This window comes from Elephas maximus, chromosome 14 (genome assembly GCF_024166365.1).
Source record: "Elephas maximus indicus isolate mEleMax1 chromosome 14, mEleMax1 primary haplotype, whole genome shotgun sequence".
NCBI classification, from domain to species: Eukaryota; Metazoa; Chordata; class Mammalia; order Proboscidea; family Elephantidae; genus Elephas; species Elephas maximus.
Window position 1 is genome coordinate 13,967,661 of NC_064832.1, and position 143,732 is coordinate 14,111,392.

Sequence of the window (143,732 nt, forward strand, 5' to 3'; positions counted from 1 at the left end):
AGGTAGGTGAAGTGAAGGCCAGGTGGGCGGGGCTAAGGCTTCTTTGCCATCACCATAGAGACAGTCCCCCCACCGCAAGAGTGGGCGGAGCTTGGGATGGGCCTGGTGACAAGACTGAGCCAATGGCAGAGATCCGGCCCGCCAGGCAGATGACACAGGGCCCTCCATTGTGACCTATGACCCCTAGCGGCCACAGGATTTGAGCACACCCCGGGAAAGGCTACGCAGGCACAAGGGAGCCCCTGGTGCGGACTGCTTCAGGGCATTGGCAGAGCACGCCAGGTACCTCTTTCCCACTTTCCTCAGGATATCAGTAGGCAAGGCATCCCCACTCAGCATCTCTTGCCTCTCTCTGTCTCTCTCTGCTTGTGTTCCTTCTCTGAAATCTCTTCCTTCTCCCCCTTGTCACTTCACACCTTGGAGTGCCTGACAGAGGGCCTTCACACGAAAGAACAAAGGGGGAAGGCCTCTGGCTCTACTGCTTGCCCATGGGGAGAGAAGTTCTGGTAGTCTATCTGGAACGTCTAGAGAGCAGTGATTGATTGGGGAGCTACATCACGGGCGGACCTGGCCAGGTGAAGCTCGCTGACAAGTGGCAGCCTCTCCGGAGACTACTAATTCCGCTGATAACATTCTATGCAAATAACCGGCTGAGTGCCATGGGCAGAAAACATTGACACATACCTGCCAGAGGCCTATTCTGGGTCTGAAGAGTCCACCCTGGTCTCCAGCAACTCATCATCTCAGCACACACTTTGCCTGCACGCGTGGAAACCGCCTCTCTCCACGAATGTCTTCACCTGCTAGGAAGCACACGATGTCACTCAGCCAAAGGAGAGCACAGGCAAAGTCAACTGAAGCCCCCATTTTCAAGACTTTGCCCTCTGCTGCTCCACAGCCTCCGGTGGCACACTGCATGTGCGTCACTTCTCGGTAGACAAGGACGAAATCCGGGCATCCAGGGCCCCAGCCGTCCAGAGTCTACGGATGGCGGCATATGGATCACCTCTTTGCCTCGTACAGCAGGGAGGCCTGGGCCCTAGACTGGCTCCGCTAGAGCTCCACGACCTCAGCTATTTTCCCTGACCTTTGGCCCGTGCCCTCGTGAGTGTGTCATCTCTACTTCCACTTCTCTTCCCACCACACTGAATCCGCCACCTGCGGATACCTGAGCGTGGACATCAACATCTATCACTGGCTGCAGTGTCACAGCTCACTAGGTGTCTAGGCTCAGGCTGACCTTGGCTGTCTTCTGCCCAGGCAAGGAGCCTAATCCTTCCAAGGAAATCAGGACACGTGCTCACTGGCCGACATCCTTTCTTTCATCCACACAGCGGTCTAGATGAGGGTAAAGAGGCCAGGGAGGCCAGGTGAGGGCTGAGTGTGGGGCCTAAGGCTTCTTTCCCAATCACCATGGTGACAGCCACCGGAAGGCTGGGCGGAACTTCTGACGGGGACGAGTCACAAACACTGAGCCAATAGGAGAGCTCCAGCCTAACCGGCCAGTTCCGCAGAGCCCTCCATTTTACCCATGGACAGACAACGGCCCCTTGCGTCTTTGGCCACAAAATCGAGGGCACCCAGGGAATAACTTCACAGTAGGCAACCCCGGATGTGAACACGTTCGACACACTGGGACAGCAGGCAGGTACCTCTTTTCCACTTATGCTGGGATATCACTAGGCAAGGCGCCCTTCCTCAGCATCTGTGGCCTCTCTGTATGTGTTCACTCAGAGGAAACTCTTCATTCTACCCCTGAGACACATCACAAGTATGAGGGGCCTGAGAGAGAGCCTAGAGATGGAACGGGGGAGGCTTCTGGCTGTACTGCTTCCCCGTGGGGACAGAATAGCAGGTAGTCTCTCTGGAAGGTCTTAGCTTCTGTTGACTGACACGCGCAATACAGTAGGGGCGGACCCTGGCCAGGTGGAGCTTGTGGGCAGATGCAACCTCTCCGGCGACGAATAATTGCGCTGCTGCTTTGTATGGTGAAAACCTCCCCCCGCCAAGGGGGATGGGTAGAGAACATTGACCCACACCCGCCAGGGGCCTTTCCTGGGACTAAAGATCCCAACGTGGTCTCAACGTCGTCACCCTCTCAACACACACCTTTCCTGCACACGTAATCCTGCCTTTCTCCGTCAGGGCCCTATCCTACCAGGAAAAAAAGCAAGCCGCTCAAAAAGGCCGATGCCAGGGAAATCGAGGAAACACTGCCAGTTTCCAAATTTTTGCTGTCTACACGTCCCCGCCTCCGGTGCAAGGCTGCCTATGTGGCCGGGCTCCGAAGGCAAGGCCAAAATCCTGGCAGCCTGGGCCCCAGCAGTGCAATGGTTGATGGACGTGGGGACACGGATGACCCGTTCGCCACATACACGAGGGATCCTTGGGCCCTTCACTGGCTCGCCATTCAGCTCCACGACGTCCACTACTGGCCCTGGCCTTTGCTGTGGCTGGTGCCCCATTAAACGTGTGCTCCGGAGCGATGTTTCTCCACCCATCACTAGCATTCTGCCACCAGGGGATATGTCAGTGTGCGAGTCACCATTTGTCACTGGCAGCAGTGTCACAAGTCACTAGACTTCCAGCTACCCGCTGACCTAGGCTGCCTTCTGCCCCAGGCAAGGTCCCGAATCCTTTATCCCAGATGCTGACACCTGGGCACTGGCGGACATTGATTTTTATCAACACAGAGGTCTGAGTGAGGGTCAGAGGGCCAGGTAGGTGAAGTGAAGGCCAGGTGGGCGGGGCTAAGGCTTCTTTGCCATCACCATAGAGACAGTCCCCCCACCGCAAGAGTGGGCGGAGCTTGGGATGGGCCTGGTGACAAGACTGAGCCAATGGCAGAGATCCGGCCCGCCAGGCAGATGACACAGGGCCCTCCATTGTGACCTATGACCCCTAGCGGCCACAGGATTTGAGCACACCCCGGGAAAGGCTACGCAGGCACAAGGGAGCCCCTGGTGCGGACTGCTTCAGGGCATTGGCAGAGCACGCCAGGTACCTCTTTCCCACTTTCCTCAGGATATCAGTAGGCAAGGCATCCCCACTCAGCATCTCTTGCCTCTCTCTGTCTCTCTCTGCTTGTGTTCCTTCTCTGAAATCTCTTCCTTCTCCCCCTTGTCACTTCACACCTTGGAGTGCCTGACAGAGGGCCTTGAGACGAAAGAACAAAGGGGGAAGGCCTCTGGCTCTACTGCTTGCCCATGGGGAGAGAAGTTCTGGTAGTCTATCTGGAACGTCTAGAGAGCAGTGATTGATTGGGGAGCTACATCACGGGCGGACCTGGCCAGGTGAAGCTCGCTGACAAGTGGCAGCCTCTCCGGAGACTACTAATTCTGCTGATAACATTCTATGCAAATAACCGGCTGAGTGCCATGGGCAGAAAACATTGACACATACCTGCCAGAGGCCTATTCTGGGTCTGAAGAGTCCACCCTGGTCTCCAGCAACTCATCATCTCAGCACACACTTTGCCTGCACGCGTGGAAACCGCCTCTCTCCACGAATGTCTTCACCTGCTAGGAAGCACACGATGTCACTCAGCCAAAGGAGAACACAGGCAAAGTCAACTGAAGCCCCCATTTTCAAGACTTTGCCCTCTGCTGCTCCACAGCCTCCGGTGGCACACTGCATGTGCGTCACTTCTCGGTAGACAAGGACGAAATCCGGGCATCCAGGGCCCCAGCCGTCCACAGTCTACGGATGGAGGCATATGGATCACCTCTTTGCCTCGTACAGCAGGGAGGCCTGGGCCCTAGACTGGCTCCGCTAGAGCTCCACGACCTCAGCTATTTTCCCTGACCTTTGGCCCGTGCCCTCGTGAGTGTGTCATCTCTACTTCCACTTCTCTTCCCACCACACTGAATCCGCCACCTGCGGATACCTGAGCGTGGACATCAACATCTATCACTGGCTGCAGTGTCACAGCTCACTAGGTGTCTAGGCTCAGGCTGACCTTGGCTGTCTTCTGCCCAGGCAAGGAGCCTAATCCTTCCAAGGAAATGAGGACACGTGCTCACTGGCCGACATCCTTTCTTTCATCCACACAGCGGTCTAGATGAGGGTAAAGAGGCCAGGGAGGCCAGGTGAGGGCTGAGTGTGGGGCCTAAGGCTTCTTTCCCAATCACCATGGTGACAGCCACCGGAAGGCTGGGCGGAACTTCTGACGGGGACGAGTCACAAACACTCAGCCAATAGGAGAGGTCCAGCCTAACCGGCCAGTTCCGCAGAGCCCTCCATTTTACCCATGGACAGACAACGGCCCCTTGCGTCTTTGGCCACAAAATCGAGGGCACCCAGGGAATAACTTCACAGTAGGCAACCCCGGATGTGAACACGTTCGACACACTGGGACAGCAGGCAGGTACCTCTTTTCCACTTATGCTGGGATATCACTAGGCAAGGCGCCCTTCCTCAGCATCTGTGGCCTCTCTGTATGTGTTCACTCAGAGGAAACTCTTCATTCTACCCCTGAGACACATCACAAGTATGAGGGGCCTGAGAGAGAGCCTAGAGATGGAACGGGGGAGGCTTCTGGCTGTACTGCTTCCCCGTGGGGACAGAATAGCAGGTAGTCTCTCTGGAAGGTCTTAGCTTCTGTTGACTGACACGCGCAATACAGTAGGGGCGGACCCTGGCCAGGTGGAGCTTGTGGGCAGATGCAACCTCTCCGGCGACGAATAATTGCGCTGCTGCTTTGTATGGTGAAAACCTCCCCCCGCCAAGGGGGATGGGTAGAGAACATTGACCCACACCCGCCAGGGGCCTTTCCTGGGACTAAAGATCCCAACGTGGTCTCAACGTCGTCACCCTCTCAACACACACCTTTCCTGCACACGTAATCCTGCCTTTCTCCGTCAGGGCCCTATCCTACCAGGAAAAAAAGCAAGCTGCTCAAAAAGTCCGATGCCAGGGAAATCGAGGAAACACTGCCAGTTTCCAAATTTTTGCTGTCTACACGTCCCCGCCTCCGGTGCAAGGCTGCCTATGTGGCCGGGCTCCGAAGGCAAGGCCGAAATCCTGGCAGCCTGGGCCCCAGCAGTGCAATGGTTGATGGACGTGGGGACACGGATGACCCGTTCGCCACATACACGAGGGATCCTTGGGCCCTTCACTGGCTCGCCATTCAGCTCCACGACGTCCACTACTGGCCCTGGCCTTTGCTGTGGCTGGTGCCCCATTAAACGTGTGCTCCGGAGCGATGTTTCTCCACCCATCACTAGCATTCTGCCACCAGGGGATATGTCAGTGTGCGAGTCACCATTTGTCACTGGCAGCAGTGTCACAAGTCACTAGACTTCCAGCTACCCGCTGACCTAGGCTGCCTTCTGCCCCAGGCAAGGTCCCGAATCCTTTATCCCAGATGCTGACACCTGGGCACTGGCGGACATTGATTTTTATCAACACAGAGGTCTGAGGGTCAGAGGGCCAGGTAGGTGAAGTGAAGGCCAGGTGGGCGGGGCTAAGGCTTCTTTGCCATCACCATAGAGACAGTCCCCCCACCGCAAGAGTGGGCGGAGCTTGGGATGGGCCTGGTGACAAGACTGAGCCAATGGCAGAGATCCGGCCCGCCAGGCAGATGACACAGGGCCCTCCATTGTGACCTATGACCCCTAGCGGCCACAGGATTTGAGCACACCCCGGGAAAGGCTACGCAGGCACAAGGGAGCCCCTGGTGCGGACTGCTTCAGGGCATTGGCAGAGCACGCCAGGTACCTCTTTCCCACTTTCCTCAGGATATCAGTAGGCAAGGCATCCCCACTCAGCATCTCTTGCCTCTCTCTGTCTCTCTCTGCTTGTGTTCCTTCTCTGAAATCTCTTCCTTCTCCCCCTTGTCACTTCACACCTTGGAGTGCCTGACAGAGGGCCTTCACACGAAAGAACAAAGGGGGAAGGCCTCTGGCTCTACTGCTTGCCCATGGGGAGAGAAGTTCTGGTAGTCTATCTGGAACGTCTAGAGAGCAGTGATTGATTGGGGAGCTACATCACGGGCGGACCTGGCCAGGTGAAGCTCGCTGACAAGTGGCAGCCTCTCCGGAGACTACTAATTCCGCTGATAACATTCTATGCAAATAACCGGCTGAGTGCCATGGGCAGAAAACATTGACACATACCTGCCAGAGGCCTATTCTGGGTCTGAAGAGTCCACCCTGGTCTCCAGCAACTCATCATCTCAGCACACACTTTGCCTGCACGCGTGGAAACCGCCTCTCTCCACGAATGTCTTCACCTGCTAGGAAGCACACGATGTCACTCAGCCAAAGGAGAGCACAGGCAAAGTCAACTGAAGCCCCCATTTTCAAGACTTTGCCCTCTGCTGCTCCACAGCCTCCGGTGGCACACTGCATGTGCGTCACTTCTCGGTAGACAAGGACGAAATCCGGGCATCCAGGGCCCCAGCCGTCCAGAGTCTACGGATGGCGGCATATGGATCACCTCTTTGCCTCGTACAGCAGGGAGGCCTGGGCCCTAGACTGGCTCCGCTAGAGCTCCACGACCTCAGCTATTTTCCCTGACCTTTGGCCCGTGCCCTCGTGAGTGTGTCATCTCTACTTCCACTTCTCTTCCCACCACACTGAATCCGCCACCTGCGGATACCTGAGCGTGGACATCAACATCTATCACTGGCTGCAGTGTCACAGCTCACTAGGTGTCTAGGCTCAGGCTGACCTTGGCTGTCTTCTGCCCAGGCAAGGAGCCTAATCCTTCCAAGGAAATGAGGACACGTGCTCACTGGCCGACATCCTTTCTTTCATCCACACAGCGGTCTAGATGAGGGTAAAGAGGCCAGGGAGGCCAGGTGAGGGCTGAGTGTGGGGCCTAAGGCTTCTTTCCCAATCACCATGGTGACAGCCACCGGAAGGCTGGGCGGAACTTCTGACGGGGACGAGTCACAAACACTGAGCCAATAGGAGAGCTCCAGCCTAACCGGCCAGTTCCGCAGAGCCCTCCATTTTACCCATGGACAGACAACGGCCCCTTGCGTCTTTGGCCACAAAATCGAGGGCACCCAGGGAATAACTTCACAGTAGGCAACCCCGGATGTGAACACGTTCGACACACTGGGACAGCAGGCAGGTACCTCTTTTCCACTTATGCTGGGATATCACTAGGCAAGGCGCCCTTCCTCAGCATCTGTGGCCTCTCTGTATGTGTTCACTCAGAGGAAACTCTTCATTCTACCCCTGAGACACATCACAAGTATGAGGGGCCTGAGAGAGAGCCTAGAGATGGAACGGGGGAGGCTTCTGGCTGTACTGCTTCCCCGTGGGGACAGAATAGCAGGTAGTCTCTCTGGAAGGTCTTAGCTTCTGTTGACTGACACGCGCAATACAGTAGGGGCGGACCCTGGCCAGGTGGAGCTTGTGGGCAGATGCAACCTCTCCGGCGACGAATAATTGCGCTGCTGCTTTGTATGGTGAAAACCTCCCCCCGCCAAGGGGGATGGGTAGAGAACATTGACCCACACCCGCCAGGGGCCTTTCCTGGGACTAAAGATCCCAACGTGGTCTCAACGTCGTCACCCTCTCAACACACACCTTTCCTGCACACGTAATCCTGCCTTTCTCCGTCAGGGCCCTATCCTACCAGGAAAAAAAGCAAGCCGCTCAAAAAGGCCGATGCCAGGGAAATCGAGGAAACACTGCCAGTTTCCAAATTTTTGCTGTCTACACGTCCCCGCCTCCGGTGCAAGGCTGCCTATGTGGCCGGGCTCCGAAGGCAAGGCCAAAATCCTGGCAGCCTGGGCCCCAGCAGTGCAATGGTTGATGGACGTGGGGACACGGATGACCCGTTCGCCACATACACGAGGGATCCTTGGGCCCTTCACTGGCTCGCCATTCAGCTCCACGACGTCCACTACTGGCCCTGGCCTTTGCTGTGGCTGGTGCCCCATTAAACGTGTGCTCCGGAGCGATGTTTCTCCACCCATCACTAGCATTCTGCCACCAGGGGATATGTCAGTGTGCGAGTCACCATTTGTCACTGGCAGCAGTGTCACAAGTCACTAGACTTCCAGCTACCCGCTGACCTAGGCTGCCTTCTGCCCCAGGCAAGGTCCCGAATCCTTTATCCCAGATGCTGACACCTGGGCACTGGCGGACATTGATTTTTATCAACACAGAGGTCTGAGTGAGGGTCAGAGGGCCAGGTAGGTGAAGTGAAGGCCAGGTGGGCGGGGCTAAGGCTTCTTTGCCATCACCATAGAGACAGTCCCCCCACCGCAAGAGTGGGCGGAGCTTGGGATGGGCCTGGTGACAAGACTGAGCCAATGGCAGAGATCCGGCCCGCCAGGCAGATGACACAGGGCCCTCCATTGTGACCTATGACCCCTAGCGGCCACAGGATTTGAGCACACCCCGGGAAAGCCTACGCAGGCACAAGGGAGCCCCTGGTGCGGACTGCTTCAGGGCATTGGCAGAGCACGCCAGGTACCTCTTTCCCACTTTCCTCAGGATATCAGTAGGCAAGGCATCCCCACTCAGCATCTCTTGCCTCTCTCTGTCTCTCTCTGCTTGTGTTCCTTCTCTGAAATCTCTTCCTTCTCCCCCTTGTCACTTCACACCTTGGAGTGCCTGACAGAGGGCCTTCACACGAAAGAACAAAGGGGGAAGGCCTCTGGCTCTACTGCTTGCCCATGGGGAGAGAAGTTCTGGTAGTCTATCTGGAACGTCTAGAGAGCAGTGATTGATTGGGGAGCTACATCACGGGCGGACCTGGCCAGGTGAAGCTCGCTGACAAGTGGCAGCCTCTCCGGAGACTACTAATTCCGCTGATAACATTCTATGCAAATAACCGGCTGAGTGCCATGGGCAGAAAACATTGACACATACCTGCCAGAGGCCTATTCTGGGTCTGAAGAGTCCACCCTGGTCTCCAGCAACTCATCATCTCAGCACACACTTTGCCTGCACGCGTGGAAACCGCCTCTCTCCACGAATGTCTTCACCTGCTAGGAAGCACACGATGTCACTCAGCCAAAGGAGAGCACAGGCAAAGTCAACTGAAGCCCCCATTTTCAAGACTTTGCCCTCTGCTGCTCCACAGCCTCCGGTGGCACACTGCATGTGCGTCACTTCTCGGTAGACAAGGACGAAATCCGGGCATCCAGGGCCCCAGCCGTCCACAGTCTACGGATGGCGGCATATGGATCACCTCTTTGCCTCGTACAGCAGGGAGGCCTGGGCCCTAGACTGGCTCCGCTAGAGCTCCACGACCTCAGCTATTTTCCCTGACCTTTGGCCCGTGCCCTCGTGAGTGTGTCATCTCTACTTCCACTTCTCTTCCCACCACACTGAATCCGCCACCTGCGGATACCTGAGCGTGGACATCAACATCTATCACTGGCTGCAGTGTCACAGCTCACTAGGTGTCTAGGCTCAGGCTGACCTTGGCTGTCTTCTGCCCAGGCAAGGAGCCTAATCCTTCCAAGGAAATCAGGACACGTGCTCACTGGCCGACATCCTTTCTTTCATCCACACAGCGGTCTAGATGAGGGTAAAGAGGCCAGGGAGGCCAGGTGAGGGCTGAGTGTGGGGCCTAAGGCTTCTTTCCCAATCACCATGGTGACAGCCACCGGAAGGCTGGGCGGAACTTCTGACGGGGACGAGTCACAAACACTGAGCCAATAGGAGAGCTCCAGCCTAACCGGCCAGTTCCGCAGAGCCCTCCATTTTACCCATGGACAGACAACGGCCCCTTGCGTCTTTGGCCACAAAATCGAGGGCACCCAGGGAATAACTTCACAGTAGGCAACCCCGGATGTGAACACGTTCGACACACTGGGACAGCAGGCAGGTACCTCTTTTCCACTTATGCTGGGATATCACTAGGCAAGGCGCCCTTCCTCAGCATCTGTGGCCTCTCTGTATGTGTTCACTCAGAGGAAACTCTTCATTCTACCCCTGAGACACATCACAAGTATGAGGGGCCTGAGAGAGAGCCTAGAGATGGAACGGGGGAGGCTTCTGGCTGTACTGCTTCCCCGTGGGGACAGAATAGCAGGTAGTCTCTCTGGAAGGTCTTAGCTTCTGTTGACTGACACGCGCAATACAGTAGGGGCGGACCCTGGCCAGGTGGAGCTTGTGGGCAGATGCAACCTCTCCGGCGACGAATAATTGCGCTGCTGCTTTGTATGGTGAAAACCTCCCCCCGCCAAGGGGGATGGGTAGAGAACATTGACCCACACCCGCCAGGGGCCTTTCCTGGGACTAAAGATCCCAACGTGGTCTCAACGTCGTCACCCTCTCAACACACACCTTTCCTGCACACGTAATCCTGCCTTTCTCCGTCAGGGCCCTATCCTACCAGGAAAAAAAGCAAGCCGCTCAAAAAGGCCGATGCCAGGGAAATCGAGGAAACACTGCCAGTTTCCAAATTTTTGCTGTCTACACGTCCCCGCCTCCGGTGCAAGGCTGCCTATGTGGCCGGGCTCCGAAGGCAAGGCCAAAATCCTGGCAGCCTGGGCCCCAGCAGTGCAATGGTTGATGGACGTGGGGACACGGATGACCCGTTCGCCACATACACGAGGGATCCTTGGGCCCTTCACTGGCTCGCCATTCAGCTCCACGACGTCCACTACTGGCCCTGGCCTTTGCTGTGGCTGGTGCCCCATTAAACGTGTGCTCCGGAGCGATGTTTCTCCACCCATCACTAGCATTCTGCCACCAGGGGATATGTCAGTGTGCGAGTCACCATTTGTCACTGGCAGCAGTGTCACAAGTCACTAGACTTCCAGCTACCCGCTGACCTAGGCTGCCTTCTGCCCCAGGCAAGGTCCCGAATCCTTTATCCCAGATGCTGACACCTGGGCACTGGCGGACATTGATTTTTATCAACACAGAGGTCTGAGTGAGGGTCAGAGGGCCAGGTAGGTGAAGTGAAGGCCAGGTGGGCGGGGCTAAGGCTTCTTTGCCATCACCATAGAGACAGTCCCCCCACCGCAAGAGTGGGCGGAGCTTGGGATGGGCCTGGTGACAAGACTGAGCCAATGGCAGAGATCCGGCCCGCCAGGCAGATGACACAGGGCCCTCCATTGTGACCTATGACCCCTAGCGGCCACAGGATTTGAGCACACCCCGGGAAAGCCTACGCAGGCACAAGGGAGCCCCTGGTGCGGACTGCTTCAGGGCATTGGCAGAGCACGCCAGGTACCTCTTTCCCACTTTCCTCAGGATATCAGTAGGCAAGGCATCCCCACTCAGCATCTCTTGCCTCTCTCTGTCTCTCTCTGCTTGTGTTCCTTCTCTGAAATCTCTTCCTTCTCCCCCTTGTCACTTCACACCTTGGAGTGCCTGACAGAGGGCCTTCACACGAAAGAACAAAGGGGGAAGGCCTCTGGCTCTACTGCTTGCCCATGGGGAGAGAAGTTCTGGTAGTCTATCTGGAACGTCTAGAGAGCAGTGATTGATTGGGGAGCTACATCACGGGCGGACCTGGCCAGGTGAAGCTCGCTGACAAGTGGCAGCCTCTCCGGAGACTACTAATTCCGCTGATAACATTCTATGCAAATAACCGGCTGAGTGCCATGGGCAGAAAACATTGACACATACCTGCCAGAGGCCTATTCTGGGTCTGAAGAGTCCACCCTGGTCTCCAGCAACTCATCATCTCAGCACACACTTTGCCTGCACGCGTGGGAACCGCCTCTCTCCATGAATGTCTTCACCTGCTAGGAAGCACACGATGTCACTCAGCCAAAGGAGAACACAGGCAAAGTCAACTGAAGCCCCCATTTTCAAGACTTTGCCCTCTGCTGCTCCACAGCCTCCGGTGGCACACTGCATGTGCGTCACTTCTCGGTAGACAAGGACGAAATCCGGGCATCCAGGGCCCCAGCCGTCCACAGTCTACGGATGGCGGCATATGGATCACCTCTTTGCCTCGTACAGCAGGGAGGCCTGGGCCCTAGACTGGCTCCGCTAGAGCTCCACGACCTCAGCTATTTTCCCTGACCTTTGGCCCGTGCCCTCGTGAGTGTGTCATCTCTACTTCCACTTCTCTTCCCACCACACTGAATCCGCCACCTGCGGATACCTGAGCGTGGACATCAACATCTATCACTGGCTGCAGTGTCACAGCTCACTAGGTGTCTAGGCTCAGGCTGACCTTGGCTGTCTTCTGCCCAGGCAAGGAGCCTAATCCTTCCAAGGAAATCAGGACACGTGCTCACTGGCCGACATCCTTTCTTTCATCCACACAGCGGTCTAGATGAGGGTAAAGAGGCCAGGGAGGCCAGGTGAGGGCTGAGTGTGGGGCCTAAGGCTTCTTTCCCAATCACCATGGTGACAGCCACCGGAAGGCTGGGCGGAACTTCTGACGGGGACGAGTCACAAACACTCAGCCAATAGGAGAGGTCCAGCCTAACCGGCCAGTTCCGCAGAGCCCTCCATTTTACCCATGGACAGACAACGGCCCCTTGCGTCTTTGGCCACAAAATCGAGGGCACCCAGGGAATAACTTCACAGTAGGCAACCCCGGATGTGAACACGTTCGACACACTGGGACAGCAGGCAGGTACCTCTTTTCCACTTATGCTGGGATATCACTAGGCAAGGCGCCCTTCCTCAGCATCTGTGGCCTCTCTGTATGTGTTCACTCAGAGGAAACTCTTCATTCTACCCCTGAGACACATCACAAGTATGAGGGGCCTGAGAGAGAGCCTAGAGATGGAACGGGGGAGGCTTCTGGCTGTACTGCTTCCCCGTGGGGACAGAATAGCAGGTAGTCTCTCTGGAAGGTCTTAGCTTCTGTTGACTGACACGCGCAATACAGTAGGGGCGGACCCTGACCAGGTGGAGCTTGTGGGCAGATGCAACCTCTCCGGCGACGAATAATTGCGCTGCTGCTTTGTATGGTGAAAACCTCCCCCCGCCAAGGGGGATGGGTACAGAACATTGACCCACACCCGCCAGGGGCCTTTCCTGGACTAAAGATCCCAACGTGGTCTCAACGTCGTCACCCTCTCAACACACACCTTTCCTGCACACGTAATCCTGCCTTTCTCCGTCAGGGCCCTATCCTACCAGGAAAAAAAGCAAGCTGCTCAAAAAGGCCGATGCCAGGGAAATCGAGGAAACACTGCCAGTTTCCAAATTTTTGCTGTCTACACGTCCCCGCCTCCGGTGCAAGGCTGCCTATGTGGCCGGGCTCCGAAGGCAAGGCCGAAATCCTGGCAGCCTGGGCCCCAGCAGTGCAATGGTTGATGGACGTGGGGACACGGATGACCCGTTCGCCACATACAGGAGGGATCCTTGGGCCCTTCACTGGCTCGCCATTCAGCTCCACGACGTCCACTACTGGCCCTGGCCTTTGCTTTGGCTCGTGCCCCATTAAACGTGTGCTCCGGAGCGATGTTTCTCCACCCATCACTAGCATTCTGCCACCAGGGGATATGTCAGTGTGGGAGTCACCATTTGTCACTGGCAGCAGTGTCACAAGCCACTAGACTTCCAGCTACCCGCTGACCTAGGCTGCCTTCTGCCCCAGGCAAGGTCCCGAATCCTTTATCCCAGATGCTGACACCTGGGCACTGGCGGACATTGATTTTTATCAACACAGAGGTCTGAGTGAGGGTCAGAGGGCCAGGTAGGTGAAGTGAAGGCCAGGTGGGCGGGGCTAAGGCTTCTTTGCCATCACCATAGAGACAGTCCCCCCACCGCAAGAGTGGGCGGAGCTTGGGATGGGCCTGGTGACAAGACTGAGCCAATGGCAGAGATCCGGCCCGCCAGGCAGATGACACAGGGCCCTCCATTGTGACCTATGACCCCTAGCGGCCACAGGATTTGAGCACACCCCGGGAAAGGCTACGCAGGCACAAGGGAGCCCCTGGTGCGGACTGCTTCAGGGCATTGGCAGAGCACGCCAGGTACCTCTTTCCCACTTTCCTCAGGATATCAGTAGGCAAGGCATCCCCACTCAGCATCTCTTGCCTCTCTCTGTCTCTCTCTGCTTGTGTTCCTTCTCTGAAATCTCTTCCTTCTCCCCCTTGTCACTTCACACCTTGGAGTGCCTGACAGAGGGCCTTGAGACGAAAGAACAAAGGGGGAAGGCCTCTGGCTCTACTGCTTGCCCATGGGGAGAGAAGTTCTGGTAGTCTATCTGGAACGTCTAGAGAGCAGTGATTGATTGGGGAGCTACATCACGGGCGGACCTGGCCAGGTGAAGCTCGCTGACAAGTGGCAGCCTCTCCGGAGACTACTAATTCTGCTGATAACATTCTATGCAAATAACCGGCTGAGTGCCATGGGCAGAAAACATTGACACATACCTGCCAGAGGCCTATTCTGGGTCTGAAGAGTCCACCCTGGTCTCCAGCAACTCATCATCTCAGCACACACTTTGCCTGCACGCATGGAAACTGCGTCTCTCCACGAATGTCTTCACCTGCTAGGAAACACACGATGTCACTCAGCCAAAGGAGAGCACAGGCAAAGTCAACTGAAGCCCCCATTTTCAAGATTTTGCCCTCTGCTGCTCCACAGCCTCCGGTGGCACACTGCATGTGCGTCACTTCTCGGTAGACAAGGCCGAAATCCGGGCATCCAGGGCCCCAGCCGTCCAGAGTCTACGGATGGCGGCATATGGATCACCTCTTTGCCTCGTACAGCAGGGAGGCCTGGGCCCTAGACTGGCTCCGCTAGAGCTCCACGACCTCAGCTGTTTTCCCTGACCTTTGGCCCGTGCCCTCGTGAGTGTGTCATCTCTACTTCCACTTCTCTTCCCACCACACTGAATCCGCCACCTGCGGATACCTGAGCGTGGACATCAACATCTATCACTGGCTGCAGTGTCACAGCTCACTAGGTGTCTAGGCTCAGGCTGACCTTGGCTGTCTTCTGCCCAGGCAAGGAGCCTAATCCTTCCAAGGAAATGAGGACACGTGCTCACTGGCCGACATCCTTTCTTTCATCCACACAGCGGTCTAGATGAGGGTAAAGAGGCCAGGGAGGCCAGGTGAGGGCTGAGTGTGGGGCCTAAGGCTTCTTTCCCAATCACCATGGTGACAGCCACCGGAAGGCTGGGCGGAACTTCTGACGGGGACGAGTCACAAACACTGAGCCAATAGGAGAGGTCCAGCCTAACCGGCCAGTTCCACAGAGCCCTCCATTTTACCCATGGACAGACAACGGCCCCTTGCGTCTTTGGCCACAAATCGAGGGCACCCAGGGAATAACTTCACAGTAGGCAACCCCTGATGTGAACACGTTCGACACATTGGGACAGCAGGCAGGTACCTCTTTTCCACTTACGCTAGGATATCACTAGGCAAGGCGCCCTTCCTCAGCATCTGTGGCCTCTCTGTATGTGTTCACTCAGAGGAAACTCTTCATTCTACCCCTGAGACACATCACAAGTATGAGGGGCCTGAGAGAGAGCCTAGAGATGGAACGGGGGAGGCTTCTGGCTGTACTGCTTCCCCGTGGGGACAGAATAGCAGGTAGTCTCTCTGGAAGGTCTTAGCTTCTGTTGACTGACACGCGCAATACAGTAGGGGCGGACCCTGGCCAGGTGGAGCTTGTGGGCAGATGCAACCTCTCCGGCGACGAATAATTGCGCTGCTGCTTTGTATGGTGCAAACCTCCCCCCGCCAAGGGGGATGGGTAGAGAACATTGACCCACACCCGCCAGGGGCCTTTCCTGGGACTAAAGATCCCAACGTGGTCTCAACGTCGTCACCCTCTCAACACACACCTTTCCTGCACACGTAATCCTGCCTTTCTCCGTCAGGGCCCTATCCTACCAGGAAAAAAAGCAAGCCGCTCAAAAAGGCCGATGCCAGGGAAATCGAGGAAACACTGCCAGTTTCCAAATTTTTGCTGTCTACACGTCCCCGCCTCTGGTGCAAGGCTGCCTATGTGGCCGGGCTCCGAAGGCAAGGCCGAAATCCTGGCAGCCTGGGCCCCAGCAGTGCAATGGTTGATGGACGTGGGGACACGGATGACCCGTTCGCCACATACAGGAGGGATCCCTGGGCACTTCACTGGCTCGCCATTCAGCTCCGCGACGTCCACTACTGGCCCTGGCCTTTGCTTTGGCTGGTGCCCCATTAAACGTGTGCTCCGGAGCGATGTTTCTCCACCCATCACTAGCATTCTGCCACCAGGGGATATGTCAGTGTGGGAGTCACCATTTGTCACTGGCAGCAGTGTCACAAGTCACTAGACTTCCAGCTACCCGCTGACCTAGGCTGCCTTCTGCCCCAGGCAAGGTCCCGAATCCTTTATCCCAGATGCTGACACCTGGGCACTGGCGGACATTGATTTTTATCAACACAGAGGTCTGAGTGAGGGTCAGAGGGCCAGGTAGGTGAAGTGAAGGCCAGGTGGGCGGGGCTAAGGCTTCTTTGCCATCACCATAGAGACAGTCCCCCCACCACAAGAGTGGGCGGAGCTTGGGATGGGCCTGGTGACAAGACTGAGCCAATGGCAGAGATCCGGCCCGCCAGGCAGATGACACAGGGCCCTCCATTGTGACCTATGACCCCTAGTGGCCACAGGATCTGAGCACACCCCGGGAAAGGCTACGCAGGCACAAGGGAGCCCCTGGTGCGGACTGCTTCAGGGCATTGGCAGAGCACGCCAGGTACCTCTTTCCCACTTTCCTCAGGATATCAGTAGGCAAGGCATCCCCACTCAGCATCTCTTGCCTCTCTCTGTCTCTCTCTGCTTGTGTTCCTTCTCTGAAATCTCTTCCTTCTCCCCCTTGTCACTTCACACCTTGGAGTGCCTGACAGAGGGCCTTCAGACGAAAGAACAAAGGGGGAAGGCCTCTGGCTCTACTGCTTGCCCATGGGGAGAGAAGTTCTGGTAGTCTATCTGGAAGGTCTAGAGAGTAGTGATTGATTGGGGAGCTACATCACGGGCGGACCTGGCCAGGTGAAGCTCGCTGACCAGTGGCAGCCTCTCCGGAGACTACTAATTCCGCTCATAACATTGTATGCAAATAACCGGCTGAGTGCCATGGGCAGAAAACTTTGACACATACCTGCCAGAGGCCTATTCTGGGTCTGAAGAGTCCACCCTGGTCTCCAGCAACTCATCATCTCAGCACACACTTTGCCTGCACGCATGGAAACCGCCTCTCTCCACGAATGTCTTCACCTGCTAGGAAACACACGATGTCACTCAGCCAAAGGAGAGCACAGGCAAAGTCAACTGAAGCCCCCATTTTCAAGATTTTGCCCTCTGCTGCTCCACAGCCTCCGGGGGCACACTGCATGTGCGTCACTTCTCGGTAGACAAGGACGAAATCCGGGCATCCAGGGCCCAGCCGTCCACAGTCTACGGACGGCGGCATATGGATCACCTCTTTGCCTCGTACAGCAGGGAGGCCTGGGCCCTAGACTGGCTCCGCTAGAGCTCCACGACCTCAGCTGTTTTCCCTGACCTTTGGCCCGTGCCCTCGTGAGTGTGTCATCTCTACTTCCACTTCTCTTCCCACCGCACTGAATCCGCCACCTGCGGATACCTGAGCGTGGACATCAACATCTATCACTGGCTGCAGTGTCACAGCTCACTAGGTGTCTAGGCTCAGGCTGACCTTGGCTGTCTTCTGCCCAGGCAAGGAGCCTAATCCTTCCAAGGAAATGAGGACACGTGCTCACTGGCCGACATCCTTTCTTTCATCCACACAGCGGTCTAGATGAGGGTAAAGAGGCCAGGGAGGCCAGGTGAGGGCTGAGTGTGGGGCCTAAGGCTTCTTTCCCAATCACCATGGTGACAGCCACCGGAAGGCTGGGCGGAACTTCTGACGGGGACGAGTCACAAACACTGAGCCAATAGGAGAGGTCCAGCCTAACCGGCCTGTTCCACAGAGCCCTACATTTTACCCATGGACAGACAACGGCCCCTTGCGTCTTTGGCCACAAATCGAGGGCACCCAGGGAATAACTTCACAGTAGGCAACCCCTGATGTGAACACGTTCGACACACTGGGACAGCAGGCAGGTACCTCTTTTCCACTTACGCTAGGATATCACTAGGCAAGGCGCCCTTCCTCAGCATCTGTGGCCTCTCTGTATGTGTTCACTCAGAGGAAACTCTTCATTCTACCCCTGAGACACATCACAAGTATGAGGGGCCTGAGAGAGAGCCTAGAGATGGAACGGGGGAGGCTTCTGGCTGTACTGCTTCCCCGTGGGGACAGAATAGCAGGTAGTCTCTCTGGAAGGTCTTAGCTTCTGTTGACTGACACGCGCAATACAGTAGGGGCGGACCCTGGCCAGGTGGAGCTTGTGGGCAGATGCAACCTCTCCGGCGACGAATAATTGCGCTGCTGCTTTGTATGGTGCAAACCTCCCCCCGCCAAGGGGGATGGGTAGAGAACATTGACCCACACCCGCCAGGGGCCTTTCCTGGGACTAAAGATCCCAACGTGGTCTCAACGTCGTCACCCTCTCAACACACACCTTTCCTGCACACGTAATCCTGCCTTTCTCCGTCAGGGCCCTATCCTACCAGGAAAAAAAGCAAGCCGCTCAAAAAGGCCGATGCCAGGGAAATCGAGGAAACACTGCCAGTTTCCAAATTTTTGCTGTCTACACGTCCCCGCCTCTGGTGCAAGGCTGCCTATGTGGCCGGGCTCCGAAGGCAAGGCCGAAATCCTGGCAGCCTGGGCCCCAGCAGTGCAATGGTTGATGGACGTGGGGACACGGATGACCCGTTCGCCACATACAGGAGGGATCCCTGGGCACTTCACTGGCTCGCCATTCAGCTCCGCGACATCCACTACTGGCCCTGGCCTTTGCTTTGGCTGGTGCCCCATTAAACGTGTGCTCCGGAGCGATGTTTCTCCACCCATCACTAGCATTCTGCCACCAGGGGATATGTCAGTGTGGGAGTCACCATTTGTCACTGGCAGCAGTGTCACAAGTCACTAGACTTCCAGCTACCCGCTGACCTAGGCTGCCTTCTGCCCCAGGCAAGGTCCCGAATCCTTTATCCCAGATGCTGACACCTGGGCACTGGCGGACATTGATTTTTATCAACACAGAGGTCTGAGTGAGGGTCAGAGGGCCAGGTAGGTGAAGTGAAGGCCAGGTGGGCGGGGCTAAGGCTTCTTTGCCATCACCATAGAGACAGTCCCCCCACCACAAGAGTGGGCGGAGCTTGGGATGGGCCTGGTGACAAGACTGAGCCAATGGCAGAGATCCGGCCCGCCAGGCAGATGACACAGGGCCCTCCATTGTGACCTATGACCCCTAGTGGCCACAGGATCTGAGCACACCCCGGGAAAGGCTACGCAGGCACAAGGGAGCCCCTGGTGCGGACTGCTTCAGGGCATTGGCAGAGCACGCCAGGTACCTCTTTCCCACTTTCCTCAGGATATCAGTAGGCAAGGCATCCCCACTCAGCATCTCTTGCCTCTCTCTGTCTCTCTCTGCTTGTGTTCCTTCTCTGAAATCTCTTCCTTCTCCCCCTTGTCACTTCACACCTTGGAGTGCCTGACAGAGGGCCTTGAGACGAAAGAACAAAGGGGGAAGGCCTCTGGCTCTACTGCTTGCCCATGGGGAGAGAAGTTCTGGTAGTCTATCTGGAAGGTCTAGAGAGTAGTGATTGATTGGGGAGCTACATCACGGGCGGACCTGGCCAGGTGAAGCTCGCTGACCAGTGGCAGCCTCTCCGGAGACTACTAATTCCGCTCATAACATTGTATGCAAATAACCGGCTGAGTGCCATGGGCAGAAAACTTTGACACATACCTGCCAGAGGCCTATTCTGGGTCTGAAGAGTCCACCCTGGTCTCCAGCAACTCATCATCTCAGCACACACTTTGCCTGCACGCATGGAAACCGCCTCTCTCCACGAATGTCTTCACCTGCTAGGAAACACACGATGTCACTCAGCCAAAGGAGAGCACAGGCAAAGTCAACTGAAGCCCCCATTTTCAAGATTTTGCCCTCTGCTGCTCCACAGCCTCCGGGGGCACACTGCATGTGCGTCACTTCTCGGTAGACAAGGACGAAATCCGGGCATCCAGGGCCCAGCCGTCCACAGTCTACGGATGGCGGCATATGGATCACCTCTTTGCCTCGTACAGCAGGGAGGCCTGGGCCCTAGACTGGCTCCGCTAGAGCTCCACGACCTCAGCTGTTTTCCCTGACCTTTGGCCCGTGCCCTCGTGAGTGTGTCATCTCTACTTCCACTTCTCTTCCCACCACACTGAATCCGCCACCTGCGGATACCTGAGCGTGGACATCAACATCTATCACTGGCTGCAGTGTCACAGCTCACTAGGTGTCTAGGCTCAGGCTGACCTTGGCTGTCTTCTGCCCAGGCAAGGAGCCTAATCCTTCCAAGGAAATGAGGACACGTGCTCACTGGCCGACATCCTTTCTTTCATCCACACAGCGGTCTAGATGAGGGTAAAGAGGCCAGGGAGGCCAGGTGAGGGCTGAGTGTGGGGCCTAAGGCTTCTTTCCCAATCACCATGGTGACAGCCACCGGAAGGCTGGGCGGAACTTCTGACGGGGACGAGTCACAAACACTGAGCCAATAGGAGAGGTCCAGCCTAACCGGCCAGTTCCACAGAGCCCTCCATTTTACCCATGGACAGACAACGGCCCCTTGCGTCTTTGGCCACAAATCGAGGGCACCCAGGGAATAACTTCACAGTAGGCAACCCCTGATGTGAACACGTTCGACACATTGGGACAGCAGGCAGGTACCTCTTTTCCACTTACGCTAGGATATCACTAGGCAAGGCGCCCTTCCTCAGCATCTGTGGCCTCTCTGTATGTGTTCACTCAGAGGAAACTCTTCATTCTACCCCTGAGACACATCACAAGTATGAGGGGCCTGAGAGAGAGCCTAGAGATGGAACGGGGAGGCTTCTGGCTGTACTGCTTCCCCGTGGGGACAGAATAGCAGGTAGTCTCTCTGGAAGGTCTTAGCTTCTGTTGACTGACACGCGCAATACAGTAGGGGCGGACCCTGGCCAGGTGGAGCTTGTGGGCAGATGCAACCTCTCCGGCGACGAATAATTGCGCTGCTGCTTTGTATGGTGCAAACCTCCCCCCGCCAAGGGGGATGGGTAGAGAACATTGACCCACACCCGCCAGGGGCCTTTCCTGGGACTAAAGATCCCAACGTGGTCTCAACGTCGTCACCCTCTCAACACACACCTTTCCTGCACACGTAATCCTGCCTTTCTCCGTCAGGGCCCTATCCTACCAGGAAAAAAAGCAAGCCGCTCAAAAAGGCCGATGCCAGGGAAATCGAGGAAACACTGCCAGTTTCCAAATTTTTGCTGTCTACACGTCCCCGCCTCTGGTGCAAGGCTGCCTATGTGGCCGGGCTCCGAAGGCAAGGCCGAAATCCTGGCAGCCTGGGCCCCAGCAGTGCAATGGTTGATGGACGTGGGGACACGGATGACCCGTTCGCCACATACAGGAGGGATCCCTGGGCACTTCACTGGCTCGCCATTCAGCTCCGCGACGTCCACTACTGGCCCTGGCCTTTGCTTTGGCTGGTGCCCCATTAAACGTGTGCTCCGGAGCGATGTTTCTCCACCCATAACTAGCATTCTGCCACCAGGGGATATGTCAGTGTGGGAGTCACCATTTGTCACTGGCAGCAGTGTCACAAGTCACTAGACTTCCAGCTACCCGCTGACCTAGGCTGCCTTCTGCCCCAGGCAAGGTCCCGAATCCTTTATCCCAGATGCTGACACCTGGGCACTGGCGGACATTGATTTTTATCAACACAGAGGTCTGAGTGAGGGTCAGAGGGCCAGGTAGGTGAAGTGAAGGCCAGGTGGGCGGGGCTAAGGCTTCTTTGCCATCACCATAGAGACAGTCCCCCCACCACAAGAGTGGGCGGAGCTTGGGATGGGCCTGGTGACAAGACTGAGCCAATGGCAGAGATCCGGCCCGCCAGGCAGATGACACAGGGCCCTCCATTGTGACCTATGACCCCTAGTGGCCACAGGATTTGAGCACACCCCGGGAAAGGCTACGCAGGCACAAGGGAGCCCCTGGTGCGGACTGCTTCAGGGCATTGGCAGAGCACGCCAGGTACCTCTTTCCCACTTTCCTCAGGATATCAGTAGGCAAGGCATCCCCACTCAGCATCTCTTGCCTCTCTCTGTCTCTCTCTGCTTGTGTTCCTTCTCTGAAATCTCTTCCTTCTCCCCCTTGTCACTTCACACCTTGGAGTGCCTGACAGAGGGCCTTCAGACGAAAGAACAAAGGGGGAAGGCCTCTGGCTCTACTGCTTGCCCATGGGGAGAGAAGTTCTGGTAGTCTATCTGGAAGGTCTAGAGAGTAGTGATTGATTGGGGAGCTACATCACGGGCGGACCTGGCCAGGTGAAGCTCGCTGACAAGTGGCAGCCTCTCCGGAGACTACCAATTCCGCTGATAACATTCTATGCAAATAGCCGGCTGAGTGCCATGGGCAGAAAACATTGACACATACCTGCCAGACGCCTATTCTGGGTCTGAAGAGTCCACCCTGGTCTCCAGCAACTCATCAGCTCAGCACACACTTTGCCTGGACGCATGGAAACCGCCTCTCTCCACGAATGTCTTCACCTGCTAGGAAACACACGATGTCACTCAGCCAAAGGAGAGCACAGGCAAAGTCAACTGAAGCCCCCATTTTCAAGATTTTGCCCTCTGCTGCTCCACAGCCTCCGGTGGCACCCTGCATGTGCGTCACTTCTCGGTAGACAAGGCCGAAATCCGGGCATCCAGGGCCCCAGCCGTCCAGAGTCTACGGATGGCGGCATATGGATCACCCCTTTGCCTCGTACAGCAGGGAGGCCTGGGCCCTAGACTGGCTCCGCTAGAGCTCCACGACCTCAGCTATTTTCCCTGACTTTTGGCCCGTGCCCTCGTGAGTGTGTCACCTCTACTTCCACTTCTCTTCCCACCACACTGAATCCGCCACCTGCGGATACCTGAGCGTGGACATCAACATCTATCACTGGCTGCAGTGTCACAGCTCACTAGGTGTCTAGGCTCAGGCTGACCTTGGCTGTCTTCTGCCCAGGCAAGGAGCCTAATCCTTCCAAGGAAATGAGGACACCTGCTCACTGGCCGACATCCTTTCTTTCATCCACACAGCGGTCTAGATGAGGGTCAAGGGGCCAGGTGGGCCAGGTGAAGGCTGAGTGTGGGGCCTAAGGCTTCTTTCCCAATCACCATGGTGACAGCCACCGGAAGGCTGGGCGGAACTTCTGACGGGGACGAGTCACAAACACTGAGCCAATAGGAGAGGTCCAGCCTAACCGGCCAGTTCCGCAGAGCTCTCCATTTTACCCATGGACAGACAACGGCCCCTTGCGTCTTTGGCCACAAAATCGAGGGCACCCAGGGAATAACTTCACAGTAGGCAACCCCTGATGTGAACACGTTCGACACACTGGGACAGCAGGCAGGTACCTCTTTTCCACTTACGCTAGGATATCACTAGGCAAGGCACCCTTCCTCAGCATCTGTGGCCTCTCTGTATGTGTTCGCTCGGAGGAATCTCTTCATTCTACCCCTGAGACACATCACAAGTATGAGGGGCCTGAGAGAGAGCCTAGAGATGGAACGGGGGAGGCTTCTGGCTGTACTGCTTCCCCGTGGGTAGAGAATAGCAGGTAGTCTCTCTGGAAGGTCTTAGCTTCCGTTGACTGACATGCGCAATACAGTAGGGGCGGACCCTGGCCAGGTGGAGCTTGTGGGCAGATGCAACCTCTCCGGCCACGAATAATTGCGCTGCTGCTTTGTATGGTGAAAACCTCCCCCCGCCAAGGGGGATGGGTAGAGAACATTGACCCACACCCGCCAGGGGCCTTTCCTGGGACTAAAGATCCCAACGTGGTCTCAACGTCGTCACCCTCTCAACACACACCTTTCCTGCACACGTAATCCTGCCTTTCTCCGTCAGGGCCCTATCCTACCAGGAAAAAAAGCAAGCCGCTCAAAAAGGCCGATGCCAGGGAAATCGAGGAAACACTGCCAGTTTCCAAATTTATGCTGTCTACATGTCCCCGCCTCCGGTGCAACGCTGCCTATGTGGCCGGGCCCCGAAGGCAAGGCCGAAATCCTGGCAGCCTGGGACCCAGCAGTCCAATGCTTTATGGACGTGGGGACACGGATGACCTGTCCGCCACATACAAGAGGGATCCTTGGGCCCTTCACTGGCTCGCCATTCAGCTCCACGACGTCCACTACTGGCCCTGGCCTTTGCTTTGGCTGGTGCCCCATTAAACGTGTGCTCCGGAGCGATGTTTCTCCACCCATCACTAGCATTCTGCCACCAGGGGATATGTGAGTGTGGGAGTCACCATTTGTCACTGGCAGCAGTGTCACAAGTCACTAGACTTCCAGCTACCCGCTGACCTAGGCTGCCTTCTGCCCCAGGCAAGGTCCCGAATCCTTTATCCCAGATGCTGACACCTGGCCACTGGTGGATATTGATTTTTATCAACACAGAGGTCTGAGTGAGGGTCAGAGGGCCAGGTAGGTGAAGTGAAGGCCAGGTGGGCGGGGCTAAGGCTTCTTTGCCATCACCATAGAGACAGTCCCCCCACCGCAAGAGTGGGCGGAGCTTGGGATGGGCCTGGTGACAAGACTGAGCCAATGGCAGAGATCCGGCCCGCCAGGCAGATGACACGGGGCCCTCCATTGTGACCTATGACACCTAGTGGCCACAGGATTTGAGCACACCCCGGGAAAGGCTACACAGGCACAAGGGAGCCCCTGGTGCGGACTGCTTCAGGGCACTGGCAAAGCACGCCAGGTACCTCTTTCCCACTTTCCTGAGGATATCAGTAGGCAAGGCATCCCCACTCAGCATCTCTTGCCTCTCTCTGTCTCGCTCTGCTTGTGTTCCTTCTCTGAAATCTCTTCCTTCTCCCCCTTGTCACTTCACACCTTCGAGTGCCTGACAGAGGGCCTAGAGACCAAAGAGCAAAGGGGCAAAGCCTCTGGCTCTACTGCTTGCCCATGGGGAGAGAAGTTCTGGTAGTCTATCTGGAAGGTCTAGAGAGTAGTGATTGACTGGGGAGCTATGTCACCATCGGACCTGGCCAGGTGAAGCTTGACATCACCGTGGGACCTGGCCAGGTGAAGCTTGACATCACCGTGGGACCTGGCCAGGTGAAGCTCGCTGACAAGTGGCAGCCTCTCCCCAGACTACTAATTCCGCTGATAACATTCTATGCAAATAACCGGCTGAGTGCCATGGGCAGAAAACATTGACACATACCTGCCAGAGGCCTATTCTGGGTCTGAAGAGTCCACCCTGGTCTCCAGCAACTCATCAGCTCAGCACACACTTTGCCTGGACGCATGGAAACCGCCTCTCTCCACGAATGTCTTCACCTGCTAGGAAACACACGATGTCACTCAGCCAAAGGAGAGCACAGGCAAAGTCAACTGAAGCCCCCATTTTCAAGATTTTGCCCTCTGCTGCTCCACAGCCTCCGGTGGCACCCTGCATGTGCGTCACTTCTCGGTAGACAAGGCCGAAATCCGGGCATCCAGGGCCCCAGCCGTCCAGAGTCTACGGATGACGGCATATGGATCACCTCTTTGCCTCGTACAGCAGGGAGGCCTGGGCCCTCTACTGGCTCCGCTAGAGCTCCACGACCTCAGCTATTTTCCCTGACCTTTGGCCCGTGCCCTCGTGAGTGTGTCATCTCTACTTCCACTTCTCTTCCCACCACACTGAATCCGCCACCTGCGGATACCTCAGCGTGGACATCAACATCTATCACTGGCTGCAGTGTCACAGGTCACTAGGTGTCTAGGCTCAGGCTGACCTTGGCTGTCTTCTGCCCAGGCAAGGAGCCTAATCCTTCCAAGGAAATGAGGACACCTGCTCACTGGCCGACATCCTTTCTTTCATCCACACAGCAGTCTAGATGAGGGTCAAGGGGCCAGGTGGGCCAGGTGAAGGCTGAGTGTGGGGCCTAAGGCTTCTTTCCCAATCACCATGGTGACAGCCACCGGAAGGCTGGGCGGAACTTCTGACGGGGACGAGTCACAAACACTGAGCCAATAGGAGAAGTCCAGCCTAAGCGGCCAGTTCCGCAGAACCCTCCATTTTACCCATGGACAGACAACGGCCCCTTGCGTCTTTGGCCACAAAATCGAGGGCACCCAAGGAATAACTTCACAGTAGGCAACCCCTGATGTGAACTCGTTCGACACACTGGGACAGCAGGCAGGTACCTCTTTTCCACTTACGCTAGGATATCACTAGGCAAGGCGCGCTTCCTCAGCATCTGTGGCCTCTCTGTATGTGTTCGCTCGGAGCAATCTCTTCATTCTACCCCTGAGACACATCACAAGTATGAGGGGCCTGAGAGAGAGCCTAGAGATGGAACGGGGGAGGCTTCTGGCTGTACTGCTTCCCCGTGGGTAGAGAATAGCAGGTAGTCTCTCTGGAAGGTCTTAGCTTCTGTTGACTGACATGCGCAATACAGTAGGGGCGGACCCTGGCCAGGTGGAGCTTGTGGGCAGATGCAACCTCTCCGGCGACGAATAATTGCTCTGCTGCTTTGTATGGTGAAAACCTCCCCCCGCCAAGGGGGATGGGTAGAGAACATTGACCCACACCCGCCAGGGGCCTTTCCTGGGACTAAAGATCCCAACCTGGTCTCAACGTCGTCACCCTCTCAACACACACCTTTCCTGCACACGTAATCCTGCCTTTCTCCCTCAGGGCCCTATCCTACCAGGAAAAAAAGCAAGCCGCTCAAAAAGGCCGATGCCAGGGAAATCGAGGAAACACTGCCAGTTTCCAAATTTATGCTGTCTACATGTCCCCGCCTCCGGTGCAAGGCTGCCTATGTGGCCGGGCTCCGAAGGCAAGGCCGAAATCCTGGCAGCCTGGGACCCAGCAGTCCAATGCTTTATGGACGTGGGGACACGGATGACCTGTCCGCCACATACAGGAGGGATCCTTGGGCCCTTCACTGGCTCGCCATTCAGCTCCACGACGTCCACTACTGGCCCTGGCCTTTGCTTTGGCTGGTGCCCCATTAAACGTGTGCTCCGGAGCGATGTTTCTCCACCCATCACTAGCATTCTGCCACCAGGGGATATGTGAGTGTGGGAGTCACCATTTGTCACTGGCAGCAGTGTCACAAGTCACTAGACTTCCAGCTACCCGCTGACCTAGGCTGCCTTCTGCCCCAGGCAAGGTCCCGAATCCTTTATCCCAGATGCTGACACCTGGCCACTAGCGGACATTGATTTTTATCAACACAGAGGTCCGAGTGAGGGTCAGAGGGCCAGGTAGGTGAAGTGAAGGCCAGGTGGCCCGGCTAAGGCTTCTTTGCCATGACCATAGACACAGTCCCCCCACCGCAAAAGTGGGCGGAGCTTCTGACGGGCCTGGTGACAAGACTGAGCCAATGGCAGAGATCCGGCCCGCCAGGCAGATGATACGGGGCCCTCCGTTGTGACCTATGACACCTAGTGGCCACAGGATTTGAGCACACCCCGGGAAAGGCTACGCAGGCACAAGGGAGCCCCTGGTGCGGACTGCTTCAGGGCATTGGCAGAGCACACCAGGTACCTCTTTCCCACTTTCCTGAGGATATCAGTAGGCAAGGCATCCCCACTCAGCATCTCTTGCCCCTCTCTGTCTCTCTCTGGCTGTGTTCGTTCTCTGAAATCTCTTCCTTCTCCCCCTTGTCACTTCACACCTTCGAGTGCCTGACAGAGGGCCTAGAGACCAAAGAGCAAAGGGGCAAGGCCTCTGGCTCTACTGCTTGCCCATGGGGAGAGAAGTTCTGGTAGTCTATCTGGAAGGTCTAGAGAGTAGTGATTGACTGGGGAGCTATGTCACCATCGGACCTGGCCAGGAGAAGCTTGACATCACCGTGGGACCTGGCCAGGTGAAGCTTGACATCACCGTGGGACCTGGCCAGGTGAAGCTCGCTGACAAGTGGCAGCCTCTCCGGAGACTACTAATTCCGCTGATAACATTCTATGCAAATAACCGGCTGAGTGCCATGGGCAGAAAACATTGACACATACCTGCCAGACGCCTATTCTGGGTCTGAAGAGTCCACCCTGGTCTCCAGCAACTCATCAGCTCAGCACACACTTTGCCTGGACGCATGGAAACCGCCTCTCTCCACGAATGTCTTCACCTGCTAGGAAACACACGATGTCACTCAGCCAAAGGAGAGCACAGGCAAAGTCAACTGAAGCCCCCATTTTCAAGATTTTGCCCTCTGCTGCTCCACAGCCTCCGGTGGCACCCTGCATGTGCGTCACTTCTCGGTAGACAAGGCCGAAATCCGGGCATCCAGGGCCCCAGCCGTCCAGAGTCTACGGATGGCGGCATATGGATCACCCCTTTGCCTCGTACAGCAGGGAGGCCTGGGCCCTAGACTGGCTCCGCTAGAGCTCCACGACCTCAGCTATTTTCCCTGACCTTTGGCCCGTGCCCTCGTGAGTGTGTCATCTCTACTTCCACTTCTCTTCCCACCACACTGAATCCGCCACCTGCGGATACCTGAGCGTGGACATCAACATCTATCACTGGCTGCAGTGTCACAGCTCACTAGGTGTCTAGGCTCAGGCTGACCTTGGCTGTCTTCTGCCCAGGCAAGGAGCCTAATCCTTCCAAGGAAATGAGGACACCTGCTCACTGGCCGACATCCTTTCTTTCATCCACACAGCGGTCTAGATGAGGGTCAAGGGGCCAGGTGGGCCAGGTGAAGGCTGAGTGTGGGGCCTAAGGCTTCTTTCCCAATCACCATGGTGACAGCCACCGGAAGGCTGGGCGGAACTTCTGACGGGGACGAGTCAGAAACACTGAGCCAATAGGAGAGGTCCAGCCTAAGCGGCCAGTTCCGCACAGCCCTCCATTTTACCCATGGACAGACAACGGCCCCTTGCGTCTTTGGCCACAAAATCGAGGGCACCCAGGGAATAACTTCACAGTAGGCAACCCCTGATGTGAACACGTTCGACACACTGGGACAGCAGGCAGGTACCTCTTTTCCACTTACGCTAGGATATCACTAGGCAAGGCGCCCTTCCTCAGCATCTGTGGCCTCTCTGTATGTGTTCGCTCGGAGGAATCTCTTCATTCTACCCCTGAGACACATCACAAGTATGAGGGGCCTGAGAGAGAGCCTAGAGATGGAACGGGGGAGGCTTCTGGCTGTACTGCTTCCCCATGGGTAGAGAATAGCAGGTAGTCTCTCTGGAAGTTCTTAGCTTCCGTTGACTGACATGCGCAATACAGTAGGGGCGGACCCTGGCCAGGTGGAGCTTGTGGGCAGATGCAACCTCTCCGGCCACGAATAATTGCGCTGCTGCTTTGTATGGTGAAAACCTCCCCCCGCCAAGGGGGATGGGTAGAGAACATTGACCCGCACCCGCCAGGGGCCTTTCCTGGGACTAAAGATCCCAACATTGTCTCAACGTCGTCACCGTCTCAACACACACCTTTCCTGCACATGTAATCCTGCCTTTCTCCCTCAGGGCCCTATCCTACCAGGAAAAAAAGCAAGCCGCTCAAAAAGGCCGATGCCAGGGAAATCGAGGAAACACTGCCAGTTTCCAAATTTATGCTGTCTACATGTCCCCGCCTCCGGTGCAAGGCTGCCTATGTGGCCGGGCTCTGAAGGCAAGACCGAAATCCTGGCAGCCTGGGACCCAGCAGTCCAATGCTTTATGGACGTGGGGACACGGATGACCTGTTCGCCACATACAGGAGGGATCCTTGGGCCCTTCACTGGCTCGCCATTCAGCTCCACAACGTCCACTACTGGCCCTGGCCTTTGCTTTGGCTGGTGCCCCATTAAACGTGTGCTCCGGAGCGATGTTTCTCCACCCATCACTAGCATTCTGCCACCAGGGGATATGTGAGTGTGGGAGTCACCATTTGTCACTGGCAGCAGTGTCACAAGTCACTAGACTTCCAGCTACCCGCTGACCTAGGCTGCCTTCTGCCCCAGGCAAGGTCCCGAATCCTTTATCCCAGATGCTGACACCTGGCCACTAGCGGACATTGATTTTTATCAACACAGAGGTCTGAGTGAGGGTCAGAGGGCCAGGTAGGTGAAGTGAAGGCCAGGTGGGCGGGGCTAAGGCTTCTTTGCCATCACCAGAGACAGTCTCCCCACCGCAAGAGTGGGCGGAGCTTGTGATGGGCCTGGTGACAAGACTGAGCCAATGGCAGAGATCCGGCCCGCCAGGCAGATGACACGGGGCCCTCCATTGTGACCTATGACACCTAGTGGCCACAGGATTTGAGCACACCCCGGGAAAGGCTACGCAGGCACAAGGGAGCCCCTGGTGCGGACTGCTTCAGGGCATTGGCAGAGCACACCAGGTACCTCTTTCCCACTTTCCTGAGGATATCAGTAGGCAAGGCATCCCCACTCAGCATCTCTTGCCCCTCTCTGTCTCTCTCTGGCTGTGTTCGTTCTCTGAAATCTCTTCCTTCTCCCCCTTGTCACTTCACACCTTCGAGTGCCTGACAGAGGGCCTAGAGACCAAAGAGCAAAGGGGCAAGGCCTCTGGCTCTACTGCTTGCCCATGGGGAGAGAAGTTCTGGTAGTCTATCTGGAAGGTCTAGAGAGTAGTGATTGACTGGGGAGCTATGTCACCATCGGACCTGGCCAGGTGAAGCTTGACATCACCGTGGGACCTGGCCAGGTGAAGCTCGCTGACAAGTGGCAGCCTCTCCGGAGACTACTAATTCCGCTGATAACATTCTATGCAAATAACCGGCTGAGTGCCATGGGCAGAAAACATTGACACATACCTGCCAGAGGCCTATTCTTGGTCTGAAGAGTCCACCCTGCTCTCCAGCAACTCATCAGCTCAGCACACACTTTGCCTGGACGCATGGAAACCGCCTCTCTCCACGAATGTCTTCACCTGCTAGGAAACACACGATGTCACTCAGCCAAAGGAGAGCACAGGCAAAGTCAACTGAAGCCCCCATTTTCAAGATGTTGCCCTCTGCTGCTCCACAGCCTCCGGTGGCACACTGCATGTGCGTCACTTCTCGGTAGACAAGGCCGAAATCCGGGCATCCAGGGCCCCAGCCGTCCAGAGTCTACGGATGGCGGCATATGGATCACCTCTTTGCCTCGTACAGCAGGGAGGCCTGGGCCCTAGTCTGGCTCCGCTAGAGCTCCACGACCTCAGCTATTTTCCCTGACCTTTGGCCCGTGCCCTCGTGAGTGTGTCATCTCTACTTCCACTTCTCTTCTCACCACACTGAATCCGCCACCTGCGGATACCTCAGCGTGGACATCAACATCTATCACTGGCTGCAGTGTCACAGCTCACTAGGTGTCTAGGCTCAGGCTGACCTTGGCTGTCTTCTGCCCAGGCAAGGAGCCTAATCCTTCCAAGGAAATGAGGACACCTGCTCACTGGCCGACATCCTTTCTTTCATCCACACAGCGGTCTAGATGAGGGTCAAGGGGCCAGGTGGGCCAGGTGAAGGCTGAGTGTGGGGCCTAAGGCTTCTTTCCCAATCACCATGGTGACAGCCACCGGAAGGCTGGGCGGAACTTCTGACGGGGACGAGTCACAAACACTGAGCCAATAGGAGAGGTCCAGCCTAAGCGGCCAGTTCCGCACAGCCCTCCATTTTACCCATGGACAGACAACGGCCCCTTGCGTCTTTGGCCACAAAATCGAGGGCACCCAGGGAATAACTTCACAGTAGGCAACCCCTGATGTGAACACGTTCGACACACTGGGACAGCAGGCAGGTACCTCTTTTCCACTTACGCTAGGATATCACTAGGCAAGGCGCCCTTCCTCAGCATCTGTGGCCTCTCTGTATGTGTTCGCTCGGAGGAATCTCTTCATTCTACCCCTGAGACACATCACAAGTATGAGGGGCCTGAGAGAGAGCCTAGAGATGGAACGGGGGAGGCTTCTGGCTGTACTGCTTCCCCATGGGTAGAGAATAGCAGGTAGTCTCTCTGGAAGTTCTTAGCTTCCGTTGACTGACATGCGCAATACAGTAGGGGCGGACCCTGGCCAGGTGGAGCTTGTGGGCAGATGCAACCTCTCCGGCCACGAATAATTGCGCTGCTGCTTTGTATGGTGAAAACCTCCCCCCGCCAAGGGGGATGGGTAGAGAACATTGACCCGCACCCGCCAGGGGCCTTTCCTGGGACTAAAGATCCCAACATTGTCTCAACGTCGTCACCGTCTCAACACACACCTTTCCTGCACATGTAATCCTGCCTTTCTCCCTCAGGGCCCTATCCTACCAGGAAAAAAAGCAAGCCGCTCAAAAAGGCCGATGCCAGGGAAATCGAGGAAACACTGCCAGTTTCCAAATTTATGCTGTCTACATGTCCCAGCCTCCGGTGCAAGGCTGCCTATGTGGCCGGGCTCTGAAGGCAAGACCGAAATCCTGGCAGCCTGGGACCCAGCAGTCCAATGCTTTATGGACGTGGGGACACGGATGACCTGTTCGCCACATACAGGAGGGATCCTTGGGCCCTTCACTGGCTCGCCATTCAGCTCCACGACGTCCACTACTGGCCCTGGCCTTTGCTTTGGCTGGTGCCCCATTAAACGTGTGCTCCGGAGCGATGTTTCTCCACCCATCACTATCATTCTGCCACCAGGGGATATGTGAGTGTGGGAGTCACCATTTGTCACTGGCAGCAGTGTCACAAGTCACTAGACTTCCAGCTACCCGCTGACCTAGGCTGCCTTCTGCCCCAGGCAAGGTCCCGAATCCTTTATCCCAGATGCTGACACCTGGCCACTAGCGGACATTGATTTTTATCAACACAGAGGTCTGAGTGAGGGTCAGAGGGCCAGGTAGGTGAAGTGAAGGCCAGGTGGGCGGGGCTAAGGCTTCTTTGCCATCACCAGAGACAGTCCCCCCACCGCAAGAGTGGGCGGAGCTTGTGATGGGCCTGGTGACAAGACTGAGCCAATGGCAGAGATCCGGCCCGCCAGGCAGATGACACGGGGCCCTCCATTGTGACCTATGACACCTAGTGGCCACAGGATTTGAGCACACCCCGGGAAAGGCTACGCAGGCACAAGGGAGCCCCTGGTGCGGACTGCTTCAGGGCATTGGCATCCCCACTCAGCATCTCTTGCCCCTCTCTGTCTCTCTCTGGCTGTGTTCGTTCTCTGAAATCTCTTCCTTCTCCCCCTTGTCACTTCACACCTTCGAGTGCCTGACAGAGGGCTTAGAGAACAAAGAGCAAAGGGGGAAGGCCTCTGGCTCTACTGCTTGCCCATGGGGAGAGAAGTTCTGGTAGTCTATCTGGAAGGTCTAGAGAGTAGTGATTGACTGGGGAGCTATGTCACCATCGGACCTGGCCAGGTGAAGCTTGACATCACCGTGGGACCTGGCCAGGTGAAGCTCGCTGACAAGTGGCAGCCTCTCCGGAGACTACTAATTCCGCTGATAACATTCTATGCAAATAACCGGCTGAGTGCCATGGGCAGAAAACATTGACACATACCTGCCAGAGGCCTATTCTGGGTCTGAAGAGTCCACCCTGCTCTCCAGCAACTCATCAGCTCAGCACACACTTTACCTGGACGCATGGAAACCGCCTCTCTCCACGAATGTCTTCACCTGCTAGGAAACACACGATGTCACTCAGCCAAAGGAGAGCACAGGCAAAGTCAACTGAAGCCCCCATTTTCAAGATGTTGCCCTCTGCTGCTCCACAGCCTCCGGTGGCACCCCGCATGTGCGTCACTTCTCGGTAGACAAGGCCAAAATCCGGGCATCCAGGGCCCCAGCCGCCCAGAGTCTACGGATGGCGGCATATGGATCACCTCTTTGCCTCGTACAGCAGGGAGGCCTGGGCCCTAGACTGGCTCCGCTAGAGCTCCACGACCTCAGCTATTTTCCCTGACCTTTGGCCCGTGCCCTCGTGAGTGTGTCATCTCTACTTCCACTTCTCTTCCCACCACACTGAATCCGCCACCTGCGGATACCTGAGCGTGGACATCAACATCTATCACTGGCTGCAGTGTCACAGCTCACTAGGTGTCTAGGCTCAGGCTGACCTTGGCTGTCTTCTGCCCAGGCAAGGAGCCTAATCCTTCCAAGGAAATGAGGAAACCTGCTCACTGGCCGACATCCTTTCTTTCATCCACACAGCGGTCTAGATGAGGGTCAAGGGGCCAGGTGGGCCAGGTGAAGGCTGAGTGTGGGGCCTAAGGCTTCTTTCCCAATCACCATGGTGACAGCCACCGGAAGGCTGGGCGGAACTTCTGACGGGGACGAGTCACAAACACTGAGCCAATAGGAGAGGTCCAGCCTAACCGGCCAGTTCCGCAGAGCCCTCCATTTTACCCATGGACAGACAACGGCCCCTTGCGTCTTTGGCCACAAAATCGAGGGCACCCAGGGAATAACTTCACAGTAGGCAACCCCTGATATGAACACGTTCGACACACTGGGACAGCAGGCAGGTACCTCTTTTCCACTTACGCTAGGATATCACTAGGCAAGGCGCCCTTCCTCAGCATCTGTGGCCTCTCTGTATGTGTTCGCTCGGAGGAATCTCTTCATTCTACCCCTGAGACACATCACAAGTATGAGGGGCCTGAGAGAGAGCCTAGAGATGGAACGGGGGAGGCTTCTGGCTGTACTGCTTCCCCGTGGGTAGAGAATAGCAGGTAGTCTCTCTGGAAGGTCTTAGCTTCTGTTGACTGACATGCGCAATACAGTAGGGGCGGACCCTGGCCAGGTGGAGCTTGTGGGCAGATGCAACCTCTCCGGCGACGAATAATTGCTCTGCTGCTTTGTATGGTGAAAACCTCCCCCCGCCAAGGGGGATGGGTAGAGAACATTGACCCACACCCGCCAGGGGCCTTTCATGGGACTAAAGATCCCAACGTGGTCTCAACGTCGTCACCCTCTCAACACACACCTTTCCTGCACACGTAATCCTGCCTTTCTCCGTCAGGGCCCTATCCTACCAGGAAAAAAAGCAAGCCGCTCAAAAAGGCCGATGCCAGGGAAATCGAGGAAACACTGCCAGTTTCCAAATTTATGCTGTCTACATGTCCCCGCCTCCGGTGCAAGGCTGCCTATGTGGCCGGGCTCCGAAGGCAAGGCCGAAATCCTGGCAGCCTGGGACCCAGCAGTCCAATGCTTTATGGACGTGGGGACACGGATGACCTGTCCGCCACATACAAGAGGGATCCTTGGGCCCTTCACTGGCTCGCCATTCAGCTCCACGACGTCCACTACTGGCCCTGGCCTTTGCTTTGGCTGGTGCCCCATTAAACGTGTGCTCCGGAGCGATGTTTCTCCACCCATCACTAGCATTCTGCCACCAGGGGATATGTGAGTGTGGGAGTCACCATTTGTCACTGGCAGCAGTGTCACAAGTCACTAGACTTCCAGCTACCCGCTGACCTAGGCTGCCTTCTGCCCCAGGCAAGGTCCCGAATCCTTTATCCCAGATGCTGACACGTGGCCACTAGCGGACATTGATTTTTATCAACACAGAGGTCCGAGTGAGGGTCAGAGGGCCAGGTAGGTGAAGTGAAGGCCAGGTGGGCGGGGCTAAGGCTTCTTTGCCATCACCATAGAGACAGTCCCCCCACCGCAAAAGTGGGCGGAGCTTCTGACGGGCCTGGTGACAAGACTGAGCCAATGGCAGAGATCCGGCCCGCCAGGCAGATGACACGGGGCCCTCCGTTGTGACCTATGACACCTAGTGGCCACAGGATTTGAGCACACCCCGGGAAAGGCTACGCAGGCACAAGGGAGCCCCTGGTGCGGACTGCTTCAGGGCATTGGCAGAGCACACCAGGTACCTCTTTCCCACTTTCCTGAGGATATCAGTAGGCAAGGCATCCCCACTCAGCATCACTTGCCCCTCTCTGTCTCTCTCTGGCTGTGTTCGTTCTCTGAAATCTCTTCCTTCTCCCCCTTGTCACTTCACACCTTCGAGTGCCTGACAGAGGGCCTAGAGACCAAAGAGCAAAGGGGCAAGGCCTCTGGCTCTACTGCTTGCCCATGGGGAGAGAAGTTCTGGTAGTCTATCTGGAAGGTCTAGAGAGTAGTGATTGACTGGGGAGCTATGTCACCATCGGACCTGGCCAGGTGAAGCTTGACATCACCGTGGGACCTGGCCAGGTGAAGCTTGACATCACCGTGGGACCTGGCCAGGTGAAGCTCGCTGACAAGTGGCAGCCTCTCCGGAGACTACTAATTCCGCTGATAACATTCTATGCAAATAACCGGCTGAGTGCCATGGGCAGAAAACATTGACACATACCTGCCAGAGGCCTATTCTGGGTCTGAAGAGTCCACCCTGGTCTCCAGCAACTCATCAGCTCAGCACACACTTTGCCTGGACGCATGGAAACCGCCTCTCTCCACGAATGTCTTCACCTGCTAGGAAACACACGATGTCACTCAGCCAAAGGAGAGCACAGGCAAAGTCAACTGAAGCCCCCATTTTCAAGATTTTGCCCTCTGCTGCTCCACAGCCTCCGGTGGCACACTGCATGTGCGTCACTTCTCGGTAGACAAGGCCGAAATCCGGGCATCCAGGGCCCCAGCCGTCCAGAGTCTACGGATGGCGGCATATGGATCACCTCTTTGCCTCGTACAGCAGGGAGGCCTGGGCCCTAGACTGGCTCCGCTAGAGCTCCACGACCTCAGCTATTTTCCCTGACCTTTGGCCCGTGCCCTCGTGAGTGTGTCATCTCTACTTCCACTTCTCTTCCCACCACACTGAATCCGCCACCTGCGGATACCTCAGCGTGGACATCAACATCTATCACTGGCTGCAGTGTCACAGCTCACTAGGTGTCTAGGCTCAGGCTGACCTTGGCTGTCTTCTGCCCAGGCAAGGAGCCTAATCCTTCCAAGGAAATGAGGACACCTGCTCACTGGCCGACATCCTTTCTTTCATCCACACAGCGGTCTAGATGAGGGTCAAGGGGCCAGGTGGGCCAGGTGAAGGCTGAGTGTGGGGCCTAAGGCTTCTTTCCCAATCACCATGGAGACAGCCACCGGAAGGCTGGGCGGAACTTCTGACGGGGACGAGTCACAAACACTGAGCCAATAGGAGAGGTCCAGCCTAACCGGCCAGTTCCGCAGAGCCCTCCATTTTACCCATGGACAGACAACGGCCCCTTGCGTCTTTGGCCACAAAATCGAGGGCACCCAGGGAATAACTTCACAGTAGGCAACCCCTGATGTGAACACGTTCGACACACTGGGACAGCAGGCAGGTACCTCTTTTCCACTTACGCTAGGATATCACTAGGCAAGGCGCCCTTCCTCAGCATCTGTGGCCTCTCTGTATGTGTTCGCTCGGAGGAATCTCTTCATTCTACCCCTGAGACACATCACAAGTATGAGGGGCCTGAGAGAGAGCCTAGAGATGGAACGGGGGAGGCTTCTGGCTGTACTGCTTCCCCGTGGGGACAGAATAGCAGGTAGTCTCTCTGGAAGGTCTTAGCTTCTGTTGACTGACATGCGCAATACAGTAGGGGCGGACCCTGGCCAGGTGGAGCTTGTGGGCAGATGCAACCTCTCCGGCCACGAATAATTGCGCTGCTGCTTTGTATGGTGAAAACCTCCCCCCGCCAAGGGGGATGGGTAGAGAACATTGACCCACACCCGCCAGGGGCCTTTCCTGGGACTAAAGATCCCAACGTGGTCTCAACGTCGTCACCCTCTCAACACACACCTTTCCTGCACACGTAATCCTGCCTTTCTCCGTCAGGGCCCTATCCTACCAGGAAAAAAAGCAAGCCGCTCAAAAAGGCCGATGCCAGGGAAATCGAGGAAACACTGCCAGTTTCCAAATTTATGCTGTCTACATGTCCCCACCTCCGGTGCAAGACTGCCTATGGGGCCGGGCTCCGAAGGCAAGGCCGAAATCCTGGCAGCTTGGGACCCAGCAGTCCAATGCTTTATGGACGTGGGGACACGGATGACCTGTCCGCCACATACAAGAGGGATCCTTGGGCCCTTCACTGGCTCGCCATTCAGCTCCACAACGTCCACTACTGGCCCTGGCCTTTGCTTTGGCTGGTGCCCCATTAAACGTGTGCTCCGGAGCGATGTTTCTCCACCCATCACTAGCATTCTGCCACCAGGGGATATGTGAGTGTGGGAGTCACCATTTGTCACTGGCAGCAGTGTCACAAGTCACTAGACTTCCAGCTACCCGCTGACCTAGGCTGCCTTCTGCCCCAGGCAAGGTCCCGAATCCTTTATCCCAGATGCTGACACGTGGCCACTAGCGGACATTGATTTTTATCAACACAGAGGTCCGAGTGAGGGTCAGAGGGCCAGGTAGGTGAAGTGAAGGCCAGGTGGGCGGGGCTAAGGCTTCTTTGCCATCACCATAGAGACAGTCCCCCCACCGCAAAAGTGGGCGGAGCTTCTGACGGGCCTGGTGACAAGACTGAGCCAATGGCAGAGATCCGGCCCGCCAGGCAGATGACACGGGGCCCTCCGTTGTGACCTATGACACCTAGTGGCCACAGGATTTGAGCACACCCCGGGAAAGGCTACGCAGGCACAAGGGAGCCCCTGGTGCGGACTGCTTCAGGGCATTGGCAGAGCACACCAGGTACCTCTTTCCCACTTTCCTGAGGATATCAGTAGGCAAGGCATCCCCACTCAGCATCACTTGCCCCTCTCTGTCTCTCTCTGGCTGTGTTCGTTCTCTGAAATCTCTTCCTTCTCCCCCTTGTCACTTCACACCTTCGAGTGCCTGACAGAGGGCCTAGAGACCAAAGAGCAAAGGGGCAAGGCCTCTGGCTCTACTGCTTGCCCATGGGGAGAGAAGTTCTGGTAGTCTATCTGGAAGGTCTAGAGAGTAGTGATTGACTGGGGAGCTATGTCACCATCGGACCTGGCCAGGTGAAGCTTGACATCACCGTGGGACCTGGCCAGGTGAAGCTTGACATCACCGTGGGACCTGGCCAGGTGAAGCTCGCTGACAAGTGGCAGCCTCTCCGGAGACTACTAATTCCGCTGATAACATTCTATGCAAATAACCGGCTGAGTGCCATGGGCAGAAAACATTGACACATACCTGCCAGAGGCCTATTCTGGGTCTGAAGAGTCCACCCTGGTCTCCAGCAACTCATCAGCTCAGCACACACTTTGCCTGGACGCATGGAAACCGCCTCCCTCCACGAATGTCTTCACCTGCTAGGAAACACACGATGTCACTCAGGCAAAGGAGAGCACAGGCAAAGTCAACTGAAGGCCCCATTTTCAAGATTTTGCCCTCTGCTGCTCCACAGCCTCCGGTGGCACCCTGCATGTGCGTCACTTCTCGGTAGACAAGGCCGAAATCCGGGCATCCAGGGCCCCAGCCGTCCAGAGTCTACGGATGGCGGCATATGGATCACCTCTTTGCCTCGTACAGCAGGGAGGCCTGGGCCCTAGACTGGCTCCGCTAGAGCTCCACGACCTCAGCTATTTTCCCTGACCTTTGGCCCGTGCCCTCGTGAGTGTGTCATCTCTACTTCCACTTCTCTTCCCACCACACTGAATCCGCCACCTGCGGATACCTGAGCGTGGACATCAACATCTATCACTGGCTGCAGTGTCACAGCTCACTAGGTGTCTAGGCTCAGGCTGACCTTGGCTGTCTTCTGCCCAGGCAAGGAGCCTAATCCTTCCAAGGAAATGAGGACACCTGCTCACTGGCCGACATCCTTTCTTTCATCCACACAGCGGTCTAGATGAGGGTCAAGGGGCCAGGTGGGCCAGGTGAAGGCTGAGTGTGGGGCCTAAGGCTTCTTTCCCAATCACCATGGTGACAGCCACCGGAAGGCTGGGCGGAACTTCTGACGGGGACGAGTCACAAACACTGAGCCAATAGGAGAGGTCCAGCCTAAGAGGCCAGTTCCGCAGAGCCCTCCATTTTACCCATGGACAGACAACGGCCCCTTGCGTCTTTGGCCACAAAATCGAGGGCACCCAGGGAATAACTTCACAGTAGGCAACCCCTGATGTGAACACGTTCGACACACTGGGACAGCAGGCAGGTACCTCTTTTCCACTTACGCTAGGATATCACTAGGCAAGGCGCCCTTCCTCAGCATCTGTGGCCTCTCTGTATGTGTTCGCTCGGAGGAATCTCTTCATTCTACCCCTGAGACACATCACAAGTACGAGGGGCCTGAGAGAGAGCCTAGAGATGGAACGGGGGAGGCTTCTGGCTGTACTGCTTCCCCGTGGGTAGAGAATAGCAGGTAGTCTCTCTGGAAGGTCTTAGCTTCTGTTGACTGACATGCGCAATACAGTAGGGGCGGACCCTGGCCAGGTGGAGCTTGTGGGCAGATGCAACCTCTCCGGCCACGAATAATTGCGCTGCTGCTTTGTATGGTGAAAACCTCCCCCCGCCAAGGGGGATGGGTAGAGAACATTGACCCACACCCGCCAGGGGCCTTTCCTGGGACTAAAGATCCCAACGTGGTCTCAACGTCGTCACCCTCTCAACACACACCTTTCCTGCACACGTAATCCTGCCTTTCTCCGTCAGGGCCCTATCCTACCAGGAAAAAAAGCAAGCCGCTCAAAAAGGCCGATGCCAGGGAAATCGAGGAAACACTGCCAGTTTCCAAATTTATGCTGTCTACATGTCCCCGCCTCCGGTGCAAGGCTGCCTATGGGGCCGGGCTCCGAAGGCAAGGCCGAAATCCTGGCAGCCTGGGACCCAGCAGTCCAATGCTTTATGGACGTGGGGACACGGATGACCTGTCCGCCACATACAAGAGGGATCCTTGGGCCCTTCACTGGCTCGCCATTCAGCTCCACGACGTCCACTACTGGCCCTGGCCTTTGCTTTGGCTGGTGCCCCATTAAACGTGTGCTCCGGAGCGATGTTTCTCCACCCATCACTATCATTCTGCCACCAGGGGATATGTGAGTGTGGGAGTCACCATTTGTCACTGGCAGCAGTGTCACAAGTCACTAGACTTCCAGCTACCCGCTGACCTAGGCTGCCTTCTGCCCCAGGCAAGGTCCCGAATCCTTTATCCCAGATGCTGACACGTGGCCACTAGCGGACATTGATTTTTATCAACACAGAGGTCCGAGTGAGGGTCAGAGGGCCAGGTAGGTGAAGTGAAGGCCAGGTGGGCGGGGCTAAGGCTTCTTTGCCATCACCAGAGACAGTCCCCCGACCGCAAGAGTGGGCGGAGCTTGTGACGGGCCTGGTGACAAGACTGAGCCAATGGCAGAGATCCGGCCCGCCAGGCAGATGACACGGGGCCCTCCGTTGTGACCTATGACACCTAGTGGCTACAGGATTTGAGCACACCCCGGGAAAGGCTACGCAGGCACAAGGGAGCCCCTGGTGCGGACTGCTTCAGGGCATTGGCATCCCCACTCAGCATCTCTTGCCCCTCTCTGTCTCTCTCTGGCTGTGTTCGTTCTCTGAAATCTCTTCCTTCTCCCCCTTGTCACTTCACACCTTCGAGTGCCTGACAGAGGGCTTAGAGACCAAAGAGCAAAGGGGGAAGACCTCTGGCTCTACTGCTTGCCCATGGGGAGAGAAGTTCTGGTAGTCTATCTGGAAGGTCTAGAGAGTAGTGATTGACTGGGGAGCTATGTCACCATCGGACCTGGCCAGGTGAAGCTTGACATCACCGTGGGACCTGGCCAGGTGAAGCTTGACATCACCGTGGGACCTGGCCAGGTGAAGCTCGCTGACAAGTGGCAGCCTCTCCGCAGACTACTAATTCCGCTGATAACATTCTATGCAAATAACCGGCTGAGTGCCATGGGCAGAAAACATTGACACATACCTGCCAGAGGCCTATTCTGGGTCTGAAGAGTCCACCCTGGTCTCCAGCAACTCATCAGCTCAGCACACACTTTGCCTGGACGCATGGAAACCGCCTCTCTCCAGGAATGTCTTCACCTGCTAGGAAACACACGATGTCACTCAGCCAAAGGAGAGCACAGGCAAAGTCAACTGAAGCCCCCATTTTCAAGATTTTGCCGTTTGCTGCTCCACAGCCTCCGGTGGCACCCCGCATGTGCGTCACTTCTCGGTAGACAAGGCCGAAATCCGGGCATCCAGGGCCCCAGCCGTCCAGAGTCTACGGATGGCGGCATATGGATCACCTCTTTGCCTCGTACAGCAGGGAGGCCTGGGCCCTAGACTGGCTCCGCTAGAGCTCCACGACCTCAGCTATTTTCCCTGACCTTTGGCCCGTGCCCTCGTGAGTGTGTCATCTCTACTTCCACTTCTCTTCCCACCACACTGAATCCGCCACCTGCGGATACCTGAGCGTGGACATCAACATCTATCACTGGCTGCAGTGTCACAGCTCACTAGGTGTCTAGGCTCAGGCTGACCTTGGCTGTCTTCTGCCCAGGCAAGGAGCCTAATCCTTCCAAGGAAATGAGGACACCTGCTCGCTGGTCGACATCCTTTCTTTCATCCACACAGCGGTCTAGATGAGGGTCAAGGGGCCAGGTGGGCCAGGTGAAGGCTGAGTGTGGGGCCTAAGGCTTCTTTCCCAATCACCATGGTGACAGCCACCAGAAGGCTGGGCGGAACTTCTGACGGGGACGAGTCACAAACACTGAGCCAATAGGAGAGGTCCAGCCTAAGCGGCCAGTTCCGCAGAGCCCTCCATTTTACCCATGGACAGACAACGGCCCCTTGCGTCTTTGGCCACAAAATCGAGGGCACCCAGGGAATAACTTCACAGTAGGCAACCCCTGATGTGAACACGTTCGACACACTGGGACAGCAGGCAGGTACCTCTTTTCCACTTACGCTAGGATATCACTAGGCAAGGCGCCCTTCCTCAGCATCTGTGGCCTCTCTGTATGTGTTCGCTCGGAGGAATCTCTTCATTCTACCCCTGAGACACATCACAAGTATGAGGGGCCTGAGAGAGAGCCTAGAGATGGAACGGGGGAGGCTTCTGGCTGTACTGCTTCCCCGTGGGTAGAGAATAGCAGGTAGTCTCTCTGGAAGGTCTTAGCTTCTGTTGACTGACACGCGCAATACAGTAGGGGCGGACCCTGGCCAGGTGGAGCTTGTGGGCAGATGCAACCTCTCCGGCCACGAATAATTGCGCTGCTGCTTTGTATGGTGAAAACCTCCCCCCGCCAAGGGGGATGGGTAGAGAACATTGACCCACACCCGCCAGGGGCCTTTCCTGGGACTAAAGATCCCAACGTGGTCTCAACGTCGTCACCCTCTCAACACACACCTTTCCTGCACACGTAATCCTGCCTTTCTCCGTCAGGGCCCTATCCTACCAGGAAAAAAAGCAAGCCGCTCAAAAAGGCCGATGCCAGGGAAATCGAGGAAACACTGCCAGTTTCCAAATTTATGCTGTCTACATGTCCCCGCCTCCGGTGCAAGGCTGCCTATGGGGCCGGGCTCCGAAGGCAAGGCCGAAATCCTGGCAGCCTGGGACCCAGCAGTCCAATGCTTTATGGACGTGGGGACACGGATGACCTGTCCGCCACATACAAGAGGGATCCTTGGGCCCTTCACTGGCTCGCCATTCAGCTCCACGACGTCCACTACTGGCCCTGGCCTTTGCTTTGGCTGGTGCCCCATTAAACGTGTGCTCCGGAGCGATGTTTCTCCACCCATCACTATCATTCTGCCACCAGGGGATATGTGAGTGTGGGAGTCACCATTTGTCACTGGCAGCAGTGTCACAAGTCACTAGACTTCCAGCTACCCGCTGACCTAGGCTGCCTTCTGCCCCAGGCAAGGTCCCGAATCCTTTATCCCAGATGCTGACACCTGGCCACTAGCGGACATTGATTTTTATCAACACAGAGGTCCGAGTGAGGGTCAGAGGGCCAGGTAGGTGAAGTGAAGGCCAGGTGGGCGGGGCTAAGGCTTCTTTGCCATCACCAGAGACAGTCCCCCGACCGCAAGAGTGGGCGGAGCTTGTGACGGGCCTGGTGACAAGACTGAGCCAATGGCAGAGATCCGGCCCGCCAGGCAGATGACACGGGGCCCTCCGTTGTGACCTATGACACCTAGTGGCCACAGGATTTGAGCACACCCCGGGAAAGGCTACGCAGGCACAAGGGAGCCCCTGGTGCGGACTGCTTCAGGGCATTGGCAGAGCACACCAGGTACCTCTTTCCCACTTTCCTGAGGATATCAGTAGGCAAGGCATCCCCACTCAGCATCTCTTGCCCCTCTCTGTCTCTCTCTGGCTGTGTTCGTTCTCTGAAATCTCTTCCTTCTCCCCCTTGTCACTTCACACCTTCGAGTGCCTGACAGAGGGCCTAGAGACCAAAGAGCAAAGGGGCAAGGCCTCTGGCTCTACTGCTTGCCCATGGGGAGAGAAGTTCTGGTAGTCTATCTGGAAGGTCTAGAGAGTAGTGATTGATTGGGGAGCTACGTCACCATGGGACCTGGCCAGGTGAAGCTTGACATCACCGTGGGACCTGGCCAGGTGAAGCTCGCTGACAAGTGGCAGCCTCTCCGGAGACTACTAATTCCGCTGATAACATTCTATGCAAATAACCGGCTGAGTGCCATGGGCAGAAAACATTGACACATACCTGCCAGAGGCCTATTCTGGGTCTGAAGAGTCCACCCTGCTCTCCAGCAACTCATCAGCTCAGCACACACTTTGCCTGGACGCATGGAAACCGCCTCTCTCCACGAATGTCTTCACCTGCTAGGAAACACGCGCTGTCACTCAGCCAAAGGAGAGCACAGGCAAAGTCAACTGAAGGCCCCATTTTCAAGATTTTGCCCTCTGCTGCTCCACAGCCTCCGGTGGCACCCTGCATGTGCGTCACTTCTCGGTAGACAAGGCCCAAATCCGGGCATCCAGGGCCCCAGCCGTCCAGAGTCTACGGATGGCGGTATATGGATCACCTCTTTGCCTCGTACAGCAGGGAGGCCTGGGCCCTAGACTGGCTCCGCTAGAGCTCCACGACCTCAGCTATTTTCCCTGACCTTTGGCCCGTGCCCTCGTGAGTGTGTCATCTCTACTTCCACTTCTCTTCCCACCACACTGAATCCGCCACCTGCGGATACCTGAGCGTGGACATCAACATCTATCACTGGCTGCAGTGTCACAGGTCACTAGGTGTCTAGCCTCAGGCTGACCTTGGCTGTCTTCTGCCCAGGCAAGGAGCCTAATCCTTCCAAGGAAATGAGGACACCTGCTCACTGGCCGACATCCTTTCTTTCATCCACACAGCGGTCTAGATGAGGGTCAAGGGGCCAGGTGGGCCAGGTGAAGGCTGAGTGTGGGGCCTAAGGCTTCTTTCCCAATCACCATGGTGACAGCCACCGGAAGGCTGGGCGGAACTTCTGACGGGGACGAGTCACAAACACTGAGCCAATAGGAGAGGTCCAGCCTAACCGGCCAGTTCCGCACAGCCCTCCATTTTACCCATGGACAGACAACGGCCCCTTGCGTCTTTGGCCACAAAATCGAGGGCACCCAGGGAATAACTTCACAGTAGACAACCCCTGATGTGAACACGTTCGACACACTGGGACAGCAGGCAGGTACCTCTTTTCCACTTACGCTAGGATATCACTAGGCAAGGCGCCCTTCCTCAGCATCTGTGGCCTCTCTGTATGTGTTCGCTCGGAGGAATCTCTTCATTCTACCCCTGAGACACATCACAAGTATGAGGGGCCTGAGAGAGAGCCTAGAGATGGAACGGGGGAGGCTTCTGGCTGTACTGCTTCCCCGTGGGTAGAGAATAGCAGGTAGTCTCTCTGGAAGTTCTTAGCTTCCGTTGACTGACATGCGCAATACAGTAGGGGCGGACCCTGGCCAGGTGGAGCTTGTGGGCAGATGCAACCTCTCCGGCCACGAATAATTGCGCTGCTGCTTTGTATGGTGAAAACCTCCCCCCGCCAAGGGGGATGGGTAGAGAACATTGACCCACACCCGCCAGGGGCCTTTCCTGGGACTAAAGATCCCTACATTGTCTCAACGTCGTCACCGTCTCAACACACACCTTTCCTGCACACGTAATCCTGCCTTTCTCCGTCAGGGCCCTATCCTACCAGGAAAAAAAGCAAGCCGCTCAAAAAGGCCGATGCCAGGGAAATCGAGGAAACACTGCCAGTTTCCAAATTTATGCTGTCTACATGTCCCCGCCTCCGGTGCAAGGCTGCCTATGGGGCCGGGCTCCGAAGGCAAGGCCGAAATCCTGGCAGCCTGAGACCCAGCAGTCCAATGCTTTATGGACGTGGGGACACGGATGACCTGTCCGCCACATACAAGAGGGATCCTTGGGCCCTTCACTGGCTCGCCATTCAGCTCCACGACGTCCACTACTGGCCCTGGCCTTTGCTTTGGCTGGTGCCCCATTAAACGTGTGCTCCGGAGCGATGTTTCTCCACCCATCACTAGCATTCTGCCACCAGGGGATATGTCAGTGTGGGAGTCACCATTTCTCACTGGCAGCAGTGTCACAAGTCACTAGACTTCCAGCTACCCGCTGACCTAGGCTGCCTTCTGCCCCAGGCAAGGTCCCGAATCCTTTATCCCAGATGCTGACACCTGGCCACTAGCAGACATTGATTTTTATCAACACAGAGGTCTGAGTGAGGGTCAGAGGGCCAGGTAGGTGAAGTGAAGGCCAGGTGGGCGGGGCTAAGGCTTCTTTGGCATCACCAGAGACAGTCCCCCCACCGCAAGAGTGGGCGGAGCTTGTGATGGGCCTGGTGACAAGACTGAGCCAATGGAAGAGATCCGGCCCGCCAGGCAGATGACACGGGGCCCTCCATTGTGACCTATGACACCTAGTGGCCACAGGATTTGAGCACACCCCGGGAAAGGCTACGCAGGCACAAGGGAGCCCCTGGTGCGGACTGCTTCAGGGCATTGGCATCCCCACTCAGCATCTCTTGCCCCTCTCTGTCTCTCTCTGGCTGTGTTCGTTCTCTGAAATCTCTTCCTTCTCCCCCTTGTCACTTCACACCTTCGAGTGCCTGACAGAGGGCTTAGAGACCAAAGAGCAAAGGGGGAAGGCCTCTGGCTCTACTGCTTGCCCATGGGGAGAGAAGTTCTGGTAGTCTATCTGGAAGGTCTAGAGAGTAGTGATTGACTGGGGAGCTATGTCACCATCGGACCTGGCCAGGTGAAGCTTGACATCACCGTGGGACCTGGCCAGGTGAAGCTTGACATCACCGTGGGACCTGGCCAGGTGAAGCTCGCTGACAAGTGGCAGCCTCTCCGCAGACTACTAATTCCGCTGATAACATTCTATGCAAATAACCGGCTGAGTGCCATGGGCAGAAAACATTGACACATACCTGCCAGAGGCCTATTCTGGGTCTGAAGAGTCCACCCTGGTCTCCAGCAACTCATCAGCTCAGCACACACTTTGCCTGGACGCATGGAAACCGCCTCTCTCCACGAATGTCTTCACCTGCTAGGAAACACACGATGTCACTCAGCCAAAGGAGAGCACAGGCAAAGTCAACTGAAGCCTCCATTTTCAAGATTTTGCCGTCTGCTGCTCCACAGCCTCCGGTGGCACCCCGCATGTGCGTCACTTCTCGGTAGACAAGGCCGAAATCCGGGCATCCAGGGCCCCAGCCGTCCAGAGTCTACGGATGGCGGCATATGGATCACCTCTTTGCCTCGTACAGCAGGGAGGCCTGGGCCCTAGACTGGCTCCGCTAGAGCTCCACGACCTCAGCTATTTTCCCTGACCTTTGGCCCGTGCCCTCGTGAGTGTGTCATCTCTACTTCCACTTCTCTTCCCACCACACTGAATCCGCCACCTGCGGATACCTGAGCGTGGACATCAACATCTATCACTGGCTGCAGTGTCACAGCTCACTAGGTGTCTAGGCTCAGGCTGACCTTGGCTGTCTTCTGCCCAGGCAAGGAGCCTAATCCTTCCAAGGAAATGAGGACACCTGCTCACTGGCCGACATCCTTTCTTTCATCCACACAGCGGTCTAGATGAGGGTCAAGGGGCCAGGTGGGCCAGGTGAAGGCTGAGTGTGGGGCCTAAGGCTTCTTTCCCAATCACCATGGTGACAGCCACCAGAAGGCTGGGCGGAACTTCTGACGGGGACGAGTCACAAACACTCAGCCAATAGGAGAGGTCCAGCCTAACCGGCCAGTTCCGCAGAGCCCTCCATTTTACCCATGGACAGACAACGGCCCCTTGCGTCTTTGGCCACAAAATCGAGGGCACCCAGGGAATAACTTCACAGTAGGCAACCCCTGATGTGAACACGTTCGACACACTGGGACAGCAGGCAGGTACCTCTTTTCCACTTACGCTAGGATATCACTAGGCAAGGCGCCCTTCCTCAGCATCTGTGGCCTCTCTGTATGTGTTCGCTCGGAGGAATCTCTTCATTCTACCCCTGAGACACATCACAAGTATGAGGGGCCTGAGAGAGAGCCTAGAGATGGAACGGGGGAGGCTTCTGGCTGTACTGCTTCCCCATGGGTAGAGAATAGCAGGTAGTCTCTCTGGAAGTTCTTAGCTTCCGTTGACTGACATGCGCAATACAGTAGGGGCGAACCCTGGCCAGGTGGAGCTTGTGGGCAGATGCAACCTCTCCGGCCACGAATAATTGCGCTGCTGCTTTGTATGGTGAAAACCTCCCCCCGCCAAGGGGGATGGGTAGAGAACATTGACCCACACCCACCAGGGGCCTTTCCTGGGACTAAAGATCCCAACATTGTCTCAACGTCGTCACCGTCTCAACACACACCTTTCCTGCACATGTAATCCTGCCTTTCTCCCTCAGGGCCCTATCCTACCAGGAAAAAAAGCAAGCCGCTCAAAAAGGCCGATGCCAGGGAAATCGAGGAAACACTGCCAGTTTCCAAATTTATGCTGTCTACATGTCCCCGCCTCCGGTGCAAGGCTGCCTATGTGGCCGGGCTCTGAAGGCAAGACCGAAATCCTGGCAGCCTGGGACCCAGCAGTCCAATGCTTTATGGACGTGGGGACACGGATGACCTGTTCGCCACATACAGGAGGGATCCTTGGGCCCTTCACTGGCTCGCCATTCAGCTCCACGACGTCCACTACTGGCCCTGGCCTTTGCTTTGGCTGGTGCCCCATTAAACGTGTGCTCCGGAGCGATGTTTCTCCACCCATCACTATCATTCTGCCACCAGGGGATATGTGAGTGTGGGAGTCACCATTTGTCACTGGCAGCAGTGTCACAAGTCACTAGACTTCCAGCTACCCGCTGACCTAGGCTGCCTTCTGCCCCAGGCAAGGTCCCGAATCCTTTATCCCAGATGCTGACACCTGGCCACTAGCGGACATTGATTTTTATCAACACAGAGGTCTGAGTGAGGGTCAGAGGGCCAGGTAGGTGAAGTGAAGGCCAGGTGGGCGGGGCTAAGGCTTCTTTGCCATCACCAGAGACAGTCCCCCGACCGCAAGAGTGGGCGGAGCTTGTGATGGGCCTGGTGACAAGACTGAGCCAATGGCAGAGATCCGGCCCGCCAGGCAGATGACACGGGGCCCTCCATTGTGACCTATGACACCTAGTGGCCACAGGATTTGAGCACACCCCGGGAAAGGCTACGCAGGCACAAGGGAGCCCCTGGTGCGGACTGCTTCAGGGCATTGGCATCCCCACTCAGCATCTCTTGCCCCTCTCTGTCTCTCTCTGGCTGTGTTCGTTCTCTGAAATCTCTTCCTTCTCCCCCTTGTCACTTCACACCTTCGAGTGCCTGACAGAGGGCTTAGAGACCAAAGAGCAAAGGGGGAAGGCCTCTGGCTCTACTGCTTGCCCATGGGGAGAGAAGTTCTGGTAGTCTATCTGGAAGGTCTAGAGAGTAGTGATTGACTGGGGAGCTATGTCACCATCGGACCTGGTCAGGTGAAGCTTGACATCACCGTGGGACCTGGCCAGGAGAAGCTCGCTGAGAAGTGGCAGCCTCTCCCCAGACTACTAATTCCGCTGATAACATTCTATGCAAATAACCGGCTGAGTGCCATGGGCAGAAAACATTGACACATACCTGCCAGAGGCCTATTCTGGGTCTGAAGAGTCCACCCTGGTCTCCAGCAACTCATCAGCTCAGCACACACTTTGCCTGGACGCATGGAAACCGCCTCTCTCCACGAATGTCTTCACCTGCTAGGAAACACACGATGTCACTCAGCCAAAGGAGAGCACAGGCAAAGTCAACTGAAGCCCCCATTTTCAAGATTTTGCCCTCTGCTGCTCCACAGCCTCCGGTGGCACCCCGCATGTGCGTCACTTCTCGGTAGACAAGGCCGAAATCCGGGCATCCAGGGCCCCAGCCGTCCAGAGTCTACGGATGGCGGCATATGGATCACCTCTTTGCCTCGTACAGCAGGGAGGCCTGGGCCCTAGACTGGCTCCGCTAGAGCTCCACGACCTCAGCTATTTTCCCTGACCTTTGGCCCGTGCCCTCGTGAGTGTGTCATCTCTACTTCCACTTCTCTTCCCACCACACTGAATCCGCCACCTGCGGATACCTCAGCGTGGACATCAACATCTATCACTGGCTGCAGTGTCACAGCTCACTAGGTGTCTAGGCTCAGGCTGACCTTGGCTGTCTTCTGCCCAGGCAAGGAGCCTAATCCTTCCAAGGAAATGAGGACACCTGCTCACTGGCCGACATCCTTTCTTTCATCCACACAGCGGTCTAGATGAGGGTCAAGGGGCCAGGTGGGCCAGGTGAAGGCTGAGTGTGGGGCCTAAGGCTTCTTTCCCAATCACCATGGTGACAGCCACCAGAAGGCTGGGCGGAACTTCTGACGGGGACGAGTCACAAACACTGAGCCAATAGGAGAGGTCCAGCCTAACCGGCCAGTTCCGCAGAGCCCTCCATTTTACCCATGGACAGACAACGGCCCCTTGCGTCTTTGGCCACAAAATCGAGGGCACCCAGGGAATAACTTCACAGTAGGCAACCCCTGATGTGAACACGTTCGACACACTGGGACAGCAGGCAGGTACCTCTTTTCCACTTACGCTAGGATATCACTAGGCAAGGCGCCCTTCCTCAGCATCTGTGGCCTCTCTGTATGTGTTCGCTCGGAGGAATCTCTTCATTCTACCCCTGAGACACATCACAAGTATGAGGGGCCTGAGAGAGAGCCTAGAGATGGAACGGGGGAGGCTTCTGGCTGTACTGCTTCCCCGTGGGTAGAGAATAGCAGGTAGTCTCTCTGGAAGGTCTTAGCTTCTGTTGACTGACATGCGCAATACAGTAGGGGCGGACCCTGGCCAGGTGGAGCTTGTGGGCAGATGCAACCTCTCCGGCCACGAATAATTGCGCTGCTGCTTTGTATGGTGCAAACCTCCCCCCGCCAAGGGGGATGGGTAGAGAACATTGACCCACACCCGCCAGGGGCCTTTCCTGGGACTAAAGATCCCAACGTGGTCTCAACGTCGTCACCCTCTCAACACACACCTTTCCTGCACACGTAATCCTGCCTTTCTCCGTCAGGGCCCTATCCTACCAGGAAAAAAAGCAAGCCGCTCAAAAAGGCCGATGCCAGGGAAATCGAGGAAACACTGCCAGTTTCCAAATTTATGCTGTCTACATGTCCCCGCCTCCGGTGCAAGGCTGCCTATGGGGCCGGGCTCCGAAGGCAAGGCCGAAATCCTGGCAGCCTGGGACCCAGCAGTCCAATGCTTTATGGACGTGGGGACACGGATGACCTGTCCGCCACATACAAGAGGGATCCTTGGGCCCTTCACTGGCTCGCCATTCAGCTCCACGACGTCCACTACTGGCCCTGGCCTTTGCTTTGGCTGGTGCCCCATTAAACGTGTGCTCCGGAGCGATGTTTCTCCACCCATCACTAGCATTCTGCCACTAGGGGATATGTCAGTGTGGGAGTCACCATTTGTCACTGGCAGCAGTGTCACAAGTCACTAGACTTCCAGCTACCCGCTGACCTAGGCTGCCTTCTGCCCCAGGCAAGGTCCCGAATCCTTTATCCCAGATGCTGACACCTGGCCACTAGCGGACACTGATTTTTATCAACACAGAGGTCTGAGTGAGGGTCAGAGGGCCAGGTAGGTGAAGTGAAGGCCAGGTGGGCGGGGCTAAGGCTTCTTTGCCATCACCATAGAGACAGTCCCCCCACCGCAAAAGTGGGCGGAGCTTCTGACGGGCCTGGTGACAAGACTGAGCCAATGGCAGAGATCCGGCCCGCCAGGCAGATGACACGGGGCCCTCCATTGTGACCTATGACACCTAGTGGCCACAGGATTTGAGCACACCCCGGGAAAGGCTACGCACGCACAAGGGAGCCCCTGGTGCGGACTGCTTCAGGGCATTGGCAGAGCACACCAGGTACCTCTTTCCCACTTTCCTGAGGATATCAGTAGGCAAGGCATCCCCACTCAGCATCTCTTGCCCCTCTCTGTCTCTCTCTGGCTGTGTTCATTCTCTGAAATCTCTTCCTTCTCCCCCTTGTCACTTCACACCTTCGAGTGCCTGACAGAGGCCCTAGAGACCAAAGAGCAAAGGGGGAAAGCCTCTGGCTCTACTGCTTGCCCATGGGGAGAGAAGTTCTGGTAGTCTATCTGGAAGGTCTAGAGAGTAGTGATTGATTGGGGAGCTACGTCACCATGGGACCTGGCCAGGTGAAGCTTGACATCACCGTGGGACCTGGCCAGGTGAAGCTCGCTGACAAGTGGCAGCCTCTCCGGAGACTACTAATTCCGCTGATAACATTCTATGCAAATAACCGGCTGAGTGCCATGGGCAGAAAACATTGACACATACCTGCCAGAGGCCTATTCTGGGTCTGAAGAGTCCACCCTGGTCTCCAGCAACTCATCAGCTCAGCACACACTTTGCCTGGACGCATGGAAACCGCCTCTCTCCACGAATGTCTTCACCTGCTAGGAAACACGCGCTGTCACTCAGCCAAAGGAGAGCAAAGGCAAAGTCAACTGAAGCCTCCATTTTCAAGATTTTGCCCTCTGCTGCTCCACAGCCTCCGGTGGCACCCTGCATGTGCGTCACTTCTCGGTAGACAAGGCCGAAATCCGGGCATCCAGGGCCCCAGCCGTCCACAGTCTACGGATGGCGGCATATGGATCACCTCTTTGCCTCCTACAGCAGGGAGGCCTGGGCCCTAGACTGGCTCCGCTAGAGCTCCACGACCTCAGCTATTTTCCCTGACCTTTGGCCCGTGCCCTCGTGAGTGTGTCATCTCTACTTCCACTTCTCTTCCCACCACACTGAATCCGCCACCTGCGGATACCTCAGCGTGGACATCAACATCTATCACTGGCTGCAGTGTCACAGCTCACTAGGTGTCTAGGCTCAGGCTGACCTTGGCTGTCTTCTGCCCAGGCAAGGAGCCTAATCCTTCCAAGGAAATGAGGATACGTGCTCACTGGCCGACATCCTTTCTTTCATCCACACAGCGGTCTAGATGAGGGGAAAGCGGCCAGGTGGGCCAGGTGAAGGCTGAGTGTGGGGCCTAAGGCTTCTTTCCCAATCACCATGGTGACAGCCACCGGAAGGCTGGGCGGAACTTCTGACGGGGACGAGTCACAAACACTGAGCCAATAGGAGAGGTCCAGCCTAACCGGCCAGTTCCGAAGAACCCTCCATTTTACCCATGGACAGACAACGGCCCCTTGCGTCTTTGGCCACAAAATCGAGGGCACCCCGGGAATAACTTCACAGTAGGCAACCCCTGATGTGAACACGTTCGACACACTGGGACAGCAGGCAGGTACCTCTTTTCCACTTACCCTAGGATATCACTAGGCAAGGCGCCCTTCCTCAGCATCTGTGGCCTCTCTGTATGTGTTCGCTCGGAGGAATCTCTTCATTCTACCCCTGAGACACATCACAAGTATGAGGGGCCTGAGAGAGAGCCTAGAGATGGAACGGGGGAGGCTTCTGGCTGTACTGCTTCCCCGTGGGGACAGAATAGCAGGTAGTCTCTCTGGAAGGTCTTAGCTTCTGTTGACTGACATGCGCAATACAGTAGGGGCGGACCCTGGCCAGGTGGAGCTTGTGGGCAGATGCAACCTCTCCGGCCACGAATAATTGCGCTGCTGCTTTGTATGGTGAAAACCTCCCCCCGCCAAGGGGGATGGGTAGAGAACATTGACCCACACCCGCCAGGGGCCTTTCCTGGGACTAAAGATCCCAACATGGTCTCAACGTCGTCACCCTCTCAACACACACCTTTCCTGCACACGTAATCCTGCCTTTCTCCGTCAGGGCCCTATCCTACCAGGAAAAAAAGCAAGCCGCTCAAAAAGGCCGATGCCAGGGAAATCGAGGAAACACTGCCAGTTTCCAAATTTATGCTGTCTACATGTCCCCGCCTCTGGTGCAAGGCTGCCTATGTGGCCGGGCTCCGAAGGCAAGGCCGAAATCCTGGCAGCCTGGGACCCAGCAGTCCAATGCTTTATGGACGTGGGGACACGGATGACCTGTCCGCCACATACAGGAGGGATCCTTGGGCCCTTCACTGGCTCGCCATTCAGCTCCACGACGTCCACTACTGGCCCTGGCCTTTGCTTTGGCTGGTGCCCCATTAAACGTGTGCTCCGGAGCGATGTTTCTCCACCCATCACTATCATTCTGCCACCAGGGGATATGTGAGTGTGGGAGTCACCATTTGTCACTGGCAGCAGTGTCACAAGTCACTAGACTTCCAGCTACCCGCTGACCTAGGCTGCCTTCTGCCCCAGGCAAGGTCCCGAATCCTTTATCCCAGATGCTGACATCTGGCCACTAGCGGACATTGATTTTTATCAACACGGAGGTCCGAGTGAGGGTCAGAGGGCCAGGTAGGTGAAGTGAAGGCCAGGTGGGCGGGGCTAAGGCTTCTTTGCCATCACCATAGAGACAGTCCCCCCACTGCAAAAGTGGGCGGAGCTTCTGACGGGCCTGGTGACAAGACTGAGCCAATGGCAGAGATCCGGCCCGCCAGGCAGATGACACGGGGCCCTCCATTGTGATCTATGACACCTAGTGGCCACAGGATTTGAGCACACGCCGGGAAAGGCTACGGAGGCACAAGGGAGCCCCTGGTGCGGACTGCTTCAGGGCATTGGCATCCCCACTCAGCATCTCTTGCCCCTCTCTGTCTCTCTCTGGCTGTGTTCGTTCTCTGAAATCTCTTCCTTCTCCCCCTTGTCACTTCACACCTTCGAGTGCCTGACAGAGGGCTTAGAGACCAAAGAGCAAAGGGGGAAGGCCTCTGGCTCTACTGCTTGCCCATGGGGAGAGAAGTTCTGGTAGTCTATCTGGAAGGTCTAGAGAGTAGTGATTGACTGGGGAGCTATGTCACCATCGGACCTGGCCAGGTGAAGCTTGACATCACCGTGGGACCTGGCCAGGTGAAGCTTGACATCACCGTGGGACCTGGCCAGGTGAAGCTCGCTGACAAGTGGCAGCCTCTCCGCAGACTACTAATTCCGCTGATAACATTCTATGCAAATAACCGGCTGAGTGCCATGGGCAGAAAACATTGACACATACCTGCCAGAGGCCTATTCTGGGTCTGAAGAGTCCACCCTGGTCTCCAGCAACTCATCAGCTCAGCACACACTTTGCCTGGACGCATGGAAACCGCCTCTCTCCACGAATGTCTTCACCTGCTAGGAAACACACGATGTCACTCAGCCAAAGGAGAGCACAGGCAAAGTCAACTGAAGCCTCCATTTTCAAGATTTTGCCGTCTGCTGCTCCACAGCCTCCGGTGGCACCCCGCATGTGCGTCACTTCTCGGTAGACAAGGCCGAAATCCGGGCATCCAGGGCCCCAGCCGTCCAGAGTCTACGGATGGCGGCATATGGATCACCTCTTTGCCTCGTACAGCAGGGAGGCCTGGGCCCTAGACTGGCTCCGCTAGAGCTCCACGACCTCAGCTATTTTCCCTGACCTTTGGCCCGTGCCCTCGTGAGTGTGTCATCTCTACTTCCACTTCTCTTCCCACCACACTGAATCCGCCACCTGCGGATACCTCAGCGTGGACATCAACATCTATCACTGGCTGCAGTGTCACAGCTCACTAGGTGTCTAGGCTCAGGCTGACCTTGGCTGTCTTCTGCCCAGGCAAGGAGCCTAATCCTTCCAAGGAAATGAGGATACGTGCTCACTGGCCGACATCCTTTCTTTCATCCACACAGCGGTCTAGATGAGGGGAAAGCGGCCAGGTGGGCCAGGTGAAGGCTGAGTGTGGGGCCTAAGGCTTCTTTCCCAATCACCATGGTGACAGCCACCGGAAGGCTGGGCGGAACTTCTGACGGGGACGAGTCACAAACACTGAGCCAATAGGAGAGGTCCAGCCTAACCGGCCAGTTCCGAAGAACCCTCCATTTTACCCATGGACAGACAACGGCCCCTTGCGTCTTTGGCCACAAAATCGAGGGCACACCGGGAATAACTTCACAGTAGGCAACCCCTGATGTGAACACGTTCGACACACTGGGACAGCAGGCAGGTACCTCTTTTCCACTTACGCTAGGATATCACTAGGCAAGGCGCCCTTCCTCAGCATCTGTGGCCTCTCTGTATGTGTTCGCTCGGAGGAATCTCTTCATTCTACCCCTGAGACACATCACAAGTATGAGGGGCCTGAGAGAGAGCCTAGAGATGGAACGGGGGAGGCTTCTGGCTGTACTGCTTCCCCGTGGGGACAGAATAGCAGGTAGTCTCTCTGGAAGGTCTTAGCTTCTGTTGACTGACATGCGCAATACAGTAGGGGCGGACCCTGGCCAGGTGGAGCTTGTGGGCAGATGCAACCTCTCCGGCCACGAATAATTGCGCTGCTGCTTTGTATGGTGAAAACCTCCCCCCGCCAAGGGGGATGGGTAGAGAACATTGACCCACACCCGCCAGGGGCCTTTCCTGGGACTAAAGATCCCAACATGGTCTCAACGTCGTCACCCTCTCAACACACACCTTTCCTGCACACGTAATCCTGCCTTTCTCCGTCAGGGCCCTATCCTACCAGGAAAAAAAGCAAGCCGCTCAAAAAGGCCGATGCCAGGGAAATCGAGGAAACACTGCCAGTTTCCAAATTTATGCTGTCTACATGTCCCCGCCTCTGGTGCAAGGCTGCCTATGTGGCCGGGCTCCGAAGGCAAGGCCGAAATCCTGGCAGCCTGGGACCCAGCAGTCCAATGCTTTATGGACGTGGGGACACGGATGACCTGTCCGCCACATACAGGAGGGATCCTTGGGCCCTTCACTGGCTCGCCATTCAGCTCCACGACGTCCACTACTGGCCCTGGCCTTTGCTTTGGCTGGTGCCCCATTAAACGTGTGCTCCGGAGCGATGTTTCTCCACCCATCACTATCATTCTGCCACCAGGGGATATGTGAGTGTGGGAGTCACCATTTGTCACTGGCAGCAGTGTCACAAGTCACTAGACTTCCAGCTACCCGCTGACCTAGGCTGCCTTCTGCCCCAGGCAAGGTCCCGAATCCTTTATCCCAGATGCTGACACCTGGCCACTAGCGGACATTGATTTTTATCAACACGGAGGTCCGAGTGAGGGTCAGAGGGCCAGGTAGGTGAAGTGAAGGCCAGGTGGGCGGGGCTAAGGCTTCTTTGCCATCACCATAGAGACAGTCCCCCCACTGCAAAAGTGGGCGGAGCTTCTGACGGGCCTGGTGACAAGACTGAGCCAATGGCAGAGATCCGGCCCGCCAGGCAGATGACACGGGGCCCTCCATTGTGATCTATGACACCTAGTGGCCACAGGATTTGAGCACACCCCGGGAAAGGCTACGGAGGCACAAGGGAGCCCCTGGTGCGGACTGCTTCAGGGCATTGGCATCCCCACTCAGCATCTCTTGCCCCTCTCTGTCTCTCTCTGGCTGTGTTCGTTCTCTGAAATCTCTTCCTTCTCCCCCTTGTCACTTCACACCTTCGAGTGCCTGACAGAGGGCTTAGAGACCAAAGAGCAAAGGGGGAAGGCCTCTGGCTCTACTGCTTGCCCATGGGGAGAGAAGTTCTGGTAGTCTATCTGGAAGGTCTAGAGAGTAGTGATTGACTGGGGAGCTATGTCACCATCGGACCTGGCCAGGTGAAGCTTGACATCACCGTGGGACCTGGCCAGGTGAAGCTTGACATCACCGTGGGACCTGGCCAGGTGAAGCTCGCTGACAAGTGGCAGCCTCTCCGCAGACTACTAATTCCGCTGATAACATTCTATGCAAATAACCGGCTGAGTGCCATGGGCAGAAAACATTGACACATACCTGCCAGAGGCCTATTCTGGGTCTGAAGAGTCCACCCTGGTCTCCAGCAACTCATCAGCTCAGCACACACTTTGCCTGGACGCATGGAAACCGCCTCTCTCCACGAATGTCTTCACCTGCTAGGAAACACACGATGTCACTCAGCCAAAGGAGAGCACAGGCAAAGTCAACTGAAGCCTCCATTTTCAAGATTTTGCCGTCTGCTGCTCCACAGCCTCCGGTGGCACCCCGCATGTGCGTCACTTCTCGGTAGACAAGGCCGAAATCCGGGCATCCAGGGCCCCAGCCGTCCAGAGTCTACGGATGGCGGCATATGGATCACCTCTTTGCCTCGTACAGCAGGGAGGCCTGGGCCCTAGACTGGCTCCGCTAGAGCTCCACGACCTCAGCTATTTTCCCTGACCTTTGGCCCGTGCCCTCGTGAGTGTGTCATCTCTACTTCCACTTCTCTTCCCACCACACTGAATCCGCCACCTGCGGATACCTCAGCGTGGACATCAACATCTATCACTGGCTGCAGTGTCACAGGTCACTAGGTGTCTAGGCTCAGGCTGACCTTGGCTGTCTTCTGCCCAGGCAAGGAGCCTAATCCTTCCAAGGAAATGAGGACACCTGCTCACTGGCCGACATCCTTTCTTTCATCCACACAGCGGTCTAGATGAGGGTCAAGGGGCCAGGTGGGCCAGGTGAAGGCTGAGTGTGGGGCCTAAGGCTTCTTTCCCAATCACCATGGTGACAGCCACCAGAAGGCTGGGCGGAACTTCTGACGGGGACGAGTCACAAACACTGAGCCAATAGGAGAGGTCCAGCCTAACCGGCCAGTTCCGCAGAGCCCTCCATTTTACCCATGGACAGACAACGGCCCCTTGCGTCTTTGGCCACAAAATCGAGGGCACCCAGGGAATAACTTCACAGTAGGCAACCCCTGATGTGAACACGTTCGACACACTGGGACAGCAGGCAGGTACCTCTTTTCCACTTACGCTAGGATATCACTAGGCAAGGCGCCCTTCCTCAGCATCTGTGGCCTCTCTGTATGTGTTCGCTCGGAGGAATCTCTTCATTCTACCCCTGAGACACATCACAAGTATGAGGGGCCTGAGAGAGAGCCTAGAGATGGAACGGGGGAGGCTTCTGGCTGTACTGCTTCCCCGTGGGGACAGAATAGCAGGTAGTCTCTCTGGAAGGTCTTAGCTTCTGTTGACTGACATGCGCAATACAGTAGGGGCGGACCCTGGCCAGGTGGAGCTTGTGGGCAGATGCAACCTCTCCGGCCACGAATAATTGCGCTGCTGCTTTGTATGGTGAAAACCTCCCCCCGCCAAGGGGGATGGGTAGAGAACATTGACCCACACCCGCCAGGGGCCTTTCCTGGGACTAAAGATCCCAACATGGTCTCAACGTCGTCACCCTCTCAACACACACCTTTCCTGCACACGTAATCCTGCCTTTCTCCGTCAGGGCCCTATCCTACCAGGAAAAAAAGCAAGCCGCTCAAAAAGGCCGATGCCAGGGAAATCGAGGAAACACTGCCAGTTTCCAAATTTATGCTGTCTACATGTCCCCGCCTCTGGTGCAAGGCTGCCTATGTGGCCGGGCTCCGAAGGCAAGGCCGAAATCCTGGCAGCCTGGGACCCAGCAGTCCAATGCTTTATGGACGTGGGGACACGGATGACCTGTCCGCCACATACAGGAGGGATCCTTGGGCCCTTCACTGGCTCGCCATTCAGCTCCACGACGTCCACTACTGGCCCTGGCCTTTGCTTTGGCTGGTGCCCCATTAAACGTGTGCTCCGGAGCGATGTTTCTCCACCCATCACTAGCATTCTGCCACCAGGGGATATGTGAGTGTGGGAGTCACCATTTGTCACTGGCAGCAGTGTCACAAGTCACTAGACTTCCAGCTACCCGCTGACCTAGGCTGCCTTCTGCCCCAGGCAAGGTCCCGAATCCTTTATCCCAGATGCTGACACCTGGCCACTAGCGGACATTGATTTTTATCAACACAGAGGTCCGAGTGAGGGTCAGAGGGCCAGGTAGGTGAAGTGAAGGCCAGGTGGGCGGGGCTAAGGCTTCTTTGCCATCACCATAGAGACAGTCCCCCCACTGCAAAAGTGGGCGGAGCTTCTGACGGGCCTGGTGACAAGACTGAGCCAATGGCAGAGATCCGGCCCGCCAGGCAGATGACACGGGGCCCTCCATTGTGACCTATGACACCTAGTGGCCACAGGATTTGAGCACACCCCGGGAAAGGCTACGCAGGCACAAGGGAGCCCCTGGTGCGGACTGCTTCAGGGCATTGGCAGAGCACACCAGGTACCTCTTTCCCACTTTCCTCAGGATATCAGTAGGCAAGGCATCCCCACTCAGCATCTCTTGCCCCTCTCTGTCTCTCTCTGGCTGTGTTCATTCTCTGAAATCTCTTCCTTCTCCCCCTTGTCACTTCACACCTTCGAGTGCCTGACAGAGGGCCTAGAGACCAAAGAGCAAAGGGGGAAGGCCTCTGGCTCTACTGCTTGCCCATGGGGAGAGAAGTTCTGGTAGTCTATCTGGAAGGTCTAGAGAGTAGTGATTGACTGGGGAGCTACGTCACCATGGGACCTGGCCAGGTGAAGCTTGACATCACCGTGGGACCTGGCCAGGTGAAGCTCGCTGACAAGTGGCAGCCTCTCCGGAGACTACTAATTCCGCTGATAACATTCTATGCAAATAACCGGCTGAGTGCCATGGGCAGAAAACATTGACACATACCTGCCAGAGGCCTATTCTGGGTCTGAAGAGTCCACCCTGGTCTCCAGCAACTCATCAGCTCAGCACACACTTTGCCTGGACGCATGGAAACCGCCTCTCTCCACGAATGTCTTCACCTGCTAGGAAACACGCGATGTCACTCAGCCAAAGGAGAGCACAGGCAAAGTCAACTGAAGCCCCCATTTTCAAGATTTTGCCCTCTGCTGCTCCACAGCCTCCGGTGGCACCCTGCATGTGCGTCACTTCTCGGTAGACAAGGCCGAAATCCGGGCATCCAGGGCCCCAGCCGTCCACAGTCTACGGATGGCGGCATATGGATCACCTCTTTGCCTCGTACAGCAGGGAGGCCTGGGCCCTAGACTGGCTCCGCTAGAGCTCCACGACCTCAGCTATTTTCCCTGACCTTTGGCCCGTGCCCTCGTGAGTGTGTCATCTCTACTTCCACTTCTCTTCCCACCACACTGAATCCGCCACCTGCGGATACCTGAGCGTGGACATCAACATCTATCACTGGCTGCAGTGTCACAGCTCACTAGGTGTCTAGGCTCAGGCTGACCTTGGCTGTCTTCTGCCCAGGCAAGGAGCCTAATCCTTCCAAGGAAATGAGGATACGTGCTCACTGGCCGACATCCTTTCTTTCATCCACACAGCGGTCTAGATGAGGGGAAAGGGGCCAGGTGGGCCAGGTGAAGGCTGAGTGTGGGGCCTAAGGCTTCTTTCCCAATCACCATGGTGACAGCCACCGGAAGGCTGGGCGGAACTTCTGACGGGGACGAGTCACAAACACTGAGCCAATAGGAGAGGTCCAGCCTAACCGGCCAGTTCCGCAGAACCCTCCATTTTACCCATGGACAGACAACGGCCCCTTGCGTCTTTGGCCACAAAATCGAGGGCACCCAGGGAATAACTTCACAGTAGGCAACCCCTGATGTGAACACGTTCGACACACTGGGACAGCAGGCAGGTACCTCTTTTCCACTTACGCTAGGATATCACTAGGCAAGGCGCCCTTCCTCAGCATCTGTGGTCTCTCTGTATGTGTTCGCTCGGAGGAATCTCTTCATTCTACCCCTGAGACACATCACAAGTATGAGGGGCCTGAGAGAGAGCCTAGAGATGGAACGGGGGAGGCTTCTGGCTGTACTGCTTCCCCGTGGGTAGAGAATAGCAGGTAGTCTCTCTGGAAGGTCTTAGCTTCTGTTGACTGACATGCGCAATACAGTAGGGGCGGACCCTGGCCAGGTGGAGCTTGTGGGCAGATGCAACCTCTCCGGCCACGAATAATTGCGCTGCTGCTTTGTATGGTGAAAACCTCCCCCCGCCAAGGGCGATGGGTAGAGAACATTGACCCACACCCGCCAGGGGCCTTTCCTGGGACTAAAGATCCCAACATGGTCTCAACGTCGTCACCCTCTCAACACACACCTTTCCTGCACACGTAATCCTGCCTTTCTCCGTCAGGGCCCTATCCTACCAGGAAAAAAAGCAAGCCGCTCAAAAAGGCCGATGCCAGGGAAATCGAGGAAACACTGCCAGTTTCCAAATTTATGCTGTCTACATGTCCCCGCCTCCGGTGCAAGGCTGCCTATGGGGCCGGGCTCTGAAGGCAAGGCCAAAATCCTGGCAGCCTGGGACCCAGCAGTCCAATGCTTTATGGACGTGGGGACACGGATGACCTGTCCGCCACAAACAAGAGGGATCCTTGGGCCCTTCACTGGCTTGCCATTCAGCTCCACGACGTCCACTACTGGCCCTGGCCTTTGCTTTGGCTGGTGCCCCATTAAACGTGTGCTCCGGAGCGATGTTTCTCCACCCATCACTATCATTCTGCCACCAGGGGATATGTCAGTGTGGGAGTCACCATTTGTCACTGGCAGCAGTGTCACAAGTCACTAGACTTCCAGCTACCCGCTGACCTAGGCTGCCTTCTGCCCCAGGCAAGGTCCCGAATCCTTTATCCCAGATGCTGACACCTGGCCACTAGCGGACACTGATTTTTATCAACACAGAGGTCTGAGTGAGGGTCAGAGGGCCAGGTAGGTGAAGTGAAGGCCAGGTGGGCGGGGCTAAGGCTTCTTTGCCATCACCATAGAGACAGTCCCCCCACCGCAAAAGTGGGCGGAGCTTCTGACGGGCCTGGTGACAAGACTGAGCCAATGGCAGAGATCCGGCCCGCCAGGCAGATGACACGGGGCCCTCCATTGTGACCTATGACACCTAGTGGCCACAGGATTTGAGCACACCCCGGGAAAGGCTACGCAGGCACAAGGGAGCCCCTGGTGCGGACTGCTTCAGGGCATTGGCAGAGCACACCAGGTACCTCTTTCCCACTTTCCTGAGGATATCAGTAGGCAAGGCATCCCCACTCAGCATCTCTTGCCCCTCTCTGTCTCTCTCTGGCTGTGTTCATTCTCTGAAATCTCTTCCTTCTCCCCCTTGTCACTTCACACCTTCGAGTGCCTGACAGAGGCCCTAGAGACCAAAGAGCAAAGGGGGAAAGCCTCTGGCTCTACTGCTTGCCCATGGGGAGAGAAGTTCTGGTAGTCTATCTGGAAGGTCTAGAGAGTAGTGATTGATTGGGGAGCTACGTCACCATGGGACCTGGCCAGGTGAAGCTTGACATCACCGTGGGACCTGGCCAGGTGAAGCTCGCTGACAAGTGGCAGCCTCTCCGGAGACTACTAATTCCGCTGATAACATTCTATGCAAATAACCGGCTGAGTGCCATGGGCAGAAAACATTGACACATACCTGCCAGAGGCCTATTCTGGGTCTGAAGAGTCCACCCTGGTCTCCAGCAACTCATCAGCTCAGCACACACTTTGCCTGGACGCATGGAAACCGCCTCTCTCCACGAATGTCTTCACCTGCTAGGAAACACGCGCTGTCACTCAGCCAAAGGAGAGCACAGGCAAAGTCAACTGAAGCCCCCATTTTCAAGATTTTGCCCTCTGCTGCTCCACAGACTCCGGTGGCACCCTGCATGTGCGTCACTTCTCGGTAGACAAGGCCGAAATCCGGGCATCCAGGGCCCCAGCCGTCCACAGTCTACGGATGGCGGCATATGGATCACCTCTTTGCCTCGTACAGCAGGGAGGCCTGGGCCCTAGACTGGCTCCGCTAGAGCTCCACGACCTCAGCTATTTTCCCTGACCTTTGGCCCGTGCCCTCGTGAGTGTGTCATCTCTACTTCCACTTCTCTTCCCACCACACTGAATCCGCCACCTGCGGATACCTGAGCGTGGACATCAACATCTATCACTGGCTGCAGTGTCACAGCTCACTAGGTGTCTAGGCTCAGGCTGACCTTGGCTGTCTTCTGCCCAGGCAAGGAGCCTAATCCTTCCAAGGAAATGAGGATACGTGCTCACTGGCCGACATCCTTTCTTTCATCCACACAGCGGTCTAGATGAGGGGAAAGGGGCCAGGTGGGCCAGGTGAAGGCTGAGTGTGGGGCCTAAGGCTTCTTTCCCAATCACCATGGTGACAGCCACCGGAAGGCTGGGCGGAACTTCTGACGGGGACGAGTCACAAACACTGAGCCAATAGGAGAGGTCCAGCCTAACCGGCCAGTTCCGCAGAACCCTCCATTTTACCCATGGACAGACAACGGCCCCTTGCGTCTTTGGCCACAAAATCGAGGGCACCCCGGGAATAACTTCACAGTAGGCAACCCCTGATGTGAACACGTTCGACACACTGGGACAGCAGGCAGGTACCTCTTTTCCACTTACGCTAGGATATCACTAGGCAAGGCGCCCTTCCTCAGCATCTGTGGTCTCTCTGTATGTGTTCGCTCGGAGGAATCTCTTCATTCTACCCCTGAGACACATCACAAGTATGAGGGGCCTGAGAGAGAGCCTAGAGATGGAACGGGGGAGGCTTCTGGCTGTACTGCTTCCCCGTGGGTAGAGAATAGCAGGTAGTCTCTCTGGAAGGTCTTAGCTTCTGTTGACTGACATGCGCAATACAGTAGGGGCGGACCCTGGCCAGGTGGAGCTTGTGGGCAGATGCAACCTCTCCGGCCACGAATAATTGCGCTGCTGCTTTGTATGGTGAAAACCTCCCCCCGCCAAGGGGGATGGGTAGAGAACATTGACCCACACCCGCCAGGGGCCTTTCCTGGGACTAAAGATCCCAACATGGTCTCAACGTCGTCACCCTCTCAACACACACCTTTCCTGCACACGTAATCCTGCCTTTCTCCGTCAGGGCCCTATCCTACCAGGAAAAAAAGCAAGCCGCTCAAAAAGGCCGATGCCAGGGAAATCGAGGAAACACTGCCAGTTTCCAAATTTATGCTGTCTACATGTCCCCGCCTCTGGTGCAAGGCTGCCTATGTGGCCGGGCTCCGAAGGCAAGGCCGAAATCCTGGCAGCCTGGGACCCAGCAGTCCAATGCTTTATGGACGTGGGGACACGGATGACCTGTCCGCCACATACAGGAGGGATCCTTGGGCCCTTCACTGGCTCGCCATTCAGCTCCACGACGTCCACTACTGGCCCTGGCCTTTGCTTTGGCTGGTGCCCCATTAAACGTGTGCTCCGGAGCGATGTTTCTCCACCCATCACTATCATTCTGCCACCAGGGGATATGTCAGTGTGGGAGTCACCATTTGTCACTGGCAGCAGTGTCACAAGTCACTAGACTTCCAGCTACCCGCTGACCTAGGCTGCCTTCTGCCCCAGGCAAGGTCCCGAATCCTTTATCCCAGATGCTGACACCTGGCCACTAGCGGACATTGATTTTTATCAACACGGAGGTCCGAGTGAGGGTCAGAGGGCCAGGTAGGTGAAGTGAAGGCCAGGTGGGCGGGGCTAAGGCTTCTTTGCCATCACCATAGAGACAGTCCCCCCACCGCAAAAGTGGGCGGAGCTTCTGACGGGCCTGGTGACAAGACTGAGCCAATGGCAGAGATCCGGCCCGCCAGGCAGATGACACGGGGCCCTCCATTGTGACCTATGACACCTAGTGGCCACAGGATTTGAGCACACCCCGGGAAAGGCTACGCAGGCACAAGGGAGCCCCTGGTGCGGACTGCTTCAGGGCATTGGCAGAGCACACCAGGTACCTCTTTCCCACTTTCCTCAGGATATCAGTAGGCAAGGCATCCCCACTCAGCATCTCTTGCCCCTCTCTGTCTCTCTCTGGCTGTGTTCATTCTCTGAAATCTCTTCCTTCTCCCCCTTGTCACTTCACACCTTCGAGTGCCTGACAGAGGCCCTAGAGACCAAAGAGCAAAGGGGGAAGGCCTCTGGCTCTACTGCTTGCCCATGGGGAGAGAAGTTCTGGTAGTCTATCTGGAAGGTCTAGAGAGTAGTGATTGACTGGGGAGCTACGTCACCATGGGACCTGGCCAGGTGAAGCTTGACATCACCGTGGGACCTGGCCAGGTGAAGCTCGCTGACAAGTGGCAGCCTCTCCGGAGACTACTAATTCCGCTGATAACATTCTATGCAAATAACCGGCTGAGTGCCATGGGCAGAAAACATTGACACATACCTGCCAGAGGCCTATTCTGGGTCTGAAGAGTCCACCCTGGTCTCCAGCAACTCATCAGCTCAGCACACACTTTGCCTGGACGCATGGAAACCGCCTCTCTCCACGAATGTCTTCACCTGCTAGGAAACACGCGATGTCACTCAGCCAAAGGAGAGCACAGGCAAAGTCAACTGAAGCCCCCATTTTCAAGATTTTGCCCTCTGCTGCTCCACAGCCTCCGGTGGCACCCTGCATGTGCGTCACTTCTCGGTAGACAAGGCCGAAATCCGGGCATCCAGGGCCCCAGCCGTCCACAGTCTACGGATGGCGGCATATGGATCACCTCTTTGCCTCGTACAGCAGGGAGGCCTGGGCCCTAGACTGGCTCCGCTAGAGCTCCACGACCTCAGCTATTTTCCCTGACCTTTGGCCCGTGCCCTCGTGAGTGTGTCATCTCTACTTCCACTTCTCTTCCCACCACACTGAATCCGCCACCTGCGGATACCTGAGCGTGGACATCAACATCTATCACTGGCTGCAGTGTCACAGCTCACTAGGTGTCTAGGCTCAGGCTGACCTTGGCTGTCTTCTGCCCAGGCAAGGAGCCTAATCCTTCCAAGGAAATGAGGATACGTGCTCACTGGCCGACATCCTTTCTTTCATCCACACAGCGGTCTAGATGAGGGGAAAGGGGCCAGGTGGGCCAGGTGAAGGCTGAGTGTGGGGCCTAAGGCTTCTTTCCCAATCACCATGGTGACAGCCACCGGAAGGCTGGGCGGAACTTCTGACGGGGACGAGTCACAAACACTGAGCCAATAGGAGAGGTCCAGCCTAACCGGCCAGTTCCGCAGAACCCTCCATTTTACCCATGGACAGACAACGGCCCCTTGCGTCTTTGGCCACAAAATCGAGGGCACCCAGGGAATAACTTCACAGTAGGCAACCCCTGATGTGAACACGTTCGACACACTGGGACAGCAGGCAGGTACCTCTTTTCCACTTACGCTAGGATATCACTAGGCAAGGCGCCCTTCCTCAGCATCTGTGGTCTCTCTGTATGTGTTCGCTCGGAGGAATCTCTTCATTCTACTCCTGAGACACATCACAAGTATGAGGGGCCTGAGAGAGAGCCTAGAGATGGAACGGGGGAGGCTTCTGGCTGTACTGCTTCCCCGTGGGTAGAGAATAGCAGGTAGTCTCTCTGGAAGGTCTTAGCTTCTGTTGACTGACATGCGCAATACAGTAGGGGCGGACCCTGGCCAGGTGGAGCTTGTGGGCAGATGCAACCTCTCCGGCCACGAATAATTGCGCTGCTGCTTTGTATGGTGAAAACCTCCCCCCGCCAAGGGGGATGGGTAGAGAACATTGACCCACACCCGCCAGGGGCCTTTCCTGGGACTAAAGATCCCAACATGGTCTCAACGTCGTCACCCTCTCAACACACACCTTTCCTGCACACGTAATCCTGCCTTTCTCCGTCAGGGCCCTATCCTACCAGGAAAAAAAGCAAGCCGCTCAAAAAGGCCGATGCCAGGGAAATCGAGGAAACACTGCCAGTTTCCAAATTTATGCTGTCTACATGTCCCCGCCTCTGGTGCAAGGCTGCCTATGTGGCCGGGCTCCGAAGGCAAGGCCGAAATCCTGGCAGCCTGGGACCCAGCAGTCCAATGCTTTATGGACGTGGGGACACGGATGACCTGTCCGCCACATACAGGAGGGATCCTTGGGCCCTTCACTGGCTCGCCATTCAGCTCCACGACGTCCACTACTGGCCCTGGCCTTTGCTTTGGCTGGTGCCCCATTAAACGTGTGCTCCGGAGCGATGTTTCTCCACCCATCACTAGCATTCTGCCACCAGGGGATATGTGAGTGTGGGAGTCACCATTTGTCACTGGCAGCAGTGTCACAAGTCACTAGACTTCCAGCTACCCGCTGACCTAGGCTGCCTTCTGCCCCAGGCAAGGTCCCGAATCCTTTATCCCAGATGCTGACACCTGGCCACTAGCGGACATTGATTTTTATCAACACGGAGGTCCGAGTGAGGGTCAGAGGGCCAGGTAGGTGAAGTGAAGGCCAGGTGGGCGGGGCTAAGGCTTCTTTGCCATCACCATAGAGACAGTCCCCCCACCGCAAAAGTGGGCGGAGCTTCTGACGGGCCTGGTGACAAGACTGAGCCAATGGCAGAGATCCGGCCCGCCAGGCAGATGACACGGGGCCCTCCATTGTGACCTATGACACCTAGTGGCCACAGGATTTGAGCACACCCCGGGAAAGGCTACGCAGGCACAAGGGAGCCCCTGGTGCGGACTGCTTCAGGGCATTGGCAGAGCACACCAGGTACCTCTTTCCCACTTTCCTGAGGATATCAGTAGGCAAGGCATCCCCACTCAGCATCTCTTGCCCCTCTCTGTCTCTCTCTGGCTGTGTTCATTCTCTGAAATCTCTTCCTTCTCCCCCTTGTCACTTCACACCTTCGAGTGCCTGACAGAGGGCCTAGAGACCAAAGAGCAAAGGGGGAAGGCCTCTGGCTCTACTGCTTGCCCATGGGGAGAGAAGTTCTGGTAGTCTATCTGGAAGGTCTAGAGAGTAGTGATTGATTGGGGAGCTACGTCACCATGGGACCTGGCCAGGTGAAGCTTGACATCACCGTGGGACCTGGCCAGGTGAAGCTCGCTGACAAGTGGCAGCCTCTCCGCAGACTACTAATTCCGCTGATAACATTCTATGCAAATAACCGGCTGAGTGCCATGGGCAGAAAACATTGACACATACCTGCCAGAGGCCTATTCTGGGTCTGAAGAGTCCACCCTGGTCTCCAGCAACTCATCAGCTCAGCACACACTTTGCCTGGACGCATGGAAACCGCCTCTCTCCACGAATGTCTTCACCTGCTAGGAAACACACGATGTCACTCAGCCAAAGGAGAGCACAGGCAAAGTCAACTGAAGCCCCCATTTTCAAGATTTTGCCCTCTGCTGCTCCACAGCCTCCGGTGGCACACTGCATGTGCGTCACTTCTCGGTAGACAAGGCCGAAATCCGGGCATCCAGGGCCCCAGCCGTCCAGAGTCTACGGATGGCGGCATATGGATCACCTCTTTGCCTCGTACAGCAGGGAGGCCTGGGCCCTAGACTGGCTCCGCTAGAGCTCCACGACCTCAGCTATTTTCCCTGACCTTTGGCCCGTGCCCTCGTGAGTGTGTCATCTCTACTTCCACTTCTCTTCCCACCACACTGAATCCGCCACCTGCGGATACCTGAGCGTGGACATCAACATCTATCACTGGCTGCAGTGTCACAGCTCACTAGGTGTCTACGCTCAGGCTGACCTTGGCTGTCTTCTGCCCAGGCAAGGAGCCTAATCCTTCCAAGGAAATGAGGACACCTGCTCACTGGCCGACATCCTTTCTTTCATCCACACAGCGGTCTAGATGAGGGTCAAGGGGCCAGGTGGGCAGGTGAAGGCTGAGTGTGGGGCCTAAGGCTTCTTTCCCAATCACCATGGTGACAGCCACCAGAAGGCTGGGCGGAACTTCTGACGGGGACGAGTCACAAACACTGAGCCAATAGGAGAGGTCCAGCCTAACCGGCCAGTTCCGCAGAGCCCTCCATTTTACCCATGGACAGACAACGGCCCCTTGCGTCTTTGGCCACAAAATCGAGGGCACCCAGGGAATAACTTCACAATAGGCAACCCCTGATGTGAACACGTTCGACACACTGGGACAGCAGGCAGGTACCTCTTTTCCACTTACGCTAGGATATCACTAGGCAAGGCGCCCTTCCTCAGCATCTGTGGCCTCTCTGTATGTGTTCGCTCGGAGGAATCTCTTCATTCTCCCCTGAGACACATCACAAGTATGAGGGGCCTGAGAGAGAGCCTAGAGATGGAACGGGGGAGGCTTCTGGCTGTACTGCTTCCCCGTGGGTAGAGAATAGCAGGTAGTCTCTCTGGAAGGTCTTAGCTTCTGTTGACTGACATGCGCAATACAGTAGGGGCGGACCCTGGCCAGGTGGAGCTTGTGGGCAGATGCAACCTCTCCGGCCACGAATAATTGCGCTGCTGCTTTGTATGGTGCAAACCTCCCCCCGCCAAGGGGGATGGGTAGAGAACATTGACCCACACCCGCCAGGGGCCTTTCCTGGGACTAAAGATCCCAACGTGGTCTCAACGTCGTCACCCTCTCAACACACACATTTCCTGCACACGTAATCCTGCCTTTCTCCGTCAGGGCCCTATCCTACCAGGAAAAAAAGCAAGCCGCTCAAAAAGGCCGATGCCAGGGAAATCGAGGAAACACTGCCAGTTTCCAAATTCATGCTGTCTACACGTCCCCGCCTCCGGTGCAAGGCTGCCTATGTGGCCGGGCTCCGAAGGCAAGGCCGAAATCCTGGCAGCCTGGGACCCAGCAGTCCAATGCTTTATGGACGTGGGGACACGGATGACCTGTCCGCCACATACAAGAGGGATCCTTGGGCCCTTCACTGGCTCGCCATTCAGCTCCACGACGTCCACTACTGGCCCTGGCCTTTGCTTTGGCTGGTTCCCCATTAAACGTGTGCTCCGGAGCGATGTTTCTCCACCCATCACTAGCATTCTGCCACCAGGGGATATGTGAGTGTGGGAGTCACCATTTGTCACTGGCAGCAGTGTCACAAGTCACTAGACTTCCAGCTACCCGCTGACCTAGGCTGCCTTCTGCCCCAGGCAAGGTCCCGAATCCTTTATCCAAGATGCTGACACCTGGCCACTAGCGGACATTGATTTTTATCAACACAGAGGTCTGAGTGAGGGTCAGAGGGCCAGGTAGGTGAAGTGAAGGCCAGGTGGGCGGGGCTAAGGCTTCTTTGCCATCACCATAGAGACAGTCCCCCACCGCAAAAGTGGGCGGAGCTTGTGACGGGCCTGGTGACAAGACTGAGCCAATGGCAGAGATCCGGCCCGCCAGGCAGATGACACGGGGCCCTCCGTTGTGACCTATGACACCTAGTGGCCACAGGATCTGAGCACACCCCGGGAAAGGCTACGCAGGCACAAGGGAGCCCCTGGTGCGGACTGCTTCAGGGCATTGGCAGAGCACACCAGGTACCTCTTTCCCACTTTCCTGAGGATATCAGCAGGCAAGGCATCCCCACTCAGCATCTCTTGCCCCTCTCTGTCTCTCTCTGGCTGTGTTCGTTCTCTGAAATCTCTTCCTTCTCCCCCTTGTCACTTCACACCTTCGAGTGCCTGACAGAGGGCCTAGAGACCAAAGAGCAAAGGGGCAAGGCCTCTGGCTCTACTGCTTGCCCATGGGGAGAGAAGTTCTGGTAGTCTATCTGGAAGGTCTAGAGAGTAGTGATTGACTGGGGAGCTATGTCACCATCGGACCTGGCCAGGTGAAGCTTGACATCACCGTGGGACCTGGCCAGGTGAAGCTTGACATCACCGTGGGACCTGGCCAGGTGAAGCTCGCTGACAAGTGGCAGCCTCTCCGGAGACTACTAATTCCGCTGATAACATTCTATGCAAATAACCGGCTGAGTGCCATGGGCAGAAAACATTGACACATACCTGCCAGAGGCCTATTCTGGGTCTGAAGAGTCCACCCTGGTCTCTAGCAACTCATCAGCTCAGCACACACTTTGCCTGGACGCATGGAAACCGCCTCTCTCCACGAATGTCTTCACCTGCTAGGAAACACGCGCTGTCACTCAGCCAAAGGAGAGCAAAGGCAAAGTCAACTGAAGCCCCCATTTTCAAGATTTTGCCCTCTGCTGCTCCACAGCCTCCGGTGGCACCCTGCATGTGCGTCACTTCTCGGTAGACAAGGTCGAAATCCGGGCATCCAGGGCCCCAGCCGTCCACAGTCTACGGATGGCGGCATATGGATCACCTCTTTGCCTCGTACAGCAGGGAGGCCTGGGCCCTAGACTGGCTCCGCTAGAGCTCCACGACCTCAGCTATTTTCCCTGACCTTTGGCCCGTGCCCTCGTGAGTGTGTCATCTCTACTTCCACTTCTCTTCCCACCACACTGAATCCGCCACCTGCGGATACCTGAGCGTGGACATCAACATCTATCACTGGCTGCAGTGTCACAGCTCACTAGGTGTCTAGGCTCAGGCTGACCTTGGCTGTCTTCTGCCCAGGCAAGGAGCCTAATCCTTCCAAGGAAATGAGGATACGTGCTCACTGGCCGACATCCTTTCTTTCATCCACACAGCGGTCTAGATGAGGGGAAAGGGGCCAGGTGGGCCAGGTGAAGGCTGAGTGTGGGGCCTAAGGCTTCTTTCCCAATCACCATGGTGACAGGCACCGGAAGGCTGGGCGGAACTTCTGACGGGGACGAGTCACAAACACTGAGCCAATAGGAGAGGTCCAGCCTAACCGGCCAGTTCCGCAGAACCCTCCATTTTACCCATGGACAGACAACGGCCCCTTGCGTCTTTGGCCACAAAATCGAGGGCACCCAGGGAATAACTTCACAGTAGGCAACCCCTGATGTGAACACGTTCGACACACTGGGACAGCAGGCAGGTACCTCTTTTCCGCTTACGCTAGGATATCACTAGGCAAGGCGCCCTTCCTCAGCATCTGTGGTCTCTCTGTATGTGTTCGCTCGGAGGAATCTCTTCATTCTACCCCTGAGACACATCACAAGTATGAGGGGCCTGAGAGAGAGCCTAGAGATGGAACGGGGGAGGCTTCTGGCTGTACTGCTTCCCCGTGGGTAGAGAATAGCAGGTAGTCTCTCTGGAAGGTCTTAGCTTCTGTTGACTGACATGCGCAATACAGTAGGGGCGGACCCTGGCCAGGTGGAGCTTGTGGGCAGATGCAACCTCTCCGGCCACGAATAATTGCGCTGCTGCTTTGTATGGTGAAAACCTCCCCCCGCCAAGGGGGATGGGTAGAGAACATTGACCCACACCCGCCAGGGGCCTTTCCTGGGACTAAAGATCCCAACATGGTCTCAACGTCGTCACCCTCTCAACACACACCTTTCCTGCACACGTAATCCTGCCTTTCTCCGTCAGGGCCCTATCCTACCAGGAAAAAAAGCAAGCCGCTCAAAAAGGCCGATGCCAGGGAAATCGAGGAAACACTGCCAGTTTCCAAATTTATGCTGTCTACATGTCCCCGCCTCTGGTGCAAGGCTGCCTATGTGGCCGGGCTCCGAAGGCAAGGCCGAAATCCTGGCAGCCTGGGACCCAGCAGTCCAATGCTTTATGGACGTGGGGACACGGATGACCTGTCCGCCACATACAAGAGGGATCCTTGGGCCCTTCACTGGCTCGCCATTCAGCTCCACGACGTCCACTACTGGCCCTGGCCTTTGCTTTGGCTGGTGCCCCATTAAACGTGTGCTCCGGAGCGATGTTTCTCCACCCATCACTAGCATTCTGCCACCAGGGGATATGTCAGTGTGGGAGTCACCATTTGTCACTGGCAGCAGTGTCACAAGTCACTAGACTTCCAGCTACCCGCTGACCTAGGCTGCCTTCTGCCCCAGGCAAGGTCCCGAATCCTTTATCCCAGATGCTGACACCTGGCCACTAGCGGACATTGATTTTTATCAACACGGAGGTCCGAGTGAGGGTCAGAGGGCCAGGTAGGTGAAGTGAAGGCCAGGTGGGCGGGGCTAAGGCTTCTTTGCCATCACCATAGAGACAGTCCCCCCACCGCAAAAGTGGGCGGAGCTTCTGACGGGCCTGGTGACAAGACTGAGCCAATGGCAGAGATCCGGCCCGCCAGGCAGATGACACGGGGCCCTCCATTGTGACCTATGACACCTAGTGGCCACAGGATTTGAGCACACCCCGGGAAAGGCTACGCAGGCACAAGGGAGCCCCTGGTGCGGACTGCTTCAGGGCATTGGCAGAGCACACCAGGTACCTCTTTCCCACTTTCCTCAGGATATCAGTAGGCAAGGCATCCCCACTCAGCATCTCTTGCCCCTCTCTGTCTCTCTCTGGCTGTGTTCATTCTCTGAAATCTCTTCCTTCTCCCCCTTGTCACTTCACACCTTCGAGTGCCTGACAGAGGGCCTAGAGACCAAAGAGCAAAGGGGGAAGGCCTCTGGCTCTACTGCTTGCCCATGGGGAGAGAAGTTCTGGTAGTCTATCTGGAAGGTCTAGAGAGTAGTGATTGATTGGGGAGCTACGTCACCATGGGACCTGGCCAGGTGAAGCTTGACATCACCGTGGGACCTGGCCAGGTGAAGCTCGCTGACAAGTGGCAGCCTCTCCGCAGACTACTAATTCCGCTGATAACATTCTATGCAAATAACCGGCTGAGTGCCATGGGCAGAAAACATTGACACATACCTGCCAGAGGCCTATTCTGGGTCTGAAGAGTCCACCCTGGTCTCCAGCAACTCATCAGCTCAGCACACACTTTGCCTGGACGCATGGAAACCGCCTCTCTCCACGAATGTCTTCACCTGCTAGGAAACACACGATGTCACTCAGCCAAAGGAGAGCACAGGCAAAGTCAACTGAAGCCCCCATTTTCAAGATTTTGCCCTCTGCTGCTCCACAGCCTCCGGTGGCACCCTGCATGTGCGTCACTTCTCGGTAGACAAGGCCGAAATCCGGGCATCCAGGGCCCCAGCCGTCCAGAGTCTACGGATGGCGGCATATGGATCACCTCTTTGCCTCGTACAGCAGGGAGGCCTGGGCCCTAGACTGGCTCCGCTAGAGCTCCACGACCTCAGCTATTTTCCCTGACCTTTGGCCCGTGCCCTCGTGAGTGTGTCATCTCTACTTCCACTTCTCTTCCCACCACACTGAATCCGCCACCTGCGGATACCTGAGCGTGGACATCAACATCTATCACTGGCTGCAGTGTCACAGCTCACTAGGTGTCTACGCTCAGGCTGACCTTGGCTGTCTTCTGCCCAGGCAAGGAGCCTAATCCTTCCAAGGAAATGAGGACACGTGCTCACTGGCCGACATCCTTTCTTTCATCCACACAGCGGTCTAGATGAGGGTCAAGGGGCCAGGTGGGCAGGTGAAGGCTGAGTGTGGGGCCTAAGGCTTCTTTCCCAATCACCATGGTGACAGCCACCGGAAGGCTGGGCGGAACTTCTGACGGGGACGAGTCACAAACACTGAGCCAATAGGAGAGGTCCAGCCTAACCGGCCAGTTCCGCAGAGCCCTCCATTTTACCCATGGACAGACAACGGCCCCTTGCGTCTTTGGCCACAAAATCGAGGGCACCCAGGGAATAACTTCACAGTAGGCAACCCCTGATGTGAACACGTTCGACACACTGGGACAGCAGGCAGGTACCTCTTTTCCACTTACGCTAGGATATCACTAGGCAAGGCGCCCTTCCTCAGCATCTGTGGCCTCTCTGTATGTGTTCGCTCGGAGGAATCTCTTCATTCTACCCCTGAGACACATCACAAGTATGAGGGGCCTGAGAGAGAGCCTAGAGATGGAACGGGGGAGGCTTCTGGCTGTACTGCTTCCCCGTGGGTAGAGAATAGCAGGTAGTCTCTCTGGAAGGTCTTAGCTTCTGTTGACTGACATGCGCAATACAGTAGGGGCGGACCCTGGCCAGGTGGAGCTTGTGGGCAGATGCTACCTCTCCGGCCACGAATAATTGCGCTGCTGCTTTGTATGGTGAAAACCTCCCCCCGCCAAGGGGGATGGGTAGAGAACATTGACCCACACCCGCCAGAGGCCTTTCCTGGGACTAAAGATCCCAACGTGGTCTCAACGTCGTCACCCTCTCAACACACACCTTTCCTGCACACGTAATCCTGCCTTTCTCCGTCAGGGTCCTATCCTTCCAGGAAAAAAAGCAAGCCGCTCAAAAAGGCCGATGCCAGGGAAATCGAGGAAACACTGCCAGTTTCCAAATTTATGCTGTCTACATGTCCCCGCCTCCGGTGCAAGGCTGCCTATGGGGCCGGGCTCCGAAGGCAAGGCCAAAATCCTGGCAGCCTGGGACCCAGCAGTCCAATGCTTTATGGACGTGGGGACACGGATGACCTGTCCGCCACATACAAGAGGGATCCTTGGGCCCTTCACTGGCTCGCCATTCAGCTCCACGACGTCCACTACTGGCCCTGGCCTTTGCTTTGGCTGGTGCCCCATTAAACGTGTGCTCCGGAGCGATGTTTCTCCGCCCATCACTATCATTCTGCCACCAGGGGATATGTCAGTGTGGGAGTCACCATTTGTCACTGGCAGCAGTGTCACAAGTCACTAGACTTCCAGCTACCCGCTGACCTAGGCTGCCTTCTGCCCCAGGCAAGGTCCCGAATCCTTTATCCCAGATGCTGACACCTGGCCACTAGCGGACATTGATTTTTATCAACACGGAGGTCCGAGTGAGGGTCAGAGGGCCAGGTAGGTGAAGTGAAGGCCAGGTGGGCGGGGCTAAGGCTTCTTTGCCATCACCATAGAGACAGTCCCCCCACCGCAAAAGTGGGCGGAGCTTCTGACGGGCCTGGTGACAAGACTGAGCCAATGGCAGAGATCCGGCCCGCCAGGCAGATGACACGGGGCCCTCCATTGTGACCTATGACACCTAGTGGCCACAGGATTTGAGCACACCCCGGGAAAGGCTACGCAGGCACAAGGGAGCCCCTGGTGCGGACTGCTTCAGGGCATTGGCAGAGCACACCAGGTACCTCTTTCCCACTTTCCTGAGGATATCAGTAGGCAAGGCATCCGAACTCAGCATCTCTTGCCCCTCTCTGTCTCTCTCTGGCTGTGTTCATTCTCTGAAATCTCTTCCTTCTCCCCCTTGTCACTTCACACCTTCGAGTGCCTGACAGAGGGCCTAGAGACCAAAGAGCAAAGGGGGAAGGCCTCTGGCTCTACTGCTTGCCCATGGGGAGAGAAGTTCTGGTAGTCTATCTGGAAGGTCTAGAGAGTAGTGATTGACTGGGGAGCTACGTCACCATGGGACCTGGCCAGGTGAAGCTTGACATCACCGTGGGACCTGGCCAGGTGAAGCTCGCTGACAAGTGGCAGCCTCTCCGGAGACTACTAATTCCGCTGATAACATTCTATGCAAATAACCGGCTGAGTGCCATGGGCAGAAAACATTGACACATACCTGCCAGAGGCCTATTCTGGGTCTGAAGCGTCCACCCTGGTCTCCAGCAACTCATCAGCTCAGCACACACTTTGCCTGGACGCATGGAAACCGCCTCTCTCCACGAATGTCTTCACCTGCTAGGAAACACGCGATGTCACTCAGCCAAAGGAGAGCACAGGCAAAGTCAACTGAAGCCCCCATTTTCAAGATTTTGCCCTCTGCTGCTCCACAGCCTCCGGTGGCACCCTGCATGTGCGTCACTTCTCGGTAGACAAGGCTGAAATCCGGGCATCCAGGGCCCCAGCCGTCCAGAGTCTACGGATGGCGGCATATGGATCACCTCTTTGCCTCGTACAGCAGGGAGGCCTGGGCCCTAGACTGGCTCCGCTAGAGCTCCACGACCTCAGCTATTTTCCCTGACCTTTGGCCCGTGCCCTCGTGAGTGTGTCATCTCTACTTCCACTTCTCTTCCCACCACACTGAATCCGCCACCTGCGGATACCTGAGCGTGGACATCAACATCTATCACTGGCTGCAGTGTCACAGCTCACTAGGTGTCTACGCTCAGGCTGACCTTGGCTGTCTTCTGCCCAGGCAAGGAGCCTAATCCTTCCAAGGAAATGAGGACACCTGCTCACTGGCCGACATCCTTTCTTTCATCCACACAGCGGTCTAGATGAGGGTCAAGGGGCCAGGTGGGCAGGTGAAGGCTGAGTGTGGGGCCTAAGGCTTCTTTCCCAATCACCATGGTGACAGCCACCAGAAGGCTGGGCGGAACTTCTGACGGGGACGAGTCACAAACACTGAGCCAATAGGAGAGGTCCAGCCTAACCGGCCAGTTCCGCAGAGCCCTCCATTTTACCCATGGACAGACAACGGCCCCTTGCGTCTTTGGCCACAAAATCGAGGGCACCCAGGGAATAACTTCACAGTAGGCAACCCCTGATGTGAACACGTTCGACACACTGGGAGAGCAGGCAGGTACCTCTTTTCCACTTACGCTAGGATATCACTAGGCAAGGCGCCCTTCCTCAGCATCTGTGGCCTCTCTGTATGTGTTCGCTCGGAGGAATCTCTTCATTCTCCCCTGAGACACATCACAAGTATGAGGGGCCTGAGAGAGAGCCTAGAGATGGAACCGGGGAGGCTTCTGGCTGTACTGCTTCCCCGTGGGTAGAGAATAGCAGGTAGTCTCTCTGGAAGGTCTTAGCTTCTGTTGACTGACATGCGCAATACAGTAGGGGCGGACCCTGGCCAGGTGGAGCTTGTGGGCAGATGCAACCTCTCCGGCCACGAATAATTGCGCTGCTGCTTTGTATGGTGAAAACCTCCCCCCGCCAAGGGGGATGGGTAGAGAACATTGACCCACACCCGCCAGGGGCCTTTCCTGGGACTAAAGATCCCAACGTGGTCTCAACGTCGTCACCCTCTCAACACACACCTTTCCTGCACACGTAATCCTGCCTTTCTCCGTCAGGGCCCTATCCTACCAGGAAAAAAAGCAAGCCGCTCAAAAAGGCCGATGCCAGGGAAATCGAGGAAACACTGCCAGTTTCCAAATTCATGCTGTCTACACGTCCCCGCCTCCGGTGCAAGGCTGCCTATGTGGCCGGGCTCCGAAGGCAAGGCCGAAATCCTGGCAGCCTGGGACCCAGCAGTCCAATGCTTTATGGACGTGGGGACACGGATGACCTGTCCGCCACATACAAGAGGGATCCTTGGGCCCTTCACTGGCTCGCCATTCAGCTCCACGACGTCCACTACTGGCCCTGGCCTTTGCTTTGGCTGGTTCCCCATTAAACGTGTGCTCCGGAGCGATGTTTCTCCACCCATCACTAGCATTCTGCCACCAGGGGATATGTGAGTGTGGGAGTCACCATTTGTCACTGGCAGCAGTGTCACAAGTCACTAGACTTCCAGCTACCCGCTGACCTAGGCTGCCTTCTGCCCCAGGCAAGGTCCCGAATCCTTTATCCAAGATGCTGACACCTGGCCACTAGCGGACATTGATTTTTATCAACACAGAGGTCTGAGTGAGGGTCAGAGGGCCAGGTAGGTGAAGTGAAGGCCAGGTGGGCGGGGCTAAGGCTTCTTTGCCATCACCATAGAGACAGTCCCCCACCGCAAAAGTGGGCGGAGCTTGTGACGGGCCTGGTGACAAGACTGAGCCAATGGCAGAGATCCGGCCCGCCAGGCAGATGACACGGGGCCCTCCGTTGTGACCTATGACACCTAGTGGCCACAGGATCTGAGCACACCCCGGGAAAGGCTACGCAGGCACAAGGGAGCCCCTGGTGCGGACTGCTTCAGGGCATTGGCAGAGCACACCAGGTACCTCTTTCCCACTTTCCTGAGGATATCAGCAGGCAAGGCATCCCCACTCAGCATCTCTTGCCCCTCTCTGTCTCTCTCTGGCTGTGTTCGTTCTCTGAAATCTCTTCCTTCTCCCCCTTGTCACTTCACACCTTCGAGTGCCTGACAGAGGGCCTAGAGACCAAAGAGCAAAGGGGCAAGGCCTCTGGCTCTACTGCTTGCCCATGGGGAGAGAAGTTCTGGTAGTCTATCTGGAAGGTCTAGAGAGTAGTGATTGACTGGGGAGCTATGTCACCATCGGACCTGGCCAGGTGAAGCTTGACATCACCGTGTGACCTGGCCAGGTGAAGCTTGACATCACCGTGGGACCTGGCCAGGTGAAGCTCGCTGACAAGTGGCAGCCTCTCCGGAGACTACTAATTCCGCTGATAACATTCTATGCAAATAACCGGCTGAGTGCCATGGGCAGAAAACATTGACACATACCTGCCAGAGGCCTGTTCTGGGTCTGAAGAGTCCACCCTGGTCTCCAGCAACTCATCATCTCAGCACACACTTTGCCTGCACGCGTGGAAACCGCGTCTCTCCACGAATGTCTTCACCTGCTAGGAAACACACGATGTCACTCAGCCAAAGGAGAGCACAGGCAAAGTCAACTGAAGCCCCCATTTTCAAGATTTTGCCCTCTGCTGCTCCACAGCCTCCGGAGGCACACTGCATGTGCGTCACTTCTCGGTAGACAAGGACGAAATCCGGGCATCCGGGGCCCCAGCCGTCCACAGTCTACGGATGGCGGCATATGGATCACCTCTTTGCCTCGTACAGCAGGGAGGCCTGGGCCCTAGACTGGCTCCGCTAGAGCTCCACGACCTCAGCTATTTTCCCTGACCTTTGGCCCGTGCCCTCGTGAGTGTGTCATCTCTACTTCCACTTCTCTTCCCACCACACTGAATCCGCCACCTGCGGATACCTGAGCGTGGACATCAACATCTATCACTGGCTGCAGTGTCACAGGTCACTAGGTGTCTAGGCTCAGGCTGACCTTGGCTGTCTTCTGTCCAGGCAAGGAGCCTAATCCTTCCAAGGAAATGAGGACACGTGCTCACTGGCCGACATCCTTTCTTACATCCACACAGCGGTCTAGATGAGGGTAAAGAGGCCAGGGAGGCCAGGTGAGGGCTGAGTGTGGGGCCTAAGGCTTCTTTCCCAATCACCATGGTGACAGCCACCGGAAGGCTGGGCGGAACTTCTGACGGGGACGAGTCACAAACACTGAGCCAATAGGAGAGGTCCAGCCTAACCGGCCAGTTCCGCAGAGCCCTCCATTTTACCCATGGACAGACAACGGCCCCTTGCGTCTTTGGCCACAAAATCGAGGGCACCCAGGGAATAACTTCACAGTAGACAACCCCGGATGTGAACACGTTCGACACACTGGGACAGCAGGCAGGTACCTCTTTTCCACTTACGCTGGGATATCACTAGGCAAGGCGCCCTTCCTCAGCATCTGTGGCCTCTCTGTATGTGTTCACTCAGAGGAAACTCTTCATTCTACCCCTGAGACACATCACAAGTATGAGGGGCCTGAGAGAGAGCCTAGAGATGGAACGGGGGAGGCTTCTGGCTGTACTGCTTCCCCGTGGGGACAGAATAGCAGGTAGTCTCTCTGGAAGGTCTTAGCTTCTGTTGACTGACACGCGCAATACAGTAGGGGCGGACCCTGGCCAGGTGGAGCTTGTGGGCAGATGCAACCTCTCCGGCGACGAATAATTGCGCTGCTGCTTTGTATGGTGCAAACCTCCCCCCGCCAAGGGGGATGGGTAGAGAACATTGACCCACACCCGCCAGGGGCCTTTCCTGGGACTAAAGATCCCAACGTGGTCTCAACGTCGTCACCCTCTCAACACACACCTTTCTTGCACACGTAATCCTGCCTTTCTCCGTCAGGGCCCTATCCTACCAGGAAAAAAAGCAAGCCGCTCAAAAAGGCCGATGCCAGGGAAATCGAGGAAACACTGCCAGTTTCCAAATTCATGCTGTCTACACGTCCCCGCCTCCGGTGCAAGGCTGCCTATGTGGCCGGGCTCCGAAGGCAAGGCCGAAATCCTGGCAGCCTGGGCCCCAGCAGTGCAATGGTTGATGGACGTGGGGACACGGATGACCCGTTCGCCGCATACAGGAGGGATCCTTGGGCCCTTCACTGGCTCGCCATTCAGCTCCACGACGTCCACTACTGGCCCTGGCCTTTGCTTTGGCTGGTGCCCCATTAAACGTGTGCTCCGGAGCGATGTTTCTCCACCCATCACTAGCATTCTGCCACCAGGGGATATGTCAGTGTGGGAGTCACCATTTGTCACTGGCAGCAGTGTCACAAGTCACTAGACTTCCAGCTACCCGCTGACCTAGGCTGCCTTCTGCCCCAGGCAAGGTCCCGAATCCTTTATCCCAGATGCTGACACCTGGGCACTGGCGGACATTGATTTTTATCAACACAGAGGTCTGAGTGAGGGTCAGAGGGCCAGGTAGGTGAAGTGAAGGCCAGGTGGGCGGGGCTAAGGCTTCTTTGCCATCACCATAGAGACAGTCCCCCCACCGCAAGAGTGGGCGGAGCTTGGGATGGGCCTGGTGACAAGACTGAGCCAATGGCAGAGATCCGGCCCGCCAGGCAGATGACACAGGGCCCTCCATTGTGACCTATGACCCCTAGTGGCCACAGGATCTGAGCACACCCCGGGAAAGGCTACGCAGGCACAAGGGAGCCCCTGGTGCGGACTGCTTCAGGGCATTGGCAGAGCACGCCAGGTACCTCTTTCCCACTTTCCTCAGGATATCAGTAGGCAAGGCATCCCCACTCAGCATCTCTTGCCTCTCTCTGTCTCTCTCTGCTTGTGTTCCTTCTCTGAAATCTCTTCCTTCTCCCCCTTGTCACTTCACACCTTGGAGTGCCTGACAGAGGGCCTTCAGACGAAAGAACAAAGGGGGAAGGCCTCTGGCTCTACTGCTTGCCCATGGGGAGAGAAGTTCTGGTAGTCTATCTGGAAGGTCTAGAGAGCAGTGATTGATTGGGGAGCTACATCACGGGCGGACCTGGCCAGGTGAAGCTCGCTGACAAGTGGCAGCCTCTCCGGAGACTACTAATTCCGCTGATAACATTCTATGCAAATAACCGGCTGAGTGCCATGGGCAGAAAACATTGACACATACCTGCCAGAGGCCTGTTCTGGGTCTGAAGAGTCCACCCTGGTCTCCAGCAACTCATCATCTCAGCACACACTTTGCCTGCACGCGTGGAAACCGCGTCTCTCCACGGATGTCTTCATCTCCTAGGAAACACACGATGTCACTCAGCCAAAGGAGAGCACAGGCAAAGTCAACTGAAGCCCCCATTTTCAAGATTTTGCCCTCTGCTGCTCCACAGCCTCCGGTGGCACACTGCATGTGCGTCACTTCTCGGTAGACAAGGACGAAATCCGGGCATCCGGGGCCCCAGCCGTCCACAGTCTACGGATGGCGGCATATGGATCACCTCTTTGCCTCGTACAGCAGGGAGGCCTGGGCCCTAGACTGGCTCCGCTAGAGCTCCACGACCTCAGCTATTTTCCCTGACCTTTGGCCCGTGCCCTCGTGAGTGTGTCATCTCTACTTCCACTTCTCTTCCCACCACACTGAATCCGCCACCTGCGGATACCTGAGCGTGGACATCAACATCTATCACTGGCTGCAGTGTCACAGCTCACTAGGTGTCTAGGCTCAGGCTGACCTTGGCTGTCTTCTGCCCAGGCAAGGAGCCTAATCCTTCCAAGGAAATGAGGACACGTGCTCACTGGCCGACATCCTTTCTTTCATCCACACAGCGGTCTAGATGAGGGTAAAGAGGCCAGGGAGGCCAGGTGAGGGCTGAGTGTGGGGCCTAAGGCTTCTTTCCCAATCACCATGGTGACAGCCACCAGAAGGCTGGGCGGAACTTCTGACGGGGACGAGTCACAAACACTCAGCCAATAGGAGAGGTTCAGCCTAACCGGCCAGTTCCGCAGAGCCCTCCATTTTACCCATGGACAGACAACGGCCCCTTGCGTCTTTGGCCACAAAATCGAGGGCACCCAGGGAATAACTTCACAGTAGGCAACCCCGGATGTGAACACGTTCGACACACTGGGACAGCAGGCAGGTACCTCTTTTCCACTTACGCTGGGATATCACTAGGCAAGGCTCCCTTCCTCAGCATCTGTGGCCTCTCTGTATGTGTTTACTCAGAGGAAACTCTTCATTCTACCCCTGAGACACATCACAAGTATGAGGGGCCTGAGAGAGAGCCTAGAGATGGAACGGGGGAGGCTTCTGGCTGTACTGCTTCCCCGTGGGGACAGAATAGGAGGTAGTCTCTCTGGAAGGTCTTAGCTTCTGTTGACTGACACGCGCAATACAGTAGGGGCGGACCCTGGCCAGGTGGAGCTTGTGGGCAGATGCAACCTCTCCGGCGACGAATAATTGCGCTGCTGCTTTGTATGGTGAAAACCTCCCCCCGCCAAGGGGGATGGGTAGAGAACATTGACCCACACCCGCCAGGGGCCTTTCCTGGGACTAAAGATCCCAACGTGGTCTCAACGTCGTCACCCTCTCAACACACACCTTTCCTGCACACGTAATCCTGCCTTTCTCCGTCAGGGCCCTATCCTACCAGGAAAAAAAGCAAGCCGCTCAAAAAGGCCGATGCCAGGGAAATCGAGGAAACACTGCCAGTTTCCAAATTTTTGCTGTATACACGTCCCCGCCTCCGGTGCAAGGCTGCCTATGTGGCCGGGCTCCGAAGGCAAGGCCGAAATCCTGGCAGCCTGGGCCCCAGCGGTGCAATGGTTGATGGACGTGGGGACACGGATGACCCGTTCGCCACATACACGAGGGATCCTTGGGCCCTTCACTGGCTCGCCATTCAGCTCCACGACGTCCACTACTGGCCCTGGCCTTTGCTTTGGCTGGTGCCCCATTAAACGTGTGCTCCGGAGCGATGTTTCTCCACCCATCACTAGCATTCTGCCACCAGGGGATATGTCAGTGTGGGAGTCACCATTTGTCACTGGCAGCAGTGTCACAAGTCACTAGACTTCCAGCTACCCGCTGACCTAGGCTGCCTTCTGCCCCAGGCAAGGTCCCGAATCCTTTATCCCAGATGCTGACACCTGGGCACTGGCGGACATTGATTTTTATCAACACAGAGGTCTGAGTGAGGGTCAGAGGGCCAGGTAGGTGAAGTGAAGGCCAGGTGGGCGGGGCTAAGGCTTCTTTGCCATCACCATGGAGACAGTCCCCCCACCGCAAGAGTGGGCGGAGCTTGGGATGGGCCTGGTGACAAGACTGAGCCAATGGCAGAGATCCGGCCCGCCAGGCAGATGACACAGGGCCCTCCATTGTGACCTATGACCCCTAGTGGCCACAGGATTTGAGCACACCCCGGGAAAGGCTACGCAGGCACAAGGGAGCCCCTGGTGTGGACTGCTTCAGGGCATTGGCAGAGCACGCCAGGTACCTCTTTCCCACTTTCCTCAGGATATCAGTAGGCAAGGCATCCCCACTCAGCATTCTTGCCTCTCTCTGTCTCTCTCTGCTTGTGTTCCTTCTCTGAAATCTCTTCCTTCTCCCCCTTGTCACTTCACACCTTGGAGTGCCTGACAGAGGGCCTTCACACGAAAGAACAAAGGGGGAAGGCCTCTGGCTCTACTGCTTGCCCATGGGGAGAGAAGTTCTGGTAGTCTATCTGGAAGGTCTAGAGAGCAGTGATTGATTGGGGAGCTACATCACGGGCGGACCTGGCCAGGTGAAGCTCGCTGACAAGTGGCAGCCTCTCCGGAGACTACTAATTCTGCTGATAACAGTCTATGCAAATAACCGGCTGAGTGCCATGGGCAGAAAACATTGACACATACCTGCCAGAGGCCTATTCTGGGTCTGAAGAGTCCACCCTGGTCTCCAGCAACTCATCATCTCAGCACACACTTTGCCTGCACGCATGGAAACCGCGACTCTCCACGAATGTCTTCACCTGCTAGGAAACACACGATGTCACTCAGCCAAAGGAGAGCACAGGCAAAGTCAACTGAAGCCCCCATTTTCAAGATTTTGCCCTCTGCTGCTCCACAGCCTCCGGTGGCACACTGCATGTGCGTCACTTCTCGGTAGACAAGGCCGAAATCCGGGCATCCGGGGCCCCAGCCGTCCACAGTCTACGGATGGCGGCATATGGATCACCTCTTTGCCTCGTACAGCAGGGAGGCCTGGGCCCTAGACTGGCTCCGCTAGAGCTCCACGACCTCAGCTATTTTCCCTGACCTTTGGCCCGTGCCCTCGTGAGTGTGTCATCTCTACTTCCACTTCTCTTCCCACCACACTGAATCCGCCACCTGCGGATACCTGAGCGTGGACATCAACATCTATCACTGGCTGCAGTGTCACAGCTCACTAGGTGTCTAGGCTCAGGCTGACCTTGGCTGTCTTCTGCCCAGGCAAGGAGCCTAATCCTTCCAAGGAAATGAGGACACGTGCTCACTGGCCGACATCCTTTCTTTCATCCACACAGCGGTCTAGATGAGGGTAAAGAGGCCAGGGAGGCCAGGTGAGGGCTGAGTGTGGGGCCTAAGGCTTCTTTCCCAATCACCATGGTGACAGCCACCAGAAGGCTGGGCGGAACTTCTGACGGGGACGAGTCACAAACACTCAGCCAATAGGAGAGGTTCAGCCTAACCGGCCAGTTCCGCAGAGCCCTCCATTTTACCCATGGACAGACAACGGCCCCTTGCGTCTTTGGCCACAAAATCGAGGGCACCCAGGGAATAACTTCACAGTAGGCAACCCCGGATGTGAACACGTTCGACACACTGGGACAGCAGGCAGGTACCTCTTTTCCACTTACGCTGGGATATCACTAGGCAAGGCTCCCTTCCTCAGCATCTGTGGCCTCTCTGTATGTGTTTACTCAGAGGAAACTCTTCATTCTACCCCTGAGACACATCACAAGTATGAGGGGCCTGAGAGAGAGCCTAGAGATGGAACGGGGGAGGCTTCTGGCTGTACTGCTTCCCCGTGGGGACAGAATAGGAGGTAGTCTCTCTGGAAGGTCTTAGCTTCTGTTGACTGACACGCGCAATACAGTAGGGGCGGACCCTGGCCAGGTGGAGCTTGTGGGCAGATGCAACCTCTCCGGCGACGAATAATTGCGCTGCTGCTTTGTATGGTGAAAACCTCCCCCCGCCAAGGGGGATGGGTAGAGAACATTGACCCACACCCGCCAGGGGCCTTTCCTGGGACTAAAGATCCCAACGTGGTCTCAACGTCGTCACCCTCTCAACACACACCTTTCCTGCACACGTAATCCTGCCTTTCTCCGTCAGGGCCCTATCCTACCAGGAAAAAAAGCAAGCCGCTCAAAAAGGCCGATGCCAGGGAAATCGAGGAAACACTGCCAGTTTCCAAATTTTTGCTGTATACACGTCCCCGCCTCCGGTGCAAGGCTGCCTATGTGGCCGGGCTCCGAAGGCAAGGCCGAAATCCTGGCAGCCTGGGCCCCAGCGGTGCAATGGTTGATGGACGTGGGGACACGGATGACCCGTTCGCCACATACACGAGGGATCCTTGGGCCCTTCACTGGCTCGCCATTCAGCTCCACGACGTCCACTACTGGCCCTGGCCTTTGCTTTGGCTGGTGCCCCATTAAACGTGTGCTCCGGAGCGATGTTTCTCCACCCATCACTAGCATTCTGCCACCAGGGGATATGTCAGTGTGGGAGTCACCATTTGTCACTGGCAGCAGTGTCACAAGTCACTAGACTTCCAGCTACCCGCTGACCTAGGCTGCCTTCTGCCCCAGGCAAGGTCCCGAATCCTTTATCCCAGATGCTGACACCTGGGCACTGGCGGACATTGATTTTTATCAACACAGAGGTCTGAGTGAGGGTCAGAGGGCCAGGTAGGTGAAGTGAAGGCCAGGTGGGCGGGGCTAAGGCTTCTTTGCCATCACCATGGAGACAGTCCCCCCACCGCAAGAGTGGGCGGAGCTTGGGATGGGCCTGGTGACAAGACTGAGCCAATGGCAGAGATCCGGCCCGCCAGGCAGATGACACAGGGCCCTCCATTGTGACCTATGACCCCTAGTGGCCACAGGATTTGAGCACACCCCGGGAAAGGCTACGCAGGCACAAGGGAGCCCCTGGTGTGGACTGCTTCAGGGCATTGGCAGAGCACGCCAGGTACCTCTTTCCCACTTTCCTCAGGATATCAGTAGGCAAGGCATCCCCACTCAGCATTCTTGCCTCTCTCTGTCTCTCTCTGCTTGTGTTCCTTCTCTGAAATCTCTTCCTTCTCCCCCTTGTCACTTCACACCTTGGAGTGCCTGACAGAGGGCCTTCACACGAAAGAACAAAGGGGGAAGGCCTCTGGCTCTACTGCTTGCCCATGGGGAGAGAAGTTCTGGTAGTCTATCTGGAAGGTCTAGAGAGCAGTGATTGATTGGGGAGCTACATCACGGGCGGACCTGGCCAGGTGAAGCTCGCTGACAAGTGGCAGCCTCTCCGGAGACTACTAATTCCGCTGATAACAGTCTATGCAAATAACCGGCTGAGTGCCATGGGCAGAAAACATTGACACATACCTGCCAGAGGCCTATTCTGGGTCTGAAGAGTCCACCCTGGTCTCCAGCAACTCATCATCTCAGCACACACTTTGCCTGCACGCATGGAAACCGCGACTCTCCACGAATGTCTTCACCTGCTAGGAAACACACGATGTCACTCAGCCAAAGGAGAGCACAGGCAAAGTCAACTGAAGCCCCCATTTTCAAGATTTTGCCCTCTGCTGCTCCACAGCCTCCGGTGGCACACTGCATGTGCGTCACTTCTCGGTAGACAAGGCCGAAATCCGGGCATCCGGGGCCCCAGCCGTCCACAGTCTACGGATGGCGGCATATGGATCACCTCTTTGCCTCGTACAGCAGGGAGGCCTGGGCCCTAGACTGGCTCCGCTAGAGCTCCACGACCTCAGCTATTTTCCCTGACCTTTGGCCCGTGCCCTCGTGAGTGTGTCATCTCTACTTCCACTTCTCTTCCCACCACACTGAATCCGCCACCTGCGGATACCTGAGCGTGGACATCAACATCTATCACTGGCTGCAGTGTCACAGCTCACTAGGTGTCTAGGCTCAGGCTGACCTTGGCTGTCTTCTGCCCAGGCAAGGAGCCTAATCCTTCCAAGGAAATGAGGACACGTGCTCACTGGCCGACATCCTTTCTTTCATCCACACAGCGGTCTAGATGAGGGTAAAGAGGCCAGGGAGGCCAGGTGAGGGCTGAGTGTGGGGCCTAAGGCTTCTTTCCCAATCACCATGGTGACAGCCACCAGAAGGCTGGGCGGAACTTCTGACGGGGACGAGTCACAAACACTCAGCCAATAGGAGAGGTTCAGCCTAACCGGCCAGTTCCGCAGAGCCCTCCATTTTACCCATGGACAGACAACGGCCCCTTGCGTCTTTGGCCACAAAATCGAGGGCACCCAGGGAATAACTTCACAGTAGGCAACCCCGGATGTGAACACGTTCGACACACTGGGACAGCAGGCAGGTACCTCTTTTCCACTTACGCTGGGATATCACTAGGCAAGGCTCCCTTCCTCAGCATCTGTGGCCTCTCTGTATGTGTTTACTCAGAGGAAACTCTTCATTCTACCCCTGAGACACATCACAAGTATGAGGGGCCTGAGAGAGAGCCTAGAGATGGAACGGGGGAGGCTTCTGGCTGTACTGCTTCCCCGTGGGGACAGAATAGGAGGTAGTCTCTCTGGAAGGTCTTAGCTTCTGTTGACTGACACGCGCAATACAGTAGGGGCGGACCCTGGCCAGGTGGAGCTTGTGGGCAGATGCAACCTCTCCGGCGACGAATAATTGCGCTGCTGCTTTGTATGGTGAAAACCTCCCCCCGCCAAGGGGGATGGGTAGAGAACATTGACCCACACCCGCCAGGGGCCTTTCCTGGGACTAAAGATCCCAACGTGGTCTCAACGTCGTCACCCTCTCAACACACACCTTTCCTGCACACGTAATCCTGCCTTTCTCCGTCAGGGCCCTATCCTACCAGGAAAAAAAGCAAGCCGCTCAAAAAGGCCGATGCCAGGGAAATCGAGGAAACACTGCCAGTTTCCAAATTTTTGCTGTATACACGTCCCCGCCTCCGGTGCAAGGCTGCCTATGTGGCCGGGCTCCGAAGGCAAGGCCGAAATCCTGGCAGCCTGGGCCCCAGCGGTGCAATGGTTGATGGACGTGGGGACACGGATGACCCGTTCGCCACATACACGAGGGATCCTTGGGCCCTTCACTGGCTCGCCATTCAGCTCCACGACGTCCACTACTGGCCCTGGCCTTTGCTTTGGCTGGTGCCCCATTAAACGTGTGCTCCGGAGCGATGTTTCTCCACCCATCACTAGCATTCTGCCACCAGGGGATATGTCAGTGTGGGAGTCACCATTTGTCACTGGCAGCAGTGTCACAAGTCACTAGACTTCCAGCTACCCGCTGACCTAGGCTGCCTTCTGCCCCAGGCAAGGTCCCGAATCCTTTATCCCAGATGCTGACACCTGGGCACTGGCGGACATTGATTTTTATCAACACAGAGGTCTGAGTGAGGGTCAGAGGGCCAGGTAGGTGAAGTGAAGGCCAGGTGGGCGGGGCTAAGGCTTCTTTGCCATCACCATGGAGACAGTCCCCCCACCGCAAGAGTGGGCGGAGCTTGGGATGGGCCTGGTGACAAGACTGAGCCAATGGCAGAGATCCGGCCCGCCAGGCAGATGACACAGGGCCCTCCATTGTGACCTATGACCCCTAGTGGCCACAGGATTTGAGCACACCCCGGGAAAGGCTACGCAGGCACAAGGGAGCCCCTGGTGTGGACTGCTTCAGGGCATTGGCAGAGCACGCCAGGTACCTCTTTCCCACTTTCCTCAGGATATCAGTAGGCAAGGCATCCCCACTCAGCATCTCTTGCCTCTCTCTGTCTCTCTCTGCTTGTGTTCCTTCTCTGAAATCTCTTCCTTCTCCCCCTTGTCACTTCACACCTTGGAGTGCCTGACAGAGGGCCTTCACACGAAAGAACAAAGGGGGAAGGCCTCTGGCTCTACTGCTTGCCCATGGGGAGAGAAGTTCTGGTAGTCTATCTGGAAGGTCTAGAGAGCAGTGATTGATTGGGGAGCTACATCACGGGCGGACCTGGCCAGGTGAAGCTCGCTGACAAGTGGCAGCCTCTCCGGAGACTACTAATTCCGCTGATAACAGTCTATGCAAATAACCGGCTGAGTGCCATGGGCAGAAAACATTGACACATACCTGCCAGAGGCCTATTCTGGGTCTGAAGAGTCCACCCTGGTCTCCAGCAACTCATCATCTCAGCACACACTTTGCCTGCACGCATGGAAACCGCGACTCTCCACGAATGTCTTCACCTGCTAGGAAACACACGATGTCACTCAGCCAAAGGAGAGCACAGGCAAAGTCAACTGAAGCCCCCATTTTCAAGATTTTGCCCTCTGCTGCTCCACAGCCTCCGGTGGCACACTGCATGTGCGTCACTTCTCGGTAGACAAGGCCGAAATCCGGGCATCCGGGGCCCCAGCCGTCCACAGTCTACGGATGGCGGCATATGGATCACCTCTTTGCCTCGTACAGCAGGGAGGCCTGGGCCCTAGACTGGCTCCGCTAGAGCTCCACGACCTCAGCTATTTTCCCTGACCTTTGGCCCGTGCCCTCGTGAGTGTGTCATCTCTACTTCCACTTCTCTTCCCACCACACTGAATCCGCCACCTGCGGATACCTGAGCGTGGACATCAACATCTATCACTGGCTGCAGTGTCACAGGTCACTAGGTGTCTAGGCTCAGGCTGACCTTGGCTGTCTTCTGCCCAGGCAAGGAGCCTAATACTTCCAAGGAAATGAGGACACGTGCTCAATGGCCGACATCCTTTCTTTCATCCACACAGCGGTCTAGATGAGGGTAAAGAGGCCAGGTAGGCCAGGTGAGGGCTGAGTGTGGGGCCTAAGGCTTCTTTCCCAATCACCATGGTGACAGCCACCGGAAGGCTGGGCGGAACTTCTGACGGGGACGAGACACAAACACTGAGCCAATAGGAGAGGTCCAGCCTAACCGGCCAGTTCCGCAGAGCCCTCCATTTTACCCATGGACAGACAACGGCCCCTTGCATCTTTGGCCACAAATCGAGGGCACCCAGGGAATAACTTCACAGTAGGCAACCCCGGATGTGAACACGTTCGACACACTGGGACAGCAGGCAGGTACCTCTTTTCCACTTACGCTGGGATATCACTAGGCAAGGCGCCCTTCCTCAGCATCTGTGGCCTCTCTGTATGTGTTCACTCAGAGGAAACTCTTCATTCTACCCCTGAGACACATCACAAGTATGAGGGGCCTGAGAGAGAGCCTAGAGATGGAACGGGGGAGGCTTCTGGCTGTACTGCTTCCCCGTGGGGACAGAATAGCAGGTAGTCTCTCTGGAAGGTCTTAGCTTCTGTTGACTGACACGCGCAATACAGTAGGGGCGGACCCTGGCCAGGTGGAGCTTGTGGGCAGATGCAACCTCTCCGGCGACGAATAATTGCGCTGCTGCTTTGTATGGTGCAAACCTCCCCCCGCCAAGGGGGATGGGTAGAGAACATTGACCCACACCCGCCAGGGGCCTTTCCTGGGACTAAAGATCCCAACGTGGTCTCAACGTCGTCACCCTCTCAACACACACCTTTCCTGCACACGTAATCCTGCCTTTCTCCGTCAGGGCCCTATCCTACCAGGAAAAAAAGCAAGCCGCTCAAAAAGGCCGATGCCAGGGAAATCGAGGAAATACTGCCAGTTTCCAAATTTTTGCTGTCTACACTTCCCCGCCTCCGGTGCAAGGCTGCCTATGTGGCCGGGCTCCGAAGGCAAGGCCGAAATCCTGGCAGCCTGGGCCCCAGCGGTGCAATGGTTGATGGACGTGGGGACACGGATGACCCGTTCGCCACATACAGGAGGGATCCTTGGGCCCTTCACTGGCTCGCCATTCAGCTCCACGACGTCCACTACTGGCCCTGGCCTTTGCTTTGGCTGGTGCCCCATTAAACGTGTGCTCCGGAGCGATGTTTCTCCACCCATCACTAGCATTCTGCCACCAGGGGATATGTCAGTGTGGGAGTCACCATTTGTCACTGGCAGCAGTGTCACAAGTCACTAGACTTCCAGCTACCCGCTGACCTAGGCTGCCTTCTGCCCCAGGCAAGGTCCCGAATCCTTTATCCCAGATGCTGACACCTGGGCACTGGCGGACATTGATTTTTATCAACACAGAGGTCTGAGTGAGGGTCAGAGGGCCAGGTAGGTGAAGTGAAGGCCAGGTGGGCGGGGCTAAGGCTTCTTTGCCATCACCATAGAGACAGTCCCCCCACCGCAAGAGTGGGCGGAGCTTGGGATGGGCCTGGTGACAAGACTGAGCCAATGGCAGAGATCCGGCCCGCCAGGCAGATGACACAGGGCCCTCCATTGTGACCTATGACCCCTAGTGGCCACAGGATTTGAGCACACCCCGGGAAAGGCTACGCAGGCACAAGGGAGCCCCTGGTGCGGACTGCTTCAGGGCATTGGCAGAGCACGCCAGGTACCTCTTTCCCACTTTCCTCAGGATATCAGTAGGCAAGGCATCCCCACTCAGCATCTCTTGCCTCTCTCTGTCTCTCTCTGCTTGTGTTCCTTCTCTGAAATCTCTTCCTTCTCCCCCTTGTCACTTCACACCTTGGAGTGCCTGACAGAGGGCCTTCACACGAAAGAACAAAGGGGGAAGGCCTCTGGCTCTACTGCTTGCCCATGGGGAGAGAAGTTCTGGTAGTCTATCTGGAAGGTCTAGAGAGCAGTGATTGATTGGGGAGCTACATCACGGGCGGACCTGGCCAGGTGAAGCTCGCTGACAAGTGGCAGCCTCTCCGGAGACTACTAATTCCGCTGATAACAGTCTATGCAAATAACCGGCTGAGTGCCATGGGCAGAAAACATTGACACATACCTGCCAGAGGCCTATTCTGGGTCTGAAGAGTCCACCCTGGTCTCCAGCAACTCATCATCTCAGCACACACTTTGCCTGCACGCATGGAAACCGCGACTCTCCACGAATGTCTTCACCTGCTAGGAAACACACGATGTCACTCAGCCAAAGGAGAGCACAGGCAAAGTCAACTGAAGCCCCCATTTTCAAGATTTTGCCCTCTGCTGCTCCACAGCCTCCGGTGGCACACTGCATGTGCGTCACTTCTCGGTAGACAAGGCCGAAATCCGGGCATCCGGGGCCCCAGCCGTCCACAGTCTACGGATGGCGGCATATGGATCACCTCTTTGCCTCGTACAGCAGGGAGGCCTGGGCCCTAGACTGGCTCCGCTAGAGCTCCACGACCTCAGCTATTTTCCCTGACCTTTGGCCCGTGCCCTCGTGAGTGTGTCATCTCTACTTCCACTTCTCTTCCCACCACACTGAATCCGCCACCTGCGGATACCTGAGCGTGGACATCAACATCTATCACTGGCTGCAGTGTCACAGGTCACTAGGTGTCTAGGCTCAGGCTGACCTTGGCTGTCTTCTGCCCAGGCAAGGAGCCTAATCCTTCCAAGGAAATGAGGACACGTGCTCAATGGCCGACATCCTTTCTTTCATCCACACAGCGGTCTAGATGAGGGTAAAGAGGCCAGGTAGGCCAGGTGAGGGCTGAGTGTGGGGCCTAAGGCTTCTTTCCCAATCACCATGGTGACAGCCACCGGAAGGCTGGGCGGAACTTCTGACGGGGACGAGACACAAACACTGAGCCAATAGGAGAGGTCCAGCCTAACCGGCCAGTTCCGCAGAACCCTCCATTTTACCCATGGACAGACAACGGCCCCTTGCGTCTTTGGCCACAAATCGAGGGCACCCAGGGAATAACTTCACAGTAGGCAACCCCGGATGTGAACACGTTCGACACACTGGGACAGCAGGCAGGTACCTCTTTTCCACTTACGCTGGGATATCACTAGGCAAGGCGCCCTTCCTCAGCATCTGTGGCCTCTCTGTATGTGTTCACTCAGAGGAAACTCTTCATTCTACCCCTGAGACACATCACAAGTATGAGGGGCCTGAGAGAGAGCCTAGAGATGGAACGGGGGAGGCTTCTGGCTGTACTGCTTCCCCGTGGGGACAGAATAGCAGGTAGTCTCTCTGGAAGGTCTTAGCTTCTGTTGACTGACACGCGCAATACAGTAGGGGCGGACCCTGGCCAGGTGGAGCTTGTGGGCAGATGCAACCTCTCCGGCGACGAATAATTGCGCTGCTGCTTTGTATGGTGCAAACCTCCCCCCGCCAAGGGGGATGGGTAGAGAACATTGACCCACACCCGCCAGGGGCCTTTCCTGGGACTAAAGATCCCAACGTGGTCTCAACGTCGTCACCCTCTCAACACACACCTTTCCTGCACACGTAATCCTGCCTTTCTCCGTCAGGGCCCTATCCTACCAGGAAAAAAAGCAAGCTGCTCAAAAAGGCCGATGCCAGGGAAATCGAGGAAACACTGCCAGTTTCCAAATTTTTGCTCTCTACACGTCCCCGCCTCCGGTGCAAGGCTGCCTATGTGGCCGGGCTCCGAAGGCAAGGCCGAAATCCTGGCAGCCTGGGCCCCAGCGGTGCAATGGTTGATGGACGTGGGGACACGGATGACCCGTTCGCCACATACAGGAGGGATCCTTGGGCCCTTCACTGGCTCGCCATTCAGCTCCACGACGTCCACTACTGGCCCTGGCCTTTGCTTTGGCTGGTGCCCCATTAAACGTGTGCTCCGGAGCGATGTTTCTCCACCCATCACTAGCATTCTGCCACCAGGGGATATGTGAGTGTGGGAGTCACCATTTGTCACTGGCAGCAGTGTCACAAGTCACTAGACTTCCAGCTACCCGCTGACCTAGGCTGCCTTCTGCCCCAGGCAAGGTCCCGAATCCTTTATCCCAGATGCTGACACCTGGGCACTGGCGGACATTGATTTTTATCAACACAGAGGTCTGAGTGAGGGTCAGAGGGCCAGGTAGGTGAAGTGAAGGCCAGGTGGGCGGGGCTAAGGCTTCTTTGCCATCACCATAGAGACAGTCCCCCCACCGCAAGAGTGGGCGGAGCTTGGGATGGGCCTGGTGACAAGACTGAGCCAATGGCAGAGATCCGGCCCGCCAGGCAGATGACACAGGGCCCTCCATTGTGACCTATGACCCCTAGTGGCCACAGGATTTGAGCACACCCCGGGAAAGGCTACGCAGGCACAAGGGAGCCCCTGGTGCGGACTGCTTCAGGGCATTGGCAGAGCACGCCAGGTACCTCTTTCCCACTTTCCTCAGGATATCAGTAGGCAAGGCATCCCCACTCAGCATCTCTTGCCTCTCTCTGTCTCTCTCTGCTTGTGTTCCTTCTCTGAAATCTCTTCCTTCTCCCCCTTGTCACTTCACACCTTGGAGTGCCTGACAGAGGGCCTTGAGACGAAAGAACAAAGGGGGAAGGCCTCTGGCTCTACTGCTTGCCCATGGGGAGAGAAGTTCTGGTAGTCTATCTGGAAGGTCTAGAGAGCAGTGATTGATTGGGGAGCTACATCAGGGGCGGACCTGGCCAGGTGAAGCTCGCTGACAAGTGGCAGCCTCTCCGGAGACTACTAATTCCGCTGATAACATTCTATGCAAATAACCGGCTGAGTGCCATGGGCAGAAAACATTGACACATACCTGCCAGAGGCCTATTCTGGGTCTGAAGAGTCCACCCTGGTCTCCAGCAACTCATCAGCTCAGCACACACTTTGCCTGGACGCATGGAAACCGCCTCTCTCCACGAATGTCTTCACCTGCTAGGAAACACACGATGTCACTCAGCCAAAGGAGAGCACAGGCAAAGTCAACTGAAGCCCCCATTTTCAAGATTTTGCCGTCTCCTGCTCCACAGCCTCCGGTGGCACCCCGCATGTGCGTCACTTCTCGGTAGACAAGGCCGAAATCCTGGCATCCAGGGCCCCAGCCGTCCAGAGTCTACGGATGGCGGCATATGGATCACCTCTTTGCCTCGTACAGCAGGGAGGCCTGGGCCCTAGACTGGCTACGCTAGAGCTCCACGACCTCAGCTATTTTCCCTGACCTTTGGCCCGTGCCCTCGTGAGTGTGTCATCTCTACTTCCACTTCTCTTCCCACCACACTGAATCCGCCACCTGCGGATACCTGAGCGTGGACATCAACATCTATCACTGGCTGCAGTGTCACAGGTCACTAGGTGTCTAGGCTCAGGCTGACCTTGGCTGTCTTCTGCCCAGGCAAAGAGCCTAATCCCTCCAAGGAAATGAGGACACGTGCTCACTGGCCGACATCCTTTCTTTCATCCACACAGCGGTCTAGATGAGGGTAAAGAGGCCAGGGAGGCCAGGTGAGGGCTGAGTGTGGGGCCTAAGGCTTCTTTCCCAATCACCATGGTGACAGCCACCGGAAGGCTGGGCGGAACTTCTGACGGGGACGAGTCACCAACACTCAGCCAATAGGAGAGGTCCAGCCTAACCGGCCAGTTCCGCAGAGCCCTCCATTTTACCCATGGACAGACAACGGCCCCTTGCGTCTTTGGCCACAAAATCGAGGGCACCCAGGGAATAACTTCACAGTAGGCAACCCCGGATGTGAACACGTTCGACACACTGGGACAGCAGGCAGGTGCCTCTTTTCCACTTATGCTGGGATATCACTAGGCAAGGCGCCCTTCCTCAGCATCTGTGGCCTCTCTGTATGTGTTCACTCAGAGGAAACTCTTCATTCTACCCCTGAGACACATCACAAGTATGAGGGGCCTGAGAGAGAGCCTAGAGATGGAACGGGGGAGGCTTCTGGCTGTACTGCTTCCCCGTGGGGACAGAATAGCAGGTAGTCTCTCTGGAAGGTCTTAGCTTCTGTTGACTGACACGCGCAATACAGTAGGGGCGGACCCTGGCCAGGTGGAGCTTGTGGGCAGATGCAACCTCTCCGGCGACGAATAATTGCGCTGCTGCTTTGTATGGTGAAAACCTCCCCCCGCCAAGGGGGATGGGTAGAGAACATTGACCCACACCCGCCAGGGGCCTTTCCTGGGACTAAAGATCCCAACGTGGTCTCAACGTCGTCACCCTCTCAACACACACCTTTCCTGCACACGTAATCCTGCCTTTCTCCGTCAGGGCCCTATCCTACCAGGAAAAAAAGCAAGCCGCTCAAAAAGGCCGATGCCAGGGAAATCGAGGAAACACTGCCAGTTTCCAAATTTTTGCTGTCTACACGTCCCCGCCTCCGGTGCAAGGCTGCCTATGTGGCCGGGCTCCGAAGGCAAGGCCGAAATCCTGGCAGCCTGGGCCCCAGCAGTGCAATGGTTGATGGACGTGGGGACACGGATGACCCGTTCGCCACATACAGGAGGGATCCTTGGGCCCTTCACTGGCTCGCCATTCAGCTCCACGACGTCCACTACTGGCCCTGGCCTTTGCTTTGGCTGGTGCCCCATTAAACGTGTGCTCCGGAGCGATGTTTCTCCACCCATCACTAGCATTCTGCCACCAGGGGATATGTCAGTGTGGGAATCACCACTTGTCGCTGGCAGCAGTGTCACAAGTCACTAGACTTCCAGCTACCCGCTGACCTAGGCTGCCTTCTGCCCCAGGCAAGGTCCCGAATCCTTTATCCCAGATGCTGACACCTGGGCACTGGCGGACATTGATTTTTATCAACACAGAGGTCTGAGTGAGGGTCAGAGGGCCAGGTAGGTGAAGTGAAGGCCAGGTGGGCGGGGCTAAGGCTTCTTTGCCATCACCATAGAGACAGTCCCCCCACCGCAAGAGTGGGCGGAGCTTGGGATGGGCCTGGTGACAAGACTGAGCCAATGGCAGAGATCCGGCCCGCCAGGCAGATGACACAGGGCCCTCCATTGTGACCTATGACCCCTAGTGGCCACAGGATTTGAGCACACCCCGGGAAAGGCTACGCAGGCACAAGGGAGCCCCTGGTGCGGACTGCTTCAGGGCATTGGCAGAGCACGCCAGGTACCTCTTTCCCACTTTCCTCAGGATATCAGTAGGCAAGGCATCCCCACTCAGCATCTCTTGCCTCTCTCTGTCTCTCTCTGCTTGTGTTCCTTCTCTGAAATCTCTTCCTTCTCCCCCTTGTCACTTCACACCTTGGAGTGCCTGACAGAGGGCCTTCAGACGAAAGAACAAAGGGGGAAGGCCTCTGGCTCTAGTGCTTGCCCATGGGGAGAGAAGTTCTGGTAGTCTATCAGGAAGGTCTAGAGAGCAGTGATTGATTGGGGAGCTACATCACGGGCGGACCTGACCAGGTGAAGCTCGCTGACAAGTGGCAGCCTCTCCGGAGACTACTAATTCCGCTGATAACATTCTATGCAAATAACCGGCTGAGTGCCATGGGCAGAAAACATTGACACATACCTGCCAGAGGCCTATTCTGGGTCTGAAGAGTCCACCCTGGTCTCCAGCAACTCATCATCTCAGCACACACTTTGCCTGCACGCGTGGAAACCGCCTCTCTCCACGAATGTCTTCACCTGCTAGGAAGCACACGATGTCACTCAGCCAAAGGAGAGCACAGGCAAAGTCAACTGAAGCCCCCATTTTCAAGATTTTGCCCTCTGCTGCTCCACAGCCTCCGGTGGCACACTGCATGTGCGTCACTTCTCGGTAGACAAGGACGAAATCCGGGCATCCAGGGCCCCAGCCGTCCACAGTCTACGGATGGCGGCATATGGATCACCTCTTTGCCTCGTACAGCAGGGAGGCCTGGGCCCTAGACTGGCTCCGCTAGAGCTCCACGACCTCAGCTATTTTCCCTGACCTTTGGCCCGTGCCCTCGTGAGTGTGTCATCTCTACTTCCACTTCTCTTCCCACCACACTGAATCCGCCACCTGCGGATACCTCAGCGTGGACATCAACATCTATCACTGGCTGCAGTGTCACAGGTCACTAGGTGTCTAGGCTCAGGCTGACCTTGGCTGTCTTCTGCCCAGGCAAGGAGCCTAATCCTTCCAAGGAAATGAGGACACGTGCTCACTGGCCGACATCCTTTCTTTCATCCACACAGCGGTCTAGATGAGGGTAAAGAGGCCAGGGAGGCCAGGTGAGGGCTGAGTGTGGGGCCTAAGGCTTCTTTCCCAATCACCATGGTGACAGCCACCGGAAGGCTGGGCGGAACTTCTGACGGGGACGAGTCACAAACACTCAGCCAATAGGAGAGGTCCAGCCTAACCGGCCAGTTCCGCAGAGCCCTCCATTTTACCCATGGACAGACAACGGCCCCTTGCGTCTTTGGCCACAAAATCGAGGGCACCCAGGGAATAACTTCACAGTAGGCAACCCCGGATGTGAACACGTTCGACACACTGGGACAGCAGGCAGGTGCCTCTTTTCCACTTATGCTGGGATATCACTAGGCAAGGCGCCCTTCCTCAGCATCTGTGGCCTCTCTGTATGTGTTCACTCAGAGGAAACTCTTCATTCTACCCCTGAGACACATCACAAGTATGAGGGGCCTGAGAGAGAGCCTAGAGATGGAACGGGGGAGGCTTCTGGCTGTACTGCTTCCCCGTGGGGACAGAATAGCAGGTAGTCTCTCTGGAAGGTCTTAGCTTCTGTTGACTGACACGCGCAATACAGTAGGGGCGGACCCTGGCCAGGTGGAGCTTGTGGGCAGATGCAACCTCTCCGGCGACGAATAATTGCGCTGCTGCTTTGTATGGTGAAAACCTCCCCCCGCCAAGGGGGATGGGTACAGAACACTGACCCACACCCGCCAGGGGCCTTTCCTGGGACTAAAGATCCCAACGTGGTCTCAACGTCGTCACCCTCTCAACACACACCTTTCCTGCACACGTAATCCTGCCTTTCTCCGTCAGGGCCCTATCCTACCAGGAAAAAAAGCAAGCCGCTCAAAAAGGCCGATGCCAGGGAAATCGAGGAAACACTGCCAGTTTCCAAATTTTTGCTGTCTACACGTCCCCGCCTCCGGTGCAAGGCTGCCTATGTGGCCGGGCTCCGAAGGCAAGGCCGAAATCCTGGCAGCCTGGGCCCCAGCGGTGCAAAGGTTGATGGACGTGGGGACACGGATGACCCGTTCGCCACATACAGGAGGGATCCTTGGGCCCTTCACTGGCTCGCCATTCAGCTCCACGACGTCCACTACTGGCCCTGGCCTTTGCTTTGGCTGGTGCCCCATTAAACGTGTGCTCCGGAGCGATGTTTCTCCACCCATCACTAGCATTCTGCCACCAGGGGATATGTGAGTGTGGGAGTCACCATTTGTCACTGGCAGCAGTGTCACAAGTCACTAGACTTCCAGCTACCCGCTGACCTAGGCTGCCTTCTGCCCCAGGCAAGGTCCCGAATCCTTTATCCCAGATGCTGACACCTGGGCACTGGCGGACATTGATTTTTATCAACACAGAGGTCTGAGTGAGGGTCAGAGGGCCAGGTAGGTGAAGTGAAGGCCAGGTGGGCGGGGCTAAGGCTTCTTTGCCATCACCATAGAGACAGTCCCCCCACCGCAAGAGTGGGCGGAGCTTGGGATGGGCCTGGTGACAAGACTGAGCCAATGGCAGAGATCCGGCCCGCCAGGCAGATGACACAGGGCCCTCCATTGTGACCTATGACCCCTAGTGGCCACAGGATTTGAGCACACCCCGGGAAAGGCTACGCAGGCACAAGGGAGCCCCTGGTGCGGACTGCTTCAGGGCATTGGCAGAGCACGCCAGGTACCTCTTTCCCACTTTCCTCAGGATATCAGTAGGCAAGGCATCCCCACTCAGCATCTCTTGCCTCTCTCTGTCTCTCTCTGCTTGTGTTCCTTCTCTGAAATCTCTTCCTTCTCCCCCTTGTCACTTCACACCTTGGAGTGCCTGACAGAGGGCCTTCAGACGAAAGAACAAAGGGGGAAGGCCTCTGGCTCTACTGCTTGCCCATGGGGAGAGAAGTTCTGGTAGTCTATCTGGAAGGTCTAGAGAGCAGTGATTGATTGGGGAGCTACATCACGGGCGGACCTGGCCAGGTGAAGCTCGCTGACAAGTGGCAGCCTCTCCGGAGACTACTAATTCCGCTGATAACATTCTATGCAAATAACCGGCTGAGTGCCATGGGCAGAAAACATTGACACATACCTGCCAGAGGCCTATTCTGGGTCTGAAGAGTCCACCCTGGTCTCCAGCAACTCATCATCTCAGCACACACTTTGCCTGCACGCGTGGAAACCGCCTCTCTCCACGAATGTCTTCACCTGCTAGGAAGCACACGATGTCACTCAGCCAAAGGAGAACACAGGCAAAGTCAACTGAAGCCCCCATTTTCAAGATTTTGCCCTCTGCTGCTCCACAGCCTCCGGTGGCACACTGCATGTGCGTCACTTCTCGGTAGACAAGGACGAAATCCGGGCATCCAGGGCCCCAGCCGTCCACAGTCTACGGATGGCGGCATATGGATCACCTCTTTGCCTCGTACAGCAGGGAGGCCTGGGCCCTAGACTGGCTCCGCTAGAGCTCCACGACCTCAGCTATTTTCCCTGACCTTTGGCCCGTGCCCTCGTGAGTGTGTCATCTCTACTTCCACTTCTCTTCCCACCACACTGAATCCGCCACCTGCGGATACCTGAGCGTGGACATCAACATCTATCACTGGCTGCAGTGTCACAGGTCACTAGGTGTCTAGGCTCAGGCTGACCTTGGCTGTCTTCTGCCCAGGCAAGGAGCCTAATCCTTCCAAGGAAATGAGGACACGTGCTCACTGGCCGACATCCTTTCTTTCATCCACACAGCGGTCTAGATGAGGGTAAAGAGGCCAGGGAGGCCAGGTGAGGGCTGAGTGTGGGCCTAAGGCTTCTTTCCCAATCACCATGGTGACAGCCACCGGAAGGCTGGGCGGAACTTCTGACGGCGACGAGTCACAAACACTCAGCCAATAGGAGAGGTCCAGCCTAACCGGCCAGTTCCGCAGAGCCCTCCATTTTACCCATGGACAGACAACGGCCCCTTGCGTCTTTGGCCACAAAATCGAGGGCACCCAGGGAATAACTTCACAGTAGGCAACCCCGGATGTGAACACGTTCGACACACTGGGACAGCAGGCAGGTACCTCTTTTCCACTTATGCTGGGATATCACTAGGCAAGGCGCCCTTCCTCAGCATCTGTGGCCTCTCTGTATGTGTTCACTCAGAGGAAACTCTTCATTCTACCCCTGAGACACATCACAAGTATGAGGGGCCTGAGAGAGAGCCTAGAGATGGAACGGGGGAGGCTTCTGGCTGTACTGCTTCCCCGTGGGGACAGAATAGCAGGTAGTCTCTCTGGAAGGTCTTAGCTTCTGTTGACTGACACGCGCAATACAGTAGGGGCGGACCCTGGCCAGGTGGAGCTTGTGGGCAGATGCAACCTCTCCGGCGACGAATAATTGCGCTGCTGCTTTGTATGGTGAAAACCTCCCCCCGCCAAGGGGGATGGGTAGAGAACATTGACCCACACCCGCCAGGGGCCTTTCCTGGGACTAAAGATCCCAACGTGGTCTCAACGTCGTCACCCTCTCAACACACACCTTTCCTGCACACGTAATCCTGCCTTTCTCCGTCAGGGCCCTATCCTACCAGGAAAAAAAGCAAGCCGCTCAAAAAGGCCGATGCCAGGGAAATCGAGGAAACACTGCCAGTTTCCAAATTTTTGCTGTCTACACGTCCCCGCCTCCGGTGCAAGGCTGCCTATGTGGCCGGGCTCCGAAGGCAAGGCCGAAATCCTGGCAGCCTGGGCCCCAGCAGTGCAATGGTTGATGGACGTGGGGACACGGATGACCCGTTCGCCACATACAGGAGGGATCCTTGGGCCCTTCACTGGCTCGCCATTCAGCTCCACGACGTCCACTACTGGCCCTGGCCTTTGCTTTGGCTGGTGCCCCATTAAACGTGTGCTCCGGAGCGATGTTTCTCCACCCATCACTAGCATTCTGCCACCAGGGGATATGTCAGTGTGGGAATCACCACTTGTCGCTGGCAGCAGTGTCACAAGTCACTAGACTTCCAGCTACCCGCTGACCTAGGCTGCCTTCTGCCCCAGGCAAGGTCCCGAATCCTTTATCCCAGATGCTGACACCTGGGCACTGGCGGACATTGATTTTTATCAACACAGAGGTCTGAGTGAGGGTCAGAGGGCCAGGTAGGTGAAGTGAAGGCCAGGTGGGCGGGGCTAAGGCTTCTTTGCCATCACCATAGAGACAGTCCCCCCACCGCAAGAGTGGGCGGAGCTTGGGATGGGCCTGGTGACAAGACTGAGCCAATGGCAGAGATCCGGCCCGCCAGGCAGATGACACAGGGCCCTCCATTGTGACCTATGACCCCTAGTGGCCACAGGATTTGAGCACACCCCGGGAAAGGCTACGCAGGCACAAGGGAGCCCCTGGTGCGGACTGCTTCAGGGCATTGGCAGAGCACGCCAGGTACCTCTTTCCCACTTTCCTCAGGATATCAGTAGGCAAGGCATCCCCACTCAGCATCTCTTGCCTCTCTCTGTCTCTCTCTGCTTGTGTTCCTTCTCTGAAATCTCTTCCTTCTCCCCCTTGTCACTTCACACCTTGGAGTGCCTGACAGAGGGCCTTCAGACGAAAGAACAAAGGGGGAAGGCCTCTGGCTCTAGTGCTTGCCCATGGGGAGAGAAGTTCTGGTAGTCTATCAGGAAGGTCTAGAGAGCAGTGATTGATTGGGGAGCTACATCACGGGCGGACCTGACCAGGTGAAGCTCGCTGACAAGTGGCAGCCTCTCCGGAGACTACTAATTCCGCTGATAACATTCTATGCAAATAACCGGCTGAGTGCCATGGGCAGAAAACATTGACACATACCTGCCAGAGGCCTATTCTGGGTCTGAAGAGTCCACCCTGGTCTCCAGCAACTCATCATCTCAGCACACACTTTGCCTGCACGCGTGGAAACCGCCTCTCTCCACGAATGTCTTCACCTGCTAGGAAGCACACGATGTCACTCAGCCAAAGGAGAGCACAGGCAAAGTCAACTGAAGCCCCCATTTTCAAGATTTTGCCCTCTGCTGCTCCACAGCCTCCGGTGGCACACTGCATGTGCGTCACTTCTCGGTAGACAAGGACGAAATCCGGGCATCCAGGGCCCCAGCCGTCCACAGTCTACGGATGGCGGCATATGGATCACCTCTTTGCCTCGTACAGCAGGGAGGCCTGGGCCCTAGACTGGCTCCGCTAGAGCTCCACGACCTCAGCTATTTTCCCTGACCTTTGGCCCGTGCCCTCGTGAGTGTGTCATCTCTACTTCCACTTCTCTTCCCACCACACTGAATCCGCCACCTGCGGATACCTCAGCGTGGACATCAACATCTATCACTGGCTGCAGTGTCACAGGTCACTAGGTGTCTAGGCTCAGGCTGACCTTGGCTGTCTTCTGCCCAGGCAAGGAGCCTAATCCTTCCAAGGAAATGAGGACACGTGCTCACTGGCCGACATCCTTTCTTTCATCCACACAGCGGTCTAGATGAGGGTAAAGAGGCCAGGGAGGCCAGGTGAGGGCTGAGTGTGGGGCCTAAGGCTTCTTTCCCAATCACCATGGTGACAGCCACCGGAAGGCTGGGCGGAACTTCTGACGGGGACGAGTCACAAACACTCAGCCAATAGGAGAGGTCCAGCCTAACCGGCCAGTTCCGCAGAGCCCTCCATTTTACCCATGGACAGACAACGGCCCCTTGCGTCTTTGGCCACAAAATCGAGGGCACCCAGGGAATAACTTCACAGTAGGCAACCCCGGATGTGAACACGTTCGACACACTGGGACAGCAGGCAGGTGCCTCTTTTCCACTTATGCTGGGATATCACTAGGCAAGGCGCCCTTCCTCAGCATCTGTGGCCTCTCTGTATGTGTTCACTCAGAGGAAACTCTTCATTCTACCCCTGAGACACATCACAAGTATGAGGGGCCTGAGAGAGAGCCTAGAGATGGAACGGGGGAGGCTTCTGGCTGTACTGCTTCCCCGTGGGGACAGAATAGCAGGTAGTCTCTCTGGAAGGTCTTAGCTTCTGTTGACTGACACGCGCAATACAGTAGGGGCGGACCCTGGCCAGGTGGAGCTTGTGGGCAGATGCAACCTCTCCGGCGACGAATAATTGCGCTGCTGCTTTGTATGGTGAAAACCTCCCCCCGCCAAGGGGGATGGGTACAGAACACTGACCCACACCCGCCAGGGGCCTTTCCTGGGACTAAAGATCCCAACGTGGTCTCAACGTCGTCACCCTCTCAACACACACCTTTCCTGCACACGTAATCCTGCCTTTCTCCGTCAGGGCCCTATCCTACCAGGAAAAAAAGCAAGCCGCTCAAAAAGGCCGATGCCAGGGAAATCGAGGAAACACTGCCAGTTTCCAAATTTTTGCTGTCTACACGTCCCCGCCTCCGGTGCAAGGCTGCCTATGTGGCCGGGCTCCGAAGGCAAGGCCGAAATCCTGGCAGCCTGGGCCCCAGCGGTGCAAAGGTTGATGGACGTGGGGACACGGATGACCCGTTCGCCACATACAGGAGGGATCCTTGGGCCCTTCACTGGCTCGCCATTCAGCTCCACGACGTCCACTACTGGCCCTGGCCTTTGCTTTGGCTGGTGCCCCATTAAACGTGTGCTCCGGAGCGATGTTTCTCCACCCATCACTAGCATTCTGCCACCAGGGGATATGTGAGTGTGGGAGTCACCATTTGTCACTGGCAGCAGTGTCACAAGTCACTAGACTTCCAGCTACCCGCTGACCTAGGCTGCCTTCTGCCCCAGGCAAGGTCCCGAATCCTTTATCCCAGATGCTGACACCTGGGCACTGGCGGACATTGATTTTTATCAACACAGAGGTCTGAGTGAGGGTCAGAGGGCCAGGTAGGTGAAGTGAAGGCCAGGTGGGCGGGGCTAAGGCTTCTTTGCCATCACCATAGAGACAGTCCCCCCACCGCAAGAGTGGGCGGAGCTTGGGATGGGCCTGGTGACAAGACTGAGCCAATGGCAGAGATCCGGCCCGCCAGGCAGATGACACAGGGCCCTCCATTGTGACCTATGACCCCTAGTGGCCACAGGATTTGAGCACACCCCGGGAAAGGCTACGCAGGCACAAGGGAGCCCCTGGTGCGGACTGCTTCAGGGCATTGGCAGAGCACGCCAGGTACCTCTTTCCCACTTTCCTCAGGATATCAGTAGGCAAGGCATCCCCACTCAGCATCTCTTGCCTCTCTCTGTCTCTCTCTGCTTGTGTTCCTTCTCTGAAATCTCTTCCTTCTCCCCCTTGTCACTTCACACCTTGGAGTGCCTGACAGAGGGCCTTCAGACGAAAGAACAAAGGGGGAAGGCCTCTGGCTCTACTGCTTGCCCATGGGGAGAGAAGTTCTGGTAGTCTATCTGGAAGGTCTAGAGAGCAGTGATTGATTGGGGAGCTACATCACGGGCGGACCTGGCCAGGTGAAGCTCGCTGACAAGTGGCAGCCTCTCCGGAGACTACTAATTCCGCTGATAACATTCTATGCAAATAACCGGCTGAGTGCCATGGGCAGAAAACATTGACACATACCTGCCAGAGGCCTATTCTGGGTCTGAAGAGTCCACCCTGGTCTCCAGCAACTCATCATCTCAGCACACACTTTGCCTGCACGCGTGGAAACCGCCTCTCTCCACGAATGTCTTCACCTGCTAGGAAGCACACGATGTCACTCAGCCAAAGGAGAACACAGGCAAAGTCAACTGAAGCCCCCATTTTCAAGATTTTGCCCTCTGCTGCTCCACAGCCTCCGGTGGCACACTGCATGTGCGTCACTTCTCGGTAGACAAGGACGAAATCCGGGCATCCAGGGCCCCAGCCGTCCACAGTCTACGGATGGCGGCATATGGATCACCTCTTTGCCTCGTACAGCAGGGAGGCCTGGGCCCTAGACTGGCTCCGCTAGAGCTCCACGACCTCAGCTATTTTCCCTGACCTTTGGCCCGTGCCCTCGTGAGTGTGTCATCTCTACTTCCACTTCTCTTCCCACCACACTGAATCCGCCACCTGCGGATACCTGAGCGTGGACATCAACATCTATCACTGGCTGCAGTGTCACAGGTCACTAGGTGTCTAGGCTCAGGCTGACCTTGGCTGTCTTCTGCCCAGGCAAGGAGCCTAATCCTTCCAAGGAAATGAGGACACGTGCTCACTGGCCGACATCCTTTCTTTCATCCACACAGCGGTCTAGATGAGGGTAAAGAGGCCAGGGAGGCCAGGTGAGGGCTGAGTGTGGGGCCTAAGGCTTCTTTCCCAATCACCATGGTGACAGCCACCGGAAGGCTGGGCGGAACTTCTGACGGCGACGAGTCACAAACACTCAGCCAATAGGAGAGGTCCAGCCTAACCGGCCAGTTCCGCAGAGCCCTCCATTTTACCCATGGACAGACAACGGCCCCTTGCGTCTTTGGCCACAAAATCGAGGGCACCCAGGGAATAACTTCACAGTAGGCAACCCTGGATGTGAACACGTTCGACACACTGGGACAGCAGGCAGGTACCTCTTTTCCACTTATGCTGGGATATCACTAGGCAAGGCGCCCTTCCTCAGCATCTGTGGCCTCTCTGTATGTGTTCACTCAGAGGAAACTCTTCATTCTACCCCTGAGACACATCACAAGTATGAGGGGCCTGAGAGAGAGCCTAGAGATGGAACGGGGGAGGCTTCTGGCTGTACTGCTTCCCCGTGGGGACAGAATAGCAGGTAGTCTCTCTGGAAGGTCTTAGCTTCTGTTGACTGACACGCGCAATACAGTAGGGGCGGACCCTGGCCAGGTGGAGCTTGTGGGCAGATGCAACCTCTCCGGCGACGAATAATTGCGCTGCTGCTTTGTATGGTGAAAACCTCCCCCCGCCAAGGGGGATGGGTAGAGAACATTGACCCACACCCGCCAGGGGCCTTTCCTGGGACTAAAGATCCCAACGTGGTCTCAACGTCGTCACCCTCTCAACACACACCTTTCCTGCACACGTAATCCTGCCTTTCTCCGTCAGGGCCCTATCCTACCAGGAAAAAAAGCAAGCCGCTCAAAAAGGCCGATGCCAGGGAAATCGAGGAAACACTGCCAGTTTCCAAATTTTTGCTGTCTACACGTCCCCGCCTCCGGTGCAAGGCTGCCTATGTGGCCGGGCTCCGAAGGCAAGGCCGAAATCCTGGCAGCCTGGGCCCCAGCGGTGCAATGGTTGATGGACGTGGGGACACGGATGACCCGTTCGCCACATACAGGAGGGATCCTTGGGCCCTTCACTGGCTCGCCATTCAGCTCCACGACGTCCACTACTGGCCCTGGCCTTTGCTTTGGCTGGTGCCCCATTAAACGTGTGCTCCGGAGCGATGTTTCTCCACCCATCACTAGCATTCTGCCACCAGGGGATATGTGAGTGTGGGAGTCACCATTTGTCACTGGCAGCAGTGTCACAAGTCACTAGACTTCCAGCTACCCGCTGACCTAGGCTGCCTTCTGCCCCAGGCAAGGTCCCGAATCCTTTATCCCAGATGCTGACACCTGGGCACTGGCGGACATTGATTTTTATCAACACAGAGGTCTGAGTGAGGGTCAGAGGGCCAGGTAGGTGAAGTGAAGGCCAGGTGGGCGGGGCTAAGGCTTCTTTGCCATCACCATAGAGACAGTCCCCCCACCGCAAGAGTGGGCGGAGCTTGGGATGGGCCTGGTGACAAGACTGAGCCAATGGCAGAGATCCGGCCCGCCAGGCAGATGACACAGGGCCCTCCATTGTGACCTATGACCCCTAGTGGCCACAGGATTTGAGCACACCCCGGGAAAGGCTACGCAGGCACAAGGGAGCCCCTGGTGCGGACTGCTTCAGGGCATTGGCAGAGCACGCCAGGTACCTCTTTCCCACTTTCCTCAGGATATCAGTAGGCAAGGCATCCCCACTCAGCATCTCTTGCCTCTCTCTGTCTCTCTCTGCTTGTGTTCCTTCTCTGAAATCTCTTCCTTCTCCCCCTTGTCACTTCACACCTTGGAGTGCCTGACAGAGGGCCTTCAGACGAAAGAACAAAGGGGGAAGGCCTCTGGCTCTACTGCTTGCCCATGGGGAGAGAAGTTCTGGTAGTCTATCTGGAAGGTCTAGAGAGCAGTGATTGATTGGGGAGCTACATCACGGGCGGACCTGGCCAGGTGAAGCTCGCTGACAAGTGGCAGCCTCTCCGGAGACTACTAATTCCGCTGATAACATTCTATGCAAATAACCGGCTGAGTGCCATGGGCAGAAAACATTGACACATACCTGCCAGAGGCCTATTCTGGGTCTGAAGAGTCCACCCTGGTCTCCAGCAACTCATCATCTCAGCACACACTTTGCCTGCACGCGTGGAAACCGCCTCTCTCCACGAATGTCTTCACCTGCTAGGAAGCACACGATGTCACTCAGCCAAAGGAGAACACAGGCAAAGTCAACTGAAGCCCCCATTTTCAAGATTTTGCCCTCTGCTGCTCCACAGCCTCCGGTGGCACACTGCATGTGCGTCACTTCTCGGTAGACAAGGACGAAATCCGGGCATCCAGGGCCCCAGCCGTCCACAGTCTACGGATGGCGGCATATGGATCACCTCTTTGCCTCGTACAGCAGGGAGGCCTGGGCCCTAGACTGGCTCCGCTAGAGCTCCACGACCTCAGCTATTTTCCCTGACCTTTGGCCCGTGCCCTCGTGAGTGTGTCATCTCTACTTCCACTTCTCTTCCCACCACACTGAATCCGCCACCTGCGGATACCTGAGCGTGGACATCAACATCTATCACTGGCTGCAGTGTCACAGGTCACTAGGTGTCTAGGCTCAGGCTGACCTTGGCTGTCTTCTGCCCAGGCAAGGAGCCTAATCCTTCCAAGGAAATGAGGACACGTGCTCACTGGCCGACATCCTTTCTTTCATCCACACAGCGGTCTAGATGAGGGTAAAGAGGCCAGGGAGGCCAGGTGAGGGCTGAGTGTGGGGCCTAAGGCTTCTTTCCCAATCACCATGGTGACAGCCACCGGAAGGCTGGGCGGAACTTCTGACGGCGACGAGTCACAAACACTCAGCCAATAGGAGAGGTCCAGCCTAACCGGCCAGTTCCGCAGAGCCCTCCATTTTACCCATGGACAGACAACGGCCCCTTGCGTCTTTGGCCACAAAATCGAGGGCACCCAGGGAATAACTTCACAGTAGGCAACCCCGGATGTGAACACGTTCGACACACTGGGACAGCAGGCAGGTACCTCTTTTCCACTTATGCTGGGATATCACTAGGCAAGGCGCCCTTCCTCAGCATCTGTGGCCTCTCTGTATGTGTTCACTCAGAGGAAACTCTTCATTCTACCCCTGAGACACATCACAAGTATGAGGGGCCTGAGAGAGAGCCTAGAGATGGAACGGGGGAGGTTTCTGGCTGTACTGCTTCCCCGTGGGGACAGAATAGCAGGTAGTCTCTCTGGAAGGTCTTAGCTTCTGTTGACTGACACGCGCAATACAGTAGGGGCGGACCCTGGCCAGGTGGAGCTTGTGGGCAGATGCAACCTCTCCGGCGACGAATAATTGCGCTGCTGCTTTGTATGGTGAAAACCTCCCCCCGCCAAGGGGGATGGGTAGAGAACATTGACCCACACCCGCCAGGGGCCTTTCCTGGGACTAAAGATCCCAACGTGGTCTCAACGTCGTCACCCTCTCAACACACACCTTTCCTGCACACGTAATCCTGCCTTTCTCCGTCAGGGCCCTATCCTACCAGGAAAAAAAGCAAGCCGCTCAAAAAGGCCGATGCCAGGGAAATCGAGGAAACACTGCCAGTTTCCAAATTTTTGCTGTCTACACGTCCCCGCCTCCGGTGCAAGGCTGCCTATGTGGCCGGGCTCCGAAGGCAAGGCCGAAATCCTGGCAGCCTGGGCCCCAGCAGTGCAATGGTTGATGGACGTGGGGACACGGATGACCCGTTCGCCACATACAGGAGGGATCCTTGGGCCCTTCACTGGCTCGCCATTCAGCTCCACGACGTCCACTACTGGCCCTGGCCTTTGCTTTGGCTGGTGCCCCATTAAACGTGTGCTCCGGAGCGATGTTTCTCCACCCATCACTAGCATTCTGCCACCAGGGGATATGTCAGTGTGGGAATCACCACTTGTCGCTGGCAGCAGTGTCACAAGTCACTAGACTTCCAGCTACCCGCTGACCTAGGCTGCCTTCTGCCCCAGGCAAGGTCCCGAATCCTTTATCCCAGATGCTGACACCTGGGCACTGGCGGACATTGATTTTTATCAACACAGAGGTCTGAGTGAGGGTCAGAGGGCCAGGTAGGTGAAGTGAAGGCCAGGTGGGCGGGGCTAAGGCTTCTTTGCCATCACCATAGAGACAGTCCCCCCACCGCAAGAGTGGGCGGAGCTTGGGATGGGCCTGGTGACAAGACTGAGCCAATGGCAGAGATCCGGCCCGCCAGGCAGATGACACAGGGCCCTCCATTGTGACCTATGACCCCTAGTGGCCACAGGATTTGAGCACACCCCGGGAAAGGCTACGCAGGCACAAGGGAGCCCCTGGTGCGGACTGCTTCAGGGCATTGGCAGAGCACGCCAGGTACCTCTTTCCCACTTTCCTCAGGATATCAGTAGGCAAGGCATCCCCACTCAGCATCTCTTGCCTCTCTCTGTCTCTCTCTGCTTGTGTTCCTTCTCTGAAATCTCTTCCTTCTCCCCCTTGTCACTTCACACCTTGGAGTGCCTGACAGAGGGCCTTCAGACGAAAGAACAAAGGGGGAAGGCCTCTGGCTCTAGTGCTTGCCCATGGGGAGAGAAGTTCTGGTAGTCTATCAGGAAGGTCTAGAGAGCAGTGATTGATTGGGGAGCTACATCACGGGCGGACCTGACCAGGTGAAGCTCGCTGACAAGTGGCAGCCTCTCCGGAGACTACTAATTCCGCTGATAACATTCTATGCAAATAACCGGCTGAGTGCCATGGGCAGAAAACATTGACACATACCTGCCAGAGGCCTATTCTGGGTCTGAAGAGTCCACCCTGGTCTCCAGCAACTCATCATCTCAGCACACACTTTGCCTGCACGCGTGGAAACCGCCTCTCTCCACGAATGTCTTCACCTGCTAGGAAGCACACGATGTCACTCAGCCAAAGGAGAGCACAGGCAAAGTCAACTGAAGCCCCCATTTTCAAGATTTTGCCCTCTGCTGCTCCACAGCCTCCGGTGGCACACTGCATGTGCGTCACTTCTCGGTAGACAAGGACGAAATCCGGGCATCCAGGGCCCCAGCCGTCCACAGTCTACGGATGGCGGCATATGGATCACCTCTTTGCCTCGTACAGCAGGGAGGCCTGGGCCCTAGACTGGCTCCGCTAGAGCTCCACGACCTCAGCTATTTTCCCTGACCTTTGGCCCGTGCCCTCGTGAGTGTGTCATCTCTACTTCCACTTCTCTTCCCACCACACTGAATCCGCCACCTGCGGATACCTCAGCGTGGACATCAACATCTATCACTGGCTGCAGTGTCACAGGTCACTAGGTGTCTAGGCTCAGGCTGACCTTGGCTGTCTTCTGCCCAGGCAAGGAGCCTAATCCTTCCAAGGAAATGAGGACACGTGCTCACTGGCCGACATCCTTTCTTTCATCCACACAGCGGTCTAGATGAGGGTAAAGAGGCCAGGGAGGCCAGGTGAGGGCTGAGTGTGGGGCCTAAGGCTTCTTTCCCAATCACCATGGTGACAGCCACCGGAAGGCTGGGCGGAACTTCTGACGGGGACGAGTCACAAACACTCAGCCAATAGGAGAGGTCCAGCCTAACCGGCCAGTTCCGCAGAGCCCTCCATTTTACCCATGGACAGACAACGGCCCCTTGCGTCTTTGGCCACAAAATCGAGGGCACCCAGGGAATAACTTCACAGTAGGCAACCCCGGATGTGAACACGTTCGACACACTGGGACAGCAGGCAGGTGCCTCTTTTCCACTTATGCTGGGATATCACTAGGCAAGGCGCCCTTCCTCAGCATCTGTGGCCTCTCTGTATGTGTTCACTCAGAGGAAACTCTTCATTCTACCCCTGAGACACATCACAAGTATGAGGGGCCTGAGAGAGAGCCTAGAGATGGAACGGGGGAGGCTTCTGGCTGTACTGCTTCCCCGTGGGGACAGAATAGCAGGTAGTCTCTCTGGAAGGTCTTAGCTTCTGTTGACTGACACGCGCAATACAGTAGGGGCGGACCCTGGCCAGGTGGAGCTTGTGGGCAGATGCAACCTCTCCGGCGACGAATAATTGCGCTGCTGCTTTGTATGGTGAAAACCTCCCCCCGCCAAGGGGGATGGGTACAGAACACTGACCCACACCCGCCAGGGGCCTTTCCTGGGACTAAAGATCCCAACGTGGTCTCAACGTCGTCACCCTCTCAACACACACCTTTCCTGCACACGTAATCCTGCCTTTCTCCGTCAGGGCCCTATCCTACCAGGAAAAAAAGCAAGCCGCTCAAAAAGGCCGATGCCAGGGAAATCGAGGAAACACTGCCAGTTTCCAAATTTTTGCTGTCTACACGTCCCCGCCTCCGGTGCAAGGCTGCCTATGTGGCCGGGCTCCGAAGGCAAGGCCGAAATCCTGGCAGCCTGGGCCCCAGCGGTGCAAAGGTTGATGGACGTGGGGACACGGATGACCCGTTCGCCACATACAGGAGGGATCCTTGGGCCCTTCACTGGCTCGCCATTCAGCTCCACGACGTCCACTACTGGCCCTGGCCTTTGCTTTGGCTGGTGCCCCATTAAACGTGTGCTCCGGAGCGATGTTTCTCCACCCATCACTAGCATTCTGCCACCAGGGGATATGTGAGTGTGGGAGTCACCATTTGTCACTGGCAGCAGTGTCACAAGTCACTAGACTTCCAGCTACCCGCTGACCTAGGCTGCCTTCTGCCCCAGGCAAGGTCCCGAATCCTTTATCCCAGATGCTGACACCTGGGCACTGGCGGACATTGATTTTTATCAACACAGAGGTCTGAGTGAGGGTCAGAGGGCCAGGTAGGTGAAGTGAAGGCCAGGTGGGCGGGGCTAAGGCTTCTTTGCCATCACCATAGAGACAGTCCCCCCACCGCAAGAGTGGGCGGAGCTTGGGATGGGCCTGGTGACAAGACTGAGCCAATGGCAGAGATCCGGCCCGCCAGGCAGATGACACAGGGCCCTCCATTGTGACCTATGACCCCTAGTGGCCACAGGATTTGAGCACACCCCGGGAAAGGCTACGCAGGCACAAGGGAGCCCCTGGTGCGGACTGCTTCAGGGCATTGGCAGAGCACGCCAGGTACCTCTTTCCCACTTTCCTCAGGATATCAGTAGGCAAGGCATCCCCACTCAGCATCTCTTGCCTCTCTCTGTCTCTCTCTGCTTGTGTTCCTTCTCTGAAATCTCTTCCTTCTCCCCCTTGTCACTTCACACCTTGGAGTGCCTGACAGAGGGCCTTCAGACGAAAGAACAAAGGGGGAAGGCCTCTGGCTCTACTGCTTGCCCATGGGGAGAGAAGTTCTGGTAGTCTATCTGGAAGGTCTAGAGAGCAGTGATTGATTGGGGAGCTACATCACGGGCGGACCTGGCCAGGTGAAGCTCGCTGACAAGTGGCAGCCTCTCCGGAGACTACTAATTCCGCTGATAACATTCTATGCAAATAACCGGCTGAGTGCCATGGGCAGAAAACATTGACACATACCTGCCAGAGGCCTATTCTGGGTCTGAAGAGTCCACCCTGGTCTCCAGCAACTCATCATCTCAGCACACACTTTGCCTGCACGCGTGGAAACCGCCTCTCTCCACGAATGTCTTCACCTGCTAGGAAGCACACGATGTCACTCAGCCAAAGGAGAACACAGGCAAAGTCAACTGAAGCCCCCATTTTCAAGATTTTGCCCTCTGCTGCTCCACAGCCTCCGGTGGCACACTGCATGTGCGTCACTTCTCGGTAGACAAGGACGAAATCCGGGCATCCAGGGCCCCAGCCGTCCACAGTCTACGGATGGCGGCATATGGATCACCTCTTTGCCTCGTACAGCAGGGAGGCCTGGGCCCTAGACTGGCTCCGCTAGAGCTCCACGACCTCAGCTATTTTCCCTGACCTTTGGCCCGTGCCCTCGTGAGTGTGTCATCTCTACTTCCACTTCTCTTCCCACCACACTGAATCCGCCACCTGCGGATACCTGAGCGTGGACATCAACATCTATCACTGGCTGCAGTGTCACAGGTCACTAGGTGTCTAGGCTCAGGCTGACCTTGGCTGTCTTCTGCCCAGGCAAGGAGCCTAATCCTTCCAAGGAAATGAGGACACGTGCTCACTGGCCGACATCCTTTCTTTCATCCACACAGCGGTCTAGATGAGGGTAAAGAGGCCAGGGAGGCCAGGTGAGGGCTGAGTGTGGGGCCTAAGGCTTCTTTCCCAATCACCATGGTGACAGCCACCGGAAGGCTGGGCGGAACTTCTGACGGCGACGAGTCACAAACACTCAGCCAATAGGAGAGGTCCAGCCTAACCGGCCAGTTCCGCAGAGCCCTCCATTTTACCCATGGACAGACAACGGCCCCTTGCGTCTTTGGCCACAAAATCGAGGGCACCCAGGGAATAACTTCACAGTAGGCAACCCCGGATGTGAACACGTTCGACACACTGGGACAGCAGGCAGGTACCTCTTTTCCACTTATGCTGGGATATCACTAGGCAAGGCGCCCTTCCTCAGCATCTGTGGCCTCTCTGTATGTGTTCACTCAGAGGAAACTCTTCATTCTACCCCTGAGACACATCACAAGTATGAGGGGCCTGAGAGAGAGCCTAGAGATGGAACGGGGGAGGTTTCTGGCTGTACTGCTTCCCCGTGGGGACAGAATAGCAGGTAGTCTCTCTGGAAGGTCTTAGCTTCTGTTGACTGACACGCGCAATACAGTAGGGGCGGACCCTGGCCAGGTGGAGCTTGTGGGCAGATGCAACCTCTCCGGCGACGAATAATTGCGCTGCTGCTTTGTATGGTGAAAACCTCCCCCCGCCAAGGGGGATGGGTAGAGAACATTGACCCACACCCGCCAGGGGCCTTTCCTGGGACTAAAGATCCCAACGTGGTCTCAACGTCGTCACCCTCTCAACACACACCTTTCCTGCACACGTAATCCTGCCTTTCTCCGTCAGGGCCCTATCCTACCAGGAAAAAAAGCAAGCCGCTCAAAAAGGCCGATGCCAGGGAAATCGAGGAAACACTGCCAGTTTCCAAATTTTTGCTGTCTACACGTCCCCGCCTCCGGTGCAAGGCTGCCTATGTGGCCGGGCTCCGAAGGCAAGGCCGAAATCCTGGCAGCCTGGGCCCCAGCAGTGCAATGGTTGATGGACGTGGGGACACGGATGACCCGTTCGCCACATACAGGAGGGATCCTTGGGCCCTTCACTGGCTCGCCATTCAGCTCCACGACGTCCACTACTGGCCCTGGCCTTTGCTTTGGCTGGTGCCCCATTAAACGTGTGCTCCGGAGCGATGTTTCTCCACCCATCACTAGCATTCTGCCACCAGGGGATATGTCAGTGTGGGAATCACCACTTGTCGCTGGCAGCAGTGTCACAAGTCACTAGACTTCCAGCTACCCGCTGACCTAGGCTGCCTTCTGCCCCAGGCAAGGTCCCGAATCCTTTATCCCAGATGCTGACACCTGGGCACTGGCGGACATTGATTTTTATCAACACAGAGGTCTGAGTGAGGGTCAGAGGGCCAGGTAGGTGAAGTGAAGGCCAGGTGGGCGGGGCTAAGGCTTCTTTGCCATCACCATAGAGACAGTCCCCCCACCGCAAGAGTGGGCGGAGCTTGGGATGGGCCTGGTGACAAGACTGAGCCAATGGCAGAGATCCGGCCCGCCAGGCAGATGACACAGGGCCCTCCATTGTGACCTATGACCCCTAGTGGCCACAGGATTTGAGCACACCCCGGGAAAGGCTACGCAGGCACAAGGGAGCCCCTGGTGCGGACTGCTTCAGGGCATTGGCAGAGCACGCCAGGTACCTCTTTCCCACTTTCCTCAGGATATCAGTAGGCAAGGCATCCCCACTCAGCATCTCTTGCCTCTCTCTGTCTCTCTCTGCTTGTGTTCCTTCTCTGAAATCTCTTCCTTCTCCCCCTTGTCACTTCACACCTTGGAGTGCCTGACAGAGGGCCTTCAGACGAAAGAACAAAGGGGGAAGGCCTCTGGCTCTACTGCTTGCCCATGGGGAGAGAAGTTCTGGTAGTCTATCTGGAAGGTCTAGAGAGCAGTGATTGATTGGGGAGCTACATCACGGGCGGACCTGGCCAGGTGAAGCTCGCTGACAAGTGGCAGCCTCTCCGGAGACTACTAATTCCGCTGATAACATTCTATGCAAATAACCGGCTGAGTGCCATGGGCAGAAAACATTGACACATACCTGCCAGAGGCCTATTCTGGGTCTGAAGAGTCCACCCTGGTCTCCAGCAACTCATCATCTCAGCACACACTTTGCCTGCACGCGTGGAAACCGCCTCTCTCCACGAATGTCTTCACCTGCTAGGAAGCACACGATGTCACTCAGCCAAAGGAGAACACAGGCAAAGTCAACTGAAGCCCCCATTTTCAAGATTTTGCCCTCTGCTGCTCCACAGCCTCCGGTGGCACACTGCATGTGCGTCACTTCTCGGTAGACAAGGACGAAATCCGGGCATCCAGGGCCCCAGCCGTCCACAGTCTACGGATGGCGGCATATGGATCACCTCTTTGCCTCGTACAGCAGGGAGGCCTGGGCCCTAGACTGGCTCCGCTAGAGCTCCACGACCTCAGCTATTTTCCCTGACCTTTGGCCCGTGCCCTCGTGAGTGTGTCATCTCTACTTCCACTTCTCTTCCCACCACACTGAATCCGCCACCTGCGGATACCTGAGCGTGGACATCAACATCTATCACTGGCTGCAGTGTCACAGGTCACTAGGTGTCTAGGCTCAGGCTGACCTTGGCTGTCTTCTGCCCAGGCAAGGAGCCTAATCCTTCCAAGGAAATGAGGACACGTGCTCACTGGCCGACATCCTTTCTTTCATCCACACAGCGGTCTAGATGAGGGTAAAGAGGCCAGGGAGGCCAGGTGAGGGCTGAGTGTGGGGCCTAAGGCTTCTTTCCCAATCACCATGGTGACAGCCACCGGAAGGCTGGGCGGAACTTCTGACGGCGACGAGTCACAAACACTCAGCCAATAGGAGAGGTCCAGCCTAACCGGCCAGTTCCGCAGAGCCCTCCATTTTACCCATGGACAGACAACGGCCCCTTGCGTCTTTGGCCACAAAATCGAGGGCACCCAGGGAATAACTTCACAGTAGGCAACCCCGGATGTGAACACGTTCGACACACTGGGACAGCAGGCAGGTACCTCTTTTCCACTTATGCTGGGATATCACTAGGCAAGGCGCCCTTCCTCAGCATCTGTGGCCTCTCTGTATGTGTTCACTCAGAGGAAACTCTTCATTCTACCCCTGAGACACATCACAAGTATGAGGGGCCTGAGAGAGAGCCTAGAGATGGAACGGGGGAGGTTTCTGGCTGTACTGCTTCCCCGTGGGGACAGAATAGCAGGTAGTCTCTCTGGAAGGTCTTAGCTTCTGTTGACTGACACGCGCAATACAGTAGGGGCGGACCCTGGCCAGGTGGAGCTTGTGGGCAGATGCAACCTCTCCGGCGACGAATAATTGCGCTGCTGCTTTGTATGGTGAAAACCTCCCCCCGCCAAGGGGGATGGGTAGAGAACATTGACCCACACCCGCCAGGGGCCTTTCCTGGGACTAAAGATCCCAACGTGGTCTCAACGTCGTCACCCTCTCAACACACACCTTTCCTGCACACGTAATCCTGCCTTTCTCCGTCAGGGCCCTATCCTACCAGGAAAAAAAGCAAGCCGCTCAAAAAGGCCGATGCCAGGGAAATCGAGGAAACACTGCCAGTTTCCAAATTTTTGCTGTCTACACGTCCCCGCCTCCGGTGCAAGGCTGCCTATGTGGCCGGGCTCCGAAGGCAAGGCCGAAATCCTGGCAGCCTGGGCCCCAGCAGTGCAATGGTTGATGGACGTGGGGACACGGATGACCCGTTCGCCACATACAGGAGGGATCCTTGGGCCCTTCACTGGCTCGCCATTCAGCTCCACGACGTCCACTACTGGCCCTGGCCTTTGCTTTGGCTGGTGCCCCATTAAACGTGTGCTCCGGAGCGATGTTTCTCCACCCATCACTAGCATTCTGCCACCAGGGGATATGTCAGTGTGGGAATCACCACTTGTCGCTGGCAGCAGTGTCACAAGTCACTAGACTTCCAGCTACCCGCTGACCTAGGCTGCCTTCTGCCCCAGGCAAGGTCCCGAATCCTTTATCCCAGATGCTGACACCTGGGCACTGGCGGACATTGATTTTTATCAACACAGAGGTCTGAGTGAGGGTCAGAGGGCCAGGTAGGTGAAGTGAAGGCCAGGTGGGCGGGGCTAAGGCTTCTTTGCCATCACCATAGAGACAGTCCCCCCACCGCAAGAGTGGGCGGAGCTTGGGATGGGCCTGGTGACAAGACTGAGCCAATGGCAGAGATCCGGCCCGCCAGGCAGATGACACAGGGCCCTCCATTGTGACCTATGACCCCTAGTGGCCACAGGATTTGAGCACACCCCGGGAAAGGCTACGCAGGCACAAGGGAGCCCCTGGTGCGGACTGCTTCAGGGCATTGGCAGAGCACGCCAGGTACCTCTTTCCCACTTTCCTCAGGATATCAGTAGGCAAGGCATCCCCACTCAGCATCTCTTGCCTCTCTCTGTCTCTCTCTGCTTGTGTTCCTTCTCTGAAATCTCTTCCTTCTCCCCCTTGTCACTTCACACCTTGGAGTGCCTGACAGAGGGCCTTCAGACGAAAGAACAAAGGGGGAAGGCCTCTGGCTCTAGTGCTTGCCCATGGGGAGAGAAGTTCTGGTAGTCTATCAGGAAGGTCTAGAGAGCAGTGATTGATTGGGGAGCTACATCACGGGCGGACCTGACCAGGTGAAGCTCGCTGACAAGTGGCAGCCTCTCCGGAGACTACTAATTCCGCTGATAACATTCTATGCAAATAACCGGCTGAGTGCCATGGGCAGAAAACATTGACACATACCTGCCAGAGGCCTATTCTGGGTCTGAAGAGTCCACCCTGGTCTCCAGCAACTCATCATCTCAGCACACACTTTGCCTGCACGCGTGGAAACCGCCTCTCTCCACGAATGTCTTCACCTGCTAGGAAGCACACGATGTCACTCAGCCAAAGGAGAGCACAGGCAAAGTCAACTGAAGCCCCCATTTTCAAGATTTTGCCCTCTGCTGCTCCACAGCCTCCGGTGGCACACTGCATGTGCGTCACTTCTCGGTAGACAAGGACGAAATCCGGGCATCCAGGGCCCCAGCCGTCCACAGTCTACGGATGGCGGCATATGGATCACCTCTTTGCCTCGTACAGCAGGGAGGCCTGGGCCCTAGACTGGCTCCGCTAGAGCTCCACGACCTCAGCTATTTTCCCTGACCTTTGGCCCGTGCCCTCGTGAGTGTGTCATCTCTACTTCCACTTCTCTTCCCACCACACTGAATCCGCCACCTGCGGATACCTGAGCGTGGACATCAACATCTATCACTGGCTGCAGTGTCACAGGTCACTAGGTGTCTAGGCTCAGGCTGACCTTGGCTGTCTTCTGCCCAGGCAAGGAGCCTAATCCTTCCAAGGAAATGAGGACACGTGCTCACTGGCCGACATCCTTTCTTTCATCCACACAGCGGTCTAGATGAGGGTAAAGAGGCCAGGGAGGCCAGGTGAGGGCTGAGTGTGGGGCCTAAGGCTTCTTTCCCAATCACCATGGTGACAGCCACCGGAAGGCTGGGCGGAACTTCTGACGGGGACGAGTCACAAACACTCAGTCAATAGGAGAGGTCCAGCCTAACCGGCCAGTTCCGCAGAGCCCTCCATTTTACCCATGGACAGACAACGGCCCCTTGCGTCTTTGGCCACAAAATCGAGGGCACCCAGGGAATAACTTCACAGTAGGCAACCCCGGATGTGAACACGTTCGACACACTGGGACAGCAGGCAGGTGCCTCTTTTCCACTTATGCTGGGATATCACTAGGCAAGGCGCCCTTCCTCAGCATCTGTGGCCTCTCTGTATGTGTTCACTCAGAGGAAACTCTTCATTCTACCCCTGAGACACATCACAAGTATGAGGGGCCTGAGAGAGAGCCTAGAGATGGAACGGGGGAGGCTTCTGGCTGTACTGCTTCCCCGTGGGGACAGAATAGCAGGTAGTCTCTCTGGAAGGTCTTAGCTTCTGTTGACTGACACGCGCAATACAGTAGGGGCGGACCCTGGCCAGGTGGAGCTTGTGGGCAGATGCAACCTCTCCGGCGACGAATAATTGCGCTGCTGCTTTGTATGGTGAAAACCTCCCCCCGCCAAGGGGGATGGGTACAGAACACTGACCCACACCCGCCAGGGGCCTTTCCTGGGACTAAAGATCCCAACGTGGTCTCAACGTCGTCACCCTCTCAACACACACCTTTCCTGCACACGTAATCCTGCCTTTCTCCGTCAGGGCCCTATCCTACCAGGAAAAAAAGCAAGCCGCTCAAAAAGGCCGATGCCAGGGAAATCGAGGAAACACTGCCAGTTTCCAAATTTTTGCTGTCTACACGTCCCCGCCTCCGGTGCAAGGCTGCCTATGTGGCCGGGCTCCGAAGGCAAGGCCGAAATCCTGGCAGCCTGGGCCCCAGCGGTGCAAAGGTTGATGGACGTGGGGACACGGATGACCCGTTCGCCACATACAGGAGGGATCCTTGGGCCCTTCACTGGCTCGCCATTCAGCTCCACGACGTCCACTACTGGCCCTGGCCTTTGCTTTGGCTGGTGCCCCATTAAACGTGTGCTCCGGAGCGATGTTTCTCCACCCATCACTAGCATTCTGCCACCAGGGGATATGTGAGTGTGGGAGTCACCATTTGTCACTGGCAGCAGTGTCACAAGTCACTAGACTTCCAGCTACCCGCTGACCTAGGCTGCCTTCTGCCCCAGGCAAGGTCCCGAATCCTTTATCCCAGATGCTGACACCTGGGCACTGGCGGACATTGATTTTTATCAACACAGAGGTCTGAGTGAGGGTCAGAGGGCCAGGTAGGTGAAGTGAAGGCCAGGTGGGCGGGGCTAAGGCTTCTTTGCCATCACCATAGAGACAGTCCCCCCACCGCAAGAGTGGGCGGAGCTTGGGATGGGCCTGGTGACAAGACTGAGCCAATGGCAGAGATCCGGCCCGCCAGGCAGATGACACAGGGCCCTCCATTGTGACCTATGACCCCTAGTGGCCACAGGATTTGAGCACACCCCGGGAAAGGCTACGCAGGCACAAGGGAGCCCCTGGTGCGGACTGCTTCAGGGCATTGGCAGAGCACGCCAGGTACCTCTTTCCCACTTTCCTCAGGATATCAGTAGGCAAGGCATCCCCACTCAGCATCTCTTGCCTCTCTCTGTCTCTCTCTGCTTGTGTTCCTTCTCTGAAATCTCTTCCTTCTCCCCCTTGTCACTTCACACCTTGGAGTGCCTGACAGAGGGCCTTGAGACGAAAGAACAAAGGGGGAAGGCCTCTGGCTCTACTGCTTGCCCATGGGGAGAGAAGTTCTGGTAGTCTATCTGGAAGGTCTAGAGAGCAGTGATTGATTGGGGAGCTACATCACGGGCGGACCTGGCCAGGTGAAGCTCGCTGACAAGTGGCAGCCTCTCCGGAGACTACTAATTCCGCTGCTAACATTCTATGCAAATAACCGGCTGAGTGCCATGGGCAGAAAACATTGACACATACCTGCCAGAGGCCTATTCTGGGTCTGAAGAGTCCACCCTGGTCTCCAGCAACTCATCATCTCAGCACACACTTTGCCTGCACGCGTGGAAACCGCCTCTCTCCACGAATGTCTTCACCTGCTAGGAAGCACACGATGTCACTCAGCCAAAGGAGAGCACAGGCAAAGTCAACTGAAGCCCCCATTTTCAAGATTTTGCCCTCTGCTGCTCCACAGCCTCCGGTGGCACACTGCATGTGCGTCACTTCTCGGTAGACAAGGACGAAATCCGGGCATCCAGGGCCCCAGCCGTCCACAGTCTACGGATGGCGGCATATGGATCACCTCTTTGCCTCGTACAGCAGGGAGGCCTGGGCCCTAGACTGGCTCAACTAGAGCTCCACGACCTCAGCTATTTTCCCTGACCTTTGGCCCGTGCCCTCGTGAGTGTGTCATCTCTACTTCCACTTCTCTTCCCACCACACTGAATCCGCCACCTGCGGATACCTGAGCGTGGACATCAACATCTATCACTGGCTGCAGTGTCACAGGTCACTAGGTGTCTAGGCTCAGGCTGACCTTGGCTGTCTTCTGCCCAGGCAAGGAGCCTAATCCTTCCAAGGAAATGAGGACACGTGCTCACTGGCCGACATCCTTTCTTTCATCCACACAGCGGTCTAGATGAGGGTAAAGAGGCCAGGGAGGCCAGGTGAGGGCTGAGTGTGGGGCCTAAGGCTTCTTTCCCAATCACCATGGTGACAGCCACCGGAAGGCTGGGCGGAACTTCTGACGGCGACGAGTCACAAACACTCAGCCAATAGGAGAGGTCCAGCCTAACCGGCCAGTTCCGCAGAGCCCTCCATTTTACCCATGGACAGACAACGGCCCCTTGCGTCTTTGGCCACAAAATCGAGGGCACCCAGGGAATAACTTCACAGTAGGCAACCCCGGATGTGAACACGTTCGACACACTGGGACAGCAGGCAGGTACCTCTTTTCCACTTATGCTGGGATATCACTAGGCAAGGCGCCCTTCCTCAGCATCTGTGGCCTCTCTGTATGTGTTCACTCAGAGGAAACTCTTCATTCTACCCCTGAGACACATCACAAGTATGAGGGGCCTGAGAGAGAGCCTAGAGATGGAACGGGGGAGGCTTCTGGCTGTACTGCTTCCCCGTGGGGACAGAATAGCAGGTAGTCTCTCTGGAAGGTCTTAGCTTCTGTTGACTGACACGCGCAATACAGTAGGGGCGGACCCTGGCCAGGTGGAGCTTGTGGGCAGATGCAACCTCTCCGGCGACGAATAATTGCGCTGCTGCTTTGTATGGTGAAAACCTCCCCCCGCCAAGGGGGATGGGTAGAGAACATTGACCCACACCCGCCAGGGGCCTTTCCTGGGACTAAAGATCCCAACGTGGTCTCAACGTCGTCACCCTCTCAACACACACCTTTCCTGCACACGTAATCCTGCCTTTCTCCGTCAGGGCCCTATCCTACCAGGAAAAAAAGCAAGCCGCTCAAAAAGGCCGATGCCAGGGAAATCGAGGAAACACTGCCAGTTTCCAAATTTTTGCTGTCTACACGTCCCCGCCTCCGGTGCAAGGCTGCCTATGTGGCCGGGCTCCGAAGGCAAGGCCGAAATCCTGGCAGCCTGGGCCCCAGCGGTGCAATGGTTGATGGACGTGGGGACACGGATGACCCGTTCGCCACATACACGAGGGATCCTTGGGCCCTTCACTGGCTCGCCATTCAGCTCCACGACGTCCACTACTGGCCCTGGCCTTTGCTTTGGCTGGTGCCCCATTAAACGTGTGCTCCGGAGCGATGTTTCTCCACCCATCACTAGCATTCTGCCACCAGGGGATATGTCAGTGTGGGAGTCACCATTTGTCACTGGCAGCAGTGTCACAAGTCACTAGACTTCCAGCTACCCGCTGACCTAGGCTGCCTTCTGCCCCAGGCAAGGTCCCGAATCCTTTATCCCAGATGCTGACACCTGGGCACTGGCGGACATTGATTTTTATCAACACAGAGGTCTGAGTGAGGGTCAGAGGGCCAGGTAGGTGAAGTGAAGGCCAGGTGGGCGGGGCTAAGGCTTCTTTGCCATCACCATAGAGACAGTCCCCCCACCGCAAGAGTGGGCGGAGCTTGGGATGGGCCTGGTGACAAGACTGAGCCAATGGCAGAGATCCGGCCCGCCAGGCAGATGACACAGGGCCCTCCATTGTGACCTATGACCCCTAGTGGCCACAGGATTTGAGCACACCCCGGGAAAGGCTACGCAGGCACAAGGGAGCCCCTGGTGCGGACTGCTTCAGGGCATTGGCAGAGCACGCCAGGTACCTCTTTCCCACTTTCCTCAGGATATCAGTAGGCAAGGCATCCCCACTCAGCATCTCTTGCCTCTCTCTGTCTCTCTCTGCTTGTGTTCCTTCTCTGAAAGCTCTTCCTTCTCCCCCTTGTCACTTCACACCTTGGAGTGCCTGACAGAGGGCCTTCAGACGAAAGAACAAAGGGGGAAGGCCTCTGGCTCTACTGCTTGCCCATGGGGAGAGAAGTTCTGGTAGTCTATCTGGAAGGTCTAGAGAGCAGTGATTGATTGGGGAGCTACATCACGGGCGGACCTGGCCAGGTGAAGCTCGCTGACAAGTGGCAGCCTCTCCGGAGACTACTAATTCCGCTGATAACATTCTATGCAAATAACCGGCTGAGTGCCATGGGCAGAAAACATTGACACATACCTGCCAGAGGCCTATTCTGGGTCTGAAGAGTCCACCCTGGTCTCCAGCAACTCATCATCTCAGCACACACTTTGCCTGCACGCGTGGAAACCGCCTCTCTCCACGAATGTCTTCACCTGCTAGGAAGCACACGATGTCACTCAGCCAAAGGAGAGCACAGGCAAAGTCAACTGAAGCCCCCATTTTCAAGATTTTGCCCTCTGCTGCTCCACAGCCTCCGGTGGCACACTGCATGTGCGTCACTTCTCGGTAGACAAGGACGAAATCCGGGCATCCAGGGCCCCAGCCGTCCACAGTCTACGGATGGCGGCATATGGATCACCTCTTTGCCTCGTACAGCAGGGAGGCCTGGGCCCTAGACTGGCTCCGCTAGAGCTCCACGACCTCAGCTATTTTCCCTGACCTTTGGCCCGTGCCCTCGTGAGTGTGTCATCTCTACTTCCACTTCTCTTCCCACCACACTGAATCCGCCACCTGCGGATACCTGAGCGTGGACATCAACATCTATCACTGGCTGCAGTGTCACAGGTCACTAGGTGTCTAGGCTCAGGCTGACCTTGGCTGTCTTCTGCCCAGGCAAGGAGCCTAATCCTTCCAAGGAAATGAGGACACGTGCTCACTGGCCGACATCCTTTCTTTCATCCACACAGCGGTCTAGATGAGGGTAAAGAGGCCAGGGAGGCCAGGTGAGGGCTGAGTGTGGGGCCTAAGGCTTCTTTCCCAATCACCATGGTGACAGCCACCGGAAGGCTGGGCGGAACTTCTGACGGCGACGAGTCACAAACACTCAGCCAATAGGAGAGGTCCAGCCTAACCGGCCAGTTCCGCAGAGCCCTCCATTTTACCCATGGACAGACAACGGCCCCTTGCGTCTTTGGCCACAAAATCGAGGGCACCCAGGGAATAACTTCACAGTAGGCAACCCCGGATGTGAACACGTTCGACACACTGGGACAGCAGGCAGGTACCTCTTTTCCACTTATGCTGGGATATCACTAGGCAAGGCGCCCTTCCTCAGCATCTGTGGCCTCTCTGTATGTGTTCACTCAGAGGAAACTCTTCATTCTACCCCTGAGACACATCACAAGTATGAGGGGCCTGAGAGAGAGCCTAGAGATGGAACGGGGGAGGCTTCTGGCTGTACTGCTTCCCCGTGGGGACAGAATAGCAGGTAGTCTCTCTGGAAGGTCTTAGCTTCTGTTGACTGACACGCGCAATACAGTAGGGGCGGACCCTGGCCAGGTGGAGCTTGTGGGCAGATGCAACCTCTCCGGCGACGAATAATTGCGCTGCTGCTTTGTATGGTGAAAACCTCCCCCCGCCAAGGGGGATGGGTAGAGAACATTGACCCACACCCGCCAGGGGCCTTTCCTGGGACTAAAGATCCCAACGTGGTCTCAACGTCGTCACCCTCTCAACACACACCTTTCCTGCACACGTAATCCTGCCTTTCTCCGTCAGGGCCCTATCCTACCAGGAAAAAAAGCAAGCCGCTCAAAAAGGCCGATGCCAGGGAAATCGAGGAAACACTGCCAGTTTCCAAATTTTTGCTGTCTACACGTCCCCGCCTCCGGTGCAAGGCTGCCTATGTGGCCGGGCTCCGAAGGCAAGGCCGAAATCCTGGCAGCCTGGGCCCCAGCGGTGCAAAGGTTGATGGACGTGGGGACACGGATGACCCGTTTGCCACATACACGAGGGATCCTTGGGCCCTTCACTGGCTCGCCATTCAGCTCCACGACGTCCACTACTGGCCCTGGCCTTTGCTTTGGCTGGTGCCCCATTAAACGTGTGCTCCGGAGCGATGTTTCTCCACCCATCACTAGCATTCTGCCACCAGGGGATATGTCAGTGTGGGAGTCACCATTTGTCACTGGCAGCAGTGTCACAAGCCACTAGACTTCCAGCTACCCGCTGACCTAGGCTGCCTTCTGCCCCAGGCAAGGTCCCGAATCCTTTATCCCAGATGCTGACACCTGGGCACTGGCGGACATTGATTTTTATCAACACAGAGGTCTGAGTGAGGGTCAGAGGGCCAGGTAGGTGAAGTGAAGGCCAGGTGGGCGGGGCTAAGGCTTCTTTGCCATCACCATAGAGACAGTCCCCCCACCGCAAGAGTGGGCGGAGCTTGGGATGGGCCTGGTGACAAGACTGAGCCAATGGCAGAGATCCGGCCCGCCAGGCAGATGACACAGGGCCCTCCATTGTGACCTATGACCCCTAGTGGCCACAGGATTTGAGCACACCCCGGGAAAGGCTACGCAGGCACAAGGGAGCCCCTGGTGCGGACTGCTTCAGGGCATTGGCAGAGCACGCCAGGTACCTCTTTCCCACTTTCCTCAGGATATCAGTAGGCAAGGCATCCCCACTCAGCATCTCTTGCCTCTCTCTGTCTCTCTCTGCTTGTGTTCCTTCTCTGAAAGCTCTTCCTTCTCCCCCTTGTCACTTCACACCTTGGAGTGCCTGACAGAGGGCCTTCAGACGAAAGAACAAAGGGGGAAGGCCTCTGGCTCTACTGCTTGCCCATGGGGAGAGAAGTTCTGGTAGTCTATCTGGAAGGTCTAGAGAGCAGTGATTGATTGGGGAGCTACATCACGGGCGGACCTGGCCAGGTGAAGCTCGCTGACAAGTGGCAGCCTCTCCGGAGACTACTAATTCCGCTGATAACATTCTATGCAAATAACCGGCTGAGTGCCATGGGCAGAAAACATTGACACATACCTGCCAGAGGCCTATTCTGGGTCTGAAGAGTCCACCCTGGTCTCCAGCAACTCATCATCTCAGCACACACTTTGCCTGCACGCGTGGAAACCGCCTCTCTCCACGAATGTCTTCACCTGCTAGGAAGCACACGATGTCACTCAGCCAAAGGAGAGCACAGGCAAAGTCAACTGAAGCCCCCATTTTCAAGATTTTGCCCTCTGCTGCTCCACAGCCTCCGGTGGCACACTGCATGTGCGTCACTTCTCGGTAGACAAGGACGAAATCCGGGCATCCAGGGCCCCAGCCGTCCACAGTCTACGGATGGCGGCATATGGATCACCTCTTTGCCTCGTACAGCAGGGAGGCCTGGGCCCTAGACTGGCTCCGCTAGAGCTCCACGACCTCAGCTATTTTCCCTGACCTTTGGCCCGTGCCCTCGTGAGTGTGTCATCTCTACTTCCACTTCTCTTCCCACCACACTGAATCCGCCACCTGCGGATACCTGAGCGTGGACATCAACATCTATCACTGGCTGCAGTGTCACAGGTCACTAGGTGTCTAGGCTCAGGCTGACCTTGGCTGTCTTCTGCCCAGGCAAGGAGCCTAATCCTTCCAAGGAAATGAGGACACGTGCTCACTGGCCGACATCCTTTCTTTCATCCACACAGCGGTCTAGATGAGGGTAAAGAGGCCAGGGAGGCCAGGTGAGGGCTGAGTGTGGGGCCTAAGGCTTCTTTCCCAATCACCATGGTGACAGCCACCAGAAGGCTGGGCGGAACTTCTGACGGCGACGAGTCACAAACACTCAGCCAATAGGAGAGGTCCAGCCTAACCGGCAGTTCCGCAGAGCCCTCCATTTTACCCATGGACAGACAACGGCCCCTTGCGTCTTTGGCCACAAAATCGAGGGCACCCAGGGAATAACTTCACAGTAGGCAACCCCGGATGTGAACACGTTCGACACACTGGGACAGCAGGCAGGTACCTCTTTTCCACTTATGCTGGGATATCACTAGGCAAGGCGCCCTTCCTCAGCATCTGTGGCCTCTCTGTATGTGTTCACTCAGAGGAAACTCTTCATTCTACCCCTGAGACACATCACAAGTATGAGGGGCCTGAGAGAGAGCCTAGAGATGGAACGGGGGAGGCTTCTGGCTGTACTGCTTCCCCGTGGGGACAGAATAGCAGGTAGTCTCTCTGGAAGGTCTTAGCTTCTGTTGACTGACACGCGCAATACAGTAGGGGCGGACCCTGGCCAGGTGGAGCTTGTGGGCAGATGCAACCTCTCCGGCGACGAATAATTGCGCTGCTGCTTTGTATGGTGAAAACCTCCCCCCGCCAAGGGGGATGGGTAGAGAACATTGACCCACACCCGCCAGGGGCCTTTCCTGGGACTAAAGATCCCAACGTGGTCTCAACGTCGTCACCCTCTCAACACACACCTTTCCTGCACACGTAATCCTGCCTTTCTCCGTCAGGGCCCTATCCTACCAGGAAAAAAAGCAAGCCGCTCAAAAAGGCCGATGCCAGGGAAATCGAGGAAACACTGCCAGTTTCCAAATTTTTGCTGTCTACACGTCCCCGCCTCCGGTGCAAGGCTGCCTATGTGGCCGGGCTCCGAAGGCAAGGCCGAAATCCTGGCAGCCTGGGCCCCAGCGGTGCAAAGGTTGATGGACGTGGGGACACGGATGACCCGTTCGCCACATACACGAGGGATCCTTGGGCCCTTCACTGGCTCGCCATTCAGCTCCACGACGTCCACTACTGGCCCTGGCCTTTGCTTTGGCTGGTGCCCCATTAAACGTGTGCTCCGGAGCGATGTTTCTCCACCCATCACTAGCATTCTGCCACCAGGGGATATGTCAGTGTGGGAGTCACCATTTGTCACTGGCAGCAGTGTCACAAGCCACTAGACTTCCAGCTACCCGCTGACCTAGGCTGCCTTCTGCCCCAGGCAAGGTCCCGAATCCTTTATCCCAGATGCTGACACCTGGGCACTGGCGGACATTGATTTTTATCAACACAGAGGTCTGAGTGAGGGTCAGAGGGCCAGGTAGGTGAAGTGAAGGCCAGGTGGGCGGGGCTAAGGCTTCTTTGCCATCACCATAGAGACAGTCCCCCCACCGCAAGAGTGGGCGGAGCTTGGGATGGGCCTGGTGACAAGACTGAGCCAATGGCAGAGATCCGGCCCGCCAGGCAGATGACACAGGGCCCTCCATTGTGACCTATGACCCCTAGTGGCCACAGGATTTGAGCACACCCCGGGAAAGGCTACGCAGGCACAAGGGAGCCCCTGGTGCGGACTGCTTCAGGGCATTGGCAGAGCACGCCAGGTACCTCTTTCCCACTTTCCTCAGGATATCAGTAGGCAAGGCATCCCCACTCAGCATCTCTTGCCTCTCTCTGTCTCTCTCTGCTTGTGTTCCTTCTCTGAAAGCTCTTCCTTCTCCCCCTTGTCACTTCACACCTTGGAGTGCCTGACAGAGGGCCTTCAGACGAAAGAACAAAGGGGGAAGGCCTCTGGCTCTACTGCTTGCCCATGGGGAGAGAAGTTCTGGTAGTCTATCTGGAAGGTCTAGAGAGCAGTGATTGATTGGGGAGCTACATCACGGGCGGACCTGGCCAGGTGAAGCTCGCTGACAAGTGGCAGCCTCTCCGGAGACTACTAATTCCGCTGATAACATTCTATGCAAATAACCGGCTGAGTGCCATGGGCAGAAAACATTGACACATACCTGCCAGAGGCCTATTCTGGGTCTGAAGAGTCCACCCTGGTCTCCAGCAACTCATCATCTCAGCACACACTTTGCCTGCACGCGTGGAAACCGCCTCTCTCCACGAATGTCTTCACCTGCTAGGAAGCACACGATGTCACTCAGCCAAAGGAGAACACAGGCAAAGTCAACTGAAGCCCCCATTTTCAAGATTTTGCCCTCTGCTGCTCCACAGCCTCCGGTGGCACACTGCATGTGCGTCACTTCTCGGTAGACAAGGACGAAATCCGGGCATCCAGGGCCCCAGCCGTCCACAGTCTACGGATGGCGGCATATGGATCACCTCTTTGCCTCGTACAGCAGGGAGGCCTGGGCCCTAGACTGGCTCCGCTAGAGCTCCACGACCTCAGCTATTTTCCCTGACCTTTGGCCCGTGCCCTCGTGAGTGTGTCATCTCTACTTCCACTTCTCTTCCCACCACACTGAATCCGCCACCTGCGGATACCTGAGCGTGGACATCAACATCTATCACTGGCTGCAGTGTCACAGGTCACTAGGTGTCTAGGCTCAGGCTGACCTTGGCTGTCTTCTGCCCAGGCAAGGAGCCTAATCCTTCCAAGGAAATGAGGACACGTGCTCACTGGCCGACATCCTTTCTTTCATCCACACAGCGGTCTAGATGAGGGTAAAGAGGCCAGGGAGGCCAGGTGAGGGCTGAGTGTGGGGCCTAAGGCTTCTTTCCCAATCACCATGGTGACAGCCACCGGAAGGCTGGGCGGAACTTCTGACGGCGACGAGTCACAAACACTCAGCCAATAGGAGAGGTCCAGCCTAACCGGCCAGTTCCGCAGAGCCCTCCATTTTACCCATGGACAGACAACGGCCCCTTGCGTCTTTGGCCACAAAATCGAGGGCACCCAGGGAATAACTTCACAGTAGGCAACCCCGGATGTGAACACGTTCGACACACTGGGACAGCAGGCAGGTACCTCTTTTCCACTTATGCTGGGATATCACTAGGCAAGGCGCCCTTCCTCAGCATCTGTGGCCTCTCTGTATGTGTTCACTCAGAGGAAACTCTTCATTCTACCCCTGAGACACATCACAAGTATGAGGGGCCTGAGAGAGAGCCTAGAGATGGAACGGGGGAGGCTTCTGGCTGTACTGCTTCCCCGTGGGGACAGAATAGCAGGTAGTCTCTCTGGAAGGTCTTAGCTTCTGTTGACTGACACGCGCAATACAGTAGGGGCGGACCCTGGCCAGGTGGAGCTTGTGGGCAGATGCAACCTCTCCGGCGACGAATAATTGCGCTGCTGCTTTGTATGGTGAAAACCTCCCCCCGCCAAGGGGGATGGGTAGAGAACATTGACCCACACCCGCCAGGGGCCTTTCCTGGGACTAAAGATCCCAACGTGGTCTCAACGTCGTCACCCTCTCAACACACACCTTTCCTGCACACGTAATCCTGCCTTTCTCCGTCAGGGCCCTATCCTACCAGGAAAAAAAGCAAGCCGCTCAAAAAGGCCGATGCCAGGGAAATCGAGGAAACACTGCCAGTTTCCAAATTTTTGCTGTCTACACGTCCCCGCCTCCGGTGCAAGGCTGCCTATGTGGCCAGGCTCCGAAGGCAAGGCCGAAATCCTGGCAGCCTGGGCCCCAGCGGTGCAAAGGTTGATGGACGTGGGGACACGGATGACCCGTTCGCCACATACACGAGGGATCCTTGGGCCCTTCACTGGCTCGCCATTCAGCTCCACGACGTCCACTACTGGCCCTGGCCTTTGCTTTGGCTGGTGCCCCATTAAACGTGTGCTCCGGAGCGATGTTTCTCCACCCATCACTAGCATTCTGCCACCAGGGGATATGTCAGTGTGGGAGTCACCATTTGTCACTGGCAGCAGTGTCACAAGTCACTAGACTTCCAGCTACCCGCTGACCTAGGCTGCCTTCTGCCCCAGGCAAGGTCCCGAATCCTTTATCCCAGATGCTGACACCTGGGCACTGGCGGACATTGATTTTTATCAACACAGAGGTCTGAGTGAGGGTCAGAGGGCCAGGTAGGTGAAGTGAAGGCCAGGTGGGCGGGGCTAAGGCTTCTTTGCCATCACCATAGAGACAGTCCCCCCACCGCAAGAGTGGGCGGAGCTTGGGATGGGCCTGGTGACAAGACTGAGCCAATGGCAGAGATCCGGCCCGCCAGGCAGATGACACAGGGCCCTCCATTGTGACCTATGACCCCTAGTGGCCACAGGATTTGAGCACACCCCGGGAAAGGCTACGCAGGCACAAGGGAGCCCCTGGTGCGGACTGCTTCAGGGCATTGGCAGAGCACGCCAGGTACCTCTTTCCCACTTTCCTCAGGATATCAGTAGGCAAGGCATCCCCACTCAGCATCTCTTGCCTCTCTCTGTCTCTCTCTGCTTGTGTTCCTTCTCTGAAATCTCTTCCTTCTCCCCCTTGTCACTTCACACCTTGGAGTGCCTGACAGAGGGCCTTCAGACGAAAGAACAAAGGGGGAAGGCCTCTGGCTCTACTGCTTGCCCATGGGGAGAGAAGTTCTGGTAGTCTATCTGGAAGGTCTAGAGAGCAGTGATTGATTGGGGAGCTACATCACGGGCGGACCTGGCCAGGTGAAGCTCGCTGACAAGTGGCAGCCTCTCCGGAGACTACTAATTCCGCTGATAACATTCTATGCAAATAACCGGCTGAGTGCCATGGGCAGAAAACATTGACACATACCTGCCAGAGGCCTATTCTGGGTCTGAAGAGTCCACCCTGGTCTCCAGCAACTCATCATCTCAGCACACACTTTGCCTGCACGCGTGGAAACCGCCTCTCTCCACGAATGTCTTCACCTGCTAGGAAGCACACGATGTCACTCAGCCAAAGGAGAGCACAGGCAAAGTCAACTGAAGCCCCCATTTTCAAGATTTTGCCCTCTGCTGCTCCACAGCCTCCGGTGGCACACTGCATGTGCGTCACTTCTCGGTAGACAAGGACGAAATCCGGGCATCCAGGGCCCCAGCCGTCCACAGTCTACGGATGGCGGCATATGGATCACCTCTTTGCCTCGTACAGCAGGGAGGCCTGGGCCCTAGACTGGCTCCGCTAGAGCTCCACGACCTCAGCTATTTTCCCTGACCTTTGGCCCGTGCCCTCGTGAGTGTGTCATCTCTACTTCCACTTCTCTTCCCACCACACTGAATCCGCCACCTGCGGATACCTGAGCGTGGACATCAACATCTATCACTGGCTGCAGTGTCACAGCTCACTAGGTGTCTAGGCTCAGGCTGACCTTGGCTGTCTTCTGCCCAGGCAAGGAGCCTAATCCTTCCAAGGAAATGAGGACACGTGCTCACTGGCCGACATCCTTTCTTTCATCCACACAGCGGTCTAGATGAGGGTAAAGAGGCCAGGGAGGCCAGGTGAGGGCTGAGTGTGGGGCCTAAGGCTTCTTTCCCAATCACCATGGTGACAGCCACCGGAAGGCTGGGCGGAACTTCTGACGGCGACGAGTCACAAACACTCAGCCAATAGGAGAGGTCCAGCCTAACCGGCCAGTTCCGCAGAGCCCTCCATTTTACCCATGGACAGACAACGGCCCCTTGCGTCTTTGGCCACAAAATCGAGGGCACCCAGGGAATAACTTCACAGTAGGCAACCCCGGATGTGAACACGTTCGACACACTGGGACAGCAGGCAGGTACCTCTTTTCCACTTATGCTGGGATATCACTAGGCAAGGCGCCCTTCCTCAGCATCTGTGGCCTCTCTGTATGTGTTCACTCAGAGGAAACTCTTCATTCTACCCCTGAGACACATCACAAGTATGAGGGGCCTGAGAGAGAGCCTAGAGATGGAACGGGGGAGGCTTCTGGCTGTACTGCTTCCCCGTGGGGACAGAATAGCAGGTAGTCTCTCTGGAAGGTCTTAGCTTCTGTTGACTGACACGCGCAATACAGTAGGGGCGGACCCTGGCCAGGTGGAGCTTGTGGGCAGATGCAACCTCTCCGGCGACGAATAATTGCGCTGCTGCTTTGTATGGTGAAAACCTCCCCCCACCAAGGGGGATGGGTAGAGAACATTGACCCACACCCGCCAGGGGCCTTTCCTGGGACTAAAGATCCCAACGTGGTCTCAACGTCGTCACCCTCTCAACACACACCTTTCCTGCACACGTAATCCTGCCTTTCTCCGTCAGGGCCCTATCCTACCAGGAAAAAAAGCAAGCCGCTCAAAAAGGCCGATGCCAGGGAAATCGAGGAAACACTGCCAGTTTCCAAATTTTTGCTGTCTACACGTCCCCGCCTCCGGTGCAAGGCTGCCTATGTGGCCGGGCTCCGAAGGCAAGGCCGAAATCCTGGCAGCCTGGGCCCCAGCAGTGCAATGGTTGATGGACGTGGGGACACGGATGACCCGTTCGCCACATACACGAGGGATCCTTGGGCCCTTCACTGGCTCGCCATTCAGCTCCACGACGTCCACTACTGGCCCTGGCCTTTGCTGTGGCTGGTGCCCCATTAAACGTGTGCTCCGGAGCGATGTTTCTCCACCCATCACTAGCATTCTGCCACCAGGGGATATGTCAGTGTGGGAGTCACCATTTGTCACTGGCAGCAGTGTCACAAGTCACTAGACTTCCAGCTACCCGCTGACCTAGGCTGCCTTCTGCCCCAGGCAAGGTCCCGAATCCTTTATCCCAGATGCTGACACCTGGGCACTGGCGGACATTGATTTTTATCAACACAGAGGTCTGAGTGAGGGTCAGAGGGCCAGGTAGGTGAAGTGAAGGCCAGGTGGGCGGGGCTAAGGCTTCTTTGCCATCACCATAGAGACAGTCCCCCCACCGCAAGAGTGGGCGGAGCTTGGGATGGGCCTGGTGACAAGACTGAGCCAATGGCAGAGATCCGGCCCGCCAGGCAGATGACACAGGGCCCTCCATTGTGACCTATGACCCCTAGTGGCCACAGGATTTGAGCACACCCCGGGAAAGGCTACGCAGGCACAAGGGAGCCCCTGGTGCGGACTGCTTCAGGGCATTGGCAGAGCACGCCAGGTACCTCTTTCCCACTTTCCTCAGGATATCAGTAGGCAAGGCATCCCCACTCAGCATCTCTTGCCTCTCTCTGTCTCTCTCTGCTTGTGTTCCTTCTCTGAAATCTCTTCCTTCTCCCCCTTGTCACTTCACACCTTGGAGTGCCTGACAGAGGGCCTTGAGACGAAAGAACAAAGGGGGAAGGCCTCTGGCTCTACTGCTTGCCCATGGGGAGAGAAGTTCTGGTAGTCTATCTGGAAGGTCTAGAGAGCAGTGATTGATTGGGGAGCTACATCACGGGCGGACCTGGCCAGGTGAAGCTCGCTGACAAGTGGCAGCCTCTCCGGAGACTACTAATTCCGCTGATAACATTCTATGCAAATAACCGGCTGAGTGCCATGGGCAGAAAACATTGACACATACCTGCCAGAGGCCTATTCTGGGTCTGAAGAGTCCACCCTGGTCTCCAGCAACTCATCATCTCAGCACACACTTTGCCTGCACGCGTGGAAACCGCCTCTCTCCACGAATGTCTTCACCTGCTAGGAAGCACACGATGTCACTCAGCCAAAGGAGAACACAGGCAAAGTCAACTGAAGCCCCCATTTTCAAGATTTTGCCCTCTGCTGCTCCACAGCCTCCGGTGGCACACTGCATGTGCGTCACTTCTCGGTAGACAAGGACGAAATCCGGGCATCCAGGGCCCCAGCCGTCCACAGTCTACGGATGGCGGCATATGGATCACCTCTTTGCCTCGTACAGCAGGGAGGCCTGGGCCCTAGACTGGCTCCGCTAGAGCTCCACGACCTCAGCTATTTTCCCTGACCTTTGGCCCGTGCCCTCGTGAGTGTGTCATCTCTACTTCCACTTCTCTTCCCACCACACTGAATCCGCCACCTGCGGATACCTGAGCGTGGACATCAACATCTATCACTGGCTGCAGTGTCACAGGTCACTAGGTGTCTAGGCTCAGGCTGACCTTGGCTGTCTTCTGCCCAGGCAAGGAGCCTAATCCTTCCAAGGAAATGAGGACACGTGCTCACTGGCCGACATCCTTTCTTTCATCCACACAGCGGTCTAGATGAGGGTAAAGAGGCCAGGGAGGCCAGGTGAGGGCTGAGTGTGGGGCCTAAGGCTTCTTTCCCAATCACCATGGTGACAGCCACCGGAAGGCTGGGCGGAACTTCTGACGGCGACGAGTCACAAACACTCAGCCAATAGGAGAGGTCCAGCCTAACCGGCCAGTTCCGCAGAGCCCTCCATTTTACCCATGGACAGACAACGGCCCCTTGCGTCTTTGGCCACAAAATCGAGGGCACCCAGGGAATAACTTCACAGTAGGCAACCCCGGATGTGAACACGTTCGACACACTGGGACAGCAGGCAGGTACCTCTTTTCCACTTATGCTGGGATATCACTAGGCAAGGCGCCCTTCCTCAGCATCTGTGGCCTCTCTGTATGTGTTCACTCAGAGGAAACTCTTCATTCTACCCCTGAGACACATCACAAGTATGAGGGGCCTGAGAGAGAGCCTAGAGATGGAACGGGGGAGGCTTCTGGCTGTACTGCTTCCCCGTGGGGACAGAATAGCAGGTAGTCTCTCTGGAAGGTCTTAGCTTCTGTTGACTGACACGCGCAATACAGTAGGGGCGGACCCTGGCCAGGTGGAGCTTGTGGGCAGATGCAACCTCTCCGGCGACGAATAATTGCGCTGCTGCTTTGTATGGTGAAAACCTCCCCCCGCCAAGGGGGATGGGTAGAGAACATTGACCCACACCCGCCAGGGGCCTTTCCTGGGACTAAAGATCCCAACGTGGTCTCAACGTCGTCACCCTCTCAACACACACCTTTCCTGCACACGTAATCCTGCCTTTCTCCGTCAGGGCCCTATCCTACCAGGAAAAAAAGCAAGCCGCTCAAAAAGGCCGATGCCAGGGAAATCGAGGAAACACTGCCAGTTTCCAAATTTTTGCTGTCTACACGTCCCCGCCTCCGGTGCAAGGCTGCCTATGTGGCCAGGCTCCGAAGGCAAGGCCGAAATCCTGGCAGCCTGGGCCCCAGCGGTGCAAAGGTTGATGGACGTGGGGACACGGATGACCCGTTCGCCACATACACGAGGGATCCTTGGGCCCTTCACTGGCTCGCCATTCAGCTCCACGACGTCCACTACTGGCCCTGGCCTTTGCTTTGGCTGGTGCCCCATTAAACGTGTGCTCCGGAGCGATGTTTCTCCACCCATCACTAGCATTCTGCCACCAGGGGATATGTCAGTGTGGGAGTCACCATTTGTCACTGGCAGCAGTGTCACAAGTCACTAGACTTCCAGCTACCCGCTGACCTAGGCTGCCTTCTGCCCCAGGCAAGGTCCCGAATCCTTTATCCCAGATGCTGACACCTGGGCACTGGCGGACATTGATTTTTATCAACACAGAGGTCTGAGTGAGGGTCAGAGGGCCAGGTAGGTGAAGTGAAGGCCAGGTGGGCGGGGCTAAGGCTTCTTTGCCATCACCATAGAGACAGTCCCCCCACCGCAAGAGTGGGCGGAGCTTGGGATGGGCCTGGTGACAAGACTGAGCCAATGGCAGAGATCCGGCCCGCCAGGCAGATGACACAGGGCCCTCCATTGTGACCTATGACCCCTAGTGGCCACAGGATTTGAGCACACCCCGGGAAAGGCTACGCAGGCACAAGGGAGCCCCTGGTGCGGACTGCTTCAGGGCATTGGCAGAGCACGCCAGGTACCTCTTTCCCACTTTCCTCAGGATATCAGTAGGCAAGGCATCCCCACTCAGCATCTCTTGCCTCTCTCTGTCTCTCTCTGCTTGTGTTCCTTCTCTGAAATCTCTTCCTTCTCCCCCTTGTCACTTCACACCTTGGAGTGCCTGACAGAGGGCCTTCAGACGAAAGAACAAAGGGGGAAGGCCTCTGGCTCTACTGCTTGCCCATGGGGAGAGAAGTTCTGGTAGTCTATCTGGAAGGTCTAGAGAGCAGTGATTGATTGGGGAGCTACATCACGGGCGGACCTGGCCAGGTGAAGCTCGCTGACAAGTGGCAGCCTCTCCGGAGACTACTAATTCCGCTGATAACATTCTATGCAAATAACCGGCTGAGTGCCATGGGCAGAAAACATTGACACATACCTGCCAGAGGCCTATTCTGGGTCTGAAGAGTCCACCCTGGTCTCCAGCAACTCATCATCTCAGCACACACTTTGCCTGCACGCGTGGAAACCGCCTCTCTCCACGAATGTCTTCACCTGCTAGGAAGCACACGATGTCACTCAGCCAAAGGAGAGCACAGGCAAAGTCAACTGAAGCCCCCATTTTCAAGATTTTGCCCTCTGCTGCTCCACAGCCTCCGGTGGCACACTGCATGTGCGTCACTTCTCGGTAGACAAGGACGAAATCCGGGCATCCAGGGCCCCAGCCGTCCACAGTCTACGGATGGCGGCATATGGATCACCTCTTTGCCTCGTACAGCAGGGAGGCCTGGGCCCTAGACTGGCTCCGCTAGAGCTCCACGACCTCAGCTATTTTCCCTGACCTTTGGCCCGTGCCCTCGTGAGTGTGTCATCTCTACTTCCACTTCTCTTCCCACCACACTGAATCCGCCACCTGCGGATACCTGAGCGTGGACATCAACATCTATCACTGGCTGCAGTGTCACAGCTCACTAGGTGTCTAGGCTCAGGCTGACCTTGGCTGTCTTCTGCCCAGGCAAGGAGCCTAATCCTTCCAAGGAAATGAGGACACGTGCTCACTGGCCGACATCCTTTCTTTCATCCACACAGCGGTCTAGATGAGGGTAAAGAGGCCAGGGAGGCCAGGTGAGGGCTGAGTGTGGGGCCTAAGGCTTCTTTCCCAATCACCATGGTGACAGCCACCGGAAGGCTGGGCGGAACTTCTGACGGCGACGAGTCACAAACACTCAGCCAATAGGAGAGGTCCAGCCTAACCGGCCAGTTCCGCAGAGCCCTCCATTTTACCCATGGACAGACAACGGCCCCTTGCGTCTTTGGCCACAAAATCGAGGGCACCCAGGGAATAACTTCACAGTAGGCAACCCCGGATGTGAACACGTTCGACACACTGGGACAGCAGGCAGGTACCTCTTTTCCACTTATGCTGGGATATCACTAGGCAAGGCGCCCTTCCTCAGCATCTGTGGCCTCTCTGTATGTGTTCACTCAGAGGAAACTCTTCATTCTACCCCTGAGACACATCACAAGTATGAGGGGCCTGAGAGAGAGCCTAGAGATGGAACGGGGGAGGCTTCTGGCTGTACTGCTTCCCCGTGGGGACAGAATAGCAGGTAGTCTCTCTGGAAGGTCTTAGCTTCTGTTGACTGACACGCGCAATACAGTAGGGGCGGACCCTGGCCAGGTGGAGCTTGTGGGCAGATGCAACCTCTCCGGCGACGAATAATTGCGCTGCTGCTTTGTATGGTGAAAACCTCCCCCCACCAAGGGGGATGGGTAGAGAACATTGACCCACACCCGCCAGGGGCCTTTCCTGGGACTAAAGATCCCAACGTGGTCTCAACGTCGTCACCCTCTCAACACACACCTTTCCTGCACACGTAATCCTGCCTTTCTCCGTCAGGGCCCTATCCTACCAGGAAAAAAAGCAAGCCGCTCAAAAAGGCCGATGCCAGGGAAATCGAGGAAACACTGCCAGTTTCCAAATTTTTGCTGTCTACACGTCCCCGCCTCCGGTGCAAGGCTGCCTATGTGGCCGGGCTCCGAAGGCAAGGCCGAAATCCTGGCAGCCTGGGCCCCAGCAGTGCAATGGTTGATGGACGTGGGGACACGGATGACCCGTTCGCCACATACACGAGGGATCCTTGGGCCCTTCACTGGCTCGCCATTCAGCTCCACGACGTCCACTACTGGCCCTGGCCTTTGCTGTGGCTGGTGCCCCATTAAACGTGTGCTCCGGAGCGATGTTTCTCCACCCATCACTAGCATTCTGCCACCAGGGGATATGTCAGTGTGGGAGTCACCATTTGTCACTGGCAGCAGTGTCACAAGTCACTAGACTTCCAGCTACCCGCTGACCTAGGCTGCCTTCTGCCCCAGGCAAGGTCCCGAATCCTTTATCCCAGATGCTGACACCTGGGCACTGGCGGACATTGATTTTTATCAACACAGAGGTCTGAGTGAGGGTCAGAGGGCCAGGTAGGTGAAGTGAAGGCCAGGTGGGCGGGGCTAAGGCTTCTTTGCCATCACCATAGAGACAGTCCCCCCACCGCAAGAGTGGGCGGAGCTTGGGATGGGCCTGGTGACAAGACTGAGCCAATGGCAGAGATCCGGCCCGCCAGGCAGATGACACAGGGCCCTCCATTGTGACCTATGACCCCTAGTGGCCACAGGATTTGAGCACACCCCGGGAAAGGCTACGCAGGCACAAGGGAGCCCCTGGTGCGGACTGCTTCAGGGCATTGGCAGAGCACGCCAGGTACCTCTTTCCCACTTTCCTCAGGATATCAGTAGGCAAGGCATCCCCACTCAGCATCTCTTGCCTCTCTCTGTCTCTCTCTGCTTGTGTTCCTTCTCTGAAATCTCTTCCTTCTCCCCCTTGTCACTTCACACCTTGGAGTGCCTGACAGAGGGCCTTGAGACGAAAGAACAAAGGGGGAAGGCCTCTGGCTCTACTGCTTGCCCATGGGGAGAGAAGTTCTGGTAGTCTATCTGGAAGGTCTAGAGAGCAGTGATTGATTGGGGAGCTACATCACGGGCGGACCTGGCCAGGTGAAGCTCGCTGACAAGTGGCAGCCTCTCCGGAGACTACTAATTCCGCTGATAACATTCTATGCAAATAACCGGCTGAGTGCCATGGGCAGAAAACATTGACACATACCTGCCAGAGGCCTATTCTGGGTCTGAAGAGTCCACCCTGGTCTCCAGCAACTCATCATCTCAGCACACACTTTGCCTGCACGCGTGGAAACCGCCTCTCTCCACGAATGTCTTCACCTGCTAGGAAGCACACGATGTCACTCAGCCAAAGGAGAGCACAGGCAAAGTCAACTGAAGCCCCCATTTTCAAGATTTTGCCCTCTGCTGCTCCACAGCCTCCGGTGGCACACTGCATGTGCGTCACTTCTCGGTAGACAAGGACGAAATCCGGGCATCCAGGGCCCCAGCCGTCCACAGTCTACGGATGGCGGCATATGGATCACCTCTTTGCCTCGTACAGCAGGGAGGCCTGGGCCCTAGACTGGCTCAACTAGAGCTCCACGACCTCAGCTATTTTCCCTGACCTTTGGCCCGTGCCCTCGTGAGTGTGTCATCTCTACTTCCACTTCTCTTCCCACCACACTGAATCCGCCACCTGCGGATACCTCAGCGTGGACATCAACATCTATCACTGGCTGCAGTGTCACAGGTCACTAGGTGTCTAGGCTCAGGCTGACCTTGGCTGTCTTCTGCCCAGGCAAGGAGCCTAATCCTTCCAAGGAAATGAGGACACGTGCTCACTGGCCGACATCCTTTCTTTCATCCACACAGCGGTCTAGATGAGGGTAAAGAGGCCAGGGAGGCCAGGTGAGGGCTGAGTGTGGGGCCTAAGGCTTCTTTCCCAATCACCATGGTGACAGCCACCGGAAGGCTGGGCGGAACTTCTGACGGCGACGAGTCACAAACACTCAGCCAATAGGAGAGGTCCAGCCTAACCGGCCAGTTCCGCAGAGCCCTCCATTTTACCCATGGACAGACAACGGCCCCTTGCGTCTTTGGCCACAAAATCGAGGGCACCCAGGGAATAACTTCACAGTAGGCAACCCCGGATGTGAACACGTTCGACACACTGGGACAGCAGGCAGGTACCTCTTTTCCACTTATGCTGGGATATCACTAGGCAAGGCGCCCTTCCTCAGCATCTGTGGCCTCTCTGTATGTGTTCACTCAG

At 56.4% G+C, this 143,732-nt stretch overlaps 2 long non-coding RNA genes across 6 annotated transcripts; both read right to left on the reverse strand.

The window, feature by feature from the left end:
- Positions 1 to 14,274: 14,274 nt before the first annotated feature.
- On the reverse strand, positions 14,275 to 83,007 carry LOC126058214 (uncharacterized). 5 transcript variants are annotated; one of them, XR_007513138.1, is made up of 3 exons: positions 82,893 to 83,007; positions 80,175 to 80,293; positions 14,275 to 14,385 (listed from the first exon to the last, which is right to left on the reverse strand). It is a non-coding gene; the product is annotated as an uncharacterized LOC126058214 (long non-coding RNA). The 5 variants fall into 5 exon arrangements; XR_007513139.1 differs by lacking the exon at positions 14,275 to 14,385 and adding an exon at positions 16,928 to 17,102; XR_007513136.1 differs by lacking the exon at positions 14,275 to 14,385 and adding an exon at positions 16,928 to 17,105.
- On the reverse strand, positions 36,246 to 72,009 carry LOC126058215 (uncharacterized). Its single transcript, XR_007513141.1, has 3 exons — positions 71,893 to 72,009; positions 44,474 to 44,592; positions 36,246 to 36,328 (listed from the first exon to the last, which is right to left on the reverse strand). It is a non-coding gene; the product is annotated as an uncharacterized LOC126058215 (long non-coding RNA).
- Positions 83,008 to 143,732: the final 60,725 nt, after the last annotated feature.